The sequence below is a fragment of the Loxodonta africana genome, chromosome 2 (assembly GCF_030014295.1).
Source record: "Loxodonta africana isolate mLoxAfr1 chromosome 2, mLoxAfr1.hap2, whole genome shotgun sequence".
Classification (NCBI taxonomy): domain Eukaryota; kingdom Metazoa; phylum Chordata; class Mammalia; order Proboscidea; family Elephantidae; genus Loxodonta; species Loxodonta africana.
The window spans coordinates 223,117,252-223,261,430 of record NC_087343.1 but is presented as its reverse complement, the minus strand read 5'-3'; the positions used below and the strand labels follow the sequence as shown (position 1 = coordinate 223,261,430).

The following is a 144,179-nucleotide window of genomic DNA, read 5'->3' as shown; positions in this document are numbered from 1 at the left end:
TTTCAGGTTGGGAGTTCAGTTGGCGTTGTAATTCAGGCACTCTTATGATAAGACTCTGGGTTTGGTTTTCAGCAATATCAGCTCTGTTACTACAAGAAACAAGACTTTCTTTCAGGGGACAAGTGGAAACCTTGAGGTCTTTTATGTGGCACCTGAGCTCATCTCTTTCTCCAGTTACTTTGTCTAGCAAAAGCAGGACCAACCAAACGACTTCCCTATACTTCTTATTTGTGACAAAATTGTAGAAAATTATTAAACATGTTACCACCTTCTTACCAATTCTTGATCTATTTGTGGTGATATTTTGTGTATTAATATAGTTACCTTATGCCATGGCTTAGCAGCACCCTCTTTACTACTGGAGGCCGAGTCGTGAGTGCCTTTAAGACTAGTCAGATTTGAAAACCAATTTAGAAAAGTCATCCTTACAATTTTGTTTCTCTAAAACCACTCTCAGTACCAGATGTCTTAGGCTGGATTCTCTAGAGAAGCAAAGCCAGTGAAGTGTGTATATGTATATATATCCAAAAACGGCTGCAGCCGTATATCGACAGGGAACTGCCAGAAATTCAGGCAGGTTTCAGAAGAGGACGCGGAACCAGGGATATCCTTGGTGATGTCAGATGGATCCTGGCTGAAAGCAGAGAATACCAGAAGGATGTTTACCTGTGTTTTATTGACTATGTTAAAGCATTCGACTGTGTGGATCATAACAAACTATAGATAACTTTGCAAAGAATGAGAATTCCAGAACACTTAACTGTGCTCATGAGAAACCTTTACATAGATCAAGAGGCGGTTGTTCGGACAGAACAAGGGGATACTGCATGGTTTAAAGTCAGGAAAGGTGTGCGTCAGGGTTGTGTTCTTTCACCATACCTATTTAATCTGTATGCTGAGCAAATAATACTATAAGCTGGACTATATGAAGAAGAATGGGCATCAGGATGGAAGGAAGACTCATTAACAACCTGTATTATGCAGATGACACAACCTTGCTTGCTGAAAGTGAAGAGGACTTGAAGCACTTACTAATGAAGATCAAAGATGACAGCCTTCAGTATGGATTACACCTCAACATAAAGAAAACAAAAATCCTCACAACTGGACCAATGAGCAACATCATGATAAATGGAGAAAAGATTGAAGTTGTCAAGAATTTCATTTTACTTGGATCCATAATCAACAGCCATGGAGGAAGCCGTCAAGAAATCAAAAGATGCATTGCATTGGGCAAATCTGCTGCAAAAGACCTCTTCAAAGTGTTGAAGAGCAAAGATGTCACCTTGAAGACTAAAGTGTGCCTGACCCAAGCTATGGTATTATCAATGGCATCATATGCATGTGAAAGCTGGACAATGAATAAGGAAGACTGAAGAAGAATTGACACCTTTGAACTGCGGTGTTGGCAAAGAATATTGAATATACCATGGACTGCCAAAAGAACGAACAAACCTGTCTTAGAAGAAGTACAGCCAGAATGCTCCTTAGAGGCAAGGATGGCGAGACTGCGTCATACATACTTTGGACATGTTGTCAGGAGGGATCAGTCCCTGGAGAAGGACATCATGCTTGGCAGAGTACAGGGTCAGCGGAAAAGAGGAAGACCCTCAACAAGGTGGATTGACACAGTGGCTGCAATGATGAACTCAAGCATAACAACGATTGAAAGGATGGCTCAGAACTGGGCGGTGTTTCGTTCTGTTGTGCATAGGGTGGCTGTGAGTCAGAACCGACTTCACAGCACCTAACAACAATAAATATATATATATATATATAATATATATATATATACACACACACACATAGAGAGAGAGAGATTTATCTCAAGGAAATGGTACACACAGCTGTAGAGTTTGGCAAGTTCCAAGTCTGTGGGTTAGGCATCAGGCTAGGGGCTTCCCTTGACTCGTGTAGCTGCAAGGGCTGACAAACTTAAGATCAACAGGTAAGACGGCAGACCACTGGCTCATAGGCTGTGGAGGCAGATGAATCCCAAGACTGAAAGGCAATATGGCAGGCCACTGGCTCCAGTCCCTATAACCGAAGGTCAGATTATGACAAGCCAGATGCAGGGTCCAGAATGAGCAAAAGTCACCAAGCTTTTTCACAATATTCATGTATATTGGATATAGGCTACACTCCTGAGGAACCTCCCCTTACATCTGACTGGCTGATCATATCAGATCACATTATGGAGGATGACTACATCATTACCGTTACATAACTGCCAAATTACATCATTACATCAAAGCTAAACTACCTCATTATGTAACTGCCAAACCACTGAGAATCATGGTCCAGCCAAGGTAACACATAACTTTAACCGTCAGACCAGTTGCTTCTCTTCTCATTCCTTCCCCTCACCACTAGAGTTCTGTGGAACTGTGGCCCAACAGGTCACAGAGGGACAAACTTCAAGAATGCAGGTTGTTGTGGAGGTAGTACTAGTCTAGGAGTCAGGAGGCCAATATCTAGGCCAGTTCTGCCACTGGACGCTATGGGACCTTGGGCAAGTCGCTTAATTTCTCTGGGCCACAATCTTCCCGTGTATAATTGAAGTGATTACACTAGGTCAGTGGTCTTCCAACTGTCTACTGTATGCGCTCTAGAGGGATGGTGGTGGTGGTGGGCAGAGCTGCAAGCCCCCACTTCCTCTCCAAATGGGGCCATTCCATTTCCATAAGAATCACTGTTCACAGTGGGTTCCTTGGCTAAAAAAGAACACTTAAAAAACACCACATGGAAGACCTTCTAGTTCTGTGATTCAGTGAATGAGGAAACTAATGACTAATCCATAAATGTGTCAGAAAGACAAAAACAAACATGGGGCAAACCAGTGAGCATTTGGCAGGAATTGTCCCATCCCTCTGTATGGGCATGTCTGCCTTACCGTGCTTAATAATTAAGTGCTAAATAAATAAAACATAAAACAGGAAGATTGCTGGACTTAATTATAAGTTTGAAATAAAATGTCTTAGATTTTTTGAAATGTATGAATGCCTTAAAGATCCCTCTTTGAAATAAGGAAGTTCTCTTCTGTCATAGATAGTTAAAGCTAGCTGGGAGAGAGAAATATTATTTTTAGTGTTTTGTTCATTTATGTAGAAATGTTTGTTAAAGCACATTGTGAACATTTTTATAGCCCTCCCAACATTTCAAGGACTAGAAAATTAGAGAAAGTTCAGCAAAGCAGAGCAAAAGTCATAACGCTGTGATTGTTCTAAATTCAAAACACCAGAAGAGAAATATTTCCACACCGTCATTTTCAAAACTGAGAACACTGTCCCCTATTGTAAACTAGCTTTAACCATCCCCCTGCCACCCGACACTTTAGAAAACATTCAATATATAATTTTAAAGTTTTAGCGACGAAATTTCCACATCCCAAATTCTTAATATCACCCACGTTATTAAGCATTCCATTCTTTAGTTCAGTTTCAGAGAACACCTTGCATTTGATGAAGCTGCTAAGCTGCCTCAGTTTCTCCGATGATACTGGGTGGAGTCTGGTCCAAAAGGACCCCCGCAGGTTCAACCTGGTGTCCTGACTTGTGACCTTTTAAAATCAGGTCTCTTGGAAGCATGCTTTGATGGTCTATGTATTCTTTTTCCTTCATGCCAGATTTTGAAAGGGAAGTTGATGCTGAGAGGTGAGGACAGAGGGGAAGAGGAATACATACATGTAGCTGAGGGGCAGTGTGCGTCTCTGGTTCTCTCTGCTAAAGCATGCTCCAGCCTGTGTTCAGTGTTTGTATCTCAATTGCCTCATCTTTCCTTATTCCCTGAGGCAGTCAGTCTCGGTCTCAGGAAATCAGTGAGTGGACCACAATTGTTGACCTCCTGCCGAGTGCCAGGCATTGTGCTAAGGTTCCAAGATGAATAGATATTGTTTCTGTTTTCAAGGATCTTATTGTCTAAGGCAAGAAAAAGGCAAATAAAAAAACAGCATAAAAAAAACTGCTACAATCAAAGTACAAAGAGTACACTCTGGAAGCAAGAGGCAGAAGCAATACATTTGCTACATCATTTTGGCCTTTTATGTTAGCGGTATTTTTATGTGAAAATTATTTCTCCTTTAAATTGTGATTTGAAAAGGTCTGCTTAAAAATGATGGCCCTGTTTTGTGGCATTTTGACATATATAAAATATTTGAAAGTAATAGCTCAAAGGAAAAGGTGGGGGAAACAAAAATATATAGTTGCAATTGTAAGGTTCTTATTGTGCAGGTCAGGTGGTGTGATGCTTCTTTGAAAGCAAACTGTGAGAAGTTAAAAATGCCTTAGAGCATAATACCAAAAAAAAAAAAAAAAACCCACAGAGCAACCACTAAAAAACCAAAGCAGTACCATTAATAAGCCAACAGCGGAGATAAAACAGAATACTGAAAAAAAAAAAAAAAACTCAGTTGATCAAAATAAAGCAGGGAAAACAAATAAAAAATACATGGGACAAACAGAAAGCAAGTAGCAAGATGATGGGTTTCAACTCCGCCACATTCAAAATTAAATGAGGTGAACATTGTAGCTAAGTGGCAGAACTTGTCAGAGTGGACAAAAAAAAAAAAAAGAAAAACCAGAACCCAAGTATATACTGTCTACAAGGAACCCACGTTAAACATAAATACAAAAATAGGTTAAAAGTATAGAATGGAAAATGATACCTCATGCAAACACTAGTTATAAGATATCTGGAGTGGCTGTATTAATATCAGTGAATTCCAGAAAAAGGAAGGTTACCAGGGATAAAGAGGGACATTTCAGAATGATAAAGGAATAAGTTTCTTTATCAAGGGGACATAACAATCCTAAATGTGTATAGACCTAATTACAGGGTTTCAAAATACATAATAAGCATGGGGGAAAATGAGAGAAGATATAAATTATGAATACAGGCATTATAAAGAAGGCATCACTATAGATTCTATCAACATTAAAAGAATGTGAATAATAAGGAATTATTATGTGCTAATAAATTTGACAACCTATTTGAAATGAATAAATCTATTGAAAAACAATCAAAACTCACTCTGGAAAAATAAATAGCCTGAATATCCTTATATCTATTAAATACATCTAATTTACAGTTTAAAAACCTCCCCTCACAGAAAGCTCTAGTCGCAGATGGCTTCGTTTGTGAATTCTACTAAACATTTTAGGAAGAAATAATATCAATTCTATACAAACTCTTCCCCCAAATCCTAGCAGTCTTTTTTGTAGTAACTGATAAACTGGTTCTAAAATTTAACATGGAAATGCAAAGTAACCACCAAAAACAATTTTGAAAATGACAAAATTAAAGGACTTATGCTACTAGATTTTAAGAATTACTATAAAGCCACAGTAAGCAAGACATTGTGGTATTGCTGTAAAGATAGACATACAGGTAGATCCATGGAACAGAATGGAGAGTCCAGAAACAGACCTTCACGTATATGGCCAATTAATTTTTGACAAAGGGGCCAAAGAAATTCAGTGAGGGAAAAGATTGTCTTCTCAACAAATGGTGCTAGAAAAGCAGGATGTCCATATGGGGAAGAAAAAAATCTTACCTCACATGATAGTCATTGAACTGTCCGTTTAAAAGACTGTCCTCTGATTAGAAAATCCATAACATCAGATAACAACCCAAGACTAGAACACAGCATTTCTAAATACATAAAGCAAACTCTAACAGCATTGAAAAGAGAAATAGACAGCTCCACAATAATAGTAGGGGACTTCAACACACCACTTCCAGTGAAGGACAGAACATCCAGAAAGAAGCTCCGTAAAGACACATAAGATCTAAATGCCACAATCAACCAACTTGATCTCACAGACATATACAGAACACTCCAACCAACAGCAGCCAAGTATACCTTCTTTTCCAATGTAAATGGAAAATTCTCCAGAATAGACCACATGTTAGGCCAGAAAGCAAGCCTTAAAAAAATCCAGTACATCAAAATATTACAAAGCATCTCTTCTGACCATAAAGCCATAAAAGTAGAAATCAATAACAGAAAAAGCAAGGGGAAAAAAAATCAAATATATGGAAACTGAACAACACCTTGCTCAAAAACTACTAGGTTATAGAAGAAATCAAGGATGAAATAAAGAAATTCACAGAATCAAATGAAAATGAAAAGACATTCTACCAGAACCTTTGGGACACAGCAAAGGTGGTATTCAGAGGTCAATTTATAGCAATAAATGCACACGTTCAAAAGGAAGAAAAGGCCAAAATCAAAACATTAGCCGTGCAACTCGAACAAAAAGAAAAAAGAGCTGCAAAAGGAGCCCTTGGGCACCAGAAGAAAGGAAATAATAATACTTAAAGGGGAAATAAATGAAATAGAGAATAGAAAAACAATTGAAAGAGTGAGCAAGACCAAAAGCAGGTTCTTTGAAAAGATCAACAAAATTGATAAACCTCTGGACAAACCGACAAAAGAAAAACTGGAGAGGAAGAAAATAACCTGAGTAAGAAATGAGATGGGCAATATCAGAACAGACTCCACTAAAAGTAAAAGAATCATAATAGAATACTACAAAAAATTATACTCCAACAAATTTGAAAACCTAGCAGAAATGGACAAATTTCTAGAAACACACTGCCAACCTAAACTAACACAAACAAAGGTAGAACAACTAAATAAACCTATAACAAAAGAAGAGATTGAAGAGGTAATTTAAAAACTACCAACAAAAAAAAGCCCTGGCCCTGACGACTTCACTGGAGAATTCTACCAAACTTTCAAAGAGTTAACACCACTACTACTAAAGGTATTTCAGAGCATATAAAAGGATGGAATACTCCCAAACTCATTCTCTGAAGCCAGCATAACCCTGATACAAAAACCAGGTAAAGACACTACCAAAAAAAAAAAAAAGAAAGAAAGAAAATTACAGTCCAATATCCCTCATAAACATAGACACGAAAACCCTCAACAAAATTCTAGGATGTAGAATTCAACAACATATCAAAAAAATAATCACCATGACCAAATGGGATTCATACCAGGTATGCAGAGATGGTTCAACATTAGAAAAACAATCAATGTAATCCATTGCTTAAATAAAAGACAAGAACCATATGATCTCATCAATTGATGCAGAAAAGGTATTTGACAAAGTCCAACACCCATTCATGATAAAAAAACACTCAGCAAAATGGGAATAGAAGGGAAATTCCTCAACATAATAAAGGGCATTTATACAAAGTCAACAGCCAACATCATCCTAAATGAAGAAAGTCTGAAAGCATTCCCCTTGAGAATGGAAACCAGACAAGGATGTCTTTTATCACCGCTCTTATTCAACATTGTGCTGAAGTCCTAGCCGTAGCAATTAGGCAAGAAAAAGAAATTAAGAGCATCCAAATTGGTAAGGCAGAAGTAAAAGTATCCCTATTTGCAGATGAAATGATCTTATACACAGAAAACTCCAGAGAATACACAACAAAACTACTGGAACAAATAGGAGATTTCAGCAAAGTATCAGGATACAAGATAAACACAAAAAAATCGGTTGGATTCCTCTACACCAACAAAGAGAGTGTCAAAGAGAAAGTCACTAAATCAATGCCACTTACAATAACCCCCAAGAAGATAAAATACTTAGGAATAAATCTAACCAGAGACCTATACAAAGAAAAATACAAGACACTACTGCAAGAAACCGAAAGAGACCACATAAGTGGAAAAATATACTTGCTCATTTTGGATAGGAAGATTCAACATTGCGAACATGTCAATTCTACTCAAAGTGATCTACATATACAATGCAATCCCTATCCAAATTCCAAAGACATTTTTTTGATGGAGAAACAAATCACCAACATCATATGGAAAGGGAAAAGGCCCTGGATAAATAAAGCATTACTGAAGAAGAAGAACAAAGTGGGAGGCCTCACATGACCTGATTTTAGAACCTATTATACTGCTACAGTAGTCAAAACAGCCTGGTACTGGAACAATAACAGATGCATAGACCAATGGAACAGAATTGAGAATCCAGATGTAAATCGAGCCACCTTATGAGCAGCTGATATTTGACAAAGGTCCAGAGCCTCTTAAGTGGGGAAAAGAGAATCTCTTTAACAAATGGTGCTGGCATAGCTGGATATCCATCTGCAAAAAAAAAAAAAAAGAAACAAGACCAATACCTCACACCATGCACAAAAACTAACTCGAAATGGATCAAAGACCTAAATAATATAAAATCTAAAATGATAAAGATCATGGAAGAAAAAATAGGGACAACACTAGGAGCCCTAAGACATGGCATAAACAGAATACAAAACATTACTAACAATGCACAAACACCAGAAAAGAAGCTAGATAACGACAAGCTCCTAAAAATCAAACACTTATACTCATCCAAAGACTTCACCAAAGGAATAAAAAGAGAACCTACAGACTGGGAAAAAATTTTTAGCTACAACTAATCTAACCAGGGTCTGCTCTCTGAAATCTACAAGATAAGGCAAAACTTCAACAACAAAAACACAGATAACACAACTGAAAAATGTGCAAAGGATATGAAGAGGCACTTCACTAAAGAAGGCATTCAGGTAGCTAACAGATACATGAGGAAATGCTCATGATCATTAGGGAAATGCAAATCAAAACTACAATGAGATACCATCTCACCCCAACAAGGCTGGCATTAATCCAAAAAACGAAATAATAAATGTTGGAGAGACTGGAACACTTATACGCAGCTGGTGGGAATGTAAAATGGTACAACCACTTTGGAAATCGATTTGACACCTCCTTCAAAAGGTAGAAGTGGAAGTATCACACGATCTAGTAATCCCACTCCTTGAAATATATCCTAGAGAAATAAGAGTATCACACAAATAGATACATTCACACCCATGTTCATTGCAGCACTGTGCACAATAGCAAAAAGATGGAAACATCCTAGGTGTCCATCAATGGACGAATGAATAAACAAATTATGGTATATTCACACAATGGACTACTACGCAATGATAAAGAACAGTGATGAGTCTGAAAAACATATCGTGGATGAACTTGAAAGTCATTATGCTGAGTGAAATTAGTCATCCATAAAAGGACAAATATTGCATAAGACCACTATTATGAGAACTCAAGAAAAGGTTTAAACACAGAAGAAAACATTCTTTGATGATTACAAGGGTGGGGAGGGTGGGAAAGGGGAATTCACTTACTAGATAGTTGACAAGAATTATCCTAGGTGAAGGGAAGGACAAGACACAATACAGGGGAAGTCAGCACAACTGAACTAAACCAAAAGCTAAGAAGTTTCCTGAACACAAGCAAGCACTTCAGGGGACACTGTAGTAAGGGCAGGGGTCTGGGGACCATGGTTTCAGGTGACAGCTAGGTCAATTGGCACAAAAAAGTTTATTAAGAAAATGTTCTGCATCCCACTTTGCTTAGGGGCGTCTGGGGTCTTAAAAGCTAGCGAGTGGCCATCTAAGATGCTTCAATTAGTCCCGACCCACCTGGAGCAAAGGAGAATGAAGAACACAAAAAACACAAGGAAAATACTAGCCCAAGAGACAAAAAGGGTCACATAAACCAGAGACTCTATCAGTCTGAGCCCAGAAGAACTAGACTGTGCCTGGCTACCACCAATGACCTCCCTGACAGGGAACACAATAGAGTCCCTGACGGAACATGATAAAAGTGGGGTGCAGAACTTAAATTTTAGTAAAAAGATCAGACTTAATGATCTGAGACTGGAGGAACCCTAGAAGACATGCCCCAGGACTCTCTGTTAACACAGAATGAAAACCATACCCAAAGCCAACTCTTCAAAGATTAGAACTGGACTATAAGACATACAATGATACTCATGAAGAGTGTGCTTCTTAGTTCAAGTAGATATACTAGACTAAACGGGCAGCTCCTGTCCTGAGGCAAGATGAGAAGGCAGAAAGGGATAGGAGCTGGTTGAGTGGACACCGGAAATCTGGGGTGGAGAGGAGGAGTGTGCTGTTACATTACAGGGAGAGCAACGAGGGCCACACAACAATGTGTGTATAAATTTTTGTATGACAAACTAATTTGAGCTGTAAACTTTCACATAAAGCACAACAAAAAAAAGTATGGATTAATGAATGGATGGAATAATGGGCAGATGTGTGATAAACAATTATAGAGAAATGTTAATTGTAGGGTCCGATGAACTTTTTCTGTAAAGGACCAAGATAGTAAGTATTTTAGGCTTTATTGATCGTATGGTCTCCATCACAACAACTCAGCTCTGCTGTTGTTGCACAAAAGCAGCAATAGACAATCTGTAAATGAAGGAATGTCTCTGTGTTCCAATAAAACTTTATTGGTGAATGTTGAAATTTTAATTTCATGTAATTTTCACATGTCACAAAGTATACTTCTTTCAAAATGTAAAAACCATTCTTAGCTCATGGGTCATACAAAGCACAGGCAGAAGGCCATATTTGGTCTATGGGCCATAGTTTACCAACCTCTGGCCTAGGAGGTGGGCACACGGGTGTTCATTCTACCATTCTTTCAACTTTTTTGTATATTTGAACTATTCCCATAATCAAATAATAGATTTAAAAAAGCTAGCAAAGTACAAGGGTTATAGTCTTAGAAGTTTCTTGTAAGTATTATATTCCTGCATTTGTCTTTTTTATGTATCCTATAATTTTTTTTTTAATAGTTTTTAGTCATGCATTTGAAACACACATTTGGTACATAAGTGTTCATAACTGGGATATATTTTCTGTGAATTGTATTTTTTATTATTCTAAAGAGCCCACCTTGGCCTTGCTTAATGCTTTCTTACCGAAACTCATCTTCTAAAGTTTAATGGAAACTTCAACAGCTCTACAATAAAAGGATGAACAACCCAATTATAAAATGGGCAAAGAACACGGACAGAACTTTCACCAAAGAGGACACCCAAGCAGCCAACAAGCACATGAAAAGATGCTCACAATCTCAGCCACTAGAGAGATGCAAATCAAAAATACAATGAGGTACCATCTCAGCCCATTTAAAACAGCACTGATAAAACAAAACAAAGATAACAAAGTTGGCAAAGATGTGGTAAGATTGGAACCCTTATCCATTGCAGACGGAACTGTGAAATGGTACGGCCACTAGGGAAAACGGTATGGCGGTTCCTCAAGAAACTAGAGATTGAACTACCTTATGATCCAGCAATGCCACTTCTGGGTGTAGATCCTACAGACCAATTAGGAGTGACATGAACAGGTATATGCACACCTTTGGTCATTGAGGCGTTATTCACAATAGCCAAAAGAAAAAAAGGAAACAGCCTAAGTGGCCATCAACGGATGAATGAATAAGCAAAACGTTGTACATGATACGGTGGAATACTACGCAACCATGAAGAACAATGATGAGACCATGGAACATATAATAACATGGATGGCCCTGGAGGACATAATGCAAGGTAAAATAAAGCAATCACATAAGGACAAATATTGTATGATCCCTCTTTTACAAGAAGTCAAGAATAGATACATTTAAGAAGACTAATGTTCATTGGTGGTTACCAAATAGTTGCTATTTTTGTTGGTGGGAAAAGTGACACATAATGTGAGTGTAGCGACCACAGCATAACTACACAATGTTGCTGAGAAGCACTCAAGAGAAAAAGATGCTTGTACTAAAGAATCTGATATATAAAATTTGGCAAAAATGCCAACAAAGACCAAAAAACACAAGCCTATGGTTACATATGTACGTGTTTAAGTGTATAAGTATGCCAGTAGGTACAGGTATATGTATATACATGTGTGCACAGACAGAAGTATCTATATGTACATGTAAGTATAGATATGTGTGTGCAGGCACATATATTCATAGAAGGCACAATTACAGACACTTCTCAAACGTAACCAAACACCTTTCGAAATTGGTTTTTTGGTTCAAAGGCTTAGGACCTTAATCTCATGGAACAACTCAGTCAATTGGCATCACAAAGTTCGTGTTTTGCATCCTAGTGAAGTGAGCAGCGTTCGGGGCCTTAAAAGCTTGTGAGTGGCCATATAAGTTACAACTACTGGTCTCTACGCATTACGAGTGAAAGAGTAAAAGGAACCAAAGTTTCAGAGAAGAAACAAGCCTACTGAGCTAATAACCTATACAAGCCATGACCTCATGTACGCCAAGGCCAGAACTAGATGGTGCCTGGCTACGACTACTGACCATTCTGACCAGGGTCACAATAGATGGTCCTGGATAGAATGGGAGAAAAATGTAGAACAAAATTCATATTCTTTTTTTTAAAATAATTTTTATCGTGCTTTAAGTGAAAGTTTACAAATCAAGTCAGTCTGTCACATATAAACTTACATACACCTTACTACATACTCGCATTTACTCTCCCCCTAATGAGTCAACCCGTGCTCCCTTCTTCCAGTCTCTGCTTTCGTGACTGTTTTGCCAGTTTCTAACCCTCTCTACCCTCCCATCTCCCCTCCAGACAGGACATGCCAATACAGTCTCAAGTGTCCACCTGATACAAGTAGCTCACGCTTCATCAGCATCTCTCTCCAACCCATTGTCCAGTCCCTTCCATGTCTGATGAGTAGTCTTCGGGAATGGTTCCTGTCCTGGGCCAACAGAAGGTTTGGGGTCCATGACTGCCGGAATTCTTCTAGTCTCAGTCAGACCATTAAGTCTGGTCTTTTTATGAGAATTTGGGGTCTGCATCCCACTGTTCTCCTGCTCCCTCAGGGGTTCTCTGTTGTGTTCCCTGTCAGGGCAGTCATCGTTTGTGGCCGGGCACCATCTAGTTCTTCTGGTCTCAGGATGATGTTAAGTCTCTGGTTCATGTGGCCCTTTCTGTCTCTTGGGCTCATAGTTATCGTGTGACCTTGGTGTTCTTCATTCTCCTTTGATCCATGTGGGTTGAGACCAATTGATGCATCTTAGATGGCCAATTGCTAGCATTTAAGACCCCAGATGCCACAGTTCACAAGTGGGATGCAGAATGTTTTCATAATAGAGTTTATTATGCCAATTGACTTAGAAGTCCCCTTAAGCCATAGTCCCCAAACCTCTGCCCTTGCTCCGCTGACCTTTGGGCATTCAGTTTATCCTGGAAACTTCTTTGCTTTTGGTCCAGTCCAGTTGAGCTGACCTTCCCTGTATTGAGTATTCTCCTTCCCGTCACCTAGAGTAGTTCTTATCTACTAACTAATCAGTAAATAACCCTCTCCCTCCCTCCCTCCCCCCTCTCGTAACCACAAAAGAATGTGTTCTTCTCAGTTTATACTATTTCTCAAGATCTTATAATAGTGGTCTTATACAGTATTTGTCCTTTTGCATTTGACTAATTTCACTCAGCATAATGTCTTCCAGGTTCCTCCATGTTATGAAATGTTTCACAGATTTGTCACTGTTCTTTATCGATGCTTAGTATTCCATTGTGTGAATGTACCATAATTTATTTAACCATTCATCCGTTGATGGACACCTTGGTTGCTTCCATCTTTTTGCTATTGTAAACAGTGCTGCAATAAACATGAGTGTGCATATATCTGCTTGTGTAAAGGCTCTTATTTCTCTAGGGTGTGTTCCGAGGAGTGGGATTTCTGGGTTGTATGGTAGTTCTATTTCTAACTGTTTAAGATAACGCCAAATAGATTTCCAAAGTGGTTGTACCATTTTACATTCCCACCAGCAGTGTATAAGAGTTTCAATCTCTCTGCAGCCTCTCCAACATTTAGTATTTTGTGTTTTTTGGATTAATGCCAGCCTTGTTGGAGTGAGATGGAATCTCATCGTAGTTTTAATTTGCATTTCTCTAATGGCTAATGATTGAGAGCATTTTCTCATGTGTCTGTTAGCTGCCTGAATATCTTCTTTAGTGAAGTGTGTGTTCATATCCTTTGCCCACTTTTTGATTGGGTTGTTTGTCTTTTTGTGGCTGAGTTTTAACAGAATCATATAGATTTTAGAGATCAGGTGCTGGTCTGAGATGTCGTAGCTGAAAATTTTTTCCCAGTCCTTAGGTGGTCTTTTTACTCTTATGGTGAAGTCTTTAGATGAGCATAGGTGTTTGATTTTTAGGAGCGCCCAGTTATCTGGTTTCTCTTCGTCATTTTTAGTAATGTTTTGTATTCTGTTTATGCCTTGTATTAGGGCTCATAACGTTGTCCCTATTTTTAATTCCATGATCTTTATCGTTTTAGTCTTTCTGTTTAGGTCTTTGATCCACTTGAAGTTAGTTTTTGTGCATGGTGTGAGGTATGGGTCCTGTTTCATTGTTTTGCAAATGGATATCCAGTTATGCCAGCACCATGTGTTAAAAAGACTATCTTTTCCCCAATTAACTGACACTGGGTCTTTGTCAAATATCAGCTGCTCCTATGTGGATGGATTTATATCTGGGTTCTCAATTCTGTTCCATTGGTCTATGTGCCTGTTGTTGTACCAATACCAGGCTGTTTTGACTACTGTGGCTGTATAATAGGTTCTAAAATCAGGTAGAGTGAGGCCTCCCACTTTCTTCTTCTTTTTCAATAATGCTTTACTTATCCGGGGCTTCTTTCCCTTCCATATGAAGTTGGTGATTTGTTTCTCCATCACTTTAAAAAATGTGATTGGAATTTGGATCGGAAGTGCATTCTATGTATAGATGGCTTTTGGTAGAATAGACATTTCTTCTATGTTAAGTCTTCCTATCCATGAGCAAGGTATGTTTTTCTACTTATGTAGGTCCCTTTTAGTTTCTTGCACTAGTACTTTGTAGTTTTCTTTGCACAGGTCTTTTACTTCTTTGGTAAGACTTACTCCTAAGTATTTTATCTTCTTGGGGGCTACTGTGAATGGTATTGATTTGGTGATTTCCTCTTCAATGTTCTTTTTGTTGATGTAGAGGAATCCAAGTGATTTTTGTATGTTTATCTTGTAACCTGAGGCTGCCGAACTCTTCTATTAGTTTCAGTAGTTTTCTTGAGGATTCCTTAGGGTTTTCTGTGTATAAGATCATGTCATCTGCAAATAGAGATAATTTTACTTCCTCCTTGCCAATCCGGATGCCCTTTATTTCTTTATCTAGCCTAACTGCTCTGGCTAGGACTTCTAGCACAATGTTGAATAAGAGCGGTGATAAAGGGCATCCGTTTCTGGTTCCCGTTCTCAAGGGAAATGCTTTCAGGCTCTCTCCATTTAGAGTGATGTTTGCTGTTGGCTTTGTATAGATGCCCTTTATTATGTTGAGGAATTTCCTTCAATTCCTACTTTGCTGACAGTTTTTATCATGAATGGGTGTTGGACTTTGTCAAATGCCTTTTCTGCATCAATCGATAAGATCATGTGGTTTTTGTCTTTTGTTTTATTTATATGGTGGTTTACATTAATGGTTTTTCTAATATTAAACCAACCTTGCATAAAAAACTATACCTGGTATAAATCCCACTCGGTCATGGTGGATTATTTCTTTGATATGTTGTTGAATTCTATTGGCTAGAATTTTGTTGAGGATTTTTGCATCTATGTTCTTGAGGGACATAGGTCTGTAGTTTTCTTTTTTTGTGGTGTCTTTCTACCTTGTTTTGGTATCAGGGATATGGCGGCTTCATAGAATGGGTTAGGTAGTATTGCATCATTTTCTATGCTTTGAAATACCTTTAGTAGTGGTGGTGTTAACTCTTCTCTGAAAGTTTGGTAGAACTCTGCAGTGAAGCCATCCAGGCCAGGACTTTTTTTTTGTTGGGAGTTTTTTGATTACCGTTTCAATCTCTTTTTTTGTTATGGGTCTATTTAGTTGTTCTACTTCTGATTGTGTTAGTTTAGGTAGGTAGTGTTTTTCTAGGAATTCATCCATTTCTTCTAGGTTTGCAAATTTGTTAGAGTACAATTTTTTGTAATAATCTCATATGATTCTTTTAATTTCAGTTGGGTCTGTTGTGATATGGCCCATCTCGTTTCTTATTCAGGTTATTTGTTTCCTTTCTTGTATTTCTCTAGTTTATCAATTTTGTTAATTTTTTCAAAGAACCAGCTTTTGGCTTTGTTAATTCTTTTAATTGTTTTTCTGTTCTCTATTTCATTTAGTTCAGCTCTAATTTTTATTATTTGTCTTCGTCTAGTGCCTGATGGATTCTTTTGTTGCTCTCTTTCTATTTGTTCAAGTTATAGGGACAGTTCTCTGATTTTGGCTCTTTCTTCTTTTTGAATGTGTGCATTTATCCATATAAATTGACCTCTGAGCACTGCTTTTGCTGTGTCCCAGAGGTTTTGATAGGAAGTGTTTTCATTCTCGTTGCATTCTATGAATTTCTTTATTGCCTCCTTAATGTCTTCTATAACCCAGTCTTTTTTGAGCAGGGTATCGTTCAGTTTCCAAGTATTTGATTTCTTTTCCCTAATTTTCCCTATTGATTTCCACTTTTATGGCCTTGTGGTCTGAGAAGATGCTTTGTAATATTTCGATGTTTTGGATTCTGCAAAGGTTTGTTTTATGACCTTATATGTGATCTATTCTAGAGAATGTTCTATGTGTGCTAGAAAAAAAAGTATATTTTGCAGCTGTTGGGTGGAGTGTTCTGTGTAGGTCTATGAGGTCAGGTTGGTTGATTGTAGCAATTAGGTCTTCCGTGTCTCTATTGAGCTTCTTACTGGAAGTCCTATCCTTCTCCTAAAGTGGTGTGTTGAAGTCTCCTACTATAATTGTGGAGGTGTCTACCTCACTTTTCAGTTCTGCTAAAGTTTGTTTTATGTATCTTGCAGCCCTGTCATTGGGTGCATAAATATTTAATATGATTATGTCTTCCTGATCAATTGTCCCTTTAATCATTATGTAATGTGCTTCTTTATCCTTTGTGGTGGATTTAACTTTGAAGTCTATTTTGTCAGAAATTAATATTGCTACTCCTGCTCTTTTTTGATTTTTGTTTGCTTGATATATTTTTTCCATCCTTTGAGTTTTAGCTTGTTTGTGTCTCTAAGTCTAAGGTGTGTCTCTTGTGGGCAGCATATAGACAGATTGTGTTTCTTTATCCAGTCTAAGACTCTCTGTCTCTTTATTGGTGATTTAGTCCATTTACATTCAGCGTAATTATAGATAAGTATGTGTTTAGTGCTGTCATTTTGATGCCTTTTTGTGTGTGTTGTTGACAATTTCATTTTTCCACTTACTTTTTTGTGCTGAGATGTTTTTCTTTGTAAATTGTGTGTTCCTCATTTTCATAGTAGTCAAATTTATGTTTGCTGAGTCATTATGTTTTTCTTGGTTTTTATTTTGAGTTATGGAATTGTTAGACCTCTTTGTGGTTACCTTAATATTTACCCCTATTTTTCTATGAAAAAACCTAACTTGTATCGTCTTATATCACCTTGTTTTCCTCTCCATATGGCAGTTCTATGCCACCTGTATTCAGTCCCTCTCTTTTTGATTATTGTGATCTTTTACATAATGACTTCAATGATTCCCTGTTTTGAGCATTTTTTTCTTTTTAAAATTAATCTTAATTTGTTTTTGTGATTTCCTTATTTGAGATGATATCAGGATGTTCTGTTCTGTGACTTTGTGTTTTGTCGTTATTTGATGTTATTGATTTTCTGACCAAACAATTTCCTTTAGTATTTCTTGTAGCTTTGGTTTGGTTTTTGCAAATTCTCTAAGCTTGTGTTTATCTGTAAATGTTTTAATTTCGCGTTCATATTTAAGACAGAGTTTTGCTCGAAAATGATCCTTGGCTGGCAGTTTTTCTCCTTCAGTGCTCTGTATATGTCATCCCATTGCCTTCTTGACTGCATAGTTTCTGCTGAGTAGTCTGAACTTATTTTTATTGATTCTCCTTTGTAAGAGACCTGTCTTTTATCCCTGGCTGCTTTTAAAATTTTCTCCTTTATCTTTGGTTTTGGCTAGTTTGATGATAATATGTCTTGGTGATTTTCTTTTTGGATCAATCTTAAATGGGGTTCGATGAGCATCTTGGATAGATATCCTTTTGTCTTTCATGATGTCAGGGAGGTTTTCTGCCAACAGATCTTCAACTATTCTCTCTGTATTTTCTGTTATCCCTCCTTGTTCTGGAACTCCAATCACATGCAAGTTATTCTACTTGATAGAGTCCCGCATTATCCTTAGGGTTTCTTCATTTTTTAAAATTCTTTTATCTGATTTTTCTTCAGCTATATTGATGTCAATTGCTTTATCCTCCAACTCCCCCACTCTGCATTCCAATTCCTCTATTCTGCTCCTCTGACTTACTATTGAGTTGCCTAGTTCTGTAATTTTACTGTTAATCTTTTGGATTTCTGAATGCTGTCTCTCTATGGATTCTTGTAGCTTAGTAATTTTTCCACTATGTTCTTGAATAATCTTTTTGATTTCTTCAACTCCTTTATCAGTTTGTTCCTTGGCTTTTTCTGTAGGTTGCCTTACTTAATTTTTGAGGTCATCCCTGATGTCTTGAAGCATTCTGTAAATTAGTCTTTTATATTGTGCATCTGGCAATTCCAGGATTGTATCTTCATTTGGGAAAGACTTTGATTCTTTAATTTGGGGAGTTGTAGAAGCAATCATGGTCTGCTTCTTTATGTGGTCTGATATCAACTGCTGTCTCCGAGCCATCTATAAGATATTGTAGTGATTTATTTTATATTTGTTCACTGAGTCTTATCTTGTTTTGTTTTCTTTCAATATACGTAGATGGGCTACTAGATTGTGCTGTCTTGATGGTTGTAGCCTTTGAATCACTTATGTCCTCTTACCAGCTGGTTTAGGCCATTACCAGAAATATAAGCCTAAGAGTCCATTCACTATTCTTGAGTAGAATCTGATTTTGGGTCACCAAATGTGTGGGGTAGACTGTCACCTATTCGCTTGGAGGAGTAGTGGTGATAGTTGTGTGCACCAGATCCTAGTAGCAGCAGGGGGTCATATTCCGGGGGGGGGGGCAGGATGCTGACAGGCTTCCCCCAAGTGCCAGTGAGGTAGGTGTGTCTCTAGTCCTAAAGCACTTTGGTGGTTGGGCTCTGCAGCTGTACCTTAGGCACCCAATGCATGTACCTCTATAGATTGGTAGATGTCACTATCCTAAGACCCCTATGGCAGGAGGTTAGGTGGTTTGGGTGGAGCTTCAGCCCTCAGTTCCCCATTGTGGGTCAGTAAGGGCTCTGTTTAATAGGTAGATATATCAAACCTGGGAAACTTGTCTTTCCAGTAATCGGCTAAAACAATTACAGTCAGATCACTATCAGAATTGCCTTTGCATTATAATAGCCATCATGCTCACTGTAGGGATGAAAGCCCAAGACTATGGATCTCATATGCTTGGCTGGAGCTGGTTCTGTATTTTCAGTCTAATTTCGGGAAGTCAGGGAAAGATTTTTTGTCCCTGGGTTTTTTGTAGCTGCTTCTCTCAGGCCAGGAGAATGGGTTAGGAAAAGACCTAACAAACAAACAAAAAAACAAACCGCAGAGCACTTCACTCTCTGGCCCAGGAAATTCCAATGTTAATGAAGCCACCTGGGAAGGGGAGGGGAGGGATCAGATAGAAGAGAGTAGCACCCAGGAATATAGACAAAGTTACTTATCTTGCTTGGTGAGGACTGTTTTATCTGAGATTCCTGAGGAGTGTGTAGCCTGTGTGTGTTGGCTGGGTTGAGATTGCCCCCGAGGGCCAGGCCCACATCCTGTGCTTGTGCTGTCTCAGAGGCCGTGGTCAGTTCCTCCACTCCCAGTCCAAAGCCCAGTGCCAAGGTTCCCTGGCTGGGATGCCACACTCCGGGCTCCAAAACCAGTCGCTGCCTCCCAGTGACTTCTCCTCTTGTCAGCTGTGTCACTGTGCTGCCTGCGTGGACTGGCTGAGCTTCCCCCAAGGTCACTTCTGGGGGCTAGGGCTGCGTCCCCTGTTTGCGCCGTCTAAGGATTCCGTGCTCCGCTCTCCTGCACCCAGTCCAAAACCTGGCGCCAAGGATTTCTGACTGGGACGCTGGCTCTAGGCTCCGAAAACAGTCGCTGCTTCCCCGTGGTTGTTCGTTCGTTGTCTCATTAGCCCCGTCAGTGTGCAGCCTGCTTGTGCTGGCTGAGAATATACGGAGGTTACCCCAGGGGGCTAGGGGTTAGGGCTGTGTCCTGTGCCTGCCCTGCCTCAGCAAGCCGCTATCAGCCCTGCTACTCGGCACCAGGGAACCGCGAGGGCTCAAGGCTGTGGAGTGGGTCGCGGGTTCCAGAAGCAGTCGCTGGTTCAGGGTGCAGCTTTTCGCTCACCTGTCACTCGGGTCAACTCTTTAGATCTGTATTTTATGGTCAGGGTTCGTAGATTGTCATGTATGTGATCGATTCACTTGTTTTTCCGAGTCTTTGTTGCAAGAGGGATCCGAGGTAGCATCTACCTAATCAGCCATCTTGGCCCTGCCCAGAACTCATATTCTTAAAAAAAAAAAAAAAATCCAGACTAACTGGACCAGGGGAGACCAGAGGACTCCCTAAGACTATTGCCCTGAGATATTCTTCAAACCCTGAATTGAAACTATCCCCTGAATTCACCTTTTAGCAAAATAAAGTGGCACACAAAATAAAAGATATTACCCAGAAGTACAGTGCTGTATCAAAAACGACCATCTATATGAGACCGTGAGTTCAACATCTACTCTAAAGCAAAGATGAGACAGTAAGGGGGCACGGAAACTACAGTAATGGAAACGGTGCAACCAGAACACAGTTAAAGAGAATGTCGACACATTGTGAAAAATGTAACTAATGTCACCAAACAATTTGTATAGAAATGTCATATGGAAACCTAATTTACCGTGTAAACTTCCACCAAAAACACAGTAAAATATTATTTTATAAAAAACAACAGAGTTACATAAAACAAACCAGGAAACTCTGGTGGCATAGTGGTTAAGAGTTTGGCTGTTAACCAAAAAGTAAGCAGTTTGAATCCAGCAGCCGCTCCTTGGAAATCCTATGGAGTAGTTCTACTCTGTCCTATAGGGTCGCTATGGGTTGGAATTGACTCAACGGCAATGAGTTTGGTTTGGTTGGTTTTAAAACAAACTACAGTAGTTGAAACAGAATATCTGAGGAAATTCTAACAAGTGTCTCAGTTTTATGGCAGCAAGATACCAACCAAATGCAGATTTAACTTTAAATACAGTCACCGGGTAGCTAAAGTTCTTTTTCTTCTGCGTGCTTGATTTGTACATGTTTTTAGCACTCGCTGCTTATCTGTACACCATCGGATCATGTTCATCCTGTCATCATGTCCACCTGGTTCTGGCTATAATTTTACCCAACACTGAATCAAGGTCGGGGGGTGTCAGATTTGTCTGTTTTTATCCCCTTCTTCTGGTGATAGTTCTGTTGCCCACTGTGGGTAAGCTTAGGGGGAAACAAAAAAGATTGCCATTGAGTTGACTTTGACTCTGGTGACCCCATGTGTGCCAGGGTAGAACTGTGCTCTATGGCATTTTCAGTAGCTGACATTTCAGAAATACATCTCCAAGGCTTTCTTCTGAAGTGTCTTGGGTGAATTTGAACCACCAACCTTCCAGTTAGTAGCCAAATGCTTAGCAAAGTGTGCCACCCAGGGACTTCTGTGGGCAGGCTTAGGGGCTGTCAGTCAGGATCCCCAACACTCTGGCCAAGGATGGGGCTTGGACCCAAGCCAGGCCAATCTAACTTTCTATCCTGGGACCTTGATCAGGGCGATATAGGGATGGGGGAAACGGCTAGAACCAATTCTTCCCAGGGACAGTGTTCTGGGGAGACTCAAGTACCTGGGTCCCCACAGCTGCCTTGGTAACCACCCTAGAAAGGGCCTTTTTTCTCCAGTTTATGTTTGGCTTCTGAGCCAGATTCAGTTCTGCTGCTTGCAACCAGAGACCCCTGACTGGCTCAGCCAATTGCAAGTCCCATCCTAGTACCCAGAGGCCCATAACAAACACCAAGTTAGGCCATAAAGGATCCTCCCAGGTGAGACAACAAGTAGGCCAGCCAGGTTTTCTAATTAAGCTAAAAATGGCTTAGAAATCCAGGGCAAGAAGGTTGGAAACATGGCCACCAGCAGAAAAGGTAGGATGGGGAAGGGCCGGGAGAGCCCAGGTACCAACAAAACATGGCAAGATGTTCCCACGTTGTTGTTAGGTGCCATCCAGTCAGTTCCCACTCATAGCAACCCTATGTACAATGGAACAAAACTCTGCCTGGTCCTGTGCCATCCTCACAATCGTTATGCCTAAAACCATTGTTACAGCCACTGTGTCAATCCATCTCACTGAGGGTCTTCCTCTTTCTCGCTGACCCTCTACTTTACCAAGCACGATGTCCTTCTCCAGGGACTGATCCCTCCTGACAACATGCCCAAAGTGTGGGAGATGTAATCTTGCCATCCTTGCTTCTGAGGGTCATTCTGGTTATACTTGTTCCCATTGGGGGAAATTGGGTGAAGGGTACATGAGGCCTCTCTGTGTTGTTTCTTACAACTGCATGCGAATCTACCAAAAATAACCTGTTGCTGTCGAGCAGATTCCGACTTATAGCAACCCTATAGGACGGAGTAGAACTGCCCCATAGGGTTTCCAAGGAGCACCTGGTGGATTCAAACTGCCGACCTTTATGGTTAGAAGCTGTAGCTCTTAACCACTATGCCACCAGGGTTTCCAAAGTGAACCTACAATTATCTCCAAATCATTAACTGCCCATCATACCCCCCAGGCTCTGCCCCATTCTGAGCTCATGACCTCACCCCACCTGGCTCAAGCTCCTTAGCCGATTTCTACCTTTCCGCCTGGCACACACCTTCCCCAGTGAATCCAAAGGTTTCTGTATCTCCACTTACCTCCCTCCTTTACCTATGTCTTCTCCATTCTGGAGTTGAAGGTGCCCCCTCTGCTCTTGGAGATCCCGATTCCTCCAGGAATATGCCCCTGCCCCATTACGTGTCCCCAGCATCTCCTCCCTCAGCCCCTCTCTCCTCCTTCTCCATCTTGCTGGCCCCATTGGCTCCTTCCCACTGCCTCCAAACCTGCTTATCTGTTCAAGGGTAAAACAAACCTTTGCTCTAGACAAGTCTTTTTCATCAGCAGCTGGCTTTGCTCTATTGTCCAGCACCAACTCTCCCTCAGGGCCATTCTGTTCCTGGGCCTCATTCCCCCCTTACCAGCTCACTCCTCGCCCAGCCTGCAGAATGGTGCCCCCTTAGTTCAGCTGGCCACTGTCCTCACAAGTCCGGCTGCTGGATTCGGTGGCTGTTCCTCTGCTCTCGCCCTTGCTGGCCTCTCTGCAGCCTTCACACCAACCTCTCCATCCTCTCACCTCTTCCCACCATCTCTGAGGTGCTTGACCGTCCTGTCTCCCTCCCACCTGCTTCTGCCACTCACTGTCTTCTTTCCCCGACCCACTCCTCTCAGGGGTCTCCTTGAATCTGTATTTCTTCATCTGGAAAATAAACTGGGGATAACAGAGCCTTCCTCAAGAGATGGTTGGAGTGACACTATTAGAGCCACAAGAATTTGTGTTAGGTAGTGCTTGCCCAAAGAAGAGCAGCCTGTGAGGAGGATGGTGTTAAACAGCATGCCCCTGTCATGGTCACTGGGCTCTGTGTGTGTGCATGTGCATGTTTGTACATGTGGTTGTGTGTGGGCATGTGTGTATGTGTGTATGTGTTCGTATGTGTGGCTGTGTGTACACATGTTCATGTGTGCATGTGGCTGTGTGTGTTTGTGTGTGAGTATGGGTGTGTGCATGTGTGCATATGTGTGTACATGCACATGTGTGTAAGCAGCTTAGGAAAAATAAACAAACAAGTCGTGACTCTTGCCCAGGGTTGCTGCCTCCTCAAACCTGTTGCCTCTCTGACTGTTTGCAAAATTGTTGAAAACTCTGGTGAAGTTCCCAGCCAAGCTGTTCCACGTTTTCCAGTGGCTAGTGCTAATTTAAAACCCCGAGGTCTGAGAACCGTTACAAATACACCCGATACTTCACCCATTAATGTTGGGCATTTTACCTGGTTGCTGCATTCCCTGTCGCAGGTCTTATCACGCATGTTCTGCTGCTGTGAGTGCAGGCTGGAAGGTTAATGGTTTGCTCCCAGCCACACAACTTGGAGGAGACACACAGGCCTGCTAAGTCTGAGGGCCTCGGTTATCCTGTCCCCCCCCCCAATCCACTGTGCTCACAGAATACATGGGTGCAGGTGACAATGCTGAATTCTGTCTCCAGGGTGGTCTCCCCTGATGTAAAACTCCATGGCAGCCTCCCAGCATGTAGGCATTCGTACCTTGGTGGGGTTGGGACTAGGCCAGGACAGCAACCCCACCACTTGGGGGGCTGATATGTGGGATTCCCGGATGGACTCTCATGTGCCCAGAAGACCTCACCTGCCAGGAACATGGCCCTCTTCAGAATTAAATAGGTAGGCAAGGATAGATAGATAGATAGACAGACAGATAGATGGTTAAGGTTATGGGTCAGCTTGACTAGGCCATGATTCTCAGTGTTTGGTAAACATTATGTAATCATCCTCCATTTTGTTATCTAATGCAAGCAGCCAATCAGTTGGCAGGGGAGCTTCTTTGGGGGTGTGGTCTGCATCCAATATATATGGATGTTCTAGCAACATTGGTGCTTTCTCGAACCTGCATTCATTTCATCATCCTTTGACCTCTGGTTCTTGGGACGTGAGAAGCCTTCAGCCTGCTGTCCAACCTGCAGATTTTGGATTTTCCAGCTCCAGCAACCCCCTGACCAGCAGGTTTTGGGCTCTTCAGCCCCTGCAACCACATGAGTAAGGAGAAGCCTCCAGCCTGTTACCAGATGCACAGATTTGGTGCTTGCCAGCCTCCACAATTGCGTGAGCCATTTGCTTGAAACAAATCTCTTTCTATATATTTACAGAGCACTGGTGGTGCAGTGGTTTAGAGCTCAGCTGCTAACCAAAAGGTCAGTAGTTCGAATCCACCAACCACTGCTTGGAAACCCCATAGGGAAATTCTACTCTGTCCTGTAGGATCTCTATGAGTCAGGATTGACTCAATGGCAATGGATTTGGTTTTTAATATATTTTTATACATACGCTTCACTGGTTTTGCTCCTCTAGAGAACCCAGCCTGAGACAGACAGACAGACAGATAGATAGATAGAGACATAGGTATAGATGCTTTCATTTCCTTTTGTGCTCTAAGAGAGACTTCATGGCTTTATCTAGTGGAGAAAAATTCCAACTCCTTACATAAAATATTCTACGCTTTTCTCTGAGTTAAGTGTTTATTGAGCACCTACTATGTAGAATTGTGTTGGATTCTGGGGCAAAAGAGGAACAAGCACCCCGTCTTGCCCATGTGCAGTCACCACCTTGTGTAAACACAGAGGAGAATAACAGGTGCTGTGATGGGGAGAAGCTGCAGGGTGCGGTGATAAGATGGGTGCTTCACCCTCCCTGGGGTCAGGCAGCCTCCTGGCCCTGGAGAAAATGGTCGGGGGGGGGGAAAGGGAGGCGGATTAGAGACCTCTGTATCTCTGCAGTAATAAATCCCAGAGGAGCAGCAGGAAAGGGGGGTGAGAAGGAAGGTGGGAGGAGGCAAAGGGAGCAGGGAAAGGCGTGGACCATCAGATGGCATGTCCGGTGGCAGTCGGGTGTGTAAACATGGATGCTTAGAGAGATGGCTGTGCTAAAGCAGAAGGAAGATAACTTTTCTCTACCTTATTAGAATCTCTGAATAGCAAATTTGTGAGCTGAAGGGGAAATAAACTGTGGTAGGCAGGATAATGACCCTCCCCCAAAGATGTCCATGTCCTAATCCCCGGAACCTGTGAATATGCTACATTACGTGGCAAAGGGTAATTCACATAGCAGATGGAATTAAAGCTGCTGATTGACTGCTGTTAAAACAGGGGGAGTATCCTGGGTTAATGAGTCCCTACTGGGCGGTGCAAACAGTTAACATGCTCTGCTGCTTACCGGAAGGTTGGCAGTTGAGTCCACCCAGAGGCACCTTGGAAGAAAGCCTGGTGATCTATTTTCAAAATATCAACCTCCGAAAACCCTAAGGAGCACAGTTCTACTCTGCACACACGGGGTTGCCATGAGTCAGAGCTGACTGGACAGCAATTGGGTTATCCAGGTGGCCACAAGGTGATCACCAGGGAGGCAGGAGTGCCAGCGTCAGAGTGATGCAACATGAGAAGGGCCAGATCACCATCACTAGCTTTGAAGATGGAGGAGGGAGCTACCAGCTAAAAAACAGAGCAGCCTCCAGAAGCTGGAAAAGTCAAGGAAATGGATCTGCCCTGAAGCCTTCAGAAGGAATGCTGCCCCGTGAGACCCGGGTTGAACCTCTGACCTCCAGGATTCTAGGATAATAAATTTGTGTTGTCTTAAGCCACCATATTGTACTTACTTGTTACAGCAGCAACAGGAAGCAAATACACAAACCCCCCACATTTATTGCTAGAGAAGGACATCATGTTTGGTAGAGGGTCAGAGAAAGTGAGGAAACCTTCCATGAGATAGATTGACACGATAGCTGCAACAATGAGCTCAGAAATACCAACAGTTGTGAGGATGGCACAGGACCAGACAAGGTTTCACTCTGTTATACCTAGGGTTGCTGTGAGCCAGAGGCAACCAGATGGCACCTAACAACCACATTCCTTCACCACCATCACTGGGCTGCAAGGAATAACAGTTGGGAGACTTGGGTGGATTGACCCAGCCCTACACTGAACTACTCTGTGGGCAGTTACGTAGCTTCACTGTAGTTATTCTGACTCACGGTGAAACCATGCATGTAGAATTGAACTGCTCCATCAGGTTCTCAATGGCTGGGACCTTCAGAAGTAGATTGCCAGGCCTGTCTTCTAAGGCACCTCTGGGTGGGTTTGAACAGCCAACCTTTCAGCTATTTGTGCCACAGCAGTATTTACCTCAACAGGTTTGTACAAAGATTAAGTAAGATCATACACAGGAAGTGCCTATTCCAGGGTCCAGGATTACATAGATGAGAGCTATGGTTGTTATCACTGCTACAGAAGAGAACGGCATGAAGGGCTGAGTCCATGTCAAGCCGGGTCCTCATGGAAGCCTAAGTTCTGTGTTTCCAGAAGCAGCAGTGGTTGAAAACAGCCCAAATCCTCAGGACAAAGGCTACTTGCATTCAGTCTCACCAGATGCCACCCTTGTAATCTGCTTAATTCCCAGCGGTCACAGCCCAGAGCTGGCAAGGCCACTGGTGTTTTTGTTTGTGTCTTTGTCCCTTAATGACTTGGGAGAAAGCCATCACTGGGCGCTATTCCTTTCAGGCAGGTCACAAAGCAGAAAATGCCCCTTTTCTTGGCCACAGCTGGACAGGGGATATCAATGCCCCCACCCCCAATCCATGGAGCTGGCATCTCAAGGTTCCAGGTGAATTGGCCTTGAATGTGTGGTGTGAGCCTCTAGGAGAAGCCTCTAGAAGCTTCTTTCCAGCCTTGTGTTGACGTCCACTGGAGAGAGGGTGGGGACAAGGAAAGGCAGTTATAACTGCCCTTGAGCCCCAGAGGCAGAAGGGGGACATGGACAATCAGAACTGAGGTTCACAAATCACCTGCTAGGAGTGTGAGGGATAAAGATCAGAAACCAGGATGACTGTTTCAGGGGCAGCTCCTCCTATTTCCTCACCTCCACAGACTTCCTTCTTCTTCTTCTGTTTTTGTTGTGTGCCATTGAGTCAATTCCAACTCATAGCAACACTATAGGATAGAGTAGAACTGCCCCCACAGGGTTTCCTAGGCTGAAATCTTTACAGGAGCAGACCACCAGGTCTTTTCTCCCGAGGAGCAGCTGGTGGATTCGAACCACAGGCCTTTCGGTTAGCAGCCGAGCACTTAACCATTGCACCACCAGGGCTCCTCCTTCTCCTCCTTCTCCCTCTAGTCCTTGCCACGTCTCTGAGTCCTTTCAGCTTCAAAGTGGTTGTTGTTGGTTACTGTGGTGCCATCTCATGGCAATCCCATGTACAACAGAATGAAATGTTGCCCAGTCCTGTGCCATCTTCACGATGGTTGGTATGCTCAAGTCCATTGTTTTGGCCACTGTATATTTTGAGTGCCTTCAAAAAAAAAAAAAAAAATTTTTTTTTTTTTTTTTTCCTGTCTGGGGGGCTCATCTTCCAGCACTGTACTGGACAGTATTCTGTTGTGATCCATAGGGTTTTCATTGGCTAATTTTCAGAAGTAGAGCACCAGGCCTTTCTAGTCTGTCTTAGTCTGGAAGCTCCCCTGAAACCTGTCCACCATGGGCGACCCTGCTGAGTTTTGAAATATTGGTGACATAGCTTCCAGCATCACAGCAACACACAAGACACCACAGCATGATAAACTAACAGACAGGTGGTGGAGTTTCAAGATACAGTCCTCAAAGTCTGGAAGAATCCACATCATGAACCTTGCTGCCAGCAGGGCCAACTTAGACAAAGTGAAAAGTTGGGGGATATCACCTTTGGGGCTGAGGCTCCCCTTTCTACTCTTCCTCTCGGCCCCTCCTCCTCCCACTCAAGGTCTGGTGTCTCCCACCTGCTCACCTCCCCAGCCTAATCCACACCCAGGCAGATCCAGAGCCAGAGGGTGGCCCTTAAGCTGGGAGCCTTGTCTGCTGTGCCAGCTCTGGTCCAAAATGGCTCTTCCTCCCCCAGGGGAAGGTTTAGGCCTTAGGGGGAAATGACAGCTTTCTTTGGTGAAGCCATCTGGAGAGTTCCTAGCATAGGTCAGACTCTGGCAACTGTGGGTCGGGCAATGGATAGACTGTCCAGGGGAGCAGGGTTTGGGGTGTGTTCATGGGCCCAGCAGCAGTGTCCATGTTGTCCAAAGTCGCAGGGGACCCACAGCTACGGTCTCACCAAGGGCACAGATGCTCACTGCAGAAAAGAAGAGTCATGCCGCCTTGTTCTTGCCCATGGAATAGGTAGCCATGACTGTGCAGGGAATTCTAATTACAAGGCAGTCAGGGAGGAGAAACCTCAGACTGCCACTTCTCAAAGTACCCTGAGAGTATGCTGTATGCCGTGGGAGAGAGTGAGTTCAGGACCACTTGCTAACATGCTACACACTCTGGGGCTCAGAGCCCTTCCTAGGTGGCACAAACAGTTAATTGCTTAGCTATTAACTGAAAGGTCTACCCGGAGGCACCTTGGAAGAAAGGCCTGGCAATCTACTTTCAAAAAATCAGTCATTGAAAACTCTTTGGAGCACAGCTCTACTCTGACACATGCAGGGTCTCCATGAGTCAGAATCAACTCGACAGCAATTGGCTTTGTTTTAGTTTGGTTTGGGGGACTCAGAGTAGGAGCCTCCTCTTCTTCTGCCCTCCCTAACTGTTATTCCTGCCACTCCTCAGCAGGTATCATGCTCTGACCTGAATTCTAACTTCATGTCTCTCTCATCCTCCCTACTCCATCAGAAGTTCTTTGGGGACAGGGCTGTGTGTCTCGTTCCTTTCTCTCCTCAGAATGTCCTCCTTTGCTTTGTATATACTAGGTGCTCAGTAAATGTTTACCAGAAAACCAGGATCTCTGTGATTGACTCCACAATGCTGAAGTGGCAATTCCCCTGAATAGCCTGAAGTCCTTCCTGCCCGGTGTCAATGTATAAGTCAGCCGTGGTTCCTGTGGAGCTCCTTTCTGCTAGGCTGACAGTGATTTCTGCTACTTTAAAAAGAATATCTATAAGCACTTTTAGAGATGTGTAAAATATGATACAGCCAAAAAGGACTTAGGAAAGCCTCTTCCCAATTTCGCTCTTGTCTCCGCCAGCTGGCACTCAGTTTTTACATAGCTAAAAACAAGGAAATCCTGAGCAGAAGTATCCCTTGTTTCCTCAGTCAACTCTGTCTGTGTCTCTGGATTGGGATGACTTGCCTGGAAGCCAGGATGTGTCTTATATGAAAATTCAGTACTCTGTGGGACATTCAATGGGCACTATCAAACGCTTGCTCTTTTCCTTTCTGTGCCATAAGTCCTCTGTGCAGTAAAGGGTTAATGCCGCAGACCTGAGCTGCTCAGACTCTGCACATTCTAAAGCTGGTACTAGCCCATTCTGGCTCCTGGGAGATAACCTCTAATCTCTTGAAATATCTCTTGAAATAATAAGAGTTTACACACCTGGGGCCTTGGGCTGTGTAGATAGCCTATGCCCACAGTGTGACTTATGGTGAGGCCATGCTGTATCAGGTTGACCTCTGGGGACTGGAGACAGAGTAGTTAACATTAGTCGTACAGGTGTTCCATGCCTAGGGGATCAATCCCCATAAAAATCCTGGACTCCAAGGTTTGGGTGAGCTTCCCTGGTTGGCAATACTTCATGCATATTTGTCATGCGTCGTTGCTGGGAGAATTAAAGGCTGTGCATACAATTCTATTGGGAGAGGACAACTGGAAGCTCATGCCTGGTTCCCCTGGACTCTGGCCTGTGCACCCTTTTCCTTGGCTGACCTTAGTCTGTATACTTTTGCCATGATAATCCATAATCTCTGCATTCTGTGAGTCCTTCTAGTAAATCATCAAACCTGAGGGTGGTCTTGGGGACCTATGACACACCTTCTCCCTCCCGAAAAAGTCCCTGACTGGTGCCTCATTTGGAACAGGATTAATGCTTCCTGCTCCTTTATGAGAGAAAGGTAGTCGTTACCAGTAAGGTCCATGGGTGGCACAAACGGTTTGTGCTTGACTACTAACCTGAAGGTTGATGGATCAAACCCACCCAGTGGCATCACAGAAGAAAGGTCTGCAATCTGTTTCTATAAAGATTACAGCTAAAAAAACCCTATGGAGCAGTTCTACCCTGACACACATGAGGCTGCCATGAGTTGGAATTGGCTCCATGGCAACTGGTTTGTGTGTTTGTTTTGGCTTAAGGTAACAACAGAGTAGGTCAGGTAGCTGTAGGGAGGTGAGGAGAAGAACAGAGTGCTCCAGTCTCCTCTGCCTCCTCTCACCTCTGCCAAGGCTCCTTGAGTTTCCAGGCAGATTCAGACCAGCTCCAATCCCCATGATCATCCCCAAGAAAAAGAGGGTGCCCTGTATTTCAGGGCTTATCCTGAGCAGCCTGATGCTGGTTCTGATAATGGCTGGGTCTTACTCTCAATCCTAGGTTTCCACTAAACTTTCCTTGGTAGCAGTCCTATAGGCATTGAGTACTGAGTTAGAAGCCTGACCCCACTAATGTTCATGAACAACCTTGGGCAAATTACTCTCCCTCTCTTATGGATTGAATTGTGTCACCTCAAAATTATGTGTTGAAGTGTTCCATTCCTGAACCTGTAGATGTGATCCTGTTTGGAAATAGGGGTTTTCTTTTGTTATGTTAATAAGGTCATATCCAAGCGGTTGGGTCCTAAACCTAATCACTTCTGTGTTATAACAAGAGCAGAACAGATACAGAGATACACGCGGAGAAGACACTATATGAAGACAGGTACTCATGCCAGATGCATTTACAAGCTCAGGAACTTCAAGGATTGCCAGGATACTGGAAGCTGAAATAGATGAACAAGGACCTTCCCTCGACCACACCCTAAATTTGGATATCTAGCCTCCTGAACTCAAGGATTTCATTTTACTTGGATCCACCCACAATCAACAGCCATGGAAGCAGCAGCCAAGAGATCAAACGACGCACTGCATTGGGTAAATCTGCTGCAAAAGACCTCTTTAAAGTGATGAAAAGCAAAGATGTCACCTTGAAGACTAAGGTGCGCCTGACCCGAGCCATGGTATTTTCAATCGCATTAATATGCATGTGAAAGCTGGACAATGAATAAGGAAGACTGAAGAAGAACTGATGCCTTTGAATTGTGGTGTTGGCAAAGAATAATGAATATACCATGGACTGCCAGAAGAATGAACAAATCTGTCTAGGAAGAAGTACAACCAGAATGCTCCTTAGAAGCAAGGATGTCAAGACTGCATCTTACATACTTTGGACATGTTGTCAGGAGGGATCAGTCCCTGGAGAAGGACATCATGCTTGGCAGAGTACAGGGTCAGTGGAAAAGAGGAAGACCCTCAACGAGGTGGATTGACACAGCGGCTGCAACAATGGGCTCAAGTAAAACAGCAATTCTAAGGATGGCGGAGGACCAGACAATGTTTCTTTCTGTTGTGCATAAGGTCAGTATGAGTTGGAACTGACTCGACGGCACCTAACAACAACAGCCTCCTGAACTGTGAAACAATAAGTTATTGTTCTTTAAAGCCACTCACTCAAGGTATTTTTTGTTATGGCAGCACTCAGTACTAAGACACCCTCTGCCTTAGGCTGGGTTCTCTAGAGAAGCAAAACCAGTAAAGAGTATAAATATATGTAGAGAAATTTATATCAAGGAAGCAGCTCACACGATTCTAGAGGCTGAAACGACCATATCAGGATAGAGGCTTCTCTCAATTCAGGTAGCCACAAGGGCTGGCAAACCCAAGATTGGCAGGTCGGAGAGTGGGGCTCCCACTCTCAAGTTGTGAAGATCGATGAATTCCAAGATCTGCAGATAAGCTAATAGCTCAAGTCCCAAGAGCTGGAGGTCAGACGAAGAGGAGGCAGCACAGAATCCAGAATGAGCAAAGAAGCCAGAACCTCTGCTTATATTTGGATGCAGGCCACACCCCCAAAGAAACTCCCTTTCAGCTGATTGGCTACTCATAGCAGATTCCCTCATGGGAGTGATCACATATAAACACTGAAAATCGTGGCCCAGCAAGTTGACACACAGCCTTAACCTTCACATCCTCTCTGTGCTCAATGTCTCTGGCTGAAGGACGAGGGTGATGGTTCCTGTCTCAAAGGATTAAGCAGTACCACCTATGAGAAGTGCATGGCACAGTACATGGCACCTAGTAAAAGTTCAGTACACTCATATCAGAGACTCGAGTCCCATTCCTGCAACCTAATCACCAAGGCTGGCATCTGATGCCTTGCTGCCTCTGGAAAGTGTCCCCAAGCTACCCGCCCACCTGTCCTGCAAAGTGGGGTGGCCTTGATGCTGCATGCACCGCCCCCCGCCCCTACCGCAGTGCCACTATGCTCCCTCTGTCTTGTTATCTTCCGTGCTGTGGCCACTCCCACTGAGGACTGAGGTGCCTGCTGGAGGGGGACATCTGCCTAGCACCGGCAGCTGGGACCACCCCCAGGGTCCTTCCTGATATGGTCTCCTCCAGCTGTGGCTAACCAAGCTACCCATAACCATGTCTTAAGTCACATCAACTGGTACTGACTGGGCTGATGTCAGAGGACGGCAGTGCCACGAGATGGCTTGGGCTCTGAAAGAGGAGGTCTGAGCTGGGATCACAATGTCACCCAGGTACTTAATCTCTGCAAGCCCCTGATTGTCCATCTGCAGGATGTGATAGTAACAGCTCCTACAGCACAGGGTTGTTGGGGGCAGGATTGAAATAAATGTGTAAACTTCCTAACCAGCCTCCAGCACAATGTAGCCCATAAATATCCATGTGACTATCAAAGTCCTACAAGGCGCTAGTTATGTGACCTTGATTAGGTCCCTTAACAGGTCTTAGCATCAATTTCCTCATCTATGTCACTGGCAAAATGCCAACTACCTACAAGGTTTTTGTGAGGATCCAATGACATAATGTACCCTTGGTGGCACAGTGGTTAAGAATTTGGCTGCTGATCAAAAGGTTGGCAGTTCAAATCCATGAGCCACTCCTTGGAAACCCTACGGGGCAGATCTACTCTGTCCTACAGGGTCACTATGAGTCAGAATCAACTCACGGCAATGGGTTTGGTTTGGTTTGGTTTTTTAATGACATACTGTGAGCAGAGGTCTGCCTCAGTTTCTCAGTGCTGCTGTAACAAGAAATACCACAAGTGGGTGGCTTTAAGGAACAGAAGTATATTGTTTCAAAGATCAGGAGGCCAGAAGTCCAAATACAGGGCATGGCTCTAGGGGAGGGTCCTTTCTTGTCTACTTCAGCTTCTAGTAGCTGCCGGCCATCCTTGGCATTCCTGGGCTTGTAGACACATCAGCCTCCATTATCTTTCTTCCTCTTTCCCTTTGTGTGTCTCTGTGTCTATCCTGGTCCTTTGATAACTCAGAAGTGATTAGGTTTAGTATCCACCCTACAGTGTTATGGCCTCATTAACATAACAAAAGGAAAACCCCTATTTCCAAAGAGGGTCATATTTATAGGTGCCCATGTTTTTATGCTATGAGTAGGAATCGACTCTATGAGTCAGAATCGACTCAACGGCAGTGGGGTTTGTTACAAAAAAAACCCTGTTGCCATCGAGTGGATTCCAACTCATGGCAACCCAGTAGGACAGAGTAGAACTGCCCCATAGGGTTTCTAAGGAGCAGCTGGTAGATTCAAACGGCTGACCTTTTGGTTAGCAATCAAGCTCTTAACCGCTGTGCCACCAGGGGTCCTTTATAGGTACAGGGGTTAGGATTTCAATACATAATTGTGGGGTGGGGCTGGGGGGTGAGGCACAGACCGTAACAAGGTCTCAAAAGTCTAAAGTACTACGCAAACCACAAGTTGTGCTGGACTGTATGCTCACATGGATTGACCAGGCAGTTGGGTTTTGGTTTAGAATGGATGGGCCGGTGTTCTTTCCAGAAGCATGAATAAACCTGGGAGAGCAGCAGAGGATCTGGAGACGGATGTGGAGTCAGGGGTAGCCCACCGGGTGCATCAAAGGATCAGGGAGTATGGTTACCATGATGTCAACTCAGGAACCACAGAACCAGCCAAAGATACTGATATGTCCATCTGACTGTAAGAGCTGCGACCCCTCCAGATGGGAAGGACTTGAAAATAATTTAGATTCAGATCAGGGAAAAAGTTATTGTTGTTAGTTGCCATCAAGTCGATTCTAACTCATGGTGACCCTATGTGTGCAGAGTAGAATTAGTCCGTAGGGTTTTTAAGACTGTGACCTTTCAGAAGCAGATTGCCAGGCCTTTCTTCCGTGGTGCCTCTGGGGGGGTTCAAACTGCCAATCTTTTGGCCAGTAGTTGAGTGCTTAACCCTTTATACTACCCGGGAAAGAAGTAGAGAAATTGAATCTAATCAGTAGTGAAGCCACCCCAGAGAAGGGCACGGACTGGGAGATCATCTGTAGGACTGGAGTCCTGGATCCATCAGTGTGACTCTTACAAGGTCTGATCAGTGGCATGATAGAAACATATTGAATATGTGCAGTCTCGGACCAGAAGCTCTCACACCTAGAGAGGGGAGCCTCCTTCCTTTTTGATACGGAGAAATTGTTTCCATGGTGAAGACTCTTTTTTAACTCCAGGAAGGCTTAGGATCAAATGAGGATAAAGTACATCAAACTGATTGTATTAACACTTTCCTATTAAGTTTAAGAATTGTCTGCATGTGTATTTTACAATCACGTTTAAAATTTTTTTTTAATTGTGGTGAAAATACACACCCAAAATGCATACGTGTTTTAAAATGTAACGTTCATGAGAACGAAGCGTATTAGAGGCACCAATAGAATACCTTTGTGATTCTAGTTTAAAATGTGCCTATTGTTTTGGGCTAATGGTTTCGAGTTGAAAGACATAAGAGAAATTTAACTTTCATAACAAACGACACACATGAAGCACGTTTTCTGTCTCGGGAGGCTAATTGGCAGGCGTTAAAGGCGTTAGTACCTCTTTACTGGGTGCCGGTGTGGGCTGGGGCTTACGGAGTTACGTAATACGTAATTACGTAAAAACCCAGGAAGTAGGTAGGCGCCACGTTTAAGTGTTGGGAGGCAGTTGTATGAGGGGGTGCGTCGTGGAAGAGCGATTTTGTGAAAGTTTGGTGACTTTTGGGGGTTCTGTACCATGAGATAAGGCTTGTAAGTACCTTCCCTATTTCCCGTGTGTTAGTGGGAAGGTACGGCTTCCGTGATTCGATAATATTCAAACTAAGGAGTTATTTACAGGCTCAGAACTGTGCAAGGGCGCATATTTGACGTACGTCGTTTCCAGTTTTACAGATAAGTGTCATTTTTATTTTTCGTCTCTTGTCATTCTAAACAGCGAGATAGGACTTGTAAGCTTATTTATTCTTTCCTTGTGTTGTTGGGAAGGTGCGGTTCCCAGGATTAGACAGTATTCAAGTAAGTTCTTTTATGGCTCAAAGCAGTAAGCACACGTTCTTGACGTTCTTGGTTCCCAATGGTAGAGATACGTGCCATTTTTATTTTTCGCTCCTCCGCCTTCTAGACAGTTTTACAATATGGAACTGTGACCCATGGGGGTAGATGTGACCAACTCGCCTCGTTAGACAGCTTAGCGTGGGCCGGGAAACCAAAAGCAGAGGAAGGAAGACCCTCATATCTTGTCAGGAACAAGCAGGGAGCCAGCGGGGTGCCAGATGACGCCTGGCTCCTACAGGTTGGAAAGCATTTACCTGTAAAGTCAACCAGAAGGCGAGGCAGAGAAGGCAGCACTAAGAAGCAGCTGGCTTGAACAAGGCACGTGCAGCCAGTGGAAGGTGTCTTTATGTATTACCCTGTGTTTTTAGAATTTTCATTCAAAATAAAATTACTAAGAAAGAACGATTTTTCCCTGCCTCATTCCAAATATCCCACCTCCAGAGGGACATATGCGTCCCACATAGTATTTCTTAAAATCCATAATACATAACAAAAAATTACCAACACTCAGGGATTCAGCATGCATCCAATTAGTGGAAAAACATGACGTCACCAAAAAAATTACAAACATAAAATAATTCGGTGACGATCGGGTTAAATTTGTAAACAGGATCAGAATGTTTACTGTTACCTCACCGTGTTTATAAGTTTTAAGTTTTTATTGGCTTTACTAGAGTTTTTTTAAAGTACTTGGGAAAGTATTGCTTGTTGGATTAGACAGTTGAAGTGCCTTAAAAAGAAAATCAAATGCATACATTTATAAATACAGTTTAAAATGGCCGAGAGAATCTAATTAACTAGGTTGTAAATAGGTCCGATTCTTGAAGGGGGTTTGGGTCGCTTGAGTTCATCCAACATTAATCAGAGAAAGGCCTTCTTAAAAGTGATTGTTAAAGTCAGATATGTGTGTATCAGTGTCCACTGCAGCATTAGTCACAGTAACCAAAATGTAGGAACAACCCAAGTCTTCATCAACAGATGACTGGACAAGCAAAACATGGTCTGTCCAAACATGGAATGTTACTCTGTCATAAAAAGAAATGAAGCTCTAACACATGCTATGATGTAGATGAACCTTGAAAACGTTATGCTGAGTGAAATGTCAGACCCGAAAGGACATTGTGTGATGCCACTTACATGAAATATTTGAAATAGGCAAATGCAAAGAAACAGAAAATAGATTAGTGGTTGCCAAGAGGTTGGTGGGGCGGGGGGGGGGGGGTGGGGGTGGGTGCAGGAAATGGGAGTTATTGCTAAAAGGCTGTAGAGTTTCTGTGTGGGGTGCTAAAATGTCTCGGAAATAGTGATGATGGTTGTACAGCATGGTGAATGTAACTAATGCCACTGAAGTGTATTTAAAAGTGGCTAAAATGACAGATTTTATGTATATGTATTTTACCACAATAAAAAGAGTAATGGTTAAAAGTTACCAAATGTATGCAAATTTTTTAAAAAAACATAGAGAAAGGCCTGGCGATCTGCTTCCATAAAGATTACCGTCAAGAAAAGAAAAAGATCCACAAGTTAATTTTACTTGAGGAAAACTAATTTTAAAAATCAGTCTTAATCTTAATAAATTACACATTAAATTATAAAGCCTCAAGTCACGGTGAAGGTGTTTTCTAGGCACAATGCCTTGGATCACAATAGATGGATCCTGGAAGAAAGGGAGAAGAATGTGGAACAGAACTTCAAATTCTCAAAGAATACAGAATTATTGAACCCGTTGAGGCTGGAGGAATCCCCGAGACTATTGCTCTGAGATATTCTTTAAACCTTGAACCAAAAGTATCACCTGAAGTCACCTTTTAACTCAAAAAGTAAAGAATGTCACTCTCTTGTACTGCACTCTTTTAAACAATTATCTGTATGAGGCCAGATGGACAACAGTTACTCTAAAGCATGGATGGTAGGTGGGGGGTGGAGGGGGGTGGTGAGACTAAGTTAATAGGAATGAAACAAGTAGAATGGAAAAAAGGAGAATGTTGACACAATGCAGAATGTAACCAATGTCCCTGAACATCATGTGTAGAAATTATTGAACAGGAACTGATTTTGCTGTGTATACTGTCACCAAAAATACAATAAAATATTTATTAAAATAACCTTTATAAATTACATATTAAATTATGAAGCCTCAAGTCACAGTGACGGCGTTTTCTGGGCACAGTGCCTCCTGGGACAACAAAATCTCCCCCCACAGGGTGGGGCCAGCCCGGGCAGGTGGGCAGAGCTTCGAAGCCAAGGAGCAGCCAGAGCAGGATGGTGGGAAAGCTGCTGCAGCCTTGATCCAGAGTCTGCCGGGAGGCCTCTGCCACCAAGATGTGGTGAAACCCATGGGAAATTGTGCACCACAGATTAATAAGTAAGTACAAGTAAGCTTTGCGTACTGGGTAATCCTCCCTGGGCCTGGGGCATCTGACTTCCTGTCATGAGCAGTGGTCCCTTAAGGAGGACCCCAATAACGTCAAGGGAAGAAAAGCACGAGGCCTGCCCCTCATGCACTTTTGTGTTGGGCAGATCTGCTGCAAAAGACCTCTTTAAAGTGTCAAAAAGCAAAGACGTCACTTTGAGGACTAAGGTGCGCCTGACCCAAGCTATGACATTTTCAGTCACCTCACATGCATGTGAAAGCTGGACAATGAATAAGGAAGACTGAAGAAGAATTGATGCCTTTGAATTACGGTGTTGGTGAAGACTATTGATATACCACGGACTGCCAAAAGAATGAATAAATCTGTCTTGGAAGAATTACAGCCAGAATGCTCCTTAGAAGCAAGGATGGCGAGACTTCGTCTCACATACTTTGGACATGTTATCAGGAGGGATCAGTCCCTGGAGATGGACATCATGCTTGGTGAAGTAGAGGGTCAGCAAAAAAGAGGAAGACCCAGAACGAAATGTATTGACACAGTGGCTGCAACAGTGAGCTCACACATATCAACGATTGTGAGGATGGCGCAGGACCAGGCAGTGTTTTGTTCTGTTGTTCATGGGGTGACTATGAATTAGAACCAACTTGATGGCCCCTAACAACAACAACAACAACAAAAGCTATGCTGAGGTCCTAACTCCTGAGAGTGTGACCTACTTGGGGAAATAAGGTTTTACTTTGCAGCTGTTATCAGTTAAATTAAGGAAGTCATATCACAGTAAAATGGGTCCCGTTCCTAATCCCTTCTCAGTGGTATCCTATAAAAGAGGACAGACACGAGACAGAGTCACAGACGGGGAGAAACAGCACGTGAGGATCAGCCTACAAGCTAAGGAATGCCAAGAAATGCCCAGGGCTACAGAAGCTGGAAGAGACAAGGAAGGATTTTCTCCTAGAGCCCACACAGAGAGAGCATTGCTCTGCTGAATTTGGTCCCACATCCTGAATTGGGTCTCCTAGCCTCCAGAACTGTGAGAAAACAAGTTTCTGATCTTTAAAGCCACCTGCTTTGTGGCATTTTGTTACTGCCGATGTAGGACACCAAGACACTCACTTTTCAATATTTCAGAAAACACAAGTAAATGGAAAGGGTGTATTTATTGAGATGACGTGAAAAGCATAGATGAAGTGAGATTTTAAAACGTATTGTCAGCTACTCTTAATCTGAACCCAAAAGGGCCACACAGTTAGGGAACTCAACACCTGGGTTTATTGAGCATTCTCAACAAAGGTAAGTGGCAGGTGCCAGCTGAGCTTAGAACACAGCTGTGTGGCCCAGGAAGAGCCAGAGATATGTTCCTGGCCTCCCGGTGGTACCCGGCACAGCACGTGGCTCTCGGCAGACGCAGAGTGAACACATCCAAGTCATGAGCTGGATCAAACAGCGTCCGCACAGTCAGTCACATTTCGGTGTTCAATGCCATTTATTTTACTTGTTCAGAATTGGCTATCCACACATATTACGTATTGTAATTCTTTACTACTCTGAGAATATCCAGTAAATCAAAGTGCCCCTCTTTCCCAAATGTCCTGCTCAAGTGACAATCCGTTGCATTCAACAAATTTAATCTCATGAACTAAAAACTAAGACCGTGTTATCATTCTAAGATCATCAGGGAAAAACACTTTACTTTTGGGCATTTACTATCTAATACTATTCTAATTTGTTTTAAATAAAACAAATCATGTACTGGGGAGAATTCTAGACTAAAATAGTTAGGTTCTTCATCCATTTCCTCGTTAATTCATTTTATGACCTTAAATAAATAGCCTACTCCTTCTCTAGTTTCTTATCCGTATAATGGGTAAGTTTCTTGTGATGGGATTATATTAAGAAAAAAAAAAAAGTCTGAAAATACTTGGAAAAATATAAAAGAGAGATACAGTTACCTTATATTATTTCTACCTGTTGTAAGGATGTTCATATTAATAAAGTACCTTTTGAATCATTGGGGCGTAAATAAAACCAAAGTGCTGGTAAGACAGAAGAAAACTTGCCCACCAACTTTTGAAGATTACATTCATCTACTTAAAAATATTAGCAAAATATTTATAGGACTGTCCTATTTTTAAAAAAACTTCAAGTGCACTGTCGAACATCTTTGCAAACGTGAGACATCATGTATCTGACGGAATGTTGGGGAATGGATGTGCGTGGTGAGCGAGCCCATGAAGGATCCCGTGGACCCCTGGGATGTTAAAGCTGGAGCGTTCTGGGGTTGGGAGGCGATTCAGTGGTGGCGGAGCCGTGCTTGCGCTGGGCTTGACGATCCTTGTGTCCGTCACTTCTGGAGCTCCGGGCTCCCCTGAACTGTGTCCCCTTCTCCAACCGCTCCTCTCACCCATTCATGGGTGTGGTGTGTCTGGGACCAACGCTTGACAGCAGGCTTCCTGGGGACAGACTGGGCTGTGTTTTCATCATCCTTGGGGCTCATCCAAGCACTGACACAGCGCGAAGGACGGGGGGCTCTCCAGAATGCGTGATGAATGACTAACCGAGCTGACGTCACCGCTGCCTGAATGGGGAATGTGGTTGTCATGTCAGTGTACAGGCAGCAAAGCAGGAAAACCCAGGAATGTCCCAAGGACATGACTGCCGTGCTTACTGGGGAGTGAGAGATTGTGCCCCCAATACCAGGGCGGTGCCTCCCAGAATGCCAGTAGGACAGGTACAGAAAGGAGCAGAGCTGGGGAGCTGCACCTGGACACCCTGCTGCAGCTACGGGCTCAGAGTCCAGCTCCGGCTGCCCTGAACTGTCCTCCACATCCATGTGGGACATTGGGTAGCATTTGGGGACACCAAGTGCCCACAAGCCCTCCTGGTTGCAAAATGTGACTGGGATTTTATTATTATTCATTTGCAGAACCTTTATAAACATAACAGTCTTGCCATATCCCACTAAAGGTTTATACTAACAATAAGCCACTTGCTGTTGAATCAACCTTGACTCGTGCCAGAGTAGAACTATGCTCCATAGGGTTTTCAATGGCTGAGTTTTTGGAAGTAGATTGCCAGGCCTTTCTTCCGAGGTACCTGTGGGTGGATTTGAGCAGCCAGCCTCTTGTTTAGCAGCCAAGTGCATGAACTATTTGCACCACCCAGGGGCTCCGTATGAACAATACTACACCCCAAAACAGATGTCATTGGCCCATGACGAATTGTATTCTTGCCAAAGGGAAGAAAAATCCACACGCCCCTTTGACAGGTCAGAAAAGCATCTTCATATACAAAGGCTAAGATATTTAAAACAACTGTTGCTGAGTAAAGAATGGAGGAGACCTGGTGGCGCACTGGTTAAAGTACTCGGCTGCTAACTGAAAAGTTGGTGGTTCCAACTCAACCAGCCCCTCTGTGGGAGAAAGATGTGGCAGTCTGCTTACCTAAAGATTTATAGTCTTGGAAACCCTGTGGGGCAGTTCTGCTCTGTCCTATAGAGTCGCTATGAGTCAAATTGACTCAATGGCCGTGGGTTTGGTGGTTCTGGGGGGTTTAAGTAAAGAACTGCAGCAGCCTTGTATCCACATCACGTCCTCAACGAAAGAACCGATGAGCCCTGGTGCCTTCCAGGTCGGGGGACACAACCAGTAATAACAATCTGAATTTATTCAACATTTAGGATGTGCCAGACACCATGTAAGTGCCTTTCCTGCAGTTTCTTGCTAGGTTCTCACAGCCACTACATGAAGTGGGTGCTGCTATCACCCACCCCCTTTTACGGATGAGGAGACCAAGGCACCGAGAGGTTCAGAACCTCTGCTGAGATCACCCAGCGTGGAGATGCAGAGCTAGAACCTGGAGCCTTGCTCCATCCTCGGCTGCACCGCCTCTGGTGCTGGGTGCCCGTGGTTGTGTAGGCTGGTAGAACCCTGTTGCTCATCCCTAATTGATCATTTCCTGCTTTTCAGCTGCTCCCCATTGCTTTTGGGGAGGAGATGATGCATCCCCAGTGACAACCCACAAAACACTAACACACGCAAATCTGCCTTTGCAGAAGCTCCCTGGGGCCAGCTCTCCCTTCATCCCTGGCAGCTGTGGCGGACAAGCCCTTCTTACCTGTCTGGCTCCTTACCCTCCTTCAGTGCGACTATGACCTTTCATTCGTAGAACACCTGGTAGCTAAAGTTGTCAGACTGGATTTTGAAGTTGTATCTCCCAGTCATCCTCTGGTAGCGCAAGATCAGTAGGGCAGCTATGCCTGTCACCAAGGCAAAGACGGCCACCACGATGAGGACCACATAGCCCACTCCCAGGCCTGGCCGTCCACCTGCAGAGTCACCTGGGGGGATGTGACAGGTACAAGGTGAGATGTCTACCTAAACCAGGAGGAACTCATCTCTGGCCTAGACCCAACTGGAGTCCCTGCAGGGGGAAAATTGTGGTGAGGATGAAGCAGGGTGCTTAGAGCAGGGCCCAGAACAGAGCAGGCTCTCGACGGGGTAGTGACTGTTCAACATGATGATTACCCTCTGGACACAATGGATGTGAAGCACCTGGTTAGTGAGGACCCCTGAGTATGGCCATGTATCTTCAGCTAGCAGAGATGGAGGCAGGCGCCCGAAGCCCAGGAGCACACCCAGCTTAGCTCTTAGGCTAAGCGTGGGCCACGAGGACGAGGTCAGTGTGGGAGACACAGGTCCTCCCTATAGGAGAAGGAGAGCTTGGCCAGATTTCTGACAGAGACCCAGGCTGAGCCTGAACACATCCTACAACACAGCGGGGTGGGGTCTTCAGGCAGGAAAGCATTGCAAGAGGGGCAATAGAAACACAGGAATGTGTATACCCAAAAGGATTGAAAGCAGGGATGCAAATGGATACTTTCACGTGAATGTTCACAACAGCACTATTCATGACAGCTAAAAGGTGGAAACAACCCAGGTGGGCATCAACAGACGAGTGGATAAACAAAATGCGGGTCAGCCCTACAAGGCAATACCCATCAGCAACGAAAAGAAATGACGTACAGAGGCATGTACAGCTGGGATGAACCTCAGCAACATCGTGGCGGCCGAGATAATCAGACACAAAGGGTCACGTGTGTGATTCTGTTCACATGAAATATCCAGAAGAGGCAAAGCCATGGAGACAGGAAGCAGACTGGCGGTTGCAGGGACTGGGGGAAGAGAGAAATGGAGAGTGACAGCTTAAGGGGCACAGGGTCTCCTTCTGAGGTGGTGACAGTGTTTGGGAAGTAGGTGGAGGTCGTGACTGCAAAGCGTTGTGGATGCACTAAATGCCACCGAGTTGTTCACCTTCAAATGGTTAATTTTCTATGCGAATTTCACTTCATTTTAAAAAATAATAAAAACAGGAGAAAACCATGCTGCCTGAGAAAGAAAGAAGCTGCCAGCCCTTCTAACCTTCCCTTTAACACCGCAAGGAGAGACCCGACCACCTGCCACAGAGATAATCCTAGCCTCATGGAGATGAGTGTGTGTGACATGGTTCCAGAGCACCGGTCCAACCGTTGCCACGGAGTCAACTCCAGCTCCTGGCGACCCCGTATGTGTCAGACTAGAACCGTGCTCCATAGGGTTTTCCATGGCTGTGTTTTTGGAAGTAGATCACCAGTCCTTTCTTCTAAGGCACCTGATGGACTCACACCTCCAAACTTTGCTAAGACGGACTAGGAAAAAGGCCTGGCTATCTGCTTCCAAAAATTAGCCATAGAGAACCTTATGGACATAATGTTTGGTAAAGCAGAGGGTCTGCAAAAAAGAGGGAGGCCCTCAATGAGATGGACTGACCCACTGGCCGCGACAGCGGACTCAAACACAGCAAAGATGGTGAGAATGGCGCAGAGCCAGGCAATGTTTTGTTCTGTTATACATAGGCCACTGTAAGTAGGAGCTGACTCCATGACATTTAGCAACAACAATCTGATGAGTAGTTAAGTAGATGGGTGGATGATTTGATAAGTGGGTGGATGAGTTGATGGGTAGATGGATGGATGGATGGTTGGATGGACGGGTGGGCGGGCGGATGGATGGATAAGCAGGTGGGTGGATGAGTGGATCGGTAAATAAATGGATAGGTGGATGGAGGAATGGTTTAGTGAATTGGTGGGTGGATGGATGGAGGAGTGGATGGAGGAACGGTTTAGTGAATTGACAGGTGGATAGATGGATGAGTGGGTGTCTAAGTGAGTGAATGGATAGGATTCAGAAGTTTCAGTAATTTTCCCAAGTCCACACAGCTCGTGTCATATCTTCTATTCAAATGCAGGTCTCTAAGTCCAAGACCGGAAACCCTGGTGGTGTAGTGATTAAGAGCTATGGCTGCAAACCAAAAGGTCGGCAGTTTGAATCCACTAGGTTCTCCTTGGAAACCCTATGAGGCAGTTCTACTCTGTCCTATAGGGTTGCTGTGAGTAAGAACTGACTCAACAGCAATGGGTTTGGTTGTATTTTTTGTTTGTTTTTTTCTTTTTAGCTCCAAGACCAGTACTTTTCCCACTTTCGTTTGACATTGCCTGAAATCTCTTATGAATAAATGAAAAGGCTTCATCTCTATAAATGAGAATGAATTTTAAAGACATTCTGTTTCCTATTAGAGGCCCAGGCCAACCACTTCTCCCCAGTAATTTGAGAAAATGAAGAGGGCAGGAGAGCATGTGGTCCTAGGACCTAGACCAGCAGTTGCCTGAGGACCCATCAAAGCACAGGAGCCTGAGACCCAACTGCAGGGACTCCGAGGTAGTAGGTCTGGTATGTGGCCTGGGACCTGTGTATATTTTTACAACCTCCCAGATGCTTTGCATAAGAACCAGGAGTTGAGAGTCACCATCCCTTGAAAAGGCCTCCCTCCTCCTGGCGCCCAGAGTCATCCCCAAGTCCTGATCAACACTCAGTCTGGCTCATCCCCTGGAGCCACACTGCAGGAGTTCTGTTCAGGAGAGTAGAGAGAGGTGGGAAGGGTCATTAGGTTAGGAAGAAAAACAAGAAAGGGAAGATCAACCAGAATTAGGTTCATTTGCAAGAAAGAGGAAAACCCAAACTAACAGTGGCTTAAAGAACAAAGAAGTTCTTTTCTTTCTCACATAAAACTTGGAGGTCAGAGCCCAGGCCTGGCCTGGCAGCTCTGCTCCATGGAGTCCTTGGGAACCTTGCCCCTTCCAGCTCGATGTGCCCATCCTTAGGGGGTGGCCGTGTCCTCATGGCTCAAGATGACAGTGGCTGCAGCCATCTCCTCTGCCGCTCAGGCAGCAGGAAGTGGGGAGAGACAAAGGAAAAGGGGGCGAAGGGTAGGCACCAGGTGCTTTTTAAGGGGATGCCCCAAAGTTGTCACAGGACATTTGTGTTTGCATCTCATTGGCCAGAGGCAATGAAACAGCTACACGCAGCTGTACCTGAAACAGCTTTTTCACATACAGCTGCACTTAGCCGCAAGGGAGGCTGGGAATTAGGGCTTTTATTCCAGGCAGCCATGAACTAGCTAAAAAGAAGGGGGTCTATTACCGTGGGAGCAGAGGGCAGGAGACAGTGGGAGACAGCCAGAAGTTTCCGTCTTAACACCTGAAGCACACAGCTTCTGGAGAATTGATTTTGAATTTTGAAAATACATGGAACATAATATGGCTGACAAAATTTTATACTTAGAGGAATCAGCAGTGCCATTGTTTGCATCTTTTAATTTAGTAGAGCCTCGAATGAAACACGGGGGCCACTGGTGTTTTCAGTAGTAGAATCTCGCCTTCCACGAGGGAGACCCGGGTTCCGTTACTGGCCAGTGCACTTCTCGCACAGCCACCACCCATCTGTCAGTGGAGGCTGGCGTGTTGCTGTGATGCTGAACAGGTTCAAAAACCCTGTGGAGCACAGATCCGCTCTGATAAATGTGGGATTGCCACGAGGTGTAGCTGACTTGACAGGAACTAGAATGGTTTTTGAATGAAACGGCTTTTTCACACGTGTGCACACATGTGCGCACACGCGCACACACACACACACACAATTTGACTCTGCCTGGTTACAGCTTCAGTCCCGTCCCTCCTCTTAGCAATCCACTGAATGGATCTATCCAGTGTCAGACAACTTCAATGGTTTCATGCTGTGCAGCTCAAAATGTCTCGTTTAAACTTGTGCCTGACCTCTGAAAGCCTTGACTTCCTCATCTGCACATGGGGTAATGATAGATCCTTCTGCACAGGTTGTTGAGAGAAGCTGCATCCAGCACGTAACGGACTTAAGACGATGCCTGGCCCCGAGGTAGGCCCTCAATAAATGTTACTCTCATCACTTTTACTCTCATGAGTCTTAGGAAAATCTTAAGAGTCCCATTGTAACAAAGCAGTAGCTGTTTGGTTTGAAAAGGGGTTGCTTCCATCTTGTCTTTAGTTCTCTAAACCAAGTCATCAACTCACCTTCAGACCGAACGAGGGGCCCCCAGGATGTCAGATGTGTGGCAGGTGTCTCACTACTTTTCAGTGACCGGAAGTTATTACAATTCTATTTTTTTTTAAAGGAGAGAAAGTTCACATTAGTTGACAACATTTATGAGACATCAGCTCACCATTAGGGGTGAAAATCCGATTCTAGAGGTTTATCCTGCTGGGGAAATGGAATTATTGGATGGATAAGGAAAGTAGAGCATGGGGGAGGCCAGGCCCATGGGTTCTGCCCAGGTGGGGTGACACCGGGGCAGCCATGGTGGGTGGGCTGGGCATCAGGAGGGAGGAGGGGGTTGAAGAAAGTGAGGTACATACAGAAGTGAGCTGTACAAAACCCCTTGAGACACATCTACAGATACTAGTACTGGCCCTTTTGGTCCCAACAATGTCTCAGTTCCAGCTTTCAGAGGCAGCCATTTTCTCCTTTGAACACCTTTGCCTTCCCAAAAGGCTGCCTGGCTTCATGACATTATGGAATCTGCTTACTGTATACCCGTCTCAAAGGAACTTGGAGAGAAACGTGTCACGCTCAGGCTGTAAAGAATGTGAGACTTTTTGACTATGAAATTCTGTGATCTTATTACTTTAATTTGGAGGGGCTGAGTATATAACAGGAGTCCCTGTGTGGAGCAAACAGTTAAGGCACTCAGCTACTAACTGAAAGGTTGGCTGTTTGGACTCACCCAGAGGTACCTCAGAAGAAAGGTCTGGCAGTCTGCTTGAGAAAAAATCCAGCCATTGAAAACCCTGTTGATCACAGTTCTACTCTGACACCCATGGAGTCACTATAAGTTGAAATCAATTTGATGGCAATGGGTTTGGTTGGTTTTTTGGGAGGACATAACATTCAAATTAAATTTCTCATGTGGAAAACCACAATATCTCCTTCTCCGAGCAAGAGTTATCCCTTGTGGAAGCTAAGTAAAGCTTAATAACTTATTGACTCTTATTTAAATAGAAGGAGAGTTTGAATTTCATATCTTAAAGGAGTTCAGCCACTTTCAATTTTAGCGATTGTACTCATTGTTAGGTTTTTAGGTGCTGTCGAGTTGATTCCCACTCATAGCAAGTTTACGTATAACAGAACTAAACGTTGCCTGGTCCTGGGCCATCCTCATAATCGTTTCTATGTTTAAGCCCATATGTTGCAGCCACTGTGGCAATTCATCTCATTGAAAGTCTTCCTCTTTTTCACTGACCCTCTACTTGACCAAGCACGACGTCCTTCTCCAGAGGCTGGTCTCTCCTGATTACATGTCCCAAGTATGTGAGACGCAGCCTTGCAATCCTGGCTTCTAGGGAGCATTCTGACCGTACTGCTTTCAAGACAGATTTGTTCATTCTCCTGACAATCCATGGTATAGCTGATACTCTTCGCCAAGATCATAATTCAAATGTGTCAACTTTTTTTCGATCTTCCTTATTCCTTGTCCAGCTTTTACATGCATATGTGGTGATTGAAAATACCATGACTTGGGTCAGGTGCACCTTAGACCTCAAAGTGACATCTTTTTAACACTTTAAAAAGATCTTTTGCAGCAGATTTGCCCAATGCAGTACATCATTTGATTTTTTGACTGCTGCTTCCGTGGGTGTCTTAGTTATCTAGTACTGCTATAACAGAAATACCACTACTGTATGGCTTTAACAAAGAGAAATGTATTCTCTCACAGTCTAGGAGGCAAGAAGTCCAAATTCAGGTCACCAGTTCCCAGGGAAGGCTTTGCCTCTCTGTCAGCATTTGGGGAAGGTCGTTGTCATCAATCTTCCCCTGGTCTAGGAGCTTCTCAGCACAGGGACCGTGAGTCCAAAGGATGTGCACGCTAATGGCTCTTATTGTTTGGTGGTAATGAGGTCCCTCTCCTCTCTGCTCACTTCTGTCTTTTATATCTCAAAAGAGATTGACTCAAGATACAATCTAATCTTGTAGATTGAATCCTGTCTCATTAGCGTAACTGCCTCCAGGCCTGCTTCATTAACATCATAGAGGTAGGATTTACAACACATAGGAAAATTACATCAGATGAAAAAATGGTGGACAACCACACAATACTGGGAATCATAGCCTAGCTGAGTTGACACACATTTTGGGGGGACGCAGTTCAGCCCAGAACAATGGGCATTGATTGTGGGTCCAAGTAAAATGAAATCCTTGACAACTTCAGTATTTTCTCTGTTCATCATGATGTTGCTTATTGCTCCAATTGTAAGGATTTTTATTTTCTTTATGTTGAGGTGTAATCCATACTGAAGGCTGTGGTCTTTGATCTTTATCAGTAAATGCTTCGAGCCCTCTTCACTTTCAGCAACCAAGGTTATGTCATCTGCATATCGCAGGTTGTTAATGGGTCTTCCACCAATCCTGATGCCACATTCTTATATAGTCCAGCTTCTCAGATTGTTTGCTCAGTATACAGTTTGAAAAAATCTGATGAAAGGATACACCCTGACACACATCTTTACTGATTTTAAACCATGCAGTATCCCCTTTTTCTGTTTGAACAACTGCCTCTTGATCTATGCAGATGCTGCATGAGCACAATAAAGTGATCTGGAATTCCCATTCTTCACAATGTTATCCATAATTTATTATGATCCACACAGTCGAATGCCTTTGCATAGTCAATAAAACACAGGTAAACATCTTTCTGGTATTCTCTGCTTTCAGCGAGGATCCATCTGACATCAGCAATGATGTCTTGCGTTTCATATCCTCTTCTGAATTCAACTTGAATTTCTGATAGTTCCCTGTTATGTACTGCTGCAACCGTTATTGAATCATCTTCAGCAAAATTTTATTTGCATGTGATATTAATGACAGTGTTCAGTAATTTCTATATTTCGTCAGATCACCTTTCTTTGGAATGGGCACATATATGGATCTCTTCCAGTCAGTTGGCCAGGTAGCTGCCTTCCAAAGGTCTGGGCATAAACAAGTGAGTGCTTGCAGCATTACATCTGTTTGTTGAAGTATCTCACTTGGTATTCCGTCAATTCCTGAAGCCCCAGTGATTCTACTAATAATCATAACGTGCACAGCATCCATTTCGGGAAAATTTGTGCTCAAATACAAGAGTAATTCTTAACGTCTCAGTGATTGGTGCTGCTCACTTCCATGGTTTCAGAAGACATAATTGTGGATACATGCTGTCAGGGTTTATAAAATTTGGAGGTGGGATTTTACCCTAGATTTACTCTTAAAAAGCAACGTACAATCCAAGATGCCCTTAAACCAGTTGCTGTTGAGTGAATTCTGACTCGTGGTGACCCCTTGTGTGTCAGAGTAGAACTGTGCTCATAGGGTTTTCAATGGCTGATTTTTCAGAAGCAGATCATCAGGTCTTTCTTTCAAGACACTATGGATTCAAATCACCAACCTTGCGGTCATGAGTTGAGTGTGTTAACCATTTTCACCACCCCGGGAATCCTAAGATGGACTTTAGGTCTCAAGTTAAAACATACGTGATTTTAAGAATGTTGTGCCAGAGCATTCCGTAGAATGTGACGGGGTATTGTCCCAGGTTATTTGTAGATGCAGAAGACAGTATGTTGTATTTTAGGGTAAAACTTCTACCAACATATTTACTTCTGCCCCATTTCAAGCCAGAAGTCACATATTTTTTTTTTTCTCTTAACAGATGATGTTATTATTAGTTGCGGTTGAGTTAGCTCCAACCATCGTGACCCCATGTACAAAAGAACAAAAAGTTACTTAGTCCTGCACCATCTTCACGATTGTTGGTGTGCTCAAGTCCATTGTTGTGGCCAATGTATTTTGAGTGCCCTCCAACCTAGAGGGGTCATTTCCCAGCACTACATCAGGCAACATTCTGTTGTGATCCACAGGGCTATCACTGGCTAATTTTGAGAAGTAGATCACCAAGCCTTTCTTCCTAGTCTGTCTTAGTCTGGAAGCTCTGCTGAAACCTGTCTGTCATGTGTCTCCCTGCTGGTATTTGAAATAGTGGTGGCATAGCTTCCAGCCTCACACGAACATGTAAGCCACCATAGTACAACAAACCAACAGACAGGTGGTGGTCTTAATAGGTAAGTCTATAATATTTTTCATTAGTTTTTTAAATAAAATCAATTAATTCTTGTGCCATTTTTATATATGTAAATGTAATTTAGAAGTCCTTGGCAGTGCAGATGTTTAAATGCTCATCTACTAACTAAATAGTTGGCACCTCCAAAAAAAAGTCTGGTGATCTACTGCTGAAAAATCAGCCACTGGAAACTCTGTGGGGCACAGTTCTGCTCTGACACACATGGAGTCACCATGAGTTAGCGTCAACTAGACTGCAATTGGAAAAATACAGTAATTTAGCCCATTTTAAGCCTTTTTTTAAAGAAAATGCATTGACACCTTTGAGGTATTTTATTGCTAGAGTCTGATCTTTTTGGTTACCACAAAAATCTATTCAGAAGGAGGATATCAGCTGCCCACTTTGCACAATGGACTCTATCACCTATCAGCTCTACTGAGATATTTGTTTACAAGTGCGTTCCATTTTACAGATGTTTTGATTCTCAGTGTATGGAGTCCTTGGGTGGTGCAAACGGTTAATGTCCTTGGCTGCTGAGAGGTTGGTGGTTTAAGTTTACCCAGAGGTGCCTCAAAAGAAAGGCCTTTCGATCTACTACCAAAAAATCAGCCATTAAAAACCATATGGGAGACAGCCCCAAGATGGCAGCTTAGTCAGACACACCATGTTGTCCCCCTACAGCAAAAACCTGAGAAACCAAATAAAAGATACAGATGACAACCCTAGAACCCTGAGCATCAAAAGAAAGGATGAAGAATTAGTTCAAACACCAATTGGAAGGAAAAGCTGAATGAAGACAGCAAATGAGTAAAGTTACAGATCTGAGGTGCCCGGCCAGCCAGCCCAGCACACTGTGGCCATCTTGTGACAAGGCAAGCAGTGATCCTGGGTGAGGAGCACAGGAAAGCAACTTCACAGAATTCCCAGTAGGAGACAAACAGTGTGTGGACAAACCCAGAGCAAAGAAAGATGAGCAGGACATGAACCAGATCTAAGAAGGGAAAGTGCAGTTGAGCAAAAGCTTTGGATATCCTGTTGACCACAGAGCAGAGAGGGAGCCAGAAACCAGAGACAGGACCACTCACCAACAGCAGTCCCTGACCATTAGGATGGGTGGCACATAAGGAGTAGTAGATCCATAGAGTGTCAGCAAGAGGTCCCCCACCCAACCAGACTCCAGGCCAGCCCCCCCCCCCACATTTGGTCAGGACTGGGTCTCGATTACTGGGTGTAGCCTGCAGGGTACCTGGTGACCAGAGGGGCATGCTTCACCTCCCTCCCTTGTTCTCGGTGACCATTGGTGTGAGCCCCCCACCCCTTCACTCTGCCCACCCAGGGACTGCGATATTAGCCCCCTCTTCCCTCCTACCCAGCCGCACCCTGCCTGCAGCTGGAGACATACATCCACCTTCCCCACCATCCCTCTTGTTGCCCCACCCATCCATTGAGCAGCAGCATGTGCTTCCACACTGCTAGACTAATGAGCAGCAGTGGCACACACCCTCCCCACCCACCCCTGCCACCGATGATCGACAACACGCCCACCCCATCTACCCCTTCTACTCCCCACTGCTGCCACCCTATCCGCTTGGCAATAAGTAGTGAGCACTTATGCACTGCCAGGGCAGTGATCAGTGGAGCATACCTGCACCAACTGCCCTGACTTATCAGAACAAAACAAAAAAATCAGAATGAAACTAACAACAATCTATAAATAACGATATAAATAAATAGACTAACACCTTAATGCCTTGGAGAAAGCAGACAGTTGTAATATGAAGAAACAGGATAAGATGGCTCAACCAAGAGAGCAAAATAAAAGGGAAGAAAACCTTCCTGAGGAAGAATTGATAATAGAACCACCTGAGGAGGAATTCAAAAGACTTATATTTAGGATCCTCAAAGAGATCAAGGAGAACACAGGAAAAAAAAAAAAAAAAACCCTAGAAGAATTCAGGAAAACAATACAAGAATAAAATGACAGACTCAATAGACAAGTAGAAACCATACAAAAACAACAGCTAGAAATTCAGAAGATTAACAATAAAACATCAGAAACAGATAACACAGTGGAAGGTCACAGAAGTAGAATTGATAAATGAAAGGACAAATCATTGAAATTCAAAGAAAGGATCAAGAAAAAATCCCTTGACAATAATTTGCTTGAGGTAAAATCAGAAAAAAGAATGAAAAAAATAAAACCTAAGTGTCATGTGGGACACCATCAAGAAGAATAATTTATGTGTAATAGGAATTCTAGAAGAAGAGGAGGAAAAAAGTCCAGAGAGAATTTTTAAAGATATATTGGGAGAAAACTTCCCAAATATGAAAGATGAGAAAGTTTCCATCAAAGAAATCCAAAGAACCCCATATAAGATAGACCTACAAAAGAAATCAGCCAAGACATATCACAGTAAAACTTTTCAAAATGAAAGAATCCTGAAAGCAGCTAGTGAAAAATGAAATATCAGTTATAAAGGGGTACCAATAAGACTAAGTGGTGATTTCTCATCAGAATCCATGCAGGCAAGAAGGCAATAAGATAACATATATAAAATCCTGAAAGAAAAGAATTGCCAACCAAGAATCATATATTCAGCAGAATTGTCTTTCAAAAATGATAGCTAAATTAAGACATTCCTAGGTAAGCAGAAATTTTTTGTAAAAACCAGACCAGCCTTACAAGAAATATTAAAGGGAGTCCTTCAGGTAGAGAACCAATGACATCAGGCAACAACCTGAGATAAACTATACATGACAGCATCACCTGGATATCAACCCAGATGAAGATTTCACAAAAGTAAAATAAAGCTACAAAACTGATTACAGGGAACCAGAGGTGTTAAGCTGTAAACAATGACAACTTCAAAAAAAAAAAAAATTATAGAGCTTTCATGCGAAGAGGAAGCCTATTTCAAGATATAACAGACTGTTTTATATTTAAGAGGATAAAAAACTTAAGGGTGACCACAAAGAAAACCAATAAATCTACTCACCAAAATAAAGAAGAAAATCAAAAAGACTCATTAACACAAAAACAACAACAACAATTGATAGGAAAAGAAAATCCATATACAAAAAGGACACAGCACAAAAAATTAAAAGGAAAAGACACTGTTAGCACCAAAAAAAAAAAGTATTTAACAAAATGACAGCAGTGAATTCATACCTATTTTTAATCACACTGAATGTAAATGGATTCGATGCACCAGTCAAGAGACAGAGTGGCAGAATAGATTAAAAAAACATGACCCATCAATATGTTGCCTATAAGAAACACACCTTAGACACAAAGACATAAATAAGTTAAAAATCAAATGATGGAAAAAAATTTATCAAGCAAATAGTAACCAAAAGAGAGCAGGAGTGGTAATAATAATTTCAGATGAAATAGAGTTAAAGTCAAAATCCATTATAAGAAACAAGGGCATTGTATAATGAACAAAGGTGTCTTCAGTTCACCAAGAAGACATAACAGTAATAAATATTTATGCACCCAACACCAGAGCTCCAAAATACATAAAGCAAACACTAATAGAATTAAAAATAGAAATAGACAGAACCACAATAGTAGTAGGAGACTTTAACACACCACTTTCTATGATGGACAGAACAGCTAGAAGGAAACTCAATAAAGATACAGAAGATCTAAATAACACAATCAATCAACTTAACCTCATTGACATATACAGAATACACCACCCAAAAGCAGCACATTACACATTCTTCCCCAACTCATGTGGATCATTCTCCAGAATAGACTGTATTCTAGGCCACAAAACAAGCCTCAATAAATTAAAAAACATCGACATAATACAAGGCATCTTCTCTGACCATAATGCTATAAAACTAGAAATCAACAACAGAAAGAGCAAGGAAAAAAAAATATTAAATACATGGACACCGAGTAATACCTTTCTTAAAAACTATTGGCTCATAAAAGAAATTAAAAATGAAATTAAAAAATACTTAGAATCAAATGAGAATGAAGATACAAGATACCAAAAGCTCTGGGACACAGCAAAAGCAGTGCTCAGAGGAAAATTTATAGCAATAAATGCACACATAAAAAAAGAAGAAAGATCCAAAATCAATAACTTAACCTGACAACTTGAACAAATAGAAAAGGAACAGCGAAAGAAGTCCACAGTCACTAAAAGAAAGGAAATAAAGATCAGAGCAGAAATAAAGGAAATAGAAAAATAGAAAGAATCAATAAAACTAGAAGTTCTTTGAGAGGATCAATAAACTTGACAAACCACTGACCAATGGGTCATGTTTTTAATCCATTTTTTTTCAAAAGAAAAAAAAATGAGAAGACACAAGCAAAATAAGAAATTAAATGGGTGACCTTACAACAGAACCAACAGAGATAAAGAGGATCATGATAGAATATTATGAAAAATTATATTCCAACAAATTTGAAAACCTAGAAGAAACTGACAAGTATCTAGAAACACACTACCTACCTAAACTAACACAAATAGAGGTAGAAAATCTAAACCCATAACAAAAGAAGAAATTGAAGACGTCATTAAAAAAAAACAAAAAAACCCCAAGAAAAAAAGCCCTGGCCCAGATGACTGCACTGGAGAATTTCTCCATTCTATAAAACATTTAGGTAACAGTTGACACCAATTCTACTCAAACTATTCCAGTATATAGAAATGGAAAGAATACTCACTAATTCATTCTATGAAGCCAGCATAACCCTGATGCCAAAGCCAGGCAAAGATACCACCAAAAAAAAAAAAAAAAAGAAAGAAAAGAAACTTGCAGACTAACGTTAATCATGAATATAGATGTAAAAATTCTCAACAAAATTCTAGCCAACAGAATACAACAGCATATTGGAAAAATAATACATCATGATCAGGTGGGATTCATATCAGGAATTCAAGGGTGGTTCAACATTGAGAATGAGAAATGAGTCAAGGATGTCCATTATCACCACTCTTATTCAGTATTGTACTGGAAGTCCTAGCCAGAGCAATAAGACAAGAAAGGAAAATAAAGGGTATCCAACTTGATAAGGAAGAAATAAAACTATGCCACTTCACATATATCCCTTGAGTATACTCCACGTGAATTTGGAGACCATCTCAAGAATAGACTTGATGCATTGAACACTAATGACCAGAGGCCAGATGAGTTGAGGAATGACATCAAGGACATCATACATGAAGAAAGCAAAAGGTCATTAAAAAGACGGGAAAGAAAGAAAAGACCAAGACGGATGTCAGAAAACACTCTGAAACTTGCTCTTGAATGCATATTAGCTAAAGGAAGTGGAAGAAATAATGAAGTAAAAGAGGTGAACAGGAGATTTCAAAGGGCAGCCGGAGAAGACAAAGAAAAGTATTATAATGAAATGTGCGAAGACCTGGAGTTTGAAAACTAAAATGGAAAAACACATTCAGCATTTCTCAGGCTGAAAAAAATGAAGAAAAAATTTAAGCCTCGAGTTGCAATTTTGAAGAATTCTATATAGGGTCACTATGAGTCGGAATTGACTCGACGGCAGTGGGTTTGGTTTTTGGTATAGGAAAGATATTGAATGCTGCAGGAAGCATCAAAAGAAGATGGAAGGAATTCACAGAGTCATTGTACCAAAAAGAATTGGTTGATGTTCAACTATTAAAAGAGGTAGCATATGATCAAGAACTGATGGTACTGAAGGAAGAAGTCCAAGCTGTACTGAAGGCATTGGTAAAAAATGAGGGTCCAAGAATTGACGCAATACCAATTGAGATGTTTCAACAAATGGTTGCAACGCTGGAGGCGCTCACTTGTCTATGCCAAGAAATTTGGAAGACAGCTACCTGGCCAACTGATTGGAAAAGATCCATATTTGTGCCCATTCCAAAGAAAGGTGATCCAACAGAATGCGGAAATTATAGAAAAATATAGGGGCCCTGGTGGCATAGTGGTTAAGAGCTCGGCTGCTAACCAAAACATCAGCAGTTTGACTGAATCTACCAGCTGCTCCTTAGAAACCCTACGGGGAAGTTCTACTCTGTCCTGTAGGGTTGATACGAGTCAGAATCAACTTGATGGCAACAGCTTTTATCATTAGTACCACACGCAACTGAAATTTTGTTGAAGATAATTCAAAAATGGTTGCAGCAATATGTCAACACAGAACTGCCAGAAATTCAAGCGAGATTCAGAAGACGTGGAACACTGCTGATGTCAGATGGAGCTTTGCTGAAAGCAGAGAATACCAGGAAGATGTTTACCTGTGTTTTATTGACTATTGCAAAGGCATTCAACTATGAATCATAACAAATCATGGCTAACATTGCAAAGAATGGGGCTACCAGAACACTTAATTGTGTTCATAAGGAATCTGTACATAGACCAAGAGAGAGTCATTCAAACAGAGCAAGGGGATACTGCCTGGTGTAAAATTAAGAAAAGTGTGCATAAGGGTTGCATCCTTTCACCATACTGATTCAATCTGTACGCTGAGCAAATAATCTGAGAAGCTGGACTATATGAAGAATGTGGCATCAGGATTGGTGGAAGACTCATTTACAGCCTGACATATGTAGATGACTCAACCTTGCTTGCTGAAAGTGAAGAGGACTTGAAACACTTACTGACAAAGATCAAAGACCACAGCCTTCAGTGTGAATTACACCTCAACATAAAGAAAATAAAAATCCATACAACTAAAGCAATAAGCAACATCATGATGAACAGAGAAAATATTGAAGTTGTCGAGAGTTTCATTTTACTTGGACCCACAATCAATGCCCATGGACACAGCAGTCAAGAAATCAAACAATGTATTGCATTTGGCAGATACACTGCAAAAGACCTCTTTAAAGTGTTAAAAAGAAAAGATGTCACTTTGAGGACTAAAGTATGCCTGACCCAAGCCATGATATTTTCAGTCGCCTCATATGCATGTGAAAGCTGAACAATGAGTAAGGAAGACTGAAGAATTAATGCCTTTGAATTATGGTGTTTGTGAAGAATATCAAATAAACCATGGACTGCTAGAAGAACGAACAAATCTGTCTTGGAGTACAGCCAGAGTGCTCCTTGGAATCGAGGATGGCGAGACTTCTTCTCATGTACTTTAGACGTGTTATCAGAAGAGACCAGACCCTGGAACAGGGCATTGTGCTTGGTAAGGTAGAGGGTCAGCAAAAAAGAGGAAGACCCTCAACAAGATAGATTGGCATGGTGGCTGCAACAATGGGCTTAAACACAGCAACAACGTGAGGATGGTACAGGACTGGGAAGTGTTTTGTTCTATTGTACATAGGGTTGCCTGGAACAGGGCATCGTGCTTGGTAAGGTAGAGGGTCAGCGAAAAAGAGGAAGACCCTCAACAAGATAGATTGGCATGGTGGCTGCAACAATGGGCTTAAACACAGCAACAATGTGAGGATGGTACGGGACTGGGAAGTGTTTTGTTCTATTGTACATAGGGTTGCTATGAGTCTGAACTGACTCGACGGCACCTAACAACAACAGCATTTCAAAGATGACATGATTCTATACATAGAAAATCCCAGAGATTCCACAAGAAAGTTACTGGAACTAATAGAAAGAGTTCATCAAAGTGGCAGGGTACAAGATCAACATACAAAAATCATTTGGGTTCTTCTACACTAACAAAGGAGAACTCCAAAAAGGAGATCAAGAAAACAATACCATTTACACTAGTCCCCAAACAGATAAAATACCTAGGAATAAATCTTACCAGGGACATGAAAGACATAAAAGGAAAACTACAAAACACTACTGCAAAAACCCAAAAGAGACCTACATAAATGGAAAAACATGCCATCCTCATGGATTGGAAGTCTTAACATTGTGATAATGTCAATACTACCCAAAATGAACTACAAATATAATGCAATCCTGATCCAAATCTCAACAACATTCTCTAATGAAATGGAAAAACAGATCTCCAACTTTATATGGAAAGGAAAGAGGTCCTGAATAGCTAAAGCAATACTGAAGAAGAACAAAGTAGGAGGCGTCATACTTCCCAATCTCAGAACTTCCTATACAGCCACAGTAATCAAAACTGCCTGGTACTGTTACAGTGAGAGACACATAAGCCAATGGAACAGAATTGAGAACCCAGAAGTATATCCATCTACCTATGGACAGTTGATCTTCAACAATGAGTTGAAGTTCATTCAATGGGGAAGAACAGTCTCTTTAACAAATGACGCTGGCAAAAATAGATATCCATTTGCAGAAAAATGAAACAAGATCCACACCTTACACCATACATAAAAACTAACTCAAAATGGGTCAAAGACTTAAATGTTTGTCTTAATCATCTTGTGCTGCTATAACAGAAATACCACAGGTAGATGGCTTTAACAAACAGAAATTTATGTCCTCACAATAAAGTAGGCTAAAAGTCCAAATTCAGGACGTCAGCTCCAGGGGAAGGCTTTCTTTCTATGTTGGCCTTCTCATTACTCTTCCAACGGACTAGGAGATTCTCCGCTCAGGGACCCTGAGTCCAAAGGATGCGTTCTGCTCCTGGCACTGCTTTCCTGGTGGTATGAGATCCCCCTGTCTCTCCCTCTCTTCTCTCTTTTATATTCCAAAAGAATTGCCTCAAGACACAATCTAATCTTGTAGATAGAGTCCTGCCTAACATAACTGCTGTCCATTCTCATTAACATCATAGAGGCAGGATTTACAGTATATAGGAAAATCACACAATACCAGGAATCATGGCCCAGTCAAATCGATACACACATTTTGAGGGGGACATAATTCAATCCATGACAATGTTAAAACTAAAACTATTCAATTCCTGGAAGATAACAGGAACAAATTTAGAGGTCCTACTTTTTGGCATAAATACACTATCGAATACAACTAAAAATGCATGAACACCAGAAGATAAACTAGATAACTGGGACCTCCTAAAAATTAAATACTTATGCTTATCAAAAGAGTAAAAAGAGGACCTACTCACTGGAAAAATATTTTTGGTAACAAAATATCTGACGAGGGTCTAGTCTCTAAAATATATAGAAAACTTCAACAGTCCAATCCAAAAATGGGCAAAGGACATGGACAGACATTTCACCAAAGAGGACACTGAGGCAGCTAACAAGTACATGAAGAAATGCTCATGGTCATTAGCCATTACCCAGTGCCATCGAGCTGATTCCGACTCATAGCGACCCTATAAGACAGAGTAGAACTGCCCCATGGAGTTTCCAAGGAGCGCCTGGTGGATTCAAACTGCTGACCCTTTGGTTAGCAGCTGTAGCACTTAACCACTACGCCACCAATAGAGAGATGCAAATCAAAACTACAATGAAATACCATCTTGCGAAAATGGCACTGAAAAAAAATGCTGACTAGGTTGTGGGGAGATTAAGTGGAGATTGAGTGGGGAGGTTGAGGTACGAGAACTCTCATACATTGCTAGTGGGATTGTAAAATGATACAACCACTGTGGAAAACCATATGGCACTTCCTCAAAAAGCTAGAAATAGAAATCCCATATGATCCAGCAATCCCACTCCTAGCTATATAACCTAGAGAGATAAGAGCAGTGACACAAATAGACATGCACACCCATGTTGACTGCAGCATTATTCACAATAGCAAAAAGATGGAAGCAACATAAGTGCCTGTCAACAGATGAACGAAGAAACAAGTTGTGGTACATACATACAATGGTATACTGTACAACAATAAAGAACAATGATGAGTCCCTGAAACATAACACGGATGAATCTGGAGGACGGTATGCTGAGTGAAATAAGTCAATCACAAGAGTACAAACATTGCATGATAACCACTTCTATAAAAAGTCAAGAATAGGTAATCACGGAAAGCTACATTCTTTGATGGTTATTAGGGATAGGAAGGGGAGGGAGGGAGAATCACTCACTAGATAGTAGAAATGTGTTAATTCTGGTGGTGGGAAAGGCAATACACAAAAGTCACACAACTTAACTAAGGTGAATGAAGACACTGAGAGGTACGCAAGAAAAAAGGATAATTAAGGTAAATGCCATGACATATATAATTTTCAACAACAGTAGTAGCAAGCAAAAAATATGTGAGTGGTTCCATAGGTAGATATGTATGCTATATGGGTGTGGGAAGTTGTATGGGAGTACGTGTGTGTGCAGATATAGGTAAATTTGTAGGCATGTGTGTATATGTTTGTATGTGCTACATGTATATTCATATATACAATAGAGCACATAGGGGGCACAGGTAAGGATACTTTCTAGACATATCCAAACACCTCATAGGATTGATTTACTGGGTTTGAAGACTCAGGACCATAGTCTCATGGGACAAGTAGGTCAATTGGCATAACTTAGTTCATAAAGATATTGTTCTACATCCCACTTTGGAGAGTAGCGTCTAGGGTCTTCAAAGCTTGCGAGTAGCCATCTAAGATACAGCTATTTGTCTCTTTCTGTCTGGAATGAAAAAGAGAGAAGAAACCTAAAGATTCTAGAAAGAAATTAGTCCATAATATCAGTGGTCCACGTGAACCACAGCCTCTTCTACTCTGAGGCCAGAAGAACTAGATGGTGCCCAGCTACCATCACCAACCATTCTGAGTGGGAACACAATAGAAGGTCCTGTTTAGAACGGGAGAAAAATATAGAACAAAACTCAACTTCATTAAAAAAAAAAAAAACCCAGACTTACTGGACTGATAGAGACTAGAGGAACCCCTGAGACTATCGCCCTAAGTCAGCCTTTTAAACCGAAAGCCACTCCTGGAGGTCACCTTTCAGCCAAATAATAGATCGGCCTAAAAAATAAACAATATCACACATGAGGAATGTGCTCCTTTAAACAATTAACTGTATGAGACCAAATGGTCAGCATTTGCCCAAAAGCAAAGATGAGAAGGCAAGGAGGGGCAGGGAAACTGGAGGGATGGAAACGGGGCAGGTGGGGTGGGACTGGTGAGATTGCTGGTGAATCACTGGAATAGCAACCAGCGTCACAAACAGTTTATGCATGAATTGTTGAATGGGGATCTCATCTGCTGTGCAAACTTTCACCTAAAACACAATAAAATATTTTTTTTAAAAAAGGAAACCCTATGGGGCACAGCTGCACTCTGACACACATGAATCGACTTGACAGCTACCGGTTGTGTTTTGTTTTTTTGGTATGAGCTCTATACAAATACATGTGTTCTAAATCTTTTAAGAAAAAAGGAATTTGAGAACTAGCAGCTCTGTGCAGATACCAAGCATTATTGTGGCTTTTCACACTCTTATTATTCCTGGGGATGCCCAGGGGCCAGGTGCAGACTTGTGGGCGTCTCTAAGCTGCCAGTCATCAGTGGTCTTCCAGTTCTTTCATCTCATTGTCCACGCAGACCTACTGTTCAGCAAGTAGGGACAACACCAGCTGTCATTGTGTTTCGTCCCTTATCCATGCCCTGCTGATGCCGGGGCTGGGGCGGGGGGTGCTGATCACCTGGAGAAGCTGCTGGATTTCTGTGTCACCCCACAGATGAACAGGGGAACAGAGATGCCTCGAAACAACAAAAGAGAAACACGCAGTCGCTGAGCCTCTGCCACAGACAACATGTGACAAAAACCACAGTCACTTCACATACTTGTCTCAACTCAGGGTTGCGGAGTAGATTCCAAACGCAAAGGTCTAAGGAAATGAATCTAAAAGATGATTCATAATCCCAGAGTTGACGTTGAACATGGGGAAAAAAACTTCTTAAATATCACTTGTTAGTTGCTGTCGAGTAGATTGCGACTCGTGGCGACCCCGTGTGTGCAGAGCTGCTCCACAGGGTTTTCAAGGCTGTGACCTTTTGGAAGCAGATCGCCTGGCCTGCCTTCTGAGGAGCCTCTGGGTGGATTTGAACCCCCAACCTTTCAGCTAGTAGTTGAGCGCTTAGCCATTTGTGCCACCCAGGCCCCCTGGTATTTGTAGATATTCTGTAAATGTTATTAAAAATAATATTAAGTGAAAATAACAGTTTTACATCTAAATCATCATCAAAGCACCTTGAGAAGAAGCAGAACATCCTTACCACAAATCCTGCCAATTGTGATAGCCACTCGAACAGTATGGCTTCAGAAAGAAGGACTTAGTTTAGCCATCGATAAACCCAAAGTGCCCCACCAACTCAGCCGCTCATATCAGTCCTCTACCCAGACTACCCCCGGGCGCATCGTCCCGCACCTCTTGGGTGTGACGTCTGCAGGCCGTAGCCCCTCCTCCCAGAAGTCAGACCCCACAGCCACCCAGACCCTTGGCTTCTGGTAACATAGGAACTTTCTGCGTTACAATAAAACCAGCTGTCATTCAGTAGATTCTGACTAAAGGCGACCCAGAGCGTGTCAGGGTGGAAATGCGCTCCATAGGATTCTCGGTGGCTGATGTTTTGGAAGCAGATCTCCAGGCTTTTCTTCCAAGGTGCCTCTGGGGGGATTCCTGCCTTATCTGTTTACACTACCCAGGGACTCCTCCACATGACAGTACAGAGTGAGAACGTAGACAGATGCTTAGAAAACCCAAACACCTACTATTTTGCATGTGGCTTCGGGTGATTCCATGCAGATACGAAGTCTGCAGTGCAGGTAGACGATAGAATTGTTGATGAAGGAAAAGATCTTCAGCTTGAACTGGGCCTTGTTGGAGTCCCCGTTCTCAATCACGCTGGTGTATGTGTTGGGAATGGGGCAGCTGCAAAGAGAGGAGAGAAGACTCATTAATTATAAACTGGCCCTCCTGTCCTGGTGCCAGAAGGTTTACTCATAGCTCCATCTCACGACACACAAGGACTCCCTGGGACACAGAAGAGACCAGGTACCCCAACAATTCCTCAGAGGTGGTGTCTCCTGTGAGACGTAACCCCAAACCCCAGGTCCGTCTCAGTATCTGTCTGGAAATTCTGAGGTCCCCACACAAGGCAACACACCAGGGGCACGGTGGTTCCCGGTGCCAACCTGAGACCTACCTGTTGTTAATGAAGCCGAACATCACTGGGTCCCTGGCATTGCTCGACGGGGTTGCCCAGCACTCCGTCAGGACCACCTTAAGGTCACTTTTTTGTCTATAGAGCCCCACTTCGATCTTGATGTCATCGCTGGCAGACACACTATAATTTTGAGGTATGGGAGAATCTCCAATAAATAACTGCATTTCAGTGACAAAATTTCCAGCTCCATGGAGGTCCTCAATGATGGTATAAACCCTGTAAGAGGGGGGTGATTTTCAGGACATTTGTTTTTCTGACTCCCCCTTTCCCACTTCTCCAAAAAGCAACTCCAAGCCAAATCTACTGCCGTCGAGTCATCCCGACTTACAGAGACCCTATAGGGTAGAGTAGAACTGCTCCATAGGGTTTCCAAGGCTGTAATCTGTATGGAAGCAGAGGGCCACATCTTTCTCCCACAGAGCAGCTGGCGGGTTTGAACCACCGACCTTTTGGTTAGCAGCCGAGTGCTTTAACCACTGTGCTACCAGGGCTCCTGAAAAGCCACCTCAAAGCGGGGAAGAAAACAGTTGCCAACGAGTCGATTCTGACTCCTGGCGACCCCATGTGTATCTGAGTAGAACTGTGCTCCACAGGGTTTTCAGTGGCTGAGTTTCTGGAAGCAGATCCCCAGGCCTTTCTTTTGAGGGTGGACTCGAACCCTCAACCTTTCAGGTAGCAGCCAAGTGCATTAACCATTTCCACCACCCTGGGACTCCAACTCCAAAGAAGGGTCCTCCAACTGTCAAGTTCACAAAGAAAGCCAAAGGGAAGGTGCTAGAGAGGAGCCCGGCTACAGTGAGGAGGCAGGGGTCGGGCCTCCCCACTCACCCCCACTGCGGAGTGTACCCCGACGATGTCAGGAGGTCATTTCGAAAGGCGCAGTGGATGGGGCTCAGGATCTTCAGGTAGTGGATGACGCCCTCTGGGGACAGGTCGTTGCGCAGCGTGGTCCTCACCACCGTGTTCGTCATATTCTGAACACAAGAGGGCAGCGTGAGCGAGGGCCCGGGGCCCAGGAGGCCATCCAGACATGCCTGGGACGTTGGCTCTGGGTATGGAGGAGCTTTCTTTTTTAAAGCTTCTTGCCCAAAGTTTGAAAACCCCAATGATTTTTTTCTAACATAAATCACCAAAGAGAATGCAAGGTTTCCGCCTCTGCTTTAACAAATGCTAACTGTCCCTATGTTATGGGTAGAATTGTGTCACCCAAAAAGATATGTTGAAGTCCTAACCTCAATACCAGTGAATGTGATCTTGTTTGGAAATAGGGCCTTTCTCTGAAGATATCATCAGTTAATGTGAGGCCATACTGGAGCTGGGTATGCCCTAATCCCTTCTGAGTGGTGTCTTATAAAGGGGAGAACAGTCATGGAGACAGTCACGCAGGAGGATACACCACGTGACGAACCATCTAAAAGCCAAGGAACACCAAGAAACACCTAGCACCACCAGAAGCTGGAAGAGACAAGGAAGGACCCTCCCCTACGGGACAGAGACCGTGGCCCTGCCCATGCTCTGAGTTTGGACTCCCAGCCTCCAGGACCCTGAAATACTGTAATACATTTCTATTCTGTAAAGCTACCCACTTTGTGGTATTTTGTTATGACACTGTATTTCCTTGTATTTATACAAATAAGTCTTCAGAGGACCCTTAGTTTGATGAATGTGAAAAATGTCAAGAGCTTCTGTGGATTCCAGGAGCTTGGATGTAACTCATAGGAGGTGAGTTCCCTTTGCTCTGAATGTACCTGAAACCTGTTGTTGTGGCTCGCTGCCATGGGAGTCGGCCCCTGACTCATGGCAACCCTGTGCACAACGGAACAAAACACCAGTTGGTCCTCCTCCATCCCCGTGATCGGTTGTGGATTGGACCGTTGTGAACCATAGGGTTTATATTAACTGATTTTCAGAAGCAGCCCTTTCTTCCTAGTCTGTCTGAGTCTGGAAGCTCTACAGAAACCTGTTCAGCATCATGGCAACACACAAGCCTCTACCGACAGATGGGTGGTGGCTATGTATGAGGTACATTGGCCTGGAATCGAACCTGGGTCTCCTGCATGGAAGGCAAGAATTCTACTGAATCACCAGTGCCCTCTGCCCTGATACCAGTTGAATGTAGTCGCCAAACCAGGTGTTGTCTAGCTCAGAACAAGACGGGGGAAGGGCCACCATCTGCCCAGCATCTGTGTCTGCCCGCCCATCTCTTGCTCACCATCACTGCCACCTGAAGGAGGCACTGACTCACAGTAGGAAACTGCCTGGGTGTGTGGATCACCAAGTGCCCTGAAAACACTGGGCAGAAACCACCATCTGATTTCTAGCATCTTAAACTTAGGCTCTACAAACTCTGCCCAAGCCGCCGCTGCAACGTGGACCTGCTTAGATTCGAGAACCCAGCCCAAGCTCTGCCCACATCAACCCTTTGATGTACGTCTGTGCCTCATAACTATGGCTACCAAGAAGCTGCTGTGCCACCTGCTTACAGTTGCTCATGCCCCTCTCAAAATACTCCTCCAGGTGAGAGTCTTAAGAATCTTCCAGAAATTACAGCAAAACCCAGTCGTTATTTTTAAGTTACGGAAGTTTGAGGGGTAAGAGTGGGGTGAGCAATGGTTTGGGGTCATAGAAAACGTCCAGGTGGCCCTTCACTCCTGGAGACCCCTAAGGGTCTGAGCGCCTCCCGCCTGCCTCCCAGGAAGGTGAAGTCACATTCAACCGAAGTGAGCCCAGGTACACAGCACAGGTGTGTCATTCTGCAGAGACCGAGACCAGTGTTTGGGTCTGTTTAGGTCAACTCCCTAAACCACCCATGGCCCCGCTTTCTGTCACCAGGCCACACCTCAAAGTTGCCTTTTCATCCTCAGCTGCCATGTTGGGTGCCTCCCCAAGCGCGTCTCGTCCGTGAGAAAGCCCCCCATCTCTGTCCCTCCTGGCCTCTGTGGCCTCCCTGCCTCCATGCTCCAAGATGTGGACTTCTTACTAAGCCTCAGGGTCAGAGTCTGAGCCTCCTGCTCAGGACATCTCCCCTTCCTACACTTCTAGCCCAGCCCAGGGCCTGAGGCCACTTGTCCCCAGGAGGAAGTGGGTCCAGGACTCTAACTAGATGCCCAGTGCCTGCACATGGAGTGTCTTAGGGTGATGGTCAGTCGAGGTCCTGAGAGAAAAGCCAGCTGCCTCAAGAGGCAGTCATGGGGAGGTCAGGGCTCTGGCCTCAGAGGCAAGGCTGACTGTGGCCTTGACCTTTGTAGACCTTGCTGAGCCTCCATGTCTCATGGGTTAAACACGGATATAATACCTGCCTTGGGGTTGTTAGGGGACTAAATGCCATCTCATGAAGACCACCCAGCCTGTGCTGGGCCCATGGAGGGCTCAGGGCTCAGTGTCCCATCCATCCCTTTCAGGAATTGATTTCCCAGGGATGGAAGTCCAGCCTCCTGATTCTTGCCCAGCATCTGGGAGCTCCTCTCTCTTGTCCAGCGTCCCTCATACAGACTACCTTCCTGCCCCCTGCCACGTGGGCTGTGCTCTGCTCCCCTCCTGGGACCCTCCCCACAATTTCTCCTGTAACACTGGACCTCACGCCCCAACCCTGCCTGGAAGCCCCCTGTTCCGTCTGTCCCCTCCTGGTAGGCAGCCAGCTCCAGGGCCCAGCGCCCCCATTCAGCCTGAACCATGTGTACGCTCACTACGTCTGAACTCCCCTCCTGGCTTCTCAGCTTGTCTGCCCGCTGCTGGTGTGTCCCCTGGCTACACTCACGGTTCTCCCCCTCGCCACCTGACTCTTCGGGTTGTCTTTCAAGGAGCCCCAATTCTCAAGACTGTCTTCCCCACTGGAAGCCAGCCTCCCATGTGGCCCGATGACCCCTCCATGCAGGTTCCTTACCAGAACATGGACCCGAGTCACCCAACGACCCTGCCACACCTCTTCCCGCCAGACCACGGACCCCGGCTGCCTGTCAGCCATCCCCACAGCCCTGTGCTGAATCAGCCACTCTGTGTCACTCCCTCTATGAGTCTTACTGTAGGGGCACATGTTTCTCCAGGACAACCACGCCAGGGCTCCTTCTATTCCTCTAGTGCCCAGCATAGGCTAAACTCTGGAAAGTTCTGGACCGTCCACTGTGACATAAAGAAGTGAGGCCTGGAGTTACCAGCCCACCCCACCGGGGTCTGCAGGGCACCAGTGCTCACAGTGAGGTGAGTCTCCTGAGAGGACTCAAGTGCCCAGAGCCCCTGGATCAGAAGCTTGGGGGAGGGCCCTCTGCACACTAAATTGACATCACCACCAGGAGAGGGAAACCCCACTTACCTACTGGTCAACAAAGACCTGGAAGAGTATTTGAGAGGATACGGCCCTCTGGCCATGTTGCTCTGAGTAATGCCACCCCACTTTGCCACCAACACACACACACGTGCATGCACACACACAAACCATACTTGCACACACATACATACACATTCACACACATGTAAATGCAACCATACATACATACACACATTCGTACACACACAATTACATATTTGCATAGACATATATTTACACACACACACACAAACACACCCATACATATTCATCTCTGCACATATACACACCCATGCGCACCCTCATATATATACATACACATTTACACACAAACATACCCATAGTACACTCATCTCTGCACACGTATACACACGCATGCACTCCTATATACATATATATGTATTTACACCCTCGTATCCACATGCACCCACACATAAGCGCTCCCATGCACGCAGACACATTCACACACAGGCTCCTCAGCGGTCCCGTCCCTTTCCTATCGCACTGGCTATCAATCCTGCCTGCTCCTTAAATCACTCTACAGGATGTATACATCTGGTGCATCAGGATCCCTGTGGGGGGACAGGCGTGCCACTCCTGCCTGGTTCCAGGGTGCAGCCTGATTCCGGCTGAGACCTTAGCCCTGTCCTATCCCCTTTGTGGGGTCCCTCCCCAAGAGACAGAGACCTTGGGAGTGCAGAGCCTTCCCCGGCCCCCAGGCCAGACGGGAGCCCTCCCATGAGCCCCGCCTGCCCGCCTTCCTGGTCCTCACGCTCTGCACGGTGGTCCCGCACTCGCTCCAGCCAGCCACCAGGAGCACGTGGGTGCTGTTGCTGCTGCTCACGTTGCAGGCTGGCTTGCCCAGGTACAAGGAGGACTCGGGGATGGACTCCTGCTGCAGGAAGTGCTTCTGGATGGCGATGGCCACCCTCTCGATCTCACAGAGCACCCTGACTGCCCCCGTCAGGTTCATCCGTTGGGATAGGCTCTGGGCCGTGGGGCTTGCACCTTGCACAAGGGGAGCCCTGCTTTCTGGGGAAGTGGAAGGCTGCTCTGGGCCGGGGGTCAGAGAGGACCCAGGGACCTGAATTGTGTTGCCAGGAGAGTCACCTGTAAGGCACAAGGAGACAAAGAAGATGGGTCTGTGTTTTGGGTCAGCCATGTAAGCCCTGCCTGTGAGCCAGGGGGTGAGTGGCAGACGGGGACCCACTCTGTACCCTGCAATGGCCCAGAACAGGAATTGCACGCTCAAGCCACAGCCATGTGTGTACACACACACACACACACACACGTGTTCCACATTTCCACCAGCCAACAGACGTGGCTTAGCTCCTGAGGGGCCTGTGATGATTAATTTAATGTGTCGACATGGCTAGGCCATATGGTTCCTGGTTTTTTGGCCAAACACTAGTCTGGTTGCTGTTATGGAGAGTTACATATGCTGCGACAGAGTAGTTAAAAAAAAAAAAAGTTACATGTAGCTAAATCAGATGGCCTCGAATAAAGCAGATAGCGTTCCATAATGTAACTACGTTACATAATGTGATGTGATAACCTTCCATAATGCAATCTAATGTAATGTAATCAAGCAGTCAGTTGAAAAGGGAGTTCCCTAGGGGGTGTTCTGCCTGAGTAGATATTTTGGTAGAACCCCTACACACACAGGGGAGGCAGACATCCTGTGGGGATCTTCTATAAGCCAAAGAACACCAAGGAACGAAGGACCAACCTGGGGCTACAGACAAGGAAGGAACTGACATGGCTGAGACCCTGATTTGGACTTTTAGCCTCCAGACTGAGAAAGTATCTGTTCTGCAAAAGCACCCACTTGTGCTATTGGTATCAGAGCAGCACTAGGAAACTAGGACAGCCCCCCACCCTGGCCCTCCAGCCTCTCCCAGGCTGGCTCTGGGTGTGCCGAGCCCACGGACTTGGGCAAGACATCTAACCTCAGGGGCCTGAGTTTGAATCTCTAGGACAGGGTCAATCATCTCTAATCTCAGGATCCTGTGACCCACGTTCCTGTCCCTGTTTCCTCCTTGTCCCCAGAACACGCTTGGTTTCAACGGCCAGAAGAACAACAAGGTGGTCTGTGTGGTTGTCTGAGACATCCACAAATTTTCGGTGTCCGCTCCCTGTGGACACCAATGGAGGCCTGGAGCAGGCTGGTTTCCTGCTGGCCTCATCCACGCCTTCTTTTCTCTCTGGATGGACCTCTGTTGTATAAATGAGCCAACGACAGGCTCTGTGTGTTGGCCCCAGGTTGTTTAGTTCTTCATAGTGAGCTGGGCCCAGTATCCCAAAAAGCCTGTTGCTGCCAAACTCAAATTCAATTCTTTAAAAATAGCCCGTATAAGCAGAGTTAAGCCATTTAGAGCCTACCGCTTTGCATATTCCATGAAACTGTGCCTAACATCTAATAGCTTTAAAAAAAAAAAAAAGAGAGAGAGAGAGAGAAACCCTGCAGTTATAAGCCATTGCTGTTGAGTCAATTCTGACTCTTAGTGACCCTGTAGGACAGGGTAGAACTGCCCATAGGGTTCCCAAGTCTATGAATCTTTACAGGAGCAGACTGCCACATCTTTCTCCCACAGAGCAGATGGTGGGTTCCTGCCAATCTTTCAGGTAGCAGCCGAGTGCTTAACCACTGTACCACCAGAGCTCCTTCCTGTAGTTATAAGGACCCCAAATTGCTGCCGCCCTTCGACCCAGAGGATCCCTGGCGGTACAGTGGTCAAGAATTCGGATGCTAACCAAAGGGTCAGCAGTTTGAATCTACCAGCCAATACTTGCAAACCCTGTGGGGCAGTTCTGCTCTGTCCTATAGGGTCGCTATGAGTTGGAATCAACTTGATGGCAATTTTTTTTTTTTTAAACCCAGAGACTCCCCATGTTGTTACTAAGGGGTGTTGCCTAGACATGTAAGCCTCCCTCCATTCCCCTCTCCTTCCCTGGGGGTTCTCTTGTCCTCTTCCCCTTCTGGTGAATGCTCCCCTCCACCCCATGCCACTTGACTTTGTAAGGTCTTCTGTGATGGACTGCCCCCTACGTGCAGCACCTGTCAATGCGTGAACCCCAACACACTGTGCAACACTGCCATCTGATGCTCATATCTTTGATCTTGATTAGCCCCCAGATCCCTGGAACTCATTAAAACTTCAGCAAACGTGCCACCTCTTCACCTAGTTCACCCCTGTCTCCAGGGTAAAGTCCAAACTGCTGCTCACGGCATCTGTGTCCTTCTTGTCTGGCCTCATTCCATCTCTCTCACCCCCTCCTCCAGGGACCCACACCCAGCCAGCCCAACCTGTGTGTTTGGAACTTCCCCACTTTCACAGCTGTCTTTGTTCTCGCCATTCCATCCACCCCCCACTGCAACCCTCTCTACCAGGTGTTCTCTTAGCTATCACTGAAGACCAGCTCAAAGACACCTCTTCCAGGAAGCCCTCCCTGAATACACTCACGGGAACTGGAAAAACACTCCTCTGAGCCTCCGCTATCTACCCTGAGCAGACAACATGTCATATTCTCTGTGACACCAGACTTACTTGACAGATGTCTGTCTCCTTTCACTGGACTGCAAACCCTAGAGGGCAAGGGTCGTCTCAGGGTCATCACTGAATCTCCTAAAAGCCCCCAAGTCTTCTAAAGCTGTGTTTAATGGGAAAATGGCAGAGTACAGAGCAGCTGAGTAGAAATGTTTCCTGTGTGGTGTGTCACACAAATTTCACAAGATTACTTTTAACATTGAGGTAGTCACCGCCTTGACCTGCCTGAGTTTGTGTGTATTTTCTCATCACGGGCATCAGAACGAACGCCTGGAGATATAAGGCACCAGCCAGAAGGCAGATGACGTGTGCAAGAATGGGGAGGGACACACAGACGTGCACATACACATACACACGTGTGTACACACAATAAAGAAACTTGCCCAGGTCATAAAAGTAGGCTGATCTTATTTGGTGAAGAAGCATTTTGCAAATGACTGCCATTAAAGGAGCAGATTATCAGATGGTGTTCCAGGACAAGGATGACCAGAGCCTTACCTTTGCAAGGTCTCCCAGGATACTCCACCCAGAAGTCAGGGGCCCCTCCTGTGCAGCTGCAGGTGAAGGACCCCAGTGTGTTAAGACATGAGGTCCCTGGCACACAGTCGTCCTCACCCCTTTCACACTCGTCATAATCTGCGTGACATTTAGAAAACACAGCACAACATCACCATGGGTGTGAGGGTGCTAGCGCATAAGGTGTGTGTGTACTCTGGGGTCGATTCGTACGCCCTTGTGGGGCACATGCCTTTCAGGGAAAAAAGATGAGAAGCATTGAGTTAGGTCAAACCACAGTCAAGGTCACGGGTTCTGCAGAGATAGAGGGAGAGGGCAGCACCCTGATTTCCCACTGGGGCTGGAGGTGAGCTGGTGAGAGACAGTCTGCAGGGACTGTTCCTGTCATAGGTGACCAACTCTGGAAGGAGGACGCCTGGTCCCAGGCTGGGAGTGAGTGCTCAGCTAAGCAGGTTATCAACCAGGAGCTGAGCAGGGACCACCCCAGCCCATGGCCTCCGGCCAAGGGACCCAGGCGGCAAGACCTACCCCCAACAGAAGGCCCTCACAGCAACTTGCCTTGCCTTTCATCTTTAGGCTCAGCTAGCTAGCTGATAAACAGCAATGCCAGGTAGTGCAGAAAACAGACACAAACCAGAAACGCAAAGCTAAGTGTATAAAATCTATCCTTAAGGCCACCACCCAGATATGATAATGCTCACAGGTTTATGTATTTCCTTCTAGTATTTTAAAATATAGATGACAACATAGCTAAGAATATGTTTTATGTACAAATGAGTCCTGCTTCTCTTCTCCTTGTATCGGCAATATTTTCTGTCTCAACAAACCTCATTTTTCATAATTGCGTAACAGTTCATGGTACAGATGTAATTTACTAATATCTTCCTCCATTATAAGACTAAAGTCTCTGGGTAGTGCAAACAGATAACACACTCAGCAGCTAAATGAAAGGTTGGAAGATCAAGTCCACCTAGAGGTGCCTCAGGAAGGGTCTGGTGGTCTACTTCTGAAAACTCTGAGGAGCACAGTTGTACTCGGAAACACACTGGGCTGCCGGGAGCTGGAGCTGACTCGAGGACAACTGCTTCCACTATAGGACTGTTGGTTATTTCCATTTCTTTCGCTTTTAAAGTAACGCCGGAGATAAATGTCTTTGTATATAAACTACAGTCCACATTGAGGCCTGTTCCTGTAGGAAAAAAGTCCTAGAAGTGAAGTTCCAAAGTCAAAGCAGATGAACATTTGAAAGCTTTTGACACAGAATGCCAAATCGGCTTCCAGGAAGTTTTAGCAATTTCCGGGAAATGTGTATTTCCATCAGCAATGCGTGCCAGTGCCTGACCTATCATATTTCATCAGTATTGTTTAAAAAAAAAAAGCTTTACTATAAGATGGGCAAAAAGATCTCCTTTTAATGTGTCTGTCTTTGATGATCACATCTTTATTAGTCATTTGTGTTTCTTCTTTTATTGTCTATTTGGGTCTTTTGCACATTCATTTGTCAGGTTTTTAGTATCTTATTATCAATTTGTATCATCTCTGTATATATTTAGGATATTAATCCTTCATCAAACTATTTGAAATTTTTTTTTATTCTTGCTTGCCTTACAATGGTCCTTTTATTTTATTTGATATAAAAGATTTACATTTTTATGTAGTCAAATATTTCAGCCTTTTCCTTTGTGAGGTTGTTTTTTCTCTGGTTTTAAACTTGGACAATCCTTCTCATTCCAAAAAATTAGAAAAATATTAATCTATATTTTCTTTTCATACAGGTAACTGTGAACCATTTATAATTTATTTTCAAATATGAGATGAGAAAAGAAATCTAAACTGCCTTTTGCTCCTTGTTTTTCTTTTCAATTATTTTTATTAGGATCTCCTTAGAAAGTATGCCTGTGAGGACACCTGGCTGCAGAGAAGGGCAGGTGTGCCCTCAGCTTTTCAAAACAGGTGACAGCGGAGGGCTGGGAACAGAGCTCAGGCTCCATAGAAAGGAGCAGCACCCCTGGGAATCTTTGCATGTCCACTCGAAGATGTTTTGAACCCTTAAATCCTTAAATAATCCATCATAGCAGCAACAAGGGAAAACCCATAAAATGAGACATAGGAACAGCATTTTTCAAAAACAAAGAGATGGTGGTCCATCCATGTCATGGAATACTAAAAAAAAATACTACTCACCAATAAAAAGTATTGATACACTCAGCAACTTGGATGGGTCTCGAGGCAATTACACTCAGCGAAAAAAGCCAATCTCAAAAGGATACATACTATGTGACCCCATTCATATAACATCCTTGAAATAAAAAATTATGGAGGTAGAGAAAAGATTAGTGGCTACCAGAGCCCATGGGTTGGGGAAGGGTGAAAGGGGATGGCTGTGGCTTTACATGAAGGGGTTGCAGGACAGAGCCTCATGGTAGTAGAATGCTTTGTACCTTGATTGTGGTGGCGGTTACACCAATCTACACGTGACAGAATTTCATAGAACTACATACACACACAAGGAGCCTTGGTGGCTCGTACAGTTAAGCACTCAGTTGCTAACTGAAAGGTTTGTGGTTTGCACCCGCCCAGTGGCTCCCTGGGAGAAAAGACCCAGTGATCTGCTCCCACAGAGATTACAGTCTAGGAACCCTGTGGGGCATTTCTACTATATCACATGGAGTCATTATGAGTTGGAATTGACTCGACAGCAGTCAACAACACACATACACACACATGCACAAATAAGTGCTTATAAAATTAGTGAAATTCTGAATAAGTTCCGTGGATTGTATCAATGTCAGTTTTCTGGCTTTGACTTTGTATATCGTTATACAAGATGTCACCACTGGGGGAAACTGGGTGAAGGGTATATAGGACATCCCTGTGCTTTTTTTTTTGTTTGTTTCCAACTTTCTGTTTCTCTGTAGTTATTTCAAAATTAGAAAAATTTTAAAAATTATTAATTCATTTAAAAAGGGAAAAGGGGCCATAGCTGGGCTTTCCTTCCTCCGGCCCCAGAGCCCCGCTGAGGTCTCCGCGGGTCCCGACTTCCACGTACCTTGGATGAAGGTGTCACCTTGGACCACCTTCAGCAGAGATACGTTCTGTAAGGCGGTGAGGAATGTGTTCAGCACCTCCCGGGCATCCATGTCTGCGATGATCAGTAGGTCGAATGCCACCACGACGCTGCCATTGCTGACACCGGTGACTTCCATCTTAATTCCACCCTCCTCCATGAGCTGAAGCGTGGGGGCTGGTAAGGCATTCCGCACCTTTAGGGAGACAGACCACTTGAGGGAAGTTGCCCTTGTCTTCGCTCACCCTGGGCAAAAGGTAGAAGCCAAGGTCAGCTCTGGGCCCCATTCCTGTCTGCTGTGTCCCTGAGGCCAGCACAAGTGCCCGGGTGATTCTGTGATAGTGAGAAGACCGTGTCCCCAGCATGACCAGCAAACAGTTACAGAAAGTTTCCTTTCTGCAGGTGGAAAATGGGGCCAGGTGCAAAGACAGGGACCCTACCCTCAAGGGCATATAACTTGGTAGGGGGCGTACTATCCCATTTAGAATCTGCTGTTCTTAGCTCAGTCCCCAGGTGGTGCAAGCAATTAATGCGCTAGGCTGCTAACTGAAAGATGGGTGGTTTGAGTCCACCCAGAGGTGCCAAGGTGCCTGTTGAGCTACTTCCAAAAAATCAGCAAGTTTAACAGTGCCATCTAGTGACCGAGAGCGATACAATGGAGCGCAGTTCTACTCTGACACACATGGGTTCACAATGAGGGGGTGGATTCAACATAAACTTTTTTTTTTTTTTAACTCCCAGCTCAGAGTCACAGAGGGCAGAGGGCTGCATGAGTGGTGGTGGGGAAGGAGACCACCACCCTATGTTTTTTCTAGAACAATCTTTTCTCCTGATACGGCAGTTCCTTCCCCTAAAAGCCTTGTTTTACATTCCATAACTTTGGACAGAATCATACATCACACATTATATTATTCCATTTTAGCCCACCATGGTCAAAATGCCCACAAAGACACAATCTTAGAATGAGTTTCAAACATTCAGTATAACTCAGATCGACCATGGAAAAGCATAGCCCCAAGGTTGACCTTTGCAGGGAAATCTCTCCTTATCTGAACTGTGTGAGGAGCAGCAGTGTCTTGAAACTTGCGCTCATGGATTCCCTCCCGGGCCTTAGGGTGGCCCAGCAGGAGCAAAACTGTGCCTCCTACCAAAGGCTACAGACCCGAGAGACCCCGAGGGGGCTTCGGTTGGTGCCACCACGTGGCTGCATCATTACCAGTGAACACTCAACTCCTCTTTCTCTCTCTTTCCCTGGAACTTCCAGGCAGGGATCTGCCATGACCTTGGATGAATGTCACTTTAAGTTGCATTTCAAACAAATCTCAAAGTAAAGTTCCAGGATCCTTATTAGGAAGTGATAAAGAACTAGGTGCTCCTTTAACCCACTGCATCCCGGAACTTGCTTTAACGTCCTATGGTTATTTGCCATCCTTAAATTCTAGACAAACAAAAATAACTATCCCCAAAAACAGACAAAGAGGGAAATGGTTTCAAGAAGAGAGATTAACCAAGAAAACTGCGGCAGAGGCTTGTACACCAATGTTTGCCGCAGCACTATTCACTGTAGCCAAAAGGTGGAAACAGCCCTAGTGTCCATCAACAGATGACTGGAGAAACCCACTGTGGTACGTACACGTACAATGGACTATCATTATAATGATAGAAGGATTAGATATAATACCTATAATTATTATAACATAATAGAATGTAATAGAATAGAATAATATCAGCCACAAAGAGGAATAAAATACCGATACATGCTCCCACACGGATGAACCTTGAAAACACACCGTGTGGCCACCACTAACACACCACAGTGGTATCACCCTTTGCCACTAGATGGCGCGGTTAAACGCCCTCTCTTCTGGGTCTTAAAACTGAACTCCCAGACTGAGGAAAAGCTAAAATTTATGAGATTTCCACTCTGCAAATGAGGTGATTATATTATAACAAGTGCATTTTCTATTCTTCAAAGGGTAATCTAACCCCTATCACAAAGAATATTGCGATTGCTACCCTTTATAAATCCTAACAATATACTTCCCTGAAGAATGCTAAGGGCGTGGTTAGAAAATGCACAAGAAAGAATAGGAGCTTTTTTTTTTTTTGAGGAACAGGGCTACAGAAGCATTATCTATAATAGTCAAAAGTGGAAACAACCTAAATGTCCATCAACAGGTTGGGGTACACCCATACAGTGGAATATGTATTCCTCAGCCATGAAGAAGAATGACGTTCAGGTACATGCTACTACATGGATGAACCATGAAAACATGATACTGAGTGAAATAAGTCAAACACAAGAGGACAAATATTGCATGATTCCATTTATGTGAAATGTCCAGAAGAGGTTAATCCATAAAGACAGAAAGTAGACTTGTAGTTTTGTCAGGGGCTTGGAGATGGGAAAATGAAGAGTGAATACTAATGGTATGAGTTTCTTTTGGGGATAATGAAAAGTTCTAAAACCGACGGTGGGATGTTTGTACAACTCTGTGAATAAACTAAAGGCCATTGAACTGTACCCTTTGAAAGCTAATTTTATGGTATGTGAAATATCTCTCATTTTTTTTTAAGTTTTTTAAAAAGGCAGGGGAGAGGCCTTCTGCCTCACCCAAAAAACCCAAACCAGTTTTCATCGAGTCGATTCCGAACCATAGCAACCCTTAAGGACAGAGTAGAACTGCCCCATAGGGTTTCCAAGGCTATAATCTTTACAGAAGCAGACTCCCACATCTTTCTTCCGTGGAGCGGCTAGGTGGTGGGTTCAAACCACCAACCTTTGGATGAAGCGCTTTAACCGCTGGGCCACCAGGGCTCCTTTTCTGCTCCACAGGGCCCTGTAGTCAATAAAGAAGTTCCACCAGAAAGAAGTCCGCACAAAGCAAAGGGCAACAGAGAACAAGGCTTACCTCCTGTCTACTGGAGTGTCGGCCACTGCGAGAGGTTAACGCTCCAGCTTGCTTTAGAAGCGAGGAGGCTATCAGGCTTACAACCTAAGTCCTGGTTGGAGGAAGGTAGAATACTAGTCCCTTTGCCCCTGCCATCCCTCTTGTCTCAAAAAGAAATAAACATTACTGTCACCAACTTACCACCCTAAAGAAGAGTTCTAGGAAGTCCTGGTACTCCACGCTGCTGGCATTGCGGAAGCATTCTGAATACGTGACGTTTGCTATTCGGACTTTTCCACTGAGCTTCTGGGCCGCTGCAGGTTAGAGAATAAAAACGTTTGCAATGGCTATGTACAAGGTGACAGGCTGCCATTTCAGTATTAATAACAGAGTTTTTCCATTTGGCCATGAGGAACATTGAACCAAGGCTGCCCTGGGCCCTGGAGCTTACAGACACGGCGCCCAGACTCCAGAAGACCCAGGAACAGAGCCTGAAGACAGCAGGTACCACCCAGCAGTGTGCATCCCCTTGGAGAACACAGCCATCAAGTCTTGGGCAGCTAATTCTACAACATCACACATGTGCTTGCTAGTCAGGTAAGCTATAGCTTAAGAAAATATGCAGATTACAAATTATCTTAGTCATCTAGTACTGCTATAACAGAATACCACAATGGATGGCTTTAACAAAGAGAAGTTTATTCTCTCACAGTCCAGTAAGCCAGAAGTCTGAATTCAGGGCATCAGCTCCAGGGGAAGGCTTTCTCTCTCTGTTGACTCTGGAGGAAGGTCCTGACAGCCTCCTCGCTTCTAAAGCAAGCTGGGGCGTTAACCTCTCACAGTGGCCGACACTCCAGTAGACGGGAGGTAAGCCTTGTTCTCTGTTGCCCTTTGCTTTGTGTGGACTTCTTTCCAGTGGAACTTCTTTATTGACTGTGGGGTCCTGTGGAGCAGAAAAGGAGCCCTGGTGGCCCAGTGGTTAAAGCGCTTCACCCAAAGGTTGGCGGTTTGAACCCACCACCTAGCCGCTCCACGGAAGAAAGATGTAGCAGTCTGCTTCTGTAAGTAGTCTTCCCTTGGTCTGGGAGCATCTCAGCGCAGGAACCTCAGGTCCAAAGGACGCACTCTGCTCCAGGTGCTGCTTTCTTGGTGGTGTGAGGACCCCAACTCTCTGCTTGCTTACCTTTCCTTTTATCTCTTGAGAGATAAAAGGTGGTGCAGGCCACACCCCAGAGAAACTCTCTTTACATTGGATTGGGGATGTGACCTGGTAAGGGTGTCACAATCCCACCCTAATCCTCTTTCACATAAAACTGCAATCACAAAATGGAGGACAAACACGGAATACTGGGAACCATGGCCTAACCAAGTTGATACACACATTTTTTGGGGGACATAATTCAATCCATGGCACAAATGCTATTGGGGAGAAAAGAGGAATTTTACTTGGATATCTAACTATGGACAAAGATCAGCTTCAGCTCATTGGAGTCTACGTTTGATTTGTTATCACTCAATTCTATGACGTCCCTACTGTGTGGTTCAGGCCCTAGTGGCAGATCACAGATTGTCGGTCTGGCTGCCTGCTGCCCGACTGTCTATCATTGTCCTTCCTGACAGCCAAGGGCAGGTTCACTGAGAGTGAGAGGGTGTTAGGGCGTGGATGCGGCTCCACAAAGAACCCACGCACATTCCCAGGCTGCCCCACACCTTTTCTTGAAATGAGCCAGGTCATGTGTTATGGATTGAATTGTTTCCCCCCAAATATGCATTGAAGTCCTGGCCCCCTGTACCTGTGGATGGGATCCTGTTTGGAAATAGAGGTTTTCTTTTATGTTAATGCAGTAAGACCAGTATAGGGTAGGCCCTAAACCTAATCACTTCTAAGTTATGAAAAGAGCAGAATGGATACCAAGACACACACACAGGGAAAGACAAATGCTATGTGAGGGTCGTCTCCAAGTCAAGACTACCAAGGATTGCTGTCAGATAGCAGAAACTGAGAGAGGGGCCCATGGAAGGAATTGACACACCAAGACCCTGGTTTGGACTTTTAGCCTCCAGAATGGTGAGAAATAGATTACTGTTCTTTAAAGCCGCCCACTTGTGGTGTTTCTGTGATGGCAGCACTAGAGAACTAAGAAAACCTGTCTGGCAGTTGCAGATGAGCTGAGAGGAAGACAGACACCCAGCAGCCCTCAAACAAATCCAGCTCTTTTAAAACCTCCGTCCACCTAAGATCTTTCCAGTGCATTTCTTTCCTTCCCTTTAAGTACGGACGATGACAGGTGCTTCTGGAACACGTTACCTGTCCTCACTTTTAAGTGTGCCTTGGCATTTTCTTTTCCACATGCTTTGTCTGCTATCGCAACCACGTACAAGATGCCAGGCTCCAGCCCTGAGAGCGTCACACTTGTGTTCTGGGTCTCCAGGTCTAGGGTGAGGTTTTGCCTAGAAGTCAGGGTGAGCTGGAAAGTGGGGCACATGGTGAGATCTGCCTCCCATGCCACGTGGAAGCTGGTGCCAGTCACGTTGGAGACTACGATCCTTTTGATAGGGACAGGAACTGGGAAGTGAAACGAAAGAGCCGGAATTAAAACCCAGCAAACTATTCCAAGGAGAAGGGGCAAGAGAAACCTCCCCTAATGCTGAAAATCAAACGTTAATGCTGGTGGGCCCAACCTCCAATGTCGTAATATAAAGGCTAGGCTTTTAAAGTTGTCATCAATTAGAGACATTTACAAAAAGGCTCAGCTAGTAGATGTCAGTGTCCTGATTCTGCCTTCTCTTTCCCTGAATCCAGACACCAAGTATTAGCCCCAGGCTTTGTCCATCAGGTAAAGCTGTCAATGATAACCACACTTACTATTCACAAACATCACCCATGAAACAGAAGGACCAAACACGACAGCTGAAGGCAGGAGGGACTGATATAGTGATTTCTCAGATCTTGTCTCAAATCTCTTAAGAGGTTCCCATCCTTGGTCACCTTAAATGCAAAAGCCCCTGAGAAGAGCATCTTTCCTCCCCGGTGGGAGAATCGTCACAAAGAAAGTTTCCCTGTCTCAAACACCTAATGCTTAGAGGAGCTGAGGTGGCACCACCTCTCCAGGTACAGAGGTTGCCAGGAGAGGAGCGGTGCCAGGACACAGACTTCCTGCCTTGACCCCACACTGAGACCGTGGAGGTCTCAGGTCACCCAGCAGGTCCCGGGACATCCCCTCATTCCTGGGCTTCCTAGAATGACAGCCGTGTCCCTCGGGATGAGAGTAAAGGGTTCAGGGTTAGGTTCATTTTCAGGGGGCGATTCAAAAACACCCTGAGGATCCTGGACTTCCCAGGTGGCTCCCCCGAGGGGCTGGTGACCTTCAAAGCCCTGGATCTACATGGACTGAGAAGGGGGCTAATGTGGGCACAGAGCCATCCTCGCAGGGGTCCCTGAGGCCCTTGCTGCTCTGCTATGTGGGCTTCAGCATTCAGTCCTGGAACTGCATAGCGGCGCAATGTGCTGATGGTGAGCACACCTAACAGCTGGCTTAATTTGGAGGCAGCCAGCTCGCAGCTGAGGTTCAGTGCAGTCTCTGTGGAGGCGTGGAGGCCCAGGCCCGTGCTGCACAGAGCTGTCGCAGGTCCTTGGGGTATCACCACGGCCTCAGCAATAGCTAAACCCTCTCCGCACAATGGGGAACTGCTGGGGGTGCACGCTGCTGGGGCGGGAGGGGAGGGGGCACAAAACCGTTGGGGGTGCAGAGATGCTGGGGATACATGACACTGTTAGGGTTTCATGGCATTGCTGGGGGTGTGTGACATAACTGGGGTGCATGGCACTGCTAGGGTGTACACCAGTGCTTATGCACCTCACATGACCCAAAGGCTGTCCAGATGCCCGACCTCCTGCCCAAGCTGTCTCCAAACAGGGAGGCCATGACGTGGGGGGAAAGGCTGGAGAGACAGCAAGGTGTCCTCGTCCTAACCAAACCAGCAACCTGGCTCGCTGCACCTCGGCTTACTCATCTAAACATGAGAAAGGCCCCCGAATATTTCTAAGAGGTCTTTAGACTCTACACCTGTATGAGGCTTTGCTACTTGAAATTGCAAAGACTGTGCAGTTATAATCACCCTCTGACTGTTTCCTGCACCAAGACCCCGGGAGGCATCCTTCAAGCCACTCACCGCAGGCGGGGGTCTTTGGAGAAGCAGATCTGGGGGTCGATGGTAGGTCCGGGGAGATGGAGGGCCCAGGGTGCAAGCTCCATGGCCACGTGGTACTCAGAGGTGTCGACAGCATGTCCTGCGTTGGGGGGCTGGGGTACCACGCTATGTGGCCTGTGGGGCCCGTGGTAGGGGCTAGCCAGGAGTTGGACTCCACAGATGAGTTTTGCAGTAACTGCCCAGTGGGGTTCAGAGGGGCATCTGTGGCCCCCAGAAGGAAGCCGTGGGTTGGCCTGGGACCCCTGGTGCCAACCTCACCTGTCCTCCACTGTTCCGTTGCCAGGCCTGGGGCTACACTGGGTTCTTCCCCCTCTGCTGCACTCCCTGTACTGTTCCTGTCCTGCCCAGCTGTGCTGCTGTCTTCCCCTCCCCTGGGCGGGGGTCCAGGGCTCCAGGCCTGGTCTACTGCAGTGCTGTTCCATGGGTTTGCAGGGCTGTGTGACAAAGCAGGGGTCCCAAGGGTGGACCTGCCTGCAGCTACTGTGGTACTATCAGTAGATGCTTCTGTCCGGAGAGCTGGTGCCATCACCCCTGTTGTGGGAGGCAGTAGACCTTCTATGCGGCTCTCCATCTCACCTGCCAAGACAAACATCCACTCTCAGACATCTGGTCTACCAGGTCTACTTTTGGGCATCTGGTCTACCCAACGACAGCCATCAGAGGCCTCCCAAGAAAGGGTGCCCTGCCTGAGAGGAAAACACAGGCCACCCAGCAAGTGGGGACATGGGTTGTCTTGGATGGTATTTGTGAGTTTTTAATGGGGTCCATGTTTGCAGTCTCCCCAGAGCTCTCATGGGAGGCAAGGCAGGTGCCCCACTTTATAAATGACTCGGCTAAGATAGGGAAATGACAACCACTTCAGGGCTGCAGAACCAGAATGTCACGGCGGGGCTTGGATCAACCCTCAGATCAATTTGGAGACACAAAACAATTTGTGCTCAGGTGGGACTTGGTGTGGGTCACTCTCATCAGCTTACTGAACTTTTGGGTGAATAATAAAAAGATAAGAGTAGAGAAACTATGGGAATATACACACTATACACAATTGTTTTAAAGAAAAGAGTTATTCTCTAGAGGAATTAATTCTGTACTGCTCCTTCCAGCTAGAGATGCCTTTGCTGGGGTTGGCGAACGGTCTCCACTGGCCAGGGCTGCATCCAGGGCAGACATGACCAATCGAGCACCAACATTTTAGTCTGGGTGTGGCCTCCTCATGCTTCTCAACTCAGAACTCCAGGCAGCCCTGACCAACTGATCAGAACTGGTTCCAAAAAAACACTTGTGGCAGAGACTCACGGGACTGGGGCTCCAGAGACTTCACATCTAGACACTTATCCATGCTCAGTTCACCTGAGCTCCACGTCTTGTTGAGCTTGTGGCCACCTGGAGAGGGATCTCTCTCCATCAGGGCCACAGTATGACTTCCATCAGCCTCTTTCTACATAAAAAAAGTCTTAAGAATTATATTTTACAATTGCACTGAGATAAAGATGAATAGAATCCAGGCTAGATTGACTATTATATATTCATTATTATTATATTGGAGTCCTTGAGTGGTGCAAATGGGTAACATGCTTGGTTACTAATTGAAAAGTTGGAAGCTCGAGTCTGTCCAGAGGCAACTCAGAAGAAGGGCCTGGCAAGCTACTTCCGAAAAATCGGCCACTGAAGATGCTATAGAGCACACAGTTCTACTCTGACACACAGGGCGGTGCCATGAGTCAGGGTTGGCTCGACAGTAACTGGAAACTTATATTAATTTCTTTCTTTTGGTTTTAAAAGAAATTAATATCAAAACATTTCCATGGGCTTCTGAAAGTGCTGTGGGCCCCAGGCACTGTGCACTCTGTGCCTGGGGGAGAAGTCAGCCCTGCCCCCCCCCCGGGTCCCTGAGGCTCTGGGCACCCACCCTCACAGGCCCGCCCTGCCCGGGAGGGGTTGAGGTCCCTGGCTGTTCGACACTGGCAGGTGTAGGAGCCCTCGAGGTTGAGGCACTGGGCAGCGGCCGAGCAGTCGTTCTCCCAGCTGTCTGCACACTCGTCCCAATCTGCCAAGGAGGAGAGCGAGAGACAGAAGTCTGGTCAGCAAATGGAGCTACAAGTTCCCTCCTCCTGACGGGGCTTTGCAGGGAAGGGCTGGGAGCAGACAGGCTGAGGGAAGAAGCAGGGACTCAGGCAAGCACTTTTAGTCTCCAGTACCCTGGAGGAAGGGCCTGCATGAGATGCTTCCCTGTAAAAACCTGTATTTGAACCCAGGGAGCAAGCTAGCGGCCAGGTGTTGCCTTATTGGGAGGTATGATGGTTGGTTTTGTGTGTCAATGTGGCTAGGCTGTGGTGCCCAGTTGTTTGGTCAAACGTTAGTTTTGTTGTTGCTCTGAAGGCATTTACATGTGATTAACTTTTAAGTCAGTTGATCTTAAGTAGAGCAGTTTACTTTCCATAATGTGTGGGGGGCTCATTTAATCAGCAGAGGGCCTTAGGACCAAAACCTGGCATTTCTGCCTCAAGACTAAACAGACCTCCTGGGAGTGCGCAGCCAACTGGGGTTCACCCTGACTCCTGCAGGGGGAAGAACTGCCCACAAGACCCAGATGGGGGCAGCGGTGGTTCAGTGGTAGAATTCTCGCCTTCCACGCGGGAGACCAGAGGTCTATTCCCAGCCAGCGCACCTCGTGAGCAGCTGCAACCTACCTGTCAGTGGAGGCTTTCGTGTTGCAATGATGCTGAACAGGTTTTAGGGGAGCTTCCAGACTAAGACAGACAAGGAAGAAAGACCTGGTGATCTGTTGCCGAAGAACCAGCCAATGAAAACCCTATGGATCACAATGGTCCAATCTGTGACTGATCACAGGGACGGTGCAGGACTAGGCAGCACATGGCGTCACCGTGAATCAGGAGTTGGCCAAACGGCATCTAACAGTGACATCGTAAGACCCAGAGGGCCTTGCACACAGAATAACGTCATCATCAGAGTCTTGCTCCTTGGGCTGACTCTGTACAGAATATTAAAATGCAATGGTTCCATAGAGATGCTTCATAGAAACCCAGCCGATGGTCTTCACCTTAGAGCAAAGAACTGTTGTGACATCTCCTGAGAACAGACTTTAAGAGAGGACGAGGGGCATGGGTAGTGGCCTGGGAGGTGAGTTTAAAAGGAGAGATGTGAGGGGAGGAGGGAGAAGAAGCCCTATGAGAAGGAAGGGCCAGGGACCCAGGGGGCGCTGAAGGACCTCTCCTGCCTGAGAATGCATGCTGGATATAGACATTCATCCTAGGGAAACGTGCCTAAGGGTTGGAGGTGACCATCTCATGTGCCCATTTGCAGTGTGCCAGGGGCCCTGTACTAAACCCCACTCAAGTATTATCACGTGATAATCATTGTGAATTATACTATCTACTCAACCACCCTACGAGGCGGGATGTTGTGATAATCTTCCCATTTTACAGATGAGGAAACTGAGATTCAGGGAGGTGAGGTAACTATCCAGGGCCCCACAGCCAGCGAGTGTCAGAGCTGGGATGGCACCAGCTCTTTCTCATTCTGTGAGCTCACCACCTCTTCCGGTGGGGTGGCAGAGTAAGGAGGATAAAGCCAGGGTGCAGGGCATAACCTGGGCCTCCCTGGGGGAAGACCGTGAGCACCCACCCAGGCAAATGACCAACCCAGGAAACTACAGACCCCTGATGAGTGGGCCTGGGGAAGAGAAGAGGTCACGAGAACGTGACATCCCCATTTCGGCCCCTACCATCGGCCTCTACTTTCAGGGATTCAGATGTGTGGACACAATGGCAGCGAGTACTCCAAAATAACGCAAGAGGTGCCGATGATGCTAGCAAGATTATTTCTGCCTGAACAACAGAACAGAGACCTTCTTCTGAAGAGGTTTTTATCTTGTGCAGAATGGCATGAGTGAGTTGTTGCCCTGCTTCTTCCATCCCAAAGGCAAAAGGGGCTCTCTTCAGGAGAGGAGCAAGTCTTCCCCATGTGGGGACCCAGGCCTGTGCTGCCTCCCCGTGCTGGAGCTGGAGGCCCAGTGGTCAACTCCTAGGCTCTGGTGTCACTCAGCACCTCCCCCCGAGGGGCACTGAGTGAATAGGGCAACCCCCAGGCTGAGCAGGCAGGCGTTTTCCAGGTGGGACTTCAAAGAGCAGACACACTTGGGCCTTCCCTGCATTCCTGGGATGGGGCAGGTAGGTTGGGCCAGTGAATCAGCACTCATCTGAGCACAAAGAAGGTGACAGAGCTCATTCTAGGACCCAATGCCTGTTGAGGGACGCCTATTCCACAGATGAAGCCCAAATCTAAGGCTCTTTGATGTAGAGACTCCCTGTGCTCAGTCTCTCTCCCACTTTCCTCACCTTCCTTTCCCTTTCTGTCTCCTGCTCGTATGACTTCTGAGCACTTCTTACCTCAAGGCAACTCCAAGTATAGTAAATATACCCATACATTAGCACAAGACACAGGCAAACACCCCGAGTCTACACCCTCTTGGGATACTCCAACGAGAGTTTCTTCCTGTGTCCTGGGCCTGCCATAGCCGAGATTTATTGCTCCACAGGGGGGAAGCTCAACCCCAGCTCCCTGGGTGCCTTCTCCTAAGCGGAGCAACCAGATGTGAGATGCCAGTGCAGTGCAGGTACTCTCTGTGTTTCAGGCCTTGGGCCTAGGTCACCTGGCTCCAGTGGAGAACACAGACCAAGAATTTGTTTTTCACTCACCTTCATTTATCTTTTTGGGATAAAGTCAACTTTGACCCAAAATAACGTAGCCCAGAAGATGGAGGGGCATTATGGCACCACGCTCAAGGGAGGAAAACCTACCTTGCACTTACTTTGACCCAAAATAACGTAGCCCAGAAGATGGGGGGGCATTATGGCACCACGCTCAAGGGAGGAAAACCTACCTTGCACTTGCGTCCCCTGTTGGTCAACTTGGAACACTGCACTCGTGAACAGAGGCGGGAGCATGGGAGTCAGCGTGGAAATATACACCGGAAGCTCGGGATCTTGCACAGTGAGTCTGAGCTTCACAACCACACTCCCGGCTTGGAGCGATACAATCTCCACCCGCAGCTTCCCATGTCTGTACAAGTCAGAAACGGCCGGAGGAAATGATTTTCCAACCTAGCCAAGAAGAAGCAACAGCAACTCAGATAGAACATTTATTTCCACCAACATCTTCAAAACTATTTTCCAGAGACCCAGGTGCAGCTGATGGAGGGTGCATACGATCCACTTGCCCTTTCGAGATCCAGAGGAGGTACCCAGCAATGAACTTATAAGGAGTGTCTTAGGCTGGGTTCTCTAGAGAAGCAAACCCAGCAAAGTGCACAAACATACACAGATTTATTTATATCAAGGAAATGGCCCATGCAGTTGTAGAGGGTGGCAAGTCCCAAGTCTGTGTGTCAGGATAGAGGCCCCTCCTAATTCACGTAGCCACAGGGGCTGGCAAACCCAAGATGGGCAGGTCAGAGAGCAGGGATCCTGGTCACAGGCTGTGAAGATCGACCAATCCTAAGATCGGCAGGCAAGACCACAGGAAAGCTGCCAGCCCAAGTCCTAAAAGCTGGAGGCCAGATGAACAGGAGCCAGCTGCAGGATCCAGAATGATCAAAAAGCCCACATACCTTGCAGAATATCCACTTATATTCAAAGCAGGCCACACCCCCAAGAAAACTCCCTTTCAACTGATTAGCTACTCACAGCAGATCCCATCATGGAGGCGATCATCACATAATATCAAATCTCATCATGGAAGTGACTACAACATCATACGTCTATCAAATCACTGAGAATCATGGCCCAGCCAAGTTGAAACACAACCTTAACCATCACAAGGAGCAAGCAGAGATGACCTCCTGACTCAGTATTCCCCAGTTGGGCTCTCCTTGGAATTGCCTGGCCTAGGCTAGCGTTTGTTGCAGAACTTGCAATGACCATGGCAATCAAGCTCCCAGCAATGGAGCATTAGATGAAGAAGCCCATCTGGGTGCCCTGAACATTACTATGAAAGTAATTTGTATGTGTGCATGAGAGAGACAGAAAGACACACCACTGGATGTTTGGATGGATGGGTGGGTGGGTGGGTGGTGGTGGATGGATGGATGGATGGATGGATGGATGGATGGATGGATGGATGGATGGATGGATGGATGGATGGATGGATGGATGGATGGATGGACTGACTGACAAACAGGGACCATCAAGGAGCAATTCCTGTGGCTTTTTGGAGTTATCCCCCCCAACACGCACACACCCATACGGGACTGTATCCCCCATGAAACACACAGGCAGAGCCAGGTGCTCAGGGTTATTTATGCCCTGGCAAAGGAGATATCAGCCTTGCCCCTGCCTTCCTACCCTTCTGTTCCCATTCACACAATTGAACCAACATAGAGAAGAAGAGCGAATTATCTGAGAAAGTTAAAAAAATGATTCCCCTACAGGTGAATGTTGGGAGACAACTCTCCATAAGTCTTGTGCCTTTCTGTAGATCTTTCTACACATTTTGGCACGAACTACCCTTTTGTTCCAGAATATCTTTTCAAGAATGTCTGTATAGTGAACCTCAGAAGATACAGTGTCTCTCTCCAGTGCAAAGGCTAGCTCTGTTTACTGTCCAGTATAATAAGAATACCATTCCAAGGTGGTACAAACAGTTAGCATACTCAGCTGCTAAACCAAAAGGTTGGATATTCGAGTCCACCAGAGGCACATCAGAAAAAAGCCCTGGCGATTTACTTCCAAAAAATCAGCCATTGAAATCTCCATGGAGCACAGTTCTACTCTGACACACATGAGGTTTCCATGAGTCAAAATTGACTTGATGGCAACTGATGTTTATAATAAAGATAATGACTTCCTCTGGGGCAAAGTTTAGGTACATTTGCTAGCAGTCCATTATAAAAGATTCAGGTTCCCTTAGCTTGGGGTTCCTCAGCTGTGATGCAAGCCTATTACATGTGTATCACGCATCTGAGCCCGTCCATATCACCCCTATGGGACGTGGGAGCAAGAGGAGCTGATGTGAACATGAAGCTCATGCTGCCTGTTGAGATGTGAGTAATAAAAGTCCTTTGTCTCTGACCCAGGAGTCTCGTGTCTTCTGTCAGCATCTGTGAAACTCTGGCAGGCTGACTTGTTAGCTTTCAATAAGGGCAAACTCTCAGGCCCTTCACAGTTCTTCAGTTTAGTAAGTTACTCTCTCCTTCAATTTATCACCCATGAATAGATAATATTTAACACTGGCCTTGTTCTCTTAGGCTGTGTGCTGATGTCTCCCTTTAGCCACAAGGGAGGAATAGATGCTGTGATTATTGGTAAATGCTTCATTAATGGAGCTACAGCAAAGCAGGAAGATAGATCACCTAGATCCCACAGATAGAAGGTTCAGCAGAAAATGCAGGTCTAAGATCAAGTATGCGTTCCATTTGAATCAAAGGCACACATTTCAAAGATGGATTGCCCCAATCCAAAACCTGGACTAAATAACCCATAAAAAAAAAATCATTTTTTGTAATTACCGTGCAGTTTGGGTTTAGCCTCCCCTAAAGCAGTGATAAAATACGATTTTGCAACAATTGCAGAGAAGGGGTTGGGCAAGTGTTGCCGGCCTGTGTTTGGTGTTCTCGCTCAGAACACCCAAGAAAAGTCCCATGGGTCTGTGCTTTGGTTTTACCTCTTGCAGCAATTGTCTAGAAAAGTCCTGGTATTCCACACTGCTGTGGTTGAGTAGCTGCTCCGTGAAGTTGCGATTGGTGATCCTTATTGTGACTTCAAATACCCGGGCATCTGAGACAGTAATACAAATTATATGAAATCATTTCATCAATAGTCACATACTTTTCTGTCACTATTTTCCATAAAACCTATCCTGTTGACAGGAACTTTTTGAAAAATAGATCAAAGCATGAGTCTGTGCTGCTATAACAGAAATACTGCAAGTGGGTGGCTTTAAAGGACAGATATTTATTGTCTCACAGTTCGGAAGGCTGGAAGTCCAAATTCAGTGCATGACTCTAGGGGGAGGTCCTTCTTTGTCTCTTTCAGCTTCTAGTAGCTGCCAATAATCTTTGGTGTTCCTGAGCTCGTAGATTCATCTGTCTGTGTCTTCACGTGTCATCGTCCCCCTGTGTGTCCATGCCTACTCTGCGCTGTTTACAAGGAACCACTCAGAAAGGATTAGGTTTAGGACCCACCCTACTCTGGTATGACCTGATTAACAACAAAAAAATTATTTCCAAACATGGTCACATTCACAGGTTCAGGAGTTAGGATTTCAACACATGCTTTTGGGGACACAGTTCAACCCATAATAGTCTTAGATTGGGGTGGCCAAGTTGGGAGAGATCTATAACTGGGGTCCACTCGACAGCAACTGGTTTCAGAAATGAGTTGGGAGGGGAGCTTGATGCATATGCAGGGTGCAGAGAAAGGGGCACAGCAGGGATCCCAAGGGCTCAAGCTCAACCCTCACACATGGGTGGCTTTCAGGTAAGTAACCTCCTCTCTGGTCTCCGTTTCCTCAGTGGGAAAGGAGTGCAGCTTCTACTCACTCCCTAAGTATTTTGAAAATAAAATAAGAGAATAAGATGGAGCCTGCAGGATAAGTGAAAGCATCATGCAAATTCAAGAGCTTGTGTTTTGCATGGCTACGTCCTTGGAAGACTTTCTGGGAATCTGTCCTGCCTGCTGTGACCATTTAGCACAGGATCAGCCCCAAATCAGTTCATAAAGAATGTAGAGCCGTCTCATGACGGCCTGATCTTCCCCTTCCTCATTTAATGCCACCAGTCACTGCCATTAGTTCTAATCTCTGTGCAAGAGATAGACCTCAGGGGTAGCATCTCCTATGCAGCGATTTCTGTCTCTGCACCCTCTGCTGAGCCAACAAGCCTGCACCCTCCAGCCTGGGGCCCCCACCTGTTCTAGATCAAGGATGCATGTATGTATCTAGAACCCTTGGACCAGACTGTCTTAGCCCTCCATGCTCCCCCACCCCACCATCACACACACTTACACCCCGAAGCCACAGGGCCCTGCTGGAGGAGAAATTCCATCACCTATGTCTAACTGGGCAGAGGTCAGTACGCCACCCAGGTATCACTCATGAACAGACAGAGGGCAGGATGAGTCATGGGATAGAGCTTCATTATTTGAAGCTCTGAGAGCAATAGAACTGGAGTAGAAAGTGTTAAGTATTAAATTGAGTCTCCCCAAAAGGTATGTTGAAGTCGTTACCCCCAAAACCTGTCAATGCAACCTTGATTGGAAATAAGGTCTTTGCAGATATCATCAGTTAGGTTGAACGTAAGATTGTGCCAGAGTAGGGTGAGTCCTCGAGCCCTGGTGGTGCAGTGGTTAAAAGCTACTTCTGCTAACCAAAAGGTTGGCAGTTTGAATCCATCAGCCGTTACTTGAAAACCCTACGGGGCAGTTCTGTCCTGTAGGGGCACTATGAGTTGGAAATGACTTGACGACAATGAGTTTGGTTTTTTGGTTAGCGTGGGTCCTAATCTTCTCTTGTTGGTGTCCCTGTAAAAGAGGAGAAGAGACACAGGGACACAGACAGAGGAATAGACCATGTGATGATGCATCTACAAGTCAAGGAAGGTCTGGAGTTATCAGAAGCTAGAAGAGAGGCATTGAACAGGTTCTCCCTCAGAGCCTAAGAGGAACCAACATGGCCAACATGCTGATCCTGGACTTCCAGCCTTAAGAACTGTGAGACAATAAATGCCTGCTCTTTAAGCCCGCTCACTTTGGGGTATTTTGTCATGGCCCCTCTAGGAAACTGAGACAGAAAGACAAACTCAAGAAGTAGAAGTGGCTTTTTGCCCAGTGGCCGCACCTGTTCTGACAGTCAGTGTGGCAGTGACGTCAGCCCCACACTCTCTGTAGCTGGTCTTCACCCCGTACAGCACTCCGGCCTCCAGCCCCACCACCTCCAGGGTTGTCCCTCTGGTCCTGGCACTTCTGACTAACTCCTCGCCCTCAAAAACCTGGACGTGGAACATGTGGCTCTGGGTAGAATTTAAACTCCAAGACACTTGAAAACTGCTGCTCGTGACATTGAAGACCATGTAGTTCCTGATCGGAGGACAATCTATAAAAGCACAAAATGCGGACAATTCATAGAACGTCAGAAAGAATTGCTTTATCTTCTGAAGTAGGTAATACAGCTTTGCTTTATTTACCAGCAGAACCAAACCAGTTGTCTTCAAGTCCATTATGACTCATGATGACCTCACTGAGTGTAGAGTAGAACTGTGCTCCATAGGGTTTTCAAGGCTGTGACCTTTCGGTAGCAAATTGCCAGCCCTGACTGCCTAGAAGCCTCTGGGTGGGTTCGAACTACCAACCTTTCAGTTAATAGCAGAGTGCTTAACCATTTGTACCATTCAGCACTCCTTTGCTTTATTTAGTTCTCCCCTATTTATTGATAAAAGTTGATGAATGCAGAACAACCCTCAGTCTAGAAAAAATTATGAATTGTACCCATTAATTCAAAAAAGAGGTAATTTTGGTAGGTATCTTAGGATTGCATTAAGGGGATGGAGACATTAAGTAAGTTTAAGGCTTAAAATCTGAGCTTCTGTATCATGGAGCTAAGTTAAAAAGGCAATTAACTCAAGTTTGCCACTGTGCCTACCCTGCGAAAAACACTGTGTTGTGTTTGTTGTGACCCAGAACCTACGGTTACCAGGTTGTCAAAATACTAGGGATCACTGATAGAGTCATCACACAGAATCACACAGAAATATTTTGTAGTGTTGACCGTCCTGATTCATGGCAAGAATGTGATTGTTTCCACAAGCCACATCTGCATTCAGCTAATTCATCATGCTGAGGCAATGGCCCCATTGGCATACAGGACTCAGAAGTCAGGCTGAGGTTTCTGTATGACCCTACTCATGTTTTCATATCAAAATTCATGCTTTAGGGAGCAAAACTCTATATATTGTAATTGTTGTTAACTGCTGTTGATTTGCTTCCCCCCCCCCCAGCTCATGGAGACCCCATACACAAAGAAATTAAACTGTTGTGATCCATAGGATTTTTATTGGCTGATTTTTTGGAAGTAGATCTCCAGGCCTTTCTTCTTAGTTCTAGTCTGGAAGTTCCAGTGAAATCTGTCCAAAATAACAGCAACACACAAGCCTCTACTGACAGATGAGTGGTGGCTTCACATGAGGTACATTTGCCGGGAATGAAACTGAAACCCAGCTCTCCCACATAAAAAAAAAAAAAAAAAGAATTCTACCACTGAACCACCACCACTGCTCATATACATTCTAGTACATGAATAGAATTAAAGCTCTTTTTTAGGGAGATATTCTGGCTCTTTCATAGGCACCTGGACTATATGAATTCTGTAAAAGACCTTAGTGACCCTCAGTCTAAGTGTATAACTTTTACAGCAGAATTCAGCTCCATAAAATTTTTTTTTTTTAAATGAGGAACTTTATCATTATCTTCAAAACAACGGTAAAAAAGAGAGAGAGAGAGAATGAAAAATTTGTGAAGAGATGGACTTACAGCACGACAGCGTGAGGAGCTCACCTCATCTGCTCCCCATTGACACTGGTGAAAATTATAAACAAACAAACAAAACCACATAAAGCCTCTGGAAATGGTACTGAGGGCAAACAGCCAATGAGGAAACACCTATTCAAGAACATCTATCAAAAATTTGGTAAGACAGGTGAGAATCTGTGGTATTTGAACCAAGACTGTTCCCTTCCCCTCACAGCTCACCGAGGAGTAGACTCTACTCCAAACTACTGCAGCCAAGAACACAGGGCTCCCTCTCCACCCAGCTTCCAGTTGAAGGGTTTTCTTCCCAGGAGGAGTAAGATGTCAGTGTTTGTTATCCTCTCCCCAGCTGCTTGTTGCCAAGGTTAGGTCCCAGCTGAGTGCAGTCAAGAGGTGGGGACCCCCTTCTATCCAATTCACACTCATAGAACAGAGGCTCTACCTTGGGTGCTGTACGCGGAGAATACTGAGGCCCCAACAGCCCTTTCCTTGGCTTGTGATGCAGTGGTTCCTTACCAGGAAAAGCAAGCAGAGATGACCCAAGACTACTATCTACCCTCCACTAAGGGCTCAGCTCTTAGAGTGTGGTTGTCTTCAGAGAGAAGTTTGCCATTGTTGTGTCCACTAGTTCTATAATCCTGGTTCAGAGAATTTACTTGGGGGAAGAAGCAGGCTGTAAAACAGCTTCTAATCTCTTTCCAAAGAAACTGACTTCATTTACTATGGAGCAAGAAGAAGTTCAAGCCTAAGGGCACTCTCAAAAACAGCGGAGGCTGTGGTGAAGGGAACGGGGAGGGGATTTATGGATCTAATGAAGGAAGACATAGTCTAGACTGTAGCTGGCTGGTTCACAGGACAGAACTGGGAAAGAAGACAGCTGAAAGGAGTCTACCTGAAGTCAGACAAATACCAAACATTGACCTCAGAAACGAGTCTGTTGAAGGAGTCACAATTTAATTAGATTAATTTGTAGAGGAATTCTTCCACAGGGTATTGCTGAAAATGATAGGGCTACTGGCCAGCCATCAGTGGAGTTTAATAGCTGGGTGTGGTCAGAGAAAGAGAGACTTATCAGTATCATTGTCATCCCAGGGTGACTGTGGGATTACCAAAAGCTGCACCTCCCCAAGTAACAACATAAGAGACTTAACACTGTGGGGAAGAAATAAACTTCACTAAAATAAGACAGCCAGTTACTAAACAAATAAACAAGCAAATAACAATAACATTCCCAGAGGAAGGGGGAGAACCAGTACTGAGAGTTATTGCAATATATTATCTAAAATGTCCAATTTTAAACAACAAAAATTATGAAGCATGCAACAAAACAGGAAAATACAACTCATCCACTGGGGGTGGATCGGGGAGCAGACAACAGAAACTGCCTGTGTGAGTTATCAAATGCCTGATTTATCAGGAAAACACTTTAAAGTAGCAGTGATAAACATGTTCACAGAACTAAAGAAAGCATGACTAGAGAAATAAAGGAAGGTATGAGACAATGTTGCTTCAAAAGAAACAAATGTGAATTCTGGAGTTGAAAAGCATAATAATTGAAAAATTCACTAGAGGGACTAAACAGTAGATTTGAACTGGTAGAAGAAAGAATTAGTGAACTTGAAGATAAATGGATAAGAGATTGTTGTTGTCGTTAGGTGCCATCAAGTCAGTTCTGACTCATAGTGACCCTGTGCATAACAGAACAAAACACTGCCCGGTCCTGCACCATCCTCACAATCGTTGTTATGCTTGAGCTCATTGTTGCAGCCACCGTGTCAATCCACCTCCTTGAGGGTCTTCCTCTTTTCTGCTGACCCTGTACTCTGCCAAGCATGATGTCCTTCTCCAGGGACTGATCCCTCCTGACAACATGTCCAAAGCCTGTAAGACGCAGTCTCGCCATCCTTGCCTCTAAGGAGCGTTCTGCCTGTACTTCTTCTACTACAGATTTGTTCCTTCTTTTGGCAGTCCATGGCATGTTCAATATTCTTTGCCAACACCAAAATTCAAAGGCGCCAATTCTTCGGTCTTCCTCATTCACTGTCTAGCTTTCACATGCATATGATGTGATTGAAAATACCATGGCTTGGGTCAGGCGCACCTTAGTCTTCAAGGTGATATCTTTGCTCTTCAACACTTTAAAGAGGTCTTTTGTAGCAGATTTAACCAATGCAATGTGTCTTTTGATTTCTTGACTGCCGCTTCCATGGGGGTTGATTGTGGATCCAAGTAAAATGAATCCTTGACAACTTCAATCTTTTTTCCATTTATCACGATGTTGCTCATTGGTCCAGTTGTGAGGATTTTTGTTTTCTTTATGTTGAGGAGCAATCCATACTGAAGGCTGTGGTCTTTGATCTTCATTAGTAAGTGCTTCAAGTCCTCTTCACTTTCAGCAAGCAAGGTTGTGTCATCTGCATAACGCAGGTTGTTAATGAGTCTTTCTCCAATCCTGATGTCCCGTTCTTCTTTGTATAGTCCAGCGTCTCGTATTATTTGCTCAGCATACAGATTGAATAGGTATGGTGAAAGAATACAACCCTGATGCACACCTTTCCTGACTTTAAAACAATCAGTATCCCCTTGTTCTGTCCGAAAAACTTACTCTTGATCTACGTAAAGGTTCCTCATGAGAACAATTAAGTGTTCTGGAATTCCCATTCTTGGCACTGTTATCCATAATTTGTTATGATCCACACAGTCAAATGCCTTTGCATAGTCAATAAAACACAGGTAAACATCCTTCTGGTATTCTCTGCTTTCAGCCAGGATCCATCTGACATCAGCAGTGATATTCCTGGTTCCATGTCCTCTTTTGAAACTGGCCTGAATTTCTGGCAGTTCCCTGTCAATATACTGCTGCAACTGTTTTTGAATGATCTTCAGCAAAATTTTACTTGCATGTGATATTAATGATATTGTTCTATAATTTCCACATTCGGTTGGATCACCTTTCTTGGGAATAGGCATAAATATGGATTTCTTCCAGTCAGTTGGCCAGGAAGCTGTCTCCCATATTTCTTGGCATAGACGAATGGGCACCTTCAGCACTGCATCTGTTTGTTGAAACATCTCAATTGATATTCCATCAATTCCTGGAGCCTTGTTTTTCACCAATGCCTTCAGAGCAGCTTGGATTTCTTTCTTCAGTACCATTGGCTCCGAATCATATGCCACCTCTTGAAATGGTTGAACATCGCCTAATTCTGAAGCTGAAAGAACTGAAGAACTGAAGAAAAAATCCAAGCTTCGAGTTGCAATAGTGAAGGATTCTATGGGGGAAAATATTAAATGATGCAGGAAGCATCAAAAGAAGATGGAAAGAATACACAGAGTCATTATACCAAAAAAGGATGAGAGATTATGCAAGCCAAAGAACAGGGAGAAAAAAGAGTTAAAATGAACAGAGACTCAGAAAAATGTGGGATACCATTAAGCATGCTAACCTATGGGTAACAGGAGGACCAGAAGGAGAGGAGAGAGGGAAAGGAAAAGAAAAAATTATTTGAGGAAATAATGGCTGAAAACTCCCCAAATTTATTGAAGAACGATAACCTACAGAAATCTCTACAAACTCCAAGTAGGATAAGTGCAAAGAGTTCCAAAAACATCATATCATAGTAAAAATGATAAAAGTGAAATAGAAGCAGTAAATCTTGAAAGCAGCAAGAGAAAAATGAAGGGAAATAATGTTAGAGCAGAGATGAAATAAAGAATAGAAAAACAATAAACAAAAACACCAAAAGTTAGTTCTTTGAAAAGACCAGTAAGATTGACACATGTGTTGCTTTTAGCTAGACTGACAGAGAAAAATGGAGAGAAGATGCAAATAACTAAAATCAGAAATAAAAGTGGGTACATTATTTCTGACCATAAAGAAATAAAAAGGGCAATTGTATGCCAAGAAATCAGATAATACATTTGAAATGGATAGACTCCTGGAAACATGTAGACTACCTAAACTGACTCAAGAAGAAATAGAAAATTTAAACAGACACATAACAACTGAAGACACTGAATCAGTAATCAAAAACCTCCCAACCAAAAAATTCCTGGTCCAGGGTTTCACTGGTGAATTCTACCAAACATTTAAAGAAGAATTAACATCAGTATAATTAGAATATGAGTCGGACTCAACTCGACGGCACTAGGTGGGTGGGTTATAATTAGAAGAGGAAGGAACAGTTCCTAATTCATTTGATGAGGCTAGCATTACTCTGATACTAAAGCCAGACAAAAACATCGCAGGAGAAGTTACAGACCAACATCTTTTATGAACGTAGCTGCAAAAATTTTCAACAAAATATTAGCAAACCAAATCCAACTCCATGTTAAAAAGATTATACCATGACTAAGTGGGATTTATCCCAGGGATGCAAAGGTGGCTCAAGATAAGAAAATCAATTAATGTAACACCCGCCCCAAAACCCAGTGCTCTCGAGTTGATTCCGGCTCATAGCAACCCTATAGGACAGAGTAGAACTGCCCCATAGAGTTTCCAAGGAGTGCCTGGCAGATTCGAACTGCTGGCCCTGTGGTTAGCAGCCGTAGCACTTAACCATTACGCCACCAGGGTTTCCTACATCACATTAATAAAACAAAGGGGAAAAATTCACATGATCATCTCAATTGATGCAGAAAAGACATTTGACAAAATCTAGGACACTTTTATGATAAAAACAGTCAGAAAACTAGGAATAGAAGGAAACTTCCAAACTTCCTCAAGATACTAAAGGGCATTTATGAAAAACCCAGAAGCATACTCAACAGGGAAAAACTAAAGACTTTCTTACTAAAATCTGGATCAAGACAAGGATGTCTGCTCTCCCTATTGCTGTTCAACATTGTGCTGGAAGTTCTAGCCAGAGCAACTAGGCAAGGAAAAGAAACAAAAGGCAACCAAATTGGAAAAGGAGAAGTAAAGCTTTCTCTAGTCACATATGACATCATCCTACATACATAAAATCACAAATAACCCAAAAGAAAACTACTAGAGCTGATAAACTAATTCACCAATGTTGCAGGATACAAAATCAACACACCCAAATTAGTGGTGTTTCTAGACACCAGCAATGAACAATCTGAAAAGGAAATTGAGAAAAATATTCCATTTACAATATCATCTAAAAGAATAAAATACCTAGGAATATATTTAGCAAAGAGGTGAAAGACTTCACTTGAAACTATACACTTAAAAAGTTACACTTGAAATCCACGAGGAATTCTTTTTTGTGTGTGTGGTACTGTATGTAACAAAATACCACAGCCTGGGTGGCTTATAAGAACAGAAATTTATTCTCTCACAGTTCTAGGGGCTAGTAATCTGTATTCAAGTCGTTAGCAGGACCATATTTTCTCCGAAGGCTCTAGGGAAAGATTCATTCTTGTCTCCCCAGGCTTCTGGTAGCCCCAGGCACTCCTTGGCTTGCGGATGCAGCCTTACTCCTCTGCCTCTGTCTTCCCTCTGTGTGTCTGTGTCTCCTCTCCTTTTTTATAAGGACATCACTCAGATTGGATTAGGACCCACCCTGCTCCAGGATGAGCACATGTCAACCTAACTGATCACATCTTCAAAGACCCTATTTCCAAATAAGGTCACATTCACAGGCACAGGGGTTAGGATTTCAACATATTTTTGGGAGGACACAATCGAATCTATAACAACTGATTTTGGACTTCCAGCATCCAGTACTGTGAGAGAATAAATTTCTGTTGTTTTAAGCACCAAATCTGTGGTTATTTGTTACAGCAGCCCCAGGAAACTAAAGCACCTCCTAAGAAGCCATGTTCTTGGGCAAGTTTTCAAGGCAGCTGCCCCATGGCTGGACATCACAATTTGTTAGAAAGTTCTATCTTGTGTTGCTGTAAAATCAGCTCCCTTCTGATGTATGAAGGTTAATCCCTCTTCCGTGTGACAGAACTTGAGATATTGCCAAACTAGAAATATTCCTTCTACCCCTTACCCTTCTCTCTCCCAGGCTAAACCGTTGCCATTGAATCAAATTCCGATTCACAGCCACCCTATAGGACAGGATAGAACTGTCCCATAGGATTTCCAAAGCTGTAAATCCTTATGGAACCAAACTGCCGCATCTTTCTCCCAAGGAGCAGCTGGTGGGTTCAAACCACCAACCATTTGGTTAGCAGGCAAGCGCTTAACTCCTATAAACTAACTTGGATGTTCGGTCCTTCGTTAGGCTGGAGAGATTCCCTGGTGACACAAGGAGTTTATGCTCAACTTATAACCTAAATAGGGTCACTATGAGTTGGAATTGACTGGATGGCAATGGGTTTGGTTATTTTTTAATAACCTAAAGGTTGGCAGTTTGATTCCACCCAGTGGTGTCAGGGAAAACAGGCCACGTGATCTACTTCCTTAATATCATCCCATGAAAATTCTGTGGAGTTGTTCTACTCTGACACATGGGTTTGCCATGAGTTGGAATTGACTCATCAACCGGTTCGGCTTCGGTTTTATTAGCCTGGATACCCTCTTCCGGTTGCACCCCAGCTTTTCAATGTCCCTCTTAAAATGTGGCCCTAGAAATAACACTCACTTCTTGACTCTGTCAATATAAAAAAAAAAAAATTTTTATAGACAACCTAAAATTCCCATTTGGAAGCTCTTGCTCTGTGGCCCTCGCCAGACTATGGTTGTGAACCTCGATTCAGGACTTGGCATTTGTCTCCACAAAGCATGTCAGCTTCTCTGCACCCATGAGTCCACGGCCCTTGTTTCTCCCATGCAGAGCTGGTCCATCTCTGGTTCAGGAGGAAAGGGTGCTGGGGACTCCACTTTTCCTTAATCTCTTGGTGTCCAATTGGATGCCTCCATTCCCTCAGACCTGTGGACTTGACACCTGAATCTTGTAGAGGTAGGAACAGTGAAGAGTTGAGCCAAGTGTCTCAACATTCCATTGCTGGAAATCTAATTGGGAAGAGGAGTGTGGGCTTGGGCAAACTTTAGCTCTTCCTTCTTCTGGTCTTGGCTTCTCTCCAGCAGGCACCTTCCCTCCCCAAGCCACAGGTTCAGGAGATGTTTTTTCATGGAGCTGGGTAGTTATTATCTTCCAGCTGAGAAGGGGAATCACGTTGAGGGAGTTACAAGAACCCTTGAAAACCATCCCGTTCCACCCCACAGCAGAACAAGTTCCTGGACCACAAAGTGCTAACCATGCAAGTATTCCTCATGGTTTTTGGTTTTGTGCAATAATCCCACTGCCCTGTGTGTCATTAATTGGGTGACTAATTTCACAAGAAAAGTATCTGAAAGTTCCGCTGTATTTTCCAAGTGCTTATACCTCCAAGCCTTCCAGCAGATTGCTCATGTATATTAGCTGCTAAATTTAAAACACATGCTGTTTCCCTTAGCAATGAGCAGTTGGAATTCGCTCTGAAGCTCTGATTTAGAAACACCGCATTGATCTTTTCTGCACCAGGAGAAGTGAAGTCAGAGTATCGCAGCTTCCCCTAATTGTGTTTAGCTGTCAGGCAGCCCTTTATCTCAAAGGAATCTTGCAGCTCCCAAAGCTGGGTAGCATGGCAGGGTTTGGCTGACAACATTCCCGAATGCAAATGAGGTCTAATATTTTTTCGGATTTACTGACCAGGGTATGAATGACTATGTTCCACCCTGTGTCCTTGGGGAGAGGACAGGGTTCTCTCCCTGGAGGCCACAGACTGGGAGCTCTACAGCGGTCTTCAGGGAGGTTGTACGCAAAACCCTGGGGGTGCATTTGTGCCTGGTAGGCCTAGCTCTAATCAGATTCTCAATGGTTATGAGTTGCCACGTTCACCGTTGCTATCCAGTTGATTCCAACTCATGGCGGCCCCACGTGCTACAGAGCAGAACTGAGCTCCACAGGGTTTTCTAGGCTGTGATCTTTACGGAAACAGATCATCAGGGCTTTCTTTCACAGCATTGCTGGGTGGGTTCGAACCACCAACCTTTAGGTTAATAGTCAAGAGCAAACCATTTTGCCACCTAGGGAGCTTGTTTGGTTTTGTTTTTGCCAGAGGTGGCTGCCTTTTTTTTTAAACCTCTGGAGATTATGGGAACAACCACCATGCAAACCATCCTTTTTGTTTATTTATTCAACAACTATCTGTTGAGTACCTACAGTTTTCCAGGCACTAGGGATTCATTGGAACCCCTGGGTGGTAAAAATAGTGAACATATTTAGCTGTTAACTGAGAGTTTGGAGTTCAAGTCCACCCAGAGGCATTTTGGAAGAAAGACTTGGTGATCTGCTTCTGAAAAAGTAGCCATTGAAAACCCTATGGAGCACAGTCCTACTCTGACACATGTAGGGTTCCCATGAATTGAAATCGACTCATGGCAACTGGTTTTTGGTGGACTCTTTTGGCAGTGAATAAGAGATAAGGTCCTTTCCCTCATGGAGCTTCATTCTGATGGAAGGTAGAACATTCTGGTAGGAGAGGACTGACCCTGGACCTCTCCTCCACCCATAAGTGCTGCTGGGAACCAGCCCAGGTCTCTGCACTTCTAAGCATCTGCCCACAGGAGAGCAAGAACTGTCAGTAAGAAAGAATCTTACTTATTGGTTTTCCAGATCTGGTTCTAGAACACCAGAGAAAATAGGTCCCCTACTCTCAAACTCAACTCAGCTCATGACCCGATGCGCTAATGGAGGGAGGAGAGGGTGAGGCCATTGAGTGGTCCATCTCCAGTGATGCCATTCACTGGAGCACATTGCGAGCAGCAGCCCCTGGAGGACGGCAACAGGACAGCATCAGGAATGGGGGATTGTTGTAGTCAGTTGCTAGTGAGTCAATTCTGACACATGGTGATACCAAGAGTGAAGAGTAGAACTGCTCCACGGGGTTTTCAAGGCTGAGACCTTCAGAAGCAGATCTTTCTTCCGAGGCATCCCTGGGTGGGTTGAAACCCCCAACCTTTCAGTTAGTAGTTCAGCCCTAAACTGTTTGTGCCCCCCAGGGATAGATGCTCCAAACCCACAAGGATGTCCTCTAGGCAGACTGCTGCTGGGAAGATGGCCACAAGGCAGTGATCAGCAGAAAGGAACTCATAGGCCGGGTCTGTACATGACCAGCTGCCGGCGTTTTGTAAGTGAGTGATCTTCATTTGCCTCCATTTCCTCTTCTGTAAAATGGGTACAACTGGACAAGTTGCCTCAGAAGGTTATTCTAAGAATTAAACAAGTTAATATCCCTAGCAAGTGTGGAACTGAGCCTGGTGTGTGTTAACGGCTAAGCAGCTCTTAGCTGTATTATTATTATGGAAAAAGGCAGGGTCCTCACTGTTGCATTCTTTGCAGGGAAAAGAACATCTGAATTAAATTATTAATTAATCCAAACTCAGTACAACCAAACCCTCTATAATGACTTTATGATGTTAACGTTCCAGTTTTCACAGCAGAATGTTAGAAACAACTTCCATGCCCCACAAGAGGAAAATAGCTAAGAGCGTTGTATCATGGCTACAGAGTATCGTTATTATCCAACTACTGAAAATTATAACCATGAAGACCAGGTTGCTTCTTAGAAACATCATATGATATAATGTTAAATGAAGAAAGTAGACTATAAAGTCACATGTAGAAAAACCCACCTACTGCCATCGAGTCGATTCCGACTCATAGCAACCGTAAAGGACAGAGTAGAACTGCCCCATAGGGTTTCCAAGGCTGTCATCTTTACAGAAGCAGATTGCCACATCTTTATCCCTCATAGTGGCTGGTGGGTTCAAACCATCAATCTTTTGGTTAGCAGTTGAGCACTTTAACCACTGTGCCACCAGGGCTCCAGTTACCTGTATAACCCGTTGCTGTCGAGTCAATTCCGACTCATAGCGACCCTATAGGACAGAGTAGAACTGCTAGCAGGGCTTAAATAAGGCAAAAACCCACTTCCATATGGATGGACCCTGGCAGCGAACATGGAAAACATGTAAATAGCTGATTTGCTGAGGCGGTGAGACTGGGTGACTTGTCTCCATTGTTGTCAGAATGTGGTTAAAGTACCAGATAGAATTTCAGAATGACAGAGGAGAAACGCTTCGTGGCCAGATAGAATCAGCTGTGTCTGCAATCTGGGCTGGAGTATTTGCTAGAAGGGTACCAAGTTGGTCAGGGTCCTGTCCTTACAGAATGCAGAGACCATACAGTGGAAAGACAGCCATTCCATTTTTGCAGGTTGTCTTGGAAACTGTCAGCACAATAAACCCAGTGTGGCCCTAATGGACTCTGCAGCCTCCTGTCCTGCCGTACCCTGCCTGCAGATGGCACTACAGTGGTGCCCATGCCCTTGGTGGCTGCCCGTGCCTGTACTGACCCCTGTCTGGGGAGCGTCTTGTCTGTTAGCAGATGCCCTCCCCCTCCCCCACCTTTAACTGCGGTCTTAGTTATCTAGTGCTGCTATATGGCTTTAACAAACAGAAATTTATTTTCTCACAGCTTAGGAGGCTAGAAGTCCAAAATCAGGGTGCTAGCTCCAGGGGAAGGCTTTCTCTCTCTGTCAGCTCTGAGGGAAGGTCCTTGTCATCAATCTTCCCCTGGTCTAGGAGTTTCTCAGTGCAAGGACCCCAGTCTAAAGGATGCACTCTGCTCCCAACTCTTCTTTCTTGGTGATATGAGGTCCCCCTCCTCTCTGCTCACTTCTCTCATTTGTATCTCAAAAGAGATTGACTCAAAATACTACTTAAGCCTGTAGCTTGTGTTCTGCCTCATTAACGTAACTGCCCCATACTGTTTCCAAGGAGCGGCTAGTGGATTCAAACCTCCGACCTTTTGGTTAGCAGCCATGCTTTTAGCCACCACGCCACCAGGGCTCAAGATCTACAACATATAGGGTAATTAAGTCAGATGGCAAAATGGAAGACAACCACACAACACTGGGAATCATGGCCTAGCCAAGCTGACACACATTTTTGAGGGACACAGTTCAACCATAACACATGCCATCCCAACACCAGCTTCCTCATCTCAAGGACACTGGCCCAAGCCGCAGAGATCTCCTGCTTGGACTTCTGGGATAGGCTCGTGACTGGCCTCCCTGCATCCAGCCTGGCCCCATGCCAGGTAGAATTGTGATCCACTTCTTCAACTAATGGAGACCCAAAACAACAGGGACTTAAATGCATCAGGGGGTCAGTGGCGATTCAGTGGTAGAATTCTTGCATGCTGTGCAGGAGACATGGGTTCGATTCCTGGCCAATGCTCTTCAGTACAGCCATCATCTGTCTGTCAGGAGGAGGTTGTGTGTTGCTATGATGCTGAACAGATTCCAGCAGAGCTTCCAGACTAAGACGGACTGGAAAGAAATGCCTGATGGACTCCCAAAAATCACCCAATGAAAACCCTCTGAATCATAATGGTCTGGGCAACATTTGATTCCACTGTGCACAGGGTCACCATGAGTCAGGGTGACTCGATGGCAGCTAACAACAGCAAACACATTAGAGTGTATTCCCTCACATAAAGAACGGTTAATGCGCTAGGCTGTTAGCTGAAGGGTTGGAGGTTCGAGTCCATTCAGACATGCCTCGGAAGAAAGGCCTGGGGATCTACTTTTGAAAAATCACCCACTGAAAACCCTGTGGAGCACAGCTCTACTCTGACACGCATGGGATTACCACGAGTGGACTCAAGGGCAACTGGTAACTGGTTAAGGAGTAAAATATCTCTTATCTCTTAGAGATACATTCTGAGGTAGTTACAGGTAAACTATTCTGATGAAGGGGATTTGCTTCAAAGAAATGTGGGATGAGGGAGGGAAGAATGAATGGCGATGGAGGTGAAGTAAGAGGGGCCATCAGGGAACAAGGATGGAAGCTAAGTCAAGAGGGGCCTCGAGGGTATGATCCTCATTATCTCTTCTATTTTTATATTTGCTTAACTTTTCTATAATACAAAGTTAAGGATATCACAGCCCTGCCTCATTTTCCATCCTTGTCTTGGACCCATGGTTCCTGGATCACAAGAATCACGCTCCACCTCTGGGACATTAAACTGTCTCTCCTTATCAGTCCTATTGCTGCTTTAAAAAATTCTCACTTTTGTGACTTAAAACAACACAGACTCATTCTCCCGCAGTTCTGGAGGTCACAGTCTGAAATCAAGATATTGACAAGGCTCGGTTCCTTCTGAGGACTCTGGAGGAGAATCATCTCCTTGTCTTTTCCAGCTTTTGGAGGCCACCTTCACTCCTTGGTTCATGGCTCCTCTTCCATCTTCAAGACCAGCAGTATAGCATCTTCTCTTCTCTCTGGTCTCTGCTTCCATCATTACATCTTCTCTCTCTGACTCTGGTTCTCCTGCCTCCCTTTTCTAGGGATCCATACGGTTAGATTGGGCCCACCTGGGTAGTTCAGAACAATTTTCCATCTCAACGTCCTTAATTTAATCACATCTCCAAAGTCCTCTTGGCCATGTAAGGTGACATGTTCATAGGTTCCAGGGACTGGGATGTGAACATCTTTGGGTGCTATTATTCAGCCAGCCACACTCTTCCTTCTCCCTCAACGGCTCCTCCCCCCAATTGTCTCATGGCTCACTGCCCCTCTCCAAATGCTCCAACTAGGTCTCCATCCCAAGGCTGCCCTGACCTCCATGCCTGAGATAGCACACCTAGGCCCACCCTATCAATCTCCTACACCTTATTCTTAATGCCACCTGGCCACCATTTTACTGGGCCCTTTCCTGTTATGTGAGCTCCACAGGAACAGGGGTTCTTGGACATTGCAGAACCCCCCGTTTAGGACAGCACTTGGCACACAGTAGGCAATCCTTAAAGTGTATCCTTAGCACCGGCAGCCAAGTGAACCTGCCTTGAAGGTCAACATCACCATCTGTCAAAGATGAGGGTTCCATCTGCTCATCTCCTGCTCCACCACACCAGCTGAAATCCTTCCCTTTCATTCTAACTGGAGTCCCTGGGTGGTACGAACGATTAATGGGCTCTGCTATTAACTTGGAGGTCTGAGTTCACCCAGACGTGCCTCAGAAGAAAGGCCTGGTGATCTATTTCTGAAAAGTCAGCCACTGAAAACCCTGTGGAGCACAGTGCTACTCTGACACACATGGGGGCACCGTGAGTCAGAGTCAATTCATCAGCAGCTGCTTGTGGGCTTATCCCAACAGCTTCCCCCCACACGTGCTAGGCTACTCCCCACTCCCAGCAGCCTATATCCGAAGCCCCCATCTCACCTATCAGCAGACAGCCCTGCAGCCTGCAGGTTACCATCCCTCCCCCCAGCACATGCAGACCACTGAGACAGCTAACAAAAAAATAAAAAACCAAGCCCATTGCCAACGAGCCTAATTCCTATGGAACAGACCAGAACTGCCCCACAGTGTTTCCAAGACTGTAATCTTTATGGAAGCAGGCTGCATCATTTTTTCCCATGGGGCGGTTAGTGGGTTTGAACGTCCAACCTTTCTGTTAGCAGCTGAGCCCTTAACCACTATACCACCAGGACAGCTACAGGTGACCTTTATCTCCTGTTATGGGGACCTAAGGAGAGGGAATGGGAAGAGAAGTGTCCAAGGGCTGCTTCCCAGAGAAGAGAAAGCTGGAGCCCCTGCTGGAATTAGCCAGGTCTCTCCCATCAGCATCCGGATAGGCTTGAGTGTGGCTCATTTTTAGAAGACACCTGCCCAGGAGTCTACACACCGCCAGGTTCTGAATTACTTCTCTGAGCCTCTTCACAGTAAAATTTTTATAAAGAATTACCTGTCTTGTACTTGCCCCCAAATGAATCCTTCATCAATGCTGAGGGAGTTTCTGCCTACCGTGCTTCCGAAAGGTCACATAACCCCAGGCTTCTAAGGGCCACGTTCCTGCACTCCTATGACTTGCTTATACTCGGATTTCCGTTCAGTTCACCACTCCTGAACTACTGAACCCCCTCTCTTGACCTCCTGGACTCTCCTTCTCCTGCTGTGCTTCCTGCTGCGCACACCCACTTTTGCAAGCCTCTCCCTGTTGTTGGTGTTAGTTGCTATCAGGTCACCCCAACTCATGGTGACCTACGTATAACAGAATGAAACACTGCCTGGTCCTGCACCATCCTCGCAACCATCGGTATGCTTCAGCCCCTAGGTGCTGACCCTCTGTTTTACCAAACCTAGGATGTTCTTCTCTAGCAATTAGCCTTTCTCGATGATGTGCCCAAAGGATGCAAGACGACGTCTCGCCATTCTAGCTTCTAAGGAGCATTTTGGCTACACTTCCTCCAAGACGGTTTTGTTCATTCTCCTGGCAGTCCAAGGTATAGTCAATATATTTCGAGTTCCTGAGCCACCTGCCCAAGGCTCCTTCCCTTTTCTCACTAACCCCATGGTTTAAATGCCATCTATATGCTGATGGGAGCTCTGGTGGTTTGATGGTTAAGAGCTTGGCTGCTAACCAAAAGGTTGGCAGTTCAAATCCACCAGCCACTCCTTGGAAACCCTATGGGGCAATTCTACGCTGTCCTACAGGGTCCCTGTGAGTCAGAATCGAGATGGCAACGAGTTTTTAGTTTATATGCTGATGACTCCCAGATTTGTGTATGAAGCCCAGCCCCTATGAGCTCCAGCATCAAGTATCCAAGTCAATTTGCATCTTGACATCTCCACTCCATTTTGACTCCATCTCAATTTTAATTACAGGTTTTCAAATAATAACAACAATAGCCCAAGTCTTCCCTGTCCATTCAATGGAACCGCCATCTAGTCAATTGTTGAACCAGATATCAGGATTCTGCCTTGATCTGCCTCTTCCTCTCCACATCCAGTTAATGAGTAAGTGCCGTAGGTTCTATCTCCAAAGTGTGGTTTGAATCTACTTCTCTCTCCCCACTGCTCTCACCCTAGACTCCAGCTTTCTGTTTATCAGTTGCACAGCGCTTTTCTCAATCTGAAGTTGCACAGTTATTTCTTACTATAAGCAGAGGCCAGTCACATACACCCAGGGCCTGGTATATACCTGGTACCTCCATGACCACGTTATACCCAGAACCTATTATACACTTTGCACCCCTACAATCACATCCACCCAGCACCTGGTATGCACCTGCCAGCAAACAATTATGTCCACCCCGCACCTGGTACACACCTGGCAGCCCATAATCACGTCCACCCAGCACCTGGTATACGTCTCCATGCCTTTCCCCCAACCTCTACTCCCAATTGGAACAGAGCTAGGTACTTCTTTCTCTCTGTTTCTCCCTGGCACCCAGAGCATTCTTTGGCTATCTAGGTTGAGCATAAAATACCAAGGGCAGTCCCAGGTTATTTCTATTGTCCCAGTGTAAGTATCAGTCATGCCCTTTTCACTCTCAAAAGTGTCCCAATTTGAACGATAAATCATAAAGGCATTCTACTTACATACCACGTATGGCAAACATCTGGCACATTCTCTAGTGGGTTTCCTGAGAGCAAAGAGTGGGATCTATTCATGCAAGTTTATAGCACCATCGTCTGGCACAGTGAATGACACGTACATAAACATTTGTTAAGTGAAAGAATGAATGCAAGAACACCTCACTATGAGATCAGAATGGACGAAAGAGCTAAGTGATTGTTCTATGCCCATGAGCCAGCTATTCCCAGAGTCTCTGTTGTGTGTGGACCATTTAGCCTTTAAAAATATCCCTAAGCCATTCTAAGGCCATCTTGGAAGAGCCCAGTTGATTACCTTCACATGTACGGTTTGGCTTCAGGGGAGACGAGGTCAGGAGTTCCTGGGGACAGACACACTGGTATGAACCCTCCGTGTTTAAACAGCGTTCCCTTCCAGAGCAGGTGTTGAGTTCATCGTAGAGGCATTCATTTACATCTATGGAAGAGGAGGATAGCTCAGAATAGTCACCAGAGTTGGAACCACCTTGCCATTCTCATTAATCTCCAAACACATATCCTCTGTGGATTTGCATGACATGAGGTGGGGAGGTGCATTGGGCAGTGGCCCTGAGGGTGACTAATTAAGCCACGTTTAGAGAACTTTGTACAGCCACTGGTCTACTCATCCAAGCAGTGCCCAGGGAGAACTCACCTTGCGGCTATCATACCCCCTTAAGTGGCTACTGTTGCCTGAGTGAATTATTTTGGGGGCTGTGTTGAGTGCGAATGGTCACAACATGATGGAATCAAACTCAATGTCACATATAAATCTTGTGAATGAGCAGCTTTCTGGGCTGAGAAAGAAAAGAGAGCAGCCCCAGCCTGTGGAAGTTGGCCTGGCATTCACGGCCTGACCGTGTCATTCTCCTACTAGGCATAAACCACCTCATAGAACACCAGGAGAGACTGAGATACGGCAAGGCCATTTCATAATTTTGTCTAAGCACAAAAACAAGGTCATTGCATCACCCACAAAATACCAAACACCCTTCTCTCTGGGCCAAAATGAACGACTCTACTTCTCATTAATTACAGCGTTACCTCCTGCCAGTCACCTCTCCTTATATATAAGAGTGATTGAGACACCTAAATTATAGAATTAACTCCACTTTCTGACATTGTTCCATCTAGAGTGAGTCTTGCTTCCTGAGACCCTCCCCCAAATCACCAGCCAAAGCCCTGATGCTACAGTAGGCTCTTTCTAACACCCTCTTCCTCAGATTTCTTATAGTTCCCATGGTGTGTGTTCCCCCTCCAACCTAACTTAGTCAACTACAGATATGTGCCTGTGGTCTTGGGCTAAGGGGCATGGACAGAACAAACAAGATAATCCCTTTGCTTATTGGCACTAGAACAACTCAGTTTTCAAGGACATTTGTGGATTCTGAGGGAAAATAAAAGTGATCGCTACAGTGCCCACTGGTCTCAAAGCCTTGGCATCATACTGTGTGAGGTTTAATGTTATAAAAGAAGCTTCACCAACAGGAGCAGCTGCTCTTACACATACAGCAGGCATCAGCAAATGGCGGCCCGCCAACTGTTTTTGCAAATAAAGTTTTATTGGAACCCAGCCATAGCCATTTGCTTCCGTATTATATATGGTTGCTTTCAAAACACAATAGCAGAGTTGAGTAATTGGGACAGGCACTATGTGGTTGCAAAGTCAAAAATATTTACTTTCTGGCCCTTATCAGAAAAAGTCTGCCAATCCCTAATATACAGTGAAAAAAAAAAAAATAGAGGAGGAGGAGAAGGAGAAGAAGGTAATTTCTTCCAGGCCACATCTGTGTGCTTTACAGAGTAGAGTTTTAGCTTTGTGCAAATTCTTCTGAAACAGCCTGCTTAGTACAAGGACGTCCGTGGTGAGGGTGGGAAAGAGTATGCAATTTTGGAACCCAAAGAACTGAAGAAACAAGTTCTTGTGTTGTTTTGGGATTTGGGTAGAAGGCTAAACCTGCCCAGAGAGGAGTGAGAAAGGTATGAGAGGGTGTGGAGGAGAAACAGAGGGGAGGAAAGAGAAAAGATGGCACTGGAGAAAAGCAAAGTCTCAAATCTTTATTTTGGAACTTGTCTTGGGTCAGAATGAGCAAGAGATATGTCCAACCACACCAAAGCTGCTGGATTCATGCACTTGAACCAACTATCCTCCCATTCAAGAGTCTAAAACCCCTTAAAGTGTGAAGGATGGATTTTTAGTGTTAGGATCTGCCTTCCATTTTGCTGTTTAGCCCTGCATTGCAGCCCCTGCCAAAGGGAGAACCAAGGGAAAGCACAACCTTGCACTTGAATGTTGATCACTTCGTAGACTCGACGTGTGATGTCGCCCAGGACTGCAGAGACGTTGACCACAGGCAGCTGCCGTGGCAGGCCCAGCAGCAGCTGTGACACCGTGGTGAGGGGCTCCCCACTGGCTGAGTGTAGGTGGTGGACAGTGGAGCCCAGGGGCTGCAGAACACTAGTGACCTGGGAAAGCAGAGTTAGCATTTGACAGATGAGGAAACTTCAGTTCAGAGAAGTTAAAAGAAGTGGTCCAAGGTCACTCAAGGGATTAGTGGTAAGCCTCAAGGTGAGTGATTTTTACACAATAGGCTTGTTAGGTCAGTATCATAAAAAAATAAGATACACACACACACGTACACATTCACACATACATATACATACATACATACCTACACACACATGCACACCTACATATACACACAGACACATATGCAGACATACGCCCAAACACACTCATGCATACACATTCATGCAATCACTTCACATGTATGCACACATACGCACTCACATACACACATACATATATACAGATTCACACTCCCACATACATACACAACTTGTATACATACCCTCACACTCACACACACATACTCATACAACACACACACGCACCACACTCATACACACTCTATTCTGTTCTGCAGAAAAGAACCTCTACATTATTTTGACTTCTGAGATCATCCCAATAAAAGTCCTACAAACCAGAATCGCAAATACTACTGCAACACTCGTCAACCCCAGGGCCCTCAGTCCACTGCCCTCACAGATGCTGTGGGTCTTTTGCAACTGGTGATAAGGAGAAACAGAGCTGGGGACCAAAGCTGTGGTCTTATGTTGCATACATCAATTATTTTTAATGGTTTAATGGTCCCTCTCTCATTTCATATGAATTCTTTTAGTATCAACCTGATATCTTGAATCTCAACCCCAGCAAAGCCAGGTGACTGGGCCTCACTGCACAACCAGAAGAGTGTCACCAAAACAGACTTGGCCAACTAATCCCTAAGTCTCTGTTGGGAGAAAGAATGGACGTTTGGAGAGAGAGCTGAGAGCTGAAGTCCTTCCCCTTGGCCAACCTCGAACACTTTCATGAAAAGAGATACAACTCATAATTTAGAGGGCAGAAAGGAGATGGGAAATTCTTATTCAACAACAGAACCAAAATTTCCTGTCATCGGTATCACCTGGTGCCATCAGCACCCTGTGCCGGGCATAGTTCCTTCTTCAGGGATGCAATAGCCTGGATGGAGAAACACAACCTACACATATGAAGAGATAACAAGCAACACACAGTACAAATATTTTAAACACCAACAACCACAACCACTTGAACATGCCAGGTGCCATTTTAACCTTCTTATATGCTCTAAGTTACTTAAACCTCACAACCACCCTCCATATAGGAGTGTGCTTATTTTATTTAATGAAGGAGATTTCTTAGACACAGAGAGGTTAAGTAAGTTGTACAACGTCACACAGCTGATGAGTAGCAGTGCTGGGGATTTGAACCCAGGCAGTCTGACTCCAGACTCTTACTGACCAATTGGGAAGCCCCCAACAAGCTAAAAGGAGATAGAAATTGCTTTCACCTGGAGCAATCCTGGAGGTTTCCAGAAAAAGGTGCATGGAACACCTCTCAAGCAGCTTTACTGGACAGCGACCAGAACACAGTGAGTATGTATGCCGCCTGCTCCTGACCACACCAGGCAGCTGGGTCCAAAGACTGGGTCTGACACCATAACACCTGGCTGCCCGTGGGATCTGAAGGTCAGGCAGGACCAGCTACGTAATACGTCAGGCCCAGTGCAGAATGAAAACACCGGGCCCTTGTTCAAAAGTTATGACACATTTTAAGAAGTGACGGCAGAGTATCAAACCAAGCTTGGGGCTCCTTGGACTGACGAGCAGTAGTACCCTGTCCCCCACTGTGATTCCTGAGACTGTGGTGACACCCAGCGTGTGGGGACATCAGGAAGAGTGAGCTGTCAGTCACAGCGTTTCTCATCTGGGGGCGGTTTTGCCCAATGGGGGACAAGTGGCCATGTCTGGAGACATTTTCAGTTGTCACAACTGAGGGGTACACCTGGAAGCTGGTGGGTACAGGCCAGGGATGCTGCTAAACACCCTACAATGTACGAGACAGCCCCCCACAACAAAGACGGAGGCATGCAAAATGTCCGCAGTGGCACGGTTGAGAACTCTGACATAGAGGCGGCATCTCAGCACTCCCCAGGCTGGCTGCAGACCGCCTGCTCCCACGACACCTACCATGGAGTGCAGGAGCCTCATGTGGTTCAGGAGCTGGGGGTCCACGTGATTGAGCTCCATGAAGTCCATTTTCACCAGCAAGGTCACGTTGTACCAGAAATTCGCTGGGTTCTTCTCCAGAGCTTGGTGAAGGCAAGTGCTGATGGTTACAAGCCTGGGGGCAAGGCAGTGCCCCCTAGAGACCCCAGGAGTGGGGGAAGAAGGAGTCGAGGGCCTGTGTGGCAGAAGGCATTTACCTCCCTACAGGAAGGAGCCTGACCTTGTGAGAAGCTCCCCCCACTTCACACCCCTCCATCGTCTTCCTCCTGAAGACCAGAGAGACCACTGGCCCTAGCCTGGGACACATAGGGACTGGCCTTCCCTTACAGAAATACACTTATGGTACATGGCCTATGAGATACATTTAGACAATAATAATTTACATGTGCAATGCTATTCAATAATTTAAACGTTCTGTTTTCTAATTTAAATATAAACAGTATTTTATAATTCAAGTATTAGAAACAATACCTAATAAGTTAGATATTATAAATAATACTCAATAATTTAAATATGCCATATTTAATAATGTAAATTTAAAAATAATATGCAATGATTTTAATATTATAATCTATAATAACTTACATGTTATAAATAATCTCTAATAATTTAGCTATATTTAGTAACTATAATATTTAATGACTACATGGTTGTTGTTAGGTGCCTTCAAGTCAATACCAACTCATAGCGACCCCACGTGGCAGAGTACAAGTGCCCATAGGGTTTGTTAGGCTGTGATCTTTAGGGGAGCAGATTGCCAGGTCTTTCTCCTGCAGAGTTGCTGGGTGGGTTCCATCCGCCAACCTTTCAGTTAGCAGCTGAGTGCCTACCCATTTCCCCATCAGGGCTCCTTGTAATATTATAAATAATATCTAATAATTTTAATATTATAAATGATATCTGTTATGGATTGAACTGTGTCCCTCCGAAAATATGTATTATAGTTCCTAACCTCTATCCCTGATGGGGAAACCGTGGTGGTGTAGTGGTTAAGAGCTATGTCTGGTAACCAAGAGGTCGGCAGTTCGAATCCACCAGGTGCTCCTTGGAAACTCTATGGGGCAGTTCTACTCTGTCCTGTAGGGTCGCTATGAGTCAGAATCGACTCGAAGGCCGTGGGTTTGGTTTTGGTTTTATCCCTGATGGCCCAGAGGTTAAGAGGTTGGCAGTTTGAATCCACTAGCCACTCCTTGGAAACCCTATGGGGCAGTTCTACTCTGTCCTGTAAGGTCGCTATGAGCAGCAATCGACTGGATGGCAACAGGTTTGGTATGCCTATGGTTATAATTCCATTTGGGAATGGGTTGTCTTTGTTATATTAATAAGTTTAATGAGGAAGGATTAGTATAGGATATGTTTTGAATTAATCTCTTTTGAGATACAAAACAGATTAAACAAGCAATCAAGCTAAGAGTAGCTAAGCCCCATGAAGATCGCCCTGGAGCAAAAGTTCAAAGAGACCTTTCCCCAGAGCCGACAGAAAGAAAGCCTTCCCCTAGAGCCAGTGCCCTGAATTCGGACTTCTAGCCTCCTAACTGTGAGAAAATAGATTTGTTTGTTAAAGCCACCCATTTATGGAATTTGTTATAGCCCCGCTAGATAACTAAGGTAGAATTATCTGATAATTTAAATATTATAAATGATACTTTTAAATTTAAATTTTATAAATAATATTTTAGATCAATGTTTTATATCAATATATATTATAAGTGTTTTTCCCTCTAAACCCTGGCTCTGAACATTGACCATCCGTTCTCCTGGGCGCAGCCCTTGCCTCAAGGGCAGGACGTTTCAGAACAGACGGGCGCACATGTGGCAGGCGAGGACTCAAGGCCCCCCACACTTCAGGAGTCGTGGGCTTGCACCTTCCCCAGATATTTCACTTCCAACAAACCCCCTTCAGCCTCCTGGGGCTTCCCTGGGAACACCTGGGGAATTGGGGTTATCCCTGTACCAAGGCTGTCTTCCCTTTCTGCGACACCCAAGAGGCCATCAGCCCCTTGTCCCCCTGAAATTTCAGTGGCCATATGTTAACCAAAAACGCTGCTCTGAATCTTCCCTCTCGCACACCTGCGGCTTCTGTGAAATTGGCTGCTTCTGGAGCCTCCCCGCTGAGCCTCCACTCCCAGCGGGGCTTCCAAGCCCCATCCCATGGGAACCCCCTCCCTGAACCTCAGGTAACAACAGGTGCAGCTGACCTGGGGGCACAGGGTCCATGCAGCGGTGGCCCCCGGACCAGCGGCAGCACTTCTGGAGTCCAGGGCAGTCAGTGTCCAGGGTGCAGGGTGAGGTGGACGGTCCTGCTCCTGCTGCTGGGCAGATGCCAGGCCTTGATGCAAACTCTCCGGACCGGTTCATGGCTGGGGAATAACACGGTGAAGGATGCTGAGAACCTTATTGCATTGGGTCTGGCTGCAGTGCCCACAGGGGCCACGTGGGGTTCCAGTCTGGGCAGCCCCTGCTGTGTCCTGCCCGGAAGCCCCCAGGGCCCTGTTGGCTCTGTCTTTAGTAAAGCCTGGTTGTCTCTCCTTGAAGGAGGACATTGTCAGCTGAGGTCCGGCATCCCCTTTCCCTCTATGTCTTAGGAGTTCAGGTGCAGGGGTGTCCAACTCCCTGAGAGGTCCCTTGCTGCTTCATTTCCTGATCACTCACTCATTCTTCACTCATTCATTCAATAAAGTCTTAGAAAGCACTTACTCTGTGCCAGGTACCGTGTATGGCACCCAGGACCCAGCATGGCCCAAGCAATGCCCCACCTCTGGGAAGCTGCGATTCCAGTGGGGAGAGACAAATGTGCAAACAGAGAACATCCGGGGACGAGGCTGTGCAGAATAACGCAGATTCAGGGCATGTGGTCAGGAGAAGCCTCCCAGGAGAGGTAGCCCCACCTGGCCCTGGGCGTGGGAGAAGTGCTGAGCAGCCCTGACTTCCAGGCCATGACCTTCTCCTTCCAACCTTGTCCTTGGGCCACTCTTCCCTTACTAGTCATTTGATGGTTACCCCGATACCTAAAGGTCCTAGAGAAATCAGGGGGCAGGGAAAGGAGCTTGGGGCATGAATTATGGTACAGCCCAAGAGAGTGGCTTGAGGATGGAGGTGCCAGGACCCTGGAGGGTCGCTACTCAAGGCTCTGAAGGCCATTGCTTCACCTCCCGCTGTAAAAAAATGACCTCCAGCCTAGCTAAGACGTGATGACTAGATGTAATGTGGGATCTTTAGGGCAAAACCAGGGAAATCTAAATGAAGAGAGGAATTTGATGAGCAGTAAGGAGCCCTGGTGTCAAAATGGTTAAGCACTTAGCTGCTAACTGAAAGGTTGGCAGTTTGAACCCACTAGCAGCTACAGGAGAAAGAGGCCTGGTGATCTGTTCCCATAAAGATTACAGCCTAGGAAACCCTTTGGGGCAGTTCTACTCTGTCCTACAGGATTGCTATGAGTCGGAATCAACTCAACGGCACACAGCAACAACAGTGTGCCAGTGTTAGCTCCTTCGTTGTGAGAAATGTACCACGGTAATGTAAAGTTCCGAGGTAGAATTCATACCTTCCACATGAGGGACCCAGGTCTGAGTCCCAGCCAATACACCTCATGTGCAGCCCCCGCCCACCTGTCAATGAAGGCTTGTGTATGGCTACGATGCCGAGCAGGTTTCAGTGGAGTTTCCAGACTAAGATGAACGAGGAAGAAAAGCCTGGTGATCTGCTGCTAAAAATCACAAAGGTCCTTTCTGCAACCGATCACAGGGATGGTACAGAGCAGGGCAGTGTCTCATTCCGTTGTACATGGGGTTGCCGTGCGTCGGGGGCCGACTTGACAGCAGCCAACAACAATGAAAGATCTTAACATCTGGGGAATCTGAGTGAGGGGGATACAGGAACGACCTGTGTAATCTCTACAACTTTTCTGTAAATCTAGAACTACTCTAAACTAAAAAGTACGTTTAAATTAAATGAAAACACAGAGAGAGAAGCTGGTGGTTCAGAACATCTCTGGTGGGTGCCTGCTTATTGATTTGTGAATGACGAAGCTGTTTGAAAGGACTGTCTGGAGTCTATGCTGAAAATCTGAAATACTTTTCAGTAGGGGTTTTGGGTAAGATAATTGACCAGTCGCTGTTTGTTTTAGTTCTTTTCCAAAAGATGTCAGTTGGAAAAAAAGAAAATACAGGCCACCAAAAAAAGAAAGAAAAGAAAAAAGAGGTTTCCAAAAATATTTGTCTAATCACAACAGAAGTATTTTCAAGTTAAAGTTCATTGTCTTAATTTGGTTGCTGCTGGGAATCCCCCTCCATCACTCAGGGCTGGCTGGTTACCAAATGTCCTGAGAGAACTGCCAAGAATCACACTTGGTAGAAAGTCTAAACCCCGCCTCTCCTTCCTCTAACTCACGCAAACAATGAAGCAGAGTGGCCCATTGCCTGGCAACCCAAGCTTAGTCCCAGTCCAGCAAGGCAACAGCAGAGATCTCTGTTTGAGCATCAAAGGCTGCCTAGGGCTGAGGAATCTGATCGGCTCTGGAATAACGGTTCCCAGGCCCTTCTCCTTCCTTGGTGTCTCTGTGTTCAGAACTGGGGGTTCTCACTAAAGGGGCCCTGCTTCTCAACATGGGAGAACAAGAAGCTTGTCCATGGGCCCCTGGTTCAGTGGTGGTCCTGGACTTGTCCAGTGAGGGAGAATTTGCCTGAATGTTGAGCCCCTGGAGAAGGATTATAGCCTTGGAAGCCTCTGTCCTACAGGACTGCTGAGTCCCAAACGGAATCGTTAACAGCAACAGTTATCCCTGTGGATGTAATCTTGCTCAGAGAGGCCATATTAATGTAGGGTGTGTCCTACATCTAATCACTTGTGAATTATAAAAAAAAACTGGCTTTGACAGAGAAGCAAGCACATACTGGGAAACGATAGTTCCCACAGGAAGATTGCCCAAGAACAGAGGAACGCCGGGCTATAGAAGCTGAAAGGGACAAGGATCTTCCCCCAGAGCCCAGGAGATAGAGCCTTCCCCTAGAGCCGACACCCTGAATTCAGACTTCTGGCCTCCGGAGCTGTGAGAAAATAAATATCTCTTCTTTACAGCCACGTGCTTGTGGTATTTCTGTTACAGCAGCTCTAGGAAACTAAGACAGACGTCTGTGGTTAGTCAGCTAAGATGCCCAGTGCCCTCCTAGGAAGTGATCCTGAGTAAATAACCCAAATTGTGCATAGCAGCATTTGTACCAGACGGTGCTCATGGCAGCATTATTCATAATGATGGAAAACTAGAAACAACTACCTGTTAACATGTTAAGTGGTAGGAGATTGCCTAATCAATGCTGATCGATCCATGGGAGGTCATTGAATCACACCATACTATGATGTTTATAGACATCGAGACATTTGCAGGATGAGTTGCTCAATGGTTAAAGCCTGCTGCAAAAGATCTTGAACATGGTGACCATACTTATGTGAAATACATGCGCTGAATAAATACTAGGAGAAAGCTGTTGTTGTTAGTTGCCGTCAGTCTATCCTGACTCATGGCGATCCCAACATGTGCAGAGTAGAACTGCGCCATAGGGTTTTTAAGGCTGTCACCTTTCAGAAACAGATTGCCAGGCCTGTCTTCTGAGGCACCGCTCAGTGTGTTCAAACCGCCAACCTTTTGGCTAGTAGTTGAGTGCCTAACCATTTTTGCCACCCACGGACGCCTGAAGAAAATGTTAGCAGTGGGTATTCTTGGGTAGTGGGTTTATGAGCAGCTTCTCTTTCTTTGTGCTCTTCTGTGTTTCCAAATTTTCTGCATGGAACGTGTATTCTTTTTTTGTAATTAGAAAAAAAATGCATTTCGAGAAATTAACGTATGACTTATCATGGCAGTCCAAATGCTGGACTTGAAAATTGAAAAAGTCATTCAGACAGAATTATCACCCTTCTGTGGGGACTATGATCTGGGGGAACATCTAGCTCAATTGGCAGAACATGGTTTATAAACAAAATGTCCTACACTCTACTTTGGTGAGTAGTTCTGGGGTCTTAAAAGCCTGTGAGTGGCCATCTAGGATACTACACTGGTCTCACCTGGTCTGGAGCAAGGGAGAATGAAGAAAATCAAAGACACAAGGGAAAGATTAGTCCAAAGGACTACCACGGTCTCCACCAGACTGAGCCCAGTATAACTAGATGGTATCCGGCTACCACCAGTGACTGCTCTGACAGGGATTACAATAGAGGGTCCTGGACGGAACTGGAGAAAAATGTAGAACAAAATTCTAACTCAGAAAGAAAGACTAGGCTTGCTGGCCTGACAGTCTGGAGAAACCCTGAGAGTATGGCCCCTAGACACCCTTTCCCCTTTTCAGCTCAGTAATGAAGTCACTCCTGAGGTTCACCCTGCAGCCAGAGTGGACAGGTCCATAAAACAAAACAAAACTGAAGGGACACACCAGCCCTGGGGCAGGGACCGGAAGGCAGGAGGGGACAGGAAAGCTGGTGATTGGGAACCCAAGTTTGAGAAGGGAGAGTGTTGACCTGTTGTGGGGTTGTTAACCAGTGTCAAAACAATATGTGTACTATTTAATGAGAAACTAGTTTGTTCTGTAAAACTTCCTTAACAACAATAAAAAAAAAGAAAAAAAAAATATCACCCGTGTTCACGTAACTGTCTTCCCTGTTGGAGATAGTTTGCTGTTGACTGGGAGGAGAGAGAAGGAAACAAACCTGATGATTCTCTGCTGCCTGGGATGAGACCCTGGGCTCAGAGCACCAAGTTGCCAAAAGGCAAGTGACCCCCCACTTTAGCAACCTTGAGAGCCCTGTGCCCAGAGGAGAGAGTGTCCCTTGCCCTCTCTCCTCCCCAAGCTTCCAGGCTGTTCCTGGTGTCTACAGTGCCCAGGCCTGGGCCCTGCATCATTCCAAACGAATCCGACCAGACTGACCACTCTCAGCCTCTCATTCAAAGACACTATGTCAATTCCAAGTAGCCAGCTCTCAGATGGCATGTCCAAATGAGCTCTAATTAAACACCCAAACTTTGATCAAAAGACCTGCCTCAGAGTGGAGAAGGTTGTGCTTGTGGCGTCATGGCAAATGGACTCTTGGGGGCAAGGAGAGCCCTGACTTATAGGGTTTGCTGGTATCTGTGGTGTAAATACTCCCACTATGGGCAATTTCAAGCTACATTTGTGACTTCACTCATGGTGGTACTGGGAAGAAAAGCTCACCATTGGCCCTCACATGGCCGGCTGTGCCCTACGCCAGGCCCTGGCACCAAGGAGGGACATTCCTGAGGAACAGTTCCAGAGTCCTCAGCACCCCTGTCCAGGATTGAATTGTGTCCCCCAAAAATGTCTGTCAACTTGGCTAGTCCATGATTCCCAATATGGTGTGATTGTCTCCCATTTTGTCATCTTATGTGATTTTCCCCTGTGTTATAAATTCTAAATCTATAATGTTAATCAGGTGAGATTAGCAGCAGTTATGTTAATAAGCCAGGACTCAATCTACAAGATTGGGTAGTGTCTTAAGTCAATCTCTTTTGAGATTTAAAAGAGAGAAGCAAGCAGAGAGACATGGGGACCTCATACCACCAAGAAACAGGAGCCGGGAGAATAGCGTGTCCTTTGGACACAGAGTTCCTGTGCTGAGAAGCTCCTAGACCAGGGGAAGATTGATGACAAGGACCTTTTTCCAGAGCCAATAGATAGAGAAAGCTTTCCCCTGGAGCTGATGCCCTGAATTCAGACTTATAGCCTCCTAGACTGTTAAGAGAATAAATTTCTCTTTGTTAAAACCATCCACTTCTGGTATTTCTGTTATAGCAGCACGAGATAACTAAGACAACCCCTAAACATTCCTCCTCCCCACCACTGCCCCCAACCAGTTAATGAAACAGTTGCCATGGAGTGAATCTGACTCACGGAAACCCCATGTTGTCAGAGCAGAGCTGTGCTCCACCGGGTTTTCAATGGCTGATTTTTCGGAAGTAGATCACCAGGCCTTTCTTCCGAGGTGCCTCTGGGTGAACCCGAACCTCCAACTTTTCAGTTAGCAGCCAAGCCTGTTAACCATTTGCACCCCTCCCAAAAACCCCAAAAAACCCAAACCCATTGTCGTTGAATTGATCCTAAGTTACGGCATTCCCATGTGTGTCAGAGGAGAGCTGCACTTCACAGTGTTTTCAGTGGCTGATCTTTCAGAAGTAAGTAGCCAGGCCTGTCTTCCCAGGTGCCTCTGGGTGGACTCAAACCACCAAATTTTTAGTTAGCATCTGAGCATTTAATGGTTTGCACCACCTGGGAGTCTACGTCCCTCAAATACCATAAACCCCTCCACATCCAGGTGGAGCTCGGTAAGCTGGGAAAAATCTCGACTGGAGGTCAGCAAGACCCCAACCTCCAGTTTGCCTCTCCCTGCCTGTGTAATGGTGGTCGAGTTTCCTGCCTCCCAGCCTGTGTCCCCCATGTCTGCAGAGCTGCAATGGCTCCCCTCCTCTGGCCGAGGGAAGGAGGAGTCCCCTGCAAGGCCAGTTGCACAGGATGGTCTCAGTCACTCAACACTCCCTCTCCTTCTCCTCCATTCCTCCCTCTGTCCTCCTGGGCTCCTGTCCACTGCCATTACAGGGGCCCTTCCAAGACCCAAGAGCCGTGGCAGCCGCACCCCTGAGAGCAGGGCCTTTGGGCACACCCACCTTTCTTGCGGTCCTGGAGCTCCCCACCCCCCCCCAGCGCCCTTGCCCCCTCATCACCGTCCCTCACTGTGTCCCCCTCCCTGCACCAGCCACACCGTCACTACAGCTCCCAAAGCCAGGGCCCCCTTCTTGCCTTTGGGACTGTCTAATTAAAATGTTCTCGCTCTCTCTTCATCTCAGAGAGTGCCTAATTAAAGGTGCCCAAGCACTAAAATTGGAGTTGGTGTCCAGAGGAGGCATCTCCCGTGGTTTGTTTATTGAGGAGAGAAGGATGGGGACAGGTGGTGGGGGGGCCAACCCTGTCACCCAGCAAGAGGGCTGGTGTACCAAGGTGGCATGTTTTACAGAAAGGTCAGGGTCCGGGTGGAGTCCCTGGGTGTTACAAATGGTTGATGCATTCAGCTGCTAGCGGAAAGGTTGGATGCTAAGGCTGCTAGTGGAAGAAAGGCCTGGCATTCAGTTTCAAAAGATTAGCCACCGAAAGCCCTGTAAGTTCAGTTCTACTCTGACACACATGAGGTCGCCACACATCGGAGTCGACTCGACAGCAGCTGGTACTGGTAATAACCTTAGCATAATTGGCAGTTGTGGTATGGAAGAGCTGGGGTAGGACCAAGCCACTGGTTAGCACGTCCTGAGGACCCTTTCCAGCCCTTTGGGCCATGACCTTGTAGACCTGACTACAGCTGACAGGCAAGAAGTGTGGTTGCTCACACACAGGTGCCAGGCAGTGGAAAGCTGGACTCTGCCCTACGGCTGCTTGGCTGCAAGGCCTATACTGTCGATACTAAGGTGCCATGGCCTGAGGCCTTCACAGCAGTGAGTGCACCCCAATATGGTCTTACTCCACCCACTCCCCAGCAAAAGAGGCTGCTCCCCCGGCAGGCAGCAGCGCAACGGCACCCCAGATTCCCACCCTGTACTCCTATAGCCCTAGGGGGACAGGAAGGGGGTGGCTTGGACTCAGCACCTGGGGTGGCCAGCCAGAGACAGAGACTTGGGGGAGCCTCTCCTTGCAAGCCCCCTTTAGGGAACTGTAATGGATTGAATTGTGTCCCCTAAAAATGTGTGTCAGCTTGGTTAGGCCATGTGTGCTTGTCCTCCATTTTGTGATTTCCCTGTGTGTTGTCCATCATAATCTCTGCCCGTTGGTTAAAAGGATTAGGGTGGGATTGTAACACCACCCTTACCCAGGTCTCATCCCTGATCCAAGGTAAAGGGAGCTTCCCTAGGGTGTGCCTGCACCACCTTTTATCTCTCAAGAGATGAAAGGGAAGCAAGCAGAGAGTTAGGGACCTCATACCACCAAGAAAGCAGCACCAGGAGCACAGCGTGTTCTTTAGACATGGGTCTCTGCAGTTGAGAAGCTCCTCGGCCAGGGGGAGATTGAGGACAAGGACCTTCCTCCAGAGCTGACAGAGAGAAAACCTTCCCCTGGAGCTGGCACCCTGAATTTGGACTTGTAACCTACTAGGCCGTGAGAAAATAAATTTCTCTCTGTTAAAGCCATCCAGTTGTGGTATTTCTGTTATGGCAGCACTAGATGACTAAGACAGGAGCCATCAGGAACAGGGACCAGGATCCAAACAGGTGGACCTGAGGTCAGCTGGCGCCAACCAAAAAAAAAAAAAACAAACCCATTGCCATTGAGTCAACTCTGACTCACGGTGACCCCACGTGTGTCAGAGCAGAACTGTGTTCCATTGCGTTTCTACGGCTGATTTTTCAGAAGTAAATAGCCAGGTCTTTCTTTCAAGGAGACTTTGGGCAGGCTCGAACCTCCAGCCTTCCATTTGGCAGCCAAGCAGTTTAACCCTTTGCACCATCCAGGGACTCCTCCTGTCAAACTGCTCAAACCTGAGTCATCAGGGCCCTCTGAGGGGTTCAATAAAAAATGTCCTCATCCCTGTGCCCTAGGAAATATGCTCAAGGTGACTCGGTGTGCCAAGGCGACGTGGCACTCTGCAGGGTCTGCGCTGACCCAAGACTCAACAACTTGAACCCCTGCTTTGGGAAGGAGTCAGGAGAAGTGTGTGTCCACACCTTTGTCCTGGCCTCAGGACACAGGGGGTCATCTGGGACCCCGTCCTGGGCTCCCAGAGCTGGGCTTTCTGCTCTTTCCTATCTTGGGATGGGACACTGACATCTCACTGATCCACCCCTTCTCACTCCCGCTCCAGCATGGGGGCATCTTCTCACTGAAGAGAAATTCATTGTAGGTCTGGTGTTGGGTCAAAATTAACTATTACCATCCTGCCCCCCACCAACACACTTGTGCAAACACACACATACCTCCCCTTGAAAGTGATCACCTAGAAAGTTCCCTTCATGCCAAGAAAGAGGGAACCCAGACCCCTGCCCAGCCCTGCCTCACTGGTACCCTGGCCCCAAGAATCTTACAGGCAGCAACTTTCAAATCACTGATAACTGACGGTTCCGCCAAGGTGCCTGGGGGTTAAGGTGGGGGGCAAGGCATCCCTCCCATCTATTTTGTATTTTGGAATTCACATGAGGATTTCATGTGATCAAACGTTCTGCTGCCAGCGTTCATAAAGCAAGGCTGAACATGACTCTAGAAGAGATTGCAACTCAGGTTCTCAAACTGAGCTGCTCATTGGAATTGCTTCAGGGAGCTTTTAAAAAACTCGATATGCAAGCTACACCTCAGACCGATTACGTCCCAAACTCTGAGGGCCGGACCCAGGCACTGGTGTTTCTAAGCTGCCCAGGGTCCTTCAGTGTGAGTCTGAGAATCATTGCTCCAGAAGAGAGGTTCTCAAAGGGTGCCCCCTCAGCAGCCGTAGCCACCCCTGGGAACTTGTTAGAAATGCAAATTCTTATTCAGGTAGTTCCTGACTTACCACCTATTCAAGTTATAATGAACCACACTTACAACCATCTGCTTTTTTTTTCTTTCTTTCTTTTGTACATTTTATCGTTAGTAATAGGTACTGTATATAGTGTTGCAGAGAGTAATTTGCTGATGTTATTCTCAGATGTTCACTCACAGATGTTCAAAGATTGGATTTATAAAAATATTGATAATAAAAGGTAATAATAATGAAACTAAAAAAAAAAAAAAAAAAGGTATTTGACTTACGTCAGAACCGACTTTACAGCCTGGAACGGAACGCTGTCGTAAGTCAGGGACTATCTGTATTTCACCCCTGACCCAGTGCACCAGAAATCTGGGGGTGGGACCCAGAAAACTGTGTTTTAACACACCCTCCAGGTGATCCTGATGCACAGCCAAGTCAGAGAACCAGTGTTCTAGACGGTTCTAGCACATTCCAGGCTAATGGGCGTGAACAGTGACTACCCCAGTGAATCACTGTGAGTCCCCAGGGAGGGTTATAAGCCAGAGCTCATCCCTACCCCACCCTAGTTCTGGGACTTACGCAGGACGCAGTAGAGGCCCAGCTGCTCATATCCTTGGCAGCAGTCGGTCACATTCCTGGTCTTGGGGACCTCCACTGCCAGGTACTGTGTCCTGTAAATGGTCTTGGAGCACCACTGCCATGGGATCCACCCGCCACAGGAAGTGTTGGTTGAGGAGGACGCCTGGAAGGACACCACCTTCTGGACATTCTGGGTCACTTGGTAGTTACACAGCTGGTAGCTCAACAAGGAGAGGCCTTTTTCTAAGAGGGAGGGAGGAAGAGAGGTAAGTAAGGGAAGACCGAGGAGCTAAAGAAAGAAATAAACACCAGAGTCAAGTCGATATGAATGGTTCACCTCCCCTTCTGCAAAAGCAAGAAGCACTTGGCAAACCGCTCAGAACCTGCCCACCGGCCCTTTCTCTAGGACCTTTGTCTTCAAGCACTCTGAGAATGTCTTCTTACATTACTGTATTTTTAGGGAAATAACACACACCTTCTATGTTTGTTTGCCACCTGCTCCCTCCCCACTATGAGGTATTTTTATAAGCTACTGTACTTTAAAAAAAAAAAAAAATTTTTTTTTTACAGTATGAATTGGCATAGTGACGCTTACAAAAATATCTCACTGGTGGAGGGATCAGTTGTCAAACAAATGTAGAAGTCATGTGTTATTTGCGTAAAAAATACGGTAGTGTAAACCAGAAAGAATAAAGCATAAAATAGACCAGCTTCTAAGATATCCTCTTTTGCAGAGTGTGGCGCTACCACCCTGAGCCCAACTTGTGCTTCTTGCGGCCAGTCAGCTGCTGTTAATTCAACCCTGACTCACAGCGATCCCAGGTGTGTCAGAGTAGAATGTGCTCCATAGGGTTTTCAGTGGGTGATTTTTTGGAAGTAGATCACCAGGCTTTTCTTCCAAGGCACTTCTGGGTGGACTTGAACCACCACGTTTTGGTTAGCCGCTGAGCATGTTCACTGTTTGCACCCCCCAGGGTCTTCTCTCCCAGCCTAGCGTCTGACAAAATGCTGAAGCAAGAACACAGACTTAGAATCAAAACCCTGGGGTCCCTGTCCCTCTGCTTCCTGGGTTCCAGTTCCATAGACTGTGGGATCTCAGGCACATCTCTTAATCTCCATGAGCCTCAGACCCATCATCTTTGAAATGAACATGCAACAATCCCCTCAATAAATATCTCCTGAAGGCTTACTATGTGCAGGGCATAAGGGACAATGAAATCTTTTTTGGAATGAGGTGAAAAGTCAGTCAATATTTAAAGCAAGTGTGAGGAGATTTACAGATGACCAAGTTTGGTTGGATGGTGTCTTAGTTATCTACTGCTGCCAAAAGAGAAATACCACAAGTGGATGGCTTTAACAAAGAGAAATTTAGTTTCTCACAGACTAGGAGACTAGAAGTCTGAATTCAGGATGCCAGCTCCAGAGGAAGGCTTTCTCTCTCTGTTGGCTCTGGGTGAAGGTCTTTGTCATCAGTCTTCACCTGGTCTAGGAGCTTCTCCGCACAGGGACCCTGTGTCCAAATGACGCACTTTTCTCCTGGCACTGCTTTCTTGGTGGTACGAGGTCCCCACGTCTCTCTGCTCGCTTCTCTTTTATATCTCAAATGAGATCGACTTAAGACACAACCTAATCTTGTAGGCTGAGTCCACATTAACATAACTGCCGTTAATCCCACTTCATTTAACACCATAGATATAGGATTTACGACACATAAGAAAGTCATATCAGATAACATAATGGTGGATAATCATACAATACCAAGAGTCATGGCCTAGCCACCCTGACACATATTTTGGGAGGACACAATTCAATCTGTAACCTGACTTTTCCAATGCCAGTAAATTTCCAGAGTCCTTAAACTAACACAAATCAGATTTGGCCTGCCCCACATGCGCAGAAGGCCCAGCTGTTACTGGTAATTGACCTCAACAGAGGACACAGCAACAGGAGGAACAAATCAGAAGGAAAATCATCACCCGGACCCTATTTGAAGCAAGTGGCCCACAAGAACCAGTCGCCTCCAGTTTCCTGGCCTCCTTCTAGAGTTTTCCCTCCCCAGAACACCTGTGCAGCTGCCGTTTTGCTGCCCAAATCTGAGCCAGATCTGAGGAACTTCCTCCCAGCTCCTTGCTCTGCACACTGCAATAAAGTTACTTTCTTTTTCTCAGCAACCGGTGTCCAGGTAACTTGCAAGTCTGAGTGCACCAGACAAGGACCCACCTTTCTGGGTTCAGTAACGAATCCATGACAGATGGTTACTGTTGCCATCAGAGAAGGAGCGTGCCCCTCTATGCCACAGGTAGGATGAGTATAAAGTTCCCCTTAGTCTGCCCTAAGCGCCTGTCATCTGGAAGCCCATTTCTTGTGCACAACCACCCAACTATCCTTCATCAACATGGTTGCATGATTCTCAAGACCCTGCGTCATGTATCACATTCACCGGCCCTGCGCCTCTTTGTCATGAACTGTCTCCGTTTGGTTCCTGGGGCTCCCCATCTCCCCAGGGAGCCTCTGTTGCCTTCTGAGGCAGGAACCGTGGGTGTCCTCTCCCTCCCCCTTAGCACCTAGCAGGGGGCTCTCTGTATACGTGGGCTTTCAGTGCAGGATGAATGAATGGTGTTATGGGTTGACTTGTTTTCCCCAAAATATATGTTGAGATCCTAGCCCCTGAACCTCTGGATGTAACCCTTTTTGGAAGTAAAGTTTTCCTTTTGTTATGTTAACAGGGCCATACCACAGTAGGGTGGGTCCTAAACCTAATCGCTTCTGAGTTATTAAAAAACAAAACAAAACAAAATAGACACAGACATATTCAGGAGGAAGACAGAGGCCATAAGAACATCCCTCAACAACCCAAGGAGCACGAAGGAACGCCCAGGGCTACCCGCAAGGAGGGACCTTCCAGTAAAGCCAACACCCTGATTTGAACTTCTAGCCTCCAAAACTGGAATACAATAAATTCTAGTTCTTGAAAGCCATCCACTTGTGGTATTTTTTTGTTACAGTAGCACTACGAAACTAAGGCCAGTGGTTTGACTTTCTCATGTATTTTCAGATATTCAACTTCAGAGCTCTGTTATGGGTTGAATTGTGTCCCACCAGAATGTGTGTCAACTTGGTTAGGCCATGATTCCCAGTGTTGTTTGATTGTCCAACATTTTGTCATCTGATATGATTTCCCTATGTGCTGTAAATCTGACCTCTATGATGTTAATGGCATAGTGGTTAAGAGCTACTGCTGCTAACCAAAAGGTCATCGGTTCGAATCCACCAGGCGCTCCTTGGAAACCATATGGGGCAGTTCTACTCTGTCCTATAGGGTCCCTATGAGTCGGAATCTACTTGATGGCAATGGGTTTCATGCTGTTAATGAGGTGGGATTAGTGTCAGTTATGTTAATGAGGCAGGACTCAATCTACAAGATTAGGTTGTGTTTTAAGTCAATCTTTTCTGAGATATAAAAAGAGAAGCAAGTGGAGAGACAGGGTCTTCATACCACCAGGAAACAAGAGCCAGGAGAATAGCCCATCCTTTGAACCTGGGGTCCCTGTGCTGAGAAGCTCCTCGAACAGGGAAGACTGATGACAAGGACCTTCCCCCAGAGCCGACAGAGAGAGAAGGCCTTCCCCTGGAGCTGGCATCCTGAATTAGGACTTCTAGCCTCCTGGACTGTGAGAGACTAAATTTCTCTTTGTTAAAGCCATCCACTTGTGGTATTTCTGTTATAGCAGCACTAGATGACTAAGACAGAATCCTAGCCTCTATACCCGTGGATGTAAGGCTCCACAGTGTGATCCTAATGTAATATAACCACTTAGTCAATTGAGGCCATACCAGAGTAGGCCTAACCTGGGCTCTAAAAAGAGCAGATCAGACACAGATACACGCACACAGGTGCCTTGTGAGGATTACCGAGAACCAAGGAACACCAGGAGCCGCCCACGATGAAGGAACTGACAGGGCTGAGGCTCTGATTGGACTTCTAGAACTCAGACAACCCTGAGAAAATTAATTTCTGTTCTTTAAAGCCACCTGTTTGTGTAACAGCAGCGCTAGGAGACTAAGGCAAGCTCTAAGGTTTTCTAGACTGTGTATCTAGTATGGAGGAACTCAATAATATAGTTTATATGCCCAGTGAGTAGCTGGATATCTGTGGGAGGAACCCCACGGTGGCGGCTGAAATAACAATCACCCCTCCACCTCAGGCAAGGCAAAGAGAGAGACCACACTGGGCAGAGTGTAAGAGGCATACACTTGCCCAAGTGAGCCTATTCCACAAGCAACAGCAGCCATGCCGTTGGGACTCCCAGAATCACAGCCCAGCCACCTTTGGGTCAGCAGGGACTCCCTGAGGAGAAAACTCGCTATTGTCTTCACCAAAGGGGCCAGTTACAGAGAGCTTTGGGAAGAAAGGGGAGGCTCCTCATTATGTGGGTGGAAGAAAGAGAAAATCCACCTCCTCAGAGCACAGCAGCCTGGCAAAGAGCTCATCAGTGGCTGGATAAGGCTGGAGAAAATGGGTGTTAATGAACGTGGTCACTACTTTAGTAACCACAGAGAACAAGACAAAGCCCCAAGGATATCAGCATTGAGAAGGCAGCGAGCTAAAAGTGAACATTGTTTTGTTTTTCATCTTAACTTGAGATGAGGTGCCAAGCACGTTAATTAAGTTTACAGTTCCTTGTCTCTAGAGAGCCGCTGTGGCTCCATGGTTTCCATCTGATCATTAACAGAGCCCTCCTCCAGACACACATGCACACATGCACACACATGCATACGCATGTATACACACACACACACTTATACACACACATGCAAATGCATATACAGAAAGACATATGCACACTCATGAGCACATACACGCATGTACACATGTATGCACACACTGCGGTGTGATGGATAGCTTTTATATGACCTTTCTCACCCTGGGCTTGTAACTCCCACCCAAGTGATTGGATGGAGCTATGCAAATAGGGTAATTGTGACCCACCAAAGGGATTGGTCAGTTTTGCCATTCCACTAGGCTTAAAATGAGCCTTTCCACAGGTGGAAGGAAAGGATCTCACCACCACTAAGGAAGAAGAGCCAGGAGCGGAGTGTATCCTTTGGACCTGGGATCCCTGTGCTGAGCAGCTCCTGGAACCAGACCGAGAGAGAGAGAGCTGTAACACTAAAGACAACAAGAAGCAGCAGCAGAGAAATGGCAGTAGCAGAACCAGAAGACCAGCAGGAAATGGGCCAGCCCACAGAGCAAGAAAGCTGAGTACCTTCAGACAGGCGCTTACTGGCAGAGTGGTGTGCCTCAGGACACCTATCAGCAGAGCTGAAAGAACTCTGTCATACTTGCGGGAGCAGGGCAGAGGCGGGGGGCCAGAGAGGGGCATGCCTGTGGGCATGGCTGAGGAGAGGCTGTCCTCATGGAAGAACTATATCCTGAGTGTATTGTAACCTGTTATTTCCCTAATAAACCCCATAACAGTGAGTATTGTCTGTAAGGTCTGTGTGGCCATTGGAATGAATTATGGAACCCAGCAGAGAAGGAGTGCCATGGGAGAGAAGGATGGTGTCAGAATTGGTAAAAGTGGCAGAGAGGGGAGACATGTCTGGCTTCCGCCTCATAGCAATCAGCCTTGGGCTGTTGATCTTGATTCTCCTTCCTCCTTGTAAAGTTAGAGGAGGTTAGATGCCTCCACCACGTCATTTTTACACACACGCACAAGCAATGCACACTCATATGCACATATACAATATGCATACACAACACACACATGCACACACATCTACATGCACACAGGCAATGCATGCTCACACACACACATGCACATGTGCTCACACACATACACACATGCACACACAAACACACATCTCCTGTGAAGCTGCGCTTGGGATCTGTTTGACTCTTTTTTGCACCTTCTGCCAAGGCCACACTCTCATCTCCAGGCATGACTTCTTGGCAGAGCTCAGCTCCTGCCACTCAGCCAATCTCTTCAAGAACCATCGGAGCAGAGTTGGGGTCCTGGGCTCTAGGGCCAGAGACAGGGGGCTTTCTTGGTGGTGTGGCCTCTGGGGCAGATAGACCCACATCTATCCACAGCTGCACAAATGCTGGCTGTGCAAATCTGAATACCTTTCATGGCCTTTCACTGCCCGGCCTTGTCATTTGTGAAATAGTAGCTGTGCCCTGGGGTGTAGAAGAACTAAATGAAATCAAGGAAGTTCCTGGCACAAAGTGAGAATTCAACACAGGCTCTATGGCCCTCGGAGCTAAGAGCTGTGCAACCACCCTGACGAATCCTGGAGATTCTCTGTTGCATGGACAATGGAGCCGTGGACATTGAAGGGCCATTGGGTGCCTCCCAACATCCCCTCTAGCTTTTTGATACCCAGTTCTGCGACTGAGCTGTGTGATTGATACTTTACCCCTCCCAAAGGAAAAATCAAGTAAAAAAAAAGTCACAACTTAACCAAAAGTCTGTTTATGGACAAAGGTTGTTAAACTGGCACAAAGGTGAAGCTGATTTTAGAAACAAAATGGATCTCTTTAAATTTCCAACTAAGATTTTTAAGAGGTAAAGGATTAAAGGCAGATTTGCGATCTCAAATCCCTGACACGGGCGTTTCAGAAATTCAGCGTTGTTGTTTAGTAGCTACCGTGTTAACTTCGTGCCTCCCTAAGCCTTTGGGTGCGTGACTGTGTGGAGCCCCTCATTTCCCCGCCAATCATCTTCATCCCTGTTTTACCGATGAGGAAACCATGGTTGGAGCCCAGAGTTGTTCATCTAGTGAGCGGCGAAGCTGGACTTTGGGAGTCCACCTCATGAACCTGCCTCCCTGGAGGGAGAAGGAAAGTCGGAGCCAGGAGCCAGAGGGTCAGGGCCAACCCTGCCGTAATTCTGCCCGTGGCCAGCTATGTCACCCTGGCTGGGCCCTGTGGTCTGGGGTCTCTGTTTCTGTTGACTGAGGACTTTAATCCCTGAAGGCTCAGGAGAACCAGGATTCTGAGTCTCCAGGAGCTTGTTACTCTCAGTGTGGTCCAAGGACCTGCAGCATTAGCATCTCTGGCAGAAATGCAGAGTTCTGGGCCTTACCTGGCCTGCTGACTCAGAACGTGCATTTTCACCCCATATCCCTGTTTTAGTTATCTAGTGCTGCTGTAACAGAAATAACCTAAGTGGCTGGCTTTAACAGAGATTTATTCTCTCAGAGTCTGGGAGGCTAGAAGTCACCGATTCAGGGTGCCAGCTCCAGGGGAAGGCTTTCTCGCTTTTTTAACCCCTGGGGGAGGGTGCTCATCATCAATCTTACTGTGATCCTAGGAGCTTCTCAGGCCAGGGACCTCGGGTCCAAAGAACACTCTATTTTCCTGGCTCTTGTTTCTTGGTGGTATGAGGACCCCGTGTCTCTCTGCTTGCTTCTCTCTTTTATATCTCAAAACAGATTGGTTTAAGATACAAGCTAATGTTGTAGATTGAGTCCTGCCTCATTAACATAACTGCCTCTAATCCTGCCTCGTTAACATTATAGAGGTAGGACTTGCAAAAAAAGGAAAATCATATCAGATGACAAAATGGTGGACAATCACACAATACTGGGAATCATGGCCCAGCCCAATTGACACACATTTTGGGGGGACACAATTCAATCCATAACAATCCCCGAGGTGACCTCCCATTAGAGTAACCTTCCTCCTAAACGCTGACATGACGCTTTTGTCACCTTCGGGGCCTGCTGCTGTATATGCAGTGTGCACGCAACCTTCTTGTCGGTCACAGGGAAGTTCGGCCAAGGAGGAACAGGCACCACCGCTCAAAGCACCGTGACCCAACAAGGTTCCGTCTGATCAAGAGCAGAGGCTTCTTCCAGACACGCACATGTACACATGTACACACACAGGCATGCACACATGTACCTACACGTAAGCGTACATACCAACACACACACACATGCATGCAACACTTGTACACATATTCACACACACATGCATGCTGTGCAGTGCACATGTGTATACATAGACATGCAATGTACACACATGCCCACACAATCACACCCAAGGAGCCCTCATTCCTCAAGAACCACCCGCACCAGCCCAAGCCCCCTCACCTGTGAAGCTGCTGGCTTCGGCCAAGCCTGCAGCGTGGAGCAGCACCAGAGCGACCATCCCAAGGGTCCTGAGCATGGTCTGGAGTACGGTGGGCTCCAGGCCTCCACACAATTGTCTCGGCCCCTCCTGAGCGGGAGCACAGAGGCCTGAGCTGCCTCCAGCTGGAGAAAGGGACCTTGTGTTCCCTGTGCCGCTGGCGGTGGCAATGGTTTCAGAGGGAGTGCACACTGGGAGCAGCCCCTTATGCTTGCTCATTAACGCCTGCCACTGTCGCAGCCGTGTCCCCCGGGGCACCTGCATGTCACAGCCTATTCTCAATCCAAACAAATGGCATCTCTTAGGAAAGGTGAGTACCCCACGGCCCAGGCCCCATTGTGAGATCCCATCTCACGGTTACGCAAAAAACACATTTCAGACCCGAATCTGACTCCCTCCATCAAGCGCAAAGTATTCTCTTACCTGATCATTCTGAGCTGACAGGAGAAAACAGCATCAAATCAAAGTGGTCCATCAGACTCAGAAAAGCGCTTTCAAACAGTTTGTCAGTACAGCTCAAGGGCTGTAAAGATGTTAGTGTGCCTGACCCAGTAATCCCCTCCTGAGGACGGATCCGAGGGTGACGAAGCGGGAGTCACAGATCTATTCATCCTTCATCACGATTTTAAATCAGAAATTGCATAACTGAACAACCACAGGAGAACGGGTGAGCCAGTCGTCACCCAGAACCTGGGTGCAACGTTGCATAGACATTTACACTGTCAGCCTGAAGACTTGGTGACAGCATGCAAAAAAGACTTGCCAACGTGGAGTCAGAAAAGCAACTCAGGTTTTGCCTCTATAGGAGAATCTCGACGCTGTAAGATTATGTAAATGTGGAAAAAAATCTAGAAAGAAAAGGTTGTAGGAAAAGGAAACATTTTTAGGGGGTCATAGGACTAGAGGTGATTTGCTTTTTATTTCGGCTAACATCAGGCTATAGGTGAAATGGGTTTTTAAATTTCACATCAAATACTTTTAGAGGTCATGATGACTCCTTGCTACCTTGTTGGCACACTACTGATGGATAATTTTCACATGCTCATAAATGCACACTCACAAACTCACACTTGTGTGCACACTCGCATACACAAACGGACACACTCACAAGCTCACACTTATGTATGCACACCCACGTACACAAACTGACACTCACACACTCGTATATGCACACTCACACACTCATGTGTGCACACTCACAAACTCACTCATGTATACACAATTGCACACTCACATACACAAACTGGCACATTCACATGTACACTCATACTCACACACTCACAAATGCACACCTATGTATGCACACTCACATACACAAACGGACACACCCATATATGCACACTCTCACACTCTTGCACAAACACACATGTATGTACACTCACACATGTTCACACACTCACATACATGTACTCACACACATTCATAACACTCACACGTATTCACACACTCAGAGATTCACACACATTCATAGTATTTAAAACTGAAGCACAGTTTTTAATATTCCCTGAAGAAGGTCCAGTTAGGATTGACTAAGAAAGCTTTGAAAAAAGGGTAAGAGACCCATTTTGCCTGTATGGTTTAGAAGTATAATTTCCTTGTCTTCTAAACTAAAAAAAAAAAAATTCTTGCAGAAGGGACCTTCTAGCCTAACTCCCACATCGTCAACATGGCAGGTTAATCTCTAAGGTGATTAACTGCTGCGTTGGTTAATAACTACATGACAGATGCTGTGACAAGAACCCAAAAAAGAAGCTGGAAATAATCACGCAGTTAAGGGGTACGGCAGGACAAATTTCCTTAGAAGGCATCACCCTACATAGAAAACCAACACTGTGCAGGATTGAGTCATAAATTGCACTGTAATAGAAGTTTAAAAAAAGTCTCAAGAAAAAAAGAATAAATTGCAAGGCCCTCCCATAATATCCAAGAAAATAAAATTCGATTAGCACTAGTAAAATAAATAGAAAAGGCATTATAACTTAAGTAAATCTCAATGTTTAAAAATGCAGGATGAATCCGTATCAAAATACTCCGCGTATCATCTTTCAAAACTTTTGCTGCTATAATATATGAACGTTTGGATAAAATGCGAATGATGGTAGACTCAGGAATAGTGTTTTAAAACTCAGAACTGGCAGAGTCTTTCTAGCTGGTCTCTCCCTCCACCTCCGTCTCGTATGGGCACAAAGAAAAGAGGCCCATGTGTGTTTGTTTAATCCACAGAATTTTCCTCCAGTTATTATTTATGCATATTTTCTGCGTGACGGCCAGAGGGTTTTTCCACGTTTGCCTTTTCCATGTAAACGCTGGGAGGAGAAAATAACTACTGAGCCATAACCTCACAGGGAGTGAACTCTCCAGGACACCGTGCCCAGCACTGTGTCCAGGGCCATGACCCCGGCCAGCGAAGACCCTGAGCTGCTGTCCTTGGTACACTTAAGTCCAACGTCTTGCCTAAAACAGTGACCGAGAACAGGAAGCCAAGGGAACCAGAAGGTGTGCAATGCCGGCTTTAAGGGTACACACACACTCATACACTCACAGTCTCACATATGCGCACTCACACACTCATACACCCACATGTTCACACTCGCACACACATATTCATAATCACACGTGCACACATTCACACACTCTCTGACTCACTGCATTCATGTTCACACACACTCACATGTTCACACTCAAACATGCACACACACTAACACAACTCACACATGTTCACACTCACACATGAGCACACATTCTCACATGTGCACACTCAGATACATACAAGCACACTCACACATGTGCACACTCACATATGCACACTCACACACAATCACATTTTCACACATGCACACTCACATACATACAGATACACTCACATGTCCCACACTCACATATACTCACACACTCATACGCTCACATTCTCACACATGTGCACGCACATACATACACACGTTCACACACTCATATACACATACCCACACACGTTCACACTCACAGCAAGTACCACACACATTCTCATGTACACATACACAGATTTATGTGCGTATATTCACACATGTTCATACTCACATGCACAGTCACACAGTCACACACTCTGGAATGTGGAGGTGTGCCTGAGGGACAGCCATGCACAGCTGCTGTGGGGCCCACGCCACTGCTCTGAGGCATGGATGGCAAGCAGGGCCTTGCTAACTGCTCCCAGCCCATGCTCCCTGACATGGCCCCCCAATCTGGCCCAACACTGCGGTCAAAGCACCACCACCAGTCAGCCGGGCTGCAGGGGGATGCCGTTTGCACTCTTGCCTTACATGGTCCAAGACTCAGGGCAATAGGGGCTCAGGACAGACTAGGACGTGGTGACTCATGGAAGACAGAAACAGTACCCAAGGGGGCTGAACTGGTGGGCATGGGTCTTGGGATCCCGGCTATGGAGCCTGGGGGGACTTGGGGTTCAGGACAGGTACAGGGCCAGCTGTCTCAGGGGCCTGGGGGCTCTGCTCTGTGAAGGGAAAAGGAAGCAGGAGGTGGTAGGGTCCATAATGCCTTCATCTCTAAGGAGTCGGCAGGGTCGGTATTATTTCCAGGGAAACAATCAAGCACAGAATGCAGAGCGGGAAGGAGCTTTATAAAATTGTACAACCTCTGGATTTGGAAGGCGCCTAAGTCATCTGGCCCAAAGTCGGCCAAATCCAGGCAGCCTCTCTGACTGTTTTGGTTCTGGAAACCAGCGTTTCTCTGGGTGTGGGTAAGGAATCACAGGGGTGGAGAGGGGAACGCTTATTGAAAATACAGATTCCCAGCCTTGCCCCAAACTTACTCAGAGTGTAAGGCATGGAGCCCCCAGAACTCCCCCTCACATGGCACATGGGCTCAGGGGAGCTAAAGGACACCAACTAAGTCTGTCCAAACAAGAGGACAGAGGACACTATCCTGGGGTACAGTGCTTCTGCTGGCCGACGTCTCTGCCAGAAAATTCCTTCCACCTCCCTGGAGCTACCACACCCGAGGGGCCTGGCCCTCCCTCAGGAACCAGACACCAACCTACAGCACTCCTCCGCGTGACAGCCCTTCAAACCCTTCTGGAGAGTTCTCAGGGGTCCCCCCACCACCACTTTTTATTCCTTACATTTGTTCTTCATTGTCCATCTCCACATCCACTGCTTTCCTTCTCCCTCTTGGCCTCTCTCTCTTCCTCACTCCTCTCTCTTTTTTTCTCTCTCTTCTCTCTCTGTGTCTGTCTCACTCTTGCTCTCTCACTATTCTGTCTCTCTGTCTGTCTTCTCTCTGTTTCTCTCTCTATCACACACAAACACATACATACACACAACTTTTTGTCTTGTTTTCTTTTTGTGTTTAATTTTACAAATGCTCAACATTTTGAAATCATAACATCCGTGATGTTCCGCTCTTTACATTTTCCACTTTGGACACTGCCCTCCTGCTGGGATTGGATGGAAAGTGAGGGTTCGGCACAGAGTCGGGGACGCTGCCCCTAAGACCCAAAGGAACAGGCTGGAAGGTGAGGAGGAGCAGGGAAACTTCCAGAAGAGGCGCCAGGTGACCAGAGAGCTGCTGGGTGGGACTGCAGGCCCCAGGCCTCCTCGCGACAAAGGTGCTCATAAGCCTGGGAAGGCTGACTAACAAGTGCCTCCTAGTTTGTTTCATTTCCTGCATCACTCGTAGTGGAGTCTGGGGGAAAGCCTGGGATTAGGAGTCAGACGTCCTGGTCCAGTTCTAGTTTTGCCAGCAACCAGCTGTGTAACTGTAACCTCTCTGTGCCTCAGTTTCCTTACCTAGAAAATGGGAATAACTAAGCTTTCTTAATAGTGTTTAATGTCCTCTAATTTTGTAAGAAGTGAAACTTTAAATTTTTTGTGATAATCCAATAAAATACTGTATAGGACAGTCTTCTGGAGTGCTAAAGCATTGTAAAGGCACCTGTCTCTACTGTCATGAAATGCAGGTGGAAGGTGTGAAAGCCGTCAAATCATCTCAAGAGGGCTACACACCAGCTAAGAATGGGCTGGGATGACTTCTTGTATGGATTGAATTGTGTTCCCCCAAAATATGTGTTGTAAATCATAACCCCTATGCTTGTGGATGTAATCCTATTTGGAAATACCATTTCCTTTCTTACATTAATGGCCGTGTGTCTTAAGTCAATCGCTTTTGAGATAGGAAAGAGCATATTGTGTATAGAAGAATACAGGCAGGAGAGGATGAGGGACATCATCTAAGACGACAGAAGCAGATCAGTCTACAGGCCCAGGAACTCCATGGATGGCCAGCTAGAGAAGCTGAGACAAGGGTATTGCCCCAGAATGGACAGAGAGAGAGCCTTCCCCTAGAGCCAGTGCCCTGAATTCAGAATTCTAGCCTTAAAAAAAAAAAAAATTTATTATTTTTTTTTTATACTGTTAGAAAATAAATTTCTGTGCATTAAAGGCACCTGGTTGTGGCATTTCTGTTCAAGCAGCACCAGAAGACTCAGATACCTTCTAAGGTCACTTCTGCTTTCAACGCTGAGGTTCTGAGCATCAAGGATAAGCTTTAGAAGCTAGTGATATGAGCAGAAACACTGTGATCAGGAATGACCTGGGTCCTCATAAACAGCTTTATAATAAAGAATGCTTCTTGTGGAGAAGCTAATGCAGCTAAAGACACAAAAATATATCTGAATAAGAGTCCGAGAACTTGGCAATGGAAGGCAGCGTGTCTGGCAAAAAGAGCACCAGGCACAGGCTGGATGTGCTGGTTCTAGACTGGACTCTGGCTCATCTGTACAGCCTGGGCAGTCCTCACCTCTGGACCTCAGGGTGGACCTAAGGCCTTGCTTCCATAGAGTGGGAACATGGTAGGCTCGGTCCTTAGCAGCATCCACACTCCATGACTAGACATCTTGCTTGGAACAGGTTGAAACACCGTGCTTTTAGAACGATCAGAGCTGTTCTACACCCAATAATGGATATTATCACGTGGATTTAAAAATCATAAAACAAAATTGATACATCGTTGTTTTGTCAGCTGCCACCCAGTCGGCCCCCCACTCACGGTGACCTCAGGCACAACAGAATGAAACACTGTCCAGTCCTGCGCCATCCACATGATCAGTGGCAGGTCAGACTATACCGATCCTTAGGGTTTTCTTTGGCTGAAACCCATTCAGCATCATAGCAACATGCAAGCCTCCACTGATCGATGGCTGGGGGCTGTGCACTGGCCAGGAATGGAACCTAGGTCTCCAGCATGGAAGGTGAGAATTCTACCACTGAACCACCACTGCCCCAAGACCAATATAATCTGAGCTAAAGCATAATAATAACCAAAATGAGTGTACACGTTCACATATTAGAAACTTTTCTGCTAAAGAATTCTAAGTAAGTTAAGCCTAAAGCTGAGGGAGGTCCCTGTGTGATGCAAACAGGTTGCTCTAGGTCACTAACCTAAACGTTGACAGTTCAAACCTACCCAGCAGCAGCATGCAAGAAAGACCTGGCAATCTGCTTCCATAAAGATTGGAGCCAAGAAAACCCCATGGAGCAGTTCTACTCTGTAACACATCAGGTCGCCATGAGTCAGAATAGGCTTGACTGCAATCAGTTTTTTTTAAGTAGAGGGGTTTTTTGAGGACCGTTCCCCATTTTAATCATTGGTCAGGGGCGTTCAGGTAGTCAAGAGTGGAAAGCCTCCCTACCCCAAGCCACATTATCTTTCCATCAAACACTGTTGGGTTGGGGTTAAAAGCAAATCAAAAAAGTAGGTTACAATTCACTTGAGTAAGGCTGTTGCTTTTGAGAAGAAAAAAGAACATTCAATCTCCAAGCATTTTGGAAATTAAGAACTGGAAACAATTCAATGAACACAGTAAATAATTTTTAAATTCTTGTTGTGAGATTGAATTGTATCACCCAAAAATGTGTGTCAACTTAGCTAGTCCATGATTCCCAGTATTCTGTGATTATCCGCCATTTTGTCATCTGATGTGATTTTCCTGTGTTGTAAATCCTCTCTCTATGATGTTAATGAGGTGGGTTTAGCAGCAGTGATGTAGATTTGTTGTTTGTTGTTAGGTGGCATCGAGTTGGTTCTGACTCATAGCGACCTTATGTACCACAGAACAAAACACTGCCCAGTCCTGTGCCATGCTCACAATCATTGTTATGCTTGAGATCATTGTTGCAGCCATTGTGTCAATCCATCTAGCTGAGAGTCTTCCCCTTTTCCACTGGCCCTGTACGTTACCAAGCATGATGTCCTTTTCCAGGGATTGATCCCCCCTGAAAACATGTCCAAAGTATGTAAGACGAAGCCTCCCCACCCTTGCTCCTAAGGAGCATTCTGGTTGTACTTCCTCCAAGACAGATTTGTTCGGCATTCTTTTGGCAGTCCATGGCATAGTCAGTATTCTTCACCAACACCACAATTCAAAGGTTTCAATTCTTCTTCAGTCTCCCTCATTCGTTGTCCAGCTTTTGCACGCATATGAGGGGATTGGAAATACCATGGCTTGGGCCAGGCGCACCTTAGTCTTCAAGGTGACATCTTTGCTTTTCCACACCTTAGAGAGGTCTTTTGCAGCAGCTTTGCCCAATGCAATGTATCTTTTGATTTCTTGACTGCTGCTTCCATGGCTGTTGATTGTGCATCCAAGCAAAATGAAATCCTTGACAACTTCAATCTTTTCTCCGTTTATCATGGTGTTGTTTATTGGTCCATTTGTGAGGATTTTTGTTTTCTTTATGTTGAGGTGTAATCCATACTGAAGGCTGTGGTCTTTGATCTTCATCAGTAAGTGCTTCAAGTCCTCTTCACCTTCAGCAAGCAAGGTTGTGTCATCTGCATAACGCAGGTTGTGAATGTGTCTTCCTTCAATCCTGATGCCTTGTTCTTCATATAGTCCAGCTTCTCAGATTATTTGTTCAGCATACAGACTGAATAGGCATGGTGAAAGGATACAACCCTGATGCATAGCTTTCCTGACTTTAAACCACGCAGTATCTCTCTTCAGAATGTATCGCACCTCAACATAAAGAAAACAAAAATCCTCACAACTGGACCAATGAGCAATGATAAACAGAGAAAAGATTGAAGTTCTCAAGGATTTAATTTTACTTGGATCCACAATCAACAGCCACGGAAGCAGCAGTCAAGGAATCAAAAGATGCATTGCATTGGGTAAATCTGCTGCAAATGAACTCTTTAAAGAGTTGAAGAGCAAAAATGTCACCTTGAAGACTAAGGTGTGCCTGACCCAAGCCATAGTATTTTCATTTGCATCATAATGCATGTGAAAGCTGGACAATGAATGAGGAAGACCGAAGAAGAATTGATGCCTTTGAATTGTGGTGTTGGTGAAGAATATTGAATATACCATGGACTACCAGAAGAATGAAAAAATCTGTATTGGAAGCAGTACAACCAGAATGCTCCTTAGAAGTCAGGATGGTGAGACTGCATCTTATATATTTTGGACATGTTGTCAGGAGGGATCAGTCTCTGGAAAAGGACATCATGCTTGGCAGAGTACAGCGTCAACGGAAAAGAGGAAGACCCTCAATGAGGTGGATTGACACAGTGGCTGCAACAATGAGCTTAAGCATAACAACAATTGTAAAGATGGCACAAGACTGGGCAGTGTTTCGTTCTGTTGTGCATAGGGTCACTATGAGTCAGAACTGACTCGACAGCACCTAACAACAACAGTATCCCCCTGTTCTGTCCGAACAACTACCTTTTGATCTACGTACAGGTTCCTCATGAGCACAATTGTTTTGGAATTCCCATTCTCCACGATGTTATCCATAATTTGTTATGATCCACACAGTCGAATGCCTTTGCATAGTCAATAAAACACAGGTAAACATCCTTCTGGTATTCTCTGCTTTCAGCCAGGATCCATCTGACATCAGCAACAATATCCCTTGTTCAACATCCTCTTCCGAATCCAGCCTGAGTTTCTGGCAGCTCCCTGTCAATATACTACTGCAGTTGCTTATGAATGATATTCAGCAAAACCTTGCTTGCATGTGATATAAATGATGTTGTTCAGTAATTTCCACATTCTGTTGGATGGCCTTTCTTGGGAATAGGCATAAATGTGGATCTCTTCCAGTCAGTTGGCCAGGTAGCTGTCTTCCAATTTTTTTGGCACACACGAATGAGTGCTTCCAGCGCTGCATACATTTGTTGAAACATCTCAATTGATATTCCATTAGTTCCTGGAGCCTTGTTTTTCACCAATGCCTTCAGAGCAGCTTGGACTTCTTCCTTCAGTACCATCGGTTCCTGATCATATGCCACCTCTTGAAATGGTTGAAAGTCAACCAATTCTTTTTGATATAATGACTCTGTGTGTTCCTTCCATCTTCTTTTGATGCTTCCTGCGTTGTTTAATATTTTCCCCACAGAATCCTTCACCATTGCAACTCGATTCTCGAACTTTTTCTTCAGTTCTGCAGTTAGATTGTGTCTTAAGCTGATCTCTTTTGTGATATAAAAGAGAGAATTGAGCAGAGACGGGTACCTTTATACCACCATGAAAGCAGCACCGGGGCAAATTGCATCCTTTAGACCCACAGTCCCTGCATGGAGAAACTCCTAGTCCAGGGGAAGATTGATGACAAGGACCTTCCTCCAGAGCTGACAAAGAGAAAGGAGAGGGCCTTACCCTGGAGCCAACACCCTGAATTTGGACTTCTAGCCTACTGGACTATGAGAGAATAAACTTCTGTTTGTTGAAGACATCCACTTGTGGTACCTCTGTTGTAGCAGCACTAGATGACTAAGACAATTCTCCACTATGCACCTACTTGCATTTCCTCATCTTAGCCTCGAGTAGTCAATAGAAACTTCCAGAAACCTGCTGGAGAGGTAGTAAATTGAAAGCTCACGTGAGTTTTTCCTCATGGGTAGAATAACCATCTTTTCTGAACCTAGAGTTGTGCAGAATAATCTATCAAACACAAATAATCTATTACCCGAGAAGGAGAACAGAAAGCAGAATTTGACCGTCTTGTGGTCCTGGCAGATATAC

The 144,179-nt window shown here is 45.1% G+C and overlaps 1 protein-coding gene across 1 annotated transcript; it reads right to left on the bottom strand.

The window, feature by feature from the left end:
• Positions 1–42,054: 42,054 nt before the first annotated feature.
• On the bottom strand, positions 42,055–134,604 carry UMODL1 (uromodulin like 1). The gene is made up of 22 exons (XM_064279741.1): positions 134,122–134,604; positions 126,022–126,264; positions 116,157–116,318; positions 113,920–114,041; positions 111,648–111,834; positions 109,667–109,807; positions 92,322–92,576; positions 90,150–90,262; positions 87,373–87,592; positions 84,379–84,516; positions 83,766–83,852; positions 82,431–83,045; positions 80,566–80,823; positions 78,459–78,571; positions 75,349–75,562; positions 72,282–72,419; positions 69,008–69,345; positions 64,761–64,906; positions 63,912–64,148; positions 63,478–63,637; positions 46,878–46,962; positions 42,055–42,794 (listed from the first exon to the last, which is right to left on the bottom strand). Exons 1-22 carry the CDS (start codon positions 134,420–134,422, stop codon positions 42,613–42,615), a joined length of 4,455 nt encoding a protein of 1,484 aa, XP_064135811.1. The 5' UTR covers positions 134,423–134,604; the 3' UTR covers positions 42,055–42,612.
• Positions 134,605–144,179: the final 9,575 nt, after the last annotated feature.

What these genes read in the sequence shown, in the direction of transcription:
- UMODL1 (XM_064279741.1), bottom strand. Translation starts at nt 134,422, where the DNA reads ATGCAGGTGCCCCGGGGGACACGGCTGCGACAGTGGCAGGCGTTAATG. An exon ending in CTAGACAATTGCTGCAAGAG is followed by an intron (nt 87,593 to 90,149) that starts GTAAAACCAAAG and finishes CTTCTTGGCTAG; the next exon opens with GTTGGAAAATCATTTCCTCC. An exon ending in ACAGGGGACGCAAGTGCAAG is followed by an intron (nt 84,517 to 87,372) that starts GTAGGTTTTCCT and finishes CCTCCTTGGCAG; the next exon opens with ATTGGGACGAGTGTGCAGAC.